The sequence below is a fragment of the Ambystoma mexicanum genome, chromosome 1p (assembly GCF_040938575.1).
Source record: "Ambystoma mexicanum isolate Mex_15411 chromosome 1p, UKY_AmexF1_1, whole genome shotgun sequence".
NCBI classification, from domain to species: domain Eukaryota; kingdom Metazoa; phylum Chordata; class Amphibia; order Caudata; family Ambystomatidae; genus Ambystoma; species Ambystoma mexicanum.
In genome coordinates, this window is record NC_090921.1 from 260,578,886 (window position 1) to 260,723,064 (window position 144,179).

At 45.8% G+C, this 144,179-nt stretch overlaps 1 protein-coding gene across 1 annotated transcript; it reads right to left on the bottom strand.

Annotated features, from left to right (window-relative positions):
- Window positions 1–39,919: 39,919 nt before the first annotated feature.
- LOC138498460 (histidine N-acetyltransferase-like) lies at window positions 39,920–103,220 on the bottom strand. The gene is made up of 3 exons (XM_069622371.1): window positions 102,429–103,220; window positions 68,059–68,283; window positions 39,920–41,860 (listed from the first exon to the last, which is right to left on the bottom strand). The coding sequence occupies exons 1-3, from the start codon at window positions 102,615–102,617 to the stop codon at window positions 41,312–41,314; spliced, it is 963 nt and encodes a 320-aa protein (XP_069478472.1). The 5' UTR covers window positions 102,618–103,220; the 3' UTR covers window positions 39,920–41,311.
- Window positions 103,221–144,179: the final 40,959 nt, after the last annotated feature.

A 144,179-nucleotide genomic window follows, 5' to 3' on the forward strand; every position in this document is an offset into this window, starting at 1 on the left:
ACTTTTGGGTCAGTCAGTTCCCGAAGAGCTGACTCTCTTTTCCCCAGGTCTGTTTTTAATTTGCACACTTCCTGCCATAGGGCATCTTTTTCCTGATACAGGGTTCCAACCTGTTCAGTCAGTTAATCTCTCTGTTGTTTTATAGCACCCAACTTCTGATGTTCCTGATCAAATTCTGTTTGGGAATGGACTTCTCTAATGATTAACTTATTATTCTCCTCATCCAATTTCTCAATCTGTTTTTGGAGAGCGCCCATGTCCTCTAAGCAGATTCTATTGTATGTTACTTGTTGGTTTAATTTTAGTTGACTCTCTTTCAGGGAATCAACCCTTTCCTGACACTCCTTTTTCAGTGCAGACAATTGGGCCTCCTGTTCTGAATTGGTTTGTTGCTGTACAGCCAGCTCCTACTTGAGCTGCTTGAAGAGGTCACCAAATTACACCTCAGTTATGGCTTTCTCGCAACTTTTCTTCTACCTGCCTTAATTCACTCTGGGTTTGATTTAAAAGGTCTGACTAATTTTTCCGAGATGTTACAGGTTCTTGGTATTTTTCCTCCATAACTATCATGTGGACGTACATGTACGCAGTGAGTTGGACCATCTTAATCTGCTCCTCTTTGATGTTATGAGTCATATAGAACTCAATCAAGGCTTTATGTAACAGGCCACTGTCCTGCCACAGATCCATGCTTATGGAGGTAACCTGTTGCATCATCTTAGCTAGCCAGGCCTCCTGCTCCTCCTCTGCCCATTCCCTTCTAATGAATAGTTTGGACAGAAGGTGCTGCAGATTAAGGATTCAACCCACCACCCCAAGGTAGGAGGCCAGAAAGGAAAATGAAAACCTTATTTATGAGCAAAGCAAAATAATCGGATTTCACTTGTTACTTGCACAGCAGTTTGCAACCGTAGTGGGATAGCTAGGACAGAAATTTGTGTTGCTACACCTGAGATATAAGGAAGCTTACAGACTACTAAGCTGGGCACCAAGACAACGTGAACACAAGGTAAGAAAGTCAAGTTTGGAAAAAGAAAACGAATGCAAAAGTAAACACACAGCAGAATGAAAATATGTTTCTACATGCTACTTGTGATGACAGGCAGCCATGGATGGGGCTTGGCTGTCACAATCGAAAATCGTTTTTCAGGACAAGGAACAGAGGCACATAACAAATAGGATTCTGACAGAAAGGGGTTATTCTTAATAGGACTACAGTTTGGGTTTTTCTATGGGACAAATACAACTTGGAATTGGTAGGAAAGCACACAAAACACGGGCAAATTCATTTTTTTGTTAGACAATGACTAATTGTGTTGAGGTGATATTTTAATGGCTATAATCATTAAAGAAAGGCACCTGACATGAGGTGGGTGATTTTGAATGTCAACCAACTCCCTGTGAATCTCTTTATAGGGGAATTAATTGATTTACTTGCAAACAATGCTAAGGATTCATACAGACGTTTCAAAGATTTATGAAAGGAATGCACTAACATGCACAGGCTAATACAGAGTCATCTATGGAAAGTTGAACTGGTTATACTGTCAATTTGGGACTTTGATGGGATTTCAATGGGATGCAAGGGTCAAACGAGAGGGATATGCAATTTTGGGAACTGGGGTTATGTGCTATTTACAATGTAAGCTTGAATTAGGATTCTGGAAAGCCAGTGAGGTCTTTGGGCAGCTAGGCCAAGGGATCTGTCATTCTGGATGGCTGGGCCAAGGGATCTGGTCACTGGGCCAGCATGGCCAAGAGATATGGCCACTCTGGATGGCTTGGCCACGGGATCTGGTCACTGGGACAGCATGGCCAAGGGATCTCGTCACTGGGCTCTCCTGGATGGGATGCTGGACAGCTAGGGAAGGTCTGGCCACTGCACTCTCTAGGATGGGATCAGCTGCCTCCTCTCCTTTCTCCCTGAATTCTTGGGTGTGCCTGGATCTGGATGAATGGAATTTGATTCTTGAGTCCTGAGTGAGTCCCTTGTGTTTCTTTGTCTCCCCCTTATATAGCCAAAATTACATCATCAAATGTACAACCTGGGGGCAGTACCTTGGAATTATTCCTCTCCTGGGATATGATGGCCTACCAGTCCTCTCTACCCCCGGGCCGATTGGTTCAGGGGAAATGACATCATTTATGTGTATGCATTTATGACCTTTCTTTGTCTCTCCAGCCTACGTTTCACCAAAAATGAGTTATAGAGCAAAACTTCATCCTTATATTAGCCACTGTCATAAGAAGTAGATATGCAGATTCAATAGGTCACAGGGAATTGGTCAATCCGATCGCCGACTCTGTGCGAGGTTGCATCGCCCTTTGGCACTTTTTTTTTTATAAAACACTATTGATTTTCAAAACAATACATGCATCAATTAAACTAGGCTCCCATCGAGGCCCGTTGATAAGTAACTACTAGGCTTACACTTTGAAAGGGAAAACATAAGCAGAAAACATCGTTCTTCATTATCACATCATCAATATACAGTCACAGCGTGTTATGGGAAATCAGGTAGACCCATTTGGCCGATATATAAGCTATCTAGCATCCTCCCATTTTTGCCATATCTTCTGCGCTTTTCCCGGACAGCCTCTAGCAGTATACGCCCTGCGCTCCATTGCAATACAAATATCTACATCTGTGGTCCATTGTTCAAATGTTGGTGACACATCAGATCTCCATAGCTAGGCTATATTCCTTTTAATAAAAGTGACAGTGGTCGACAAGAACAGTTTCTATCATGACAGGTTGCCTTTCTCCTCCACCCCAAGCAGCAACAGTTTAGGCTCTCAGGGGACCGTTCTACCCATGACCCGCGTTAATTCATCACAACATGCCTGCCAGTACTGCTGGATTTGGATGCTCTCCCATAAGATATGGAAGAAAGCGCCTTATTATAATTTGCAACGCAGACAATATGGTTCTGTGGTTTTACCCCATCGGAAGAGGGCCACTCTTCGATAGTATACCCGGTGCAGTATTTTCAATTGGACAAGTCGGAGTCTGGAGGGAATGGCTATTTCCCAAAGGTACATCAAGGAGGTGATCCAATCCTCCAGTAGTGTAGTGCCCACATCCCTCTCCCGTTTGGTCTTCAGACTGAGCAGTTCAGTTGTGGCGAAAGAGGTTATGGCACCATACATGATCAATGTTATCTTTTGTTTGATTTATTTCAGGACTAGGTTGCATTCCATTGGAGTGTATTCAGGCATCTTGGTTAGGGCTGGGAGGTGGGCCTGAAGTGCATGCTTCATCTGGGTGTAATGGTATTGTTCAGTTAGGGGGAGACCGGATTGCGAGGCCAATTCTACAAATGTAATTATTCTGCCTTCCTTCATGATATGGCCAACTTTCAGTATCCCCTGCCTCACCCAGTCGGGCCACTTAGGGAGTTTGTTTACTTCCGGATGATTTCTGTTGTACCACAGTCCTTTGGCACATTTATGCCATTTTTATGAAATGCAAAATATTTAAAATTCTGCCAATGACTACACATATTCCCAATACCACTCTGCATCATCCCACCTAGTTTCATATTTGTCCCATTTATAATTCACCCCGAAATGAGTCTTTCATTGCCCTTTCAGTTCACCAAGTGCTAAAAACATGTACTTGGTCTCTTTACATTTGTCTAACAATAAAATGGAAAACTGGCATAATACAAAATTACTACTCATTCAGGGTGCTGGGAAAAATGTCTTAATCTACAGAAGTCCCTTAATGTCAATGGGGTGGATTTGTCACATGTGTGGGTGGTGCCTGTTTCTGCCAGGCTCAGCTTACAACAAAGGACTTTTATGATGCCCTTTGAAGTTTGACAGTTCCTCCTTCAGAGTAGGTGCTGGAGGAAATCACACCCCTTGGTCATGCAACAGCCATACTGGCTTCCATTGTTCCTTCTTCCAGGGCTGCCTGCTAGTCTAGCAGGGCAGTGAATCCTCACCCTCCCGGCCTTTTCATATGTCATTGTGGGCCGGTTCACTTATGGATGCAACTTTTTCAGTAGGAGGCAGGGCTGGCCATTGAATTCAGTGCCTGTGCCAAAAATCCCAGTCTTCTGGGGACAAATAAAATGTACATTATTTAGCCAAGCCCCCCACCCACATATTCAATCACATTTCTGTGCGAGGAAAAGCTGTCATTTGACATTTAACTTTTAAACAACATTTTCCTTATTTATTTTCAAAATAGCAAATTCACACGTGTGCAGGTCTTTAATTGCAAGTTTACAAATGTGGTTCTGCAGCCAACAGGATTATTTTCCAATGAGTCTTTGTTTTTTTTGCATATACTGTTGGTTTATGGACACAAAAGGATGCTGCACAGGATTTCTTTGATATTGATATGGAAGAAGAAACTCCACGTTATTTCTTTCATTTACTGCAATTTGAGCACAATGGTTCACATCAAAAGGAAACAAAAAGCTGTGCTGAGTGAAAAGCAGGACTCTCTGCCCCTCATATGATTTATTATTAGACAATGCCAGTCTTGGAAGATATAGCCTAACTTTTTGGCAATCAGATGAAATAAGGCACGCAGTGGTGTGTTTCAATAGAGCGCACAATTTGGTGGTGTTTTACATGAAAAAAGAACAAATGCAGGGCTGTCTTGAATGCTGTCCACAGCTGTAGTATTCAGAGGACAGAACAAAAGCAGAGCCATTCTTTGGGTGGCAGTGCTCAATGCTCGACACACATGCGTCAGGGGGGCCAAAGCACAGACGTTTTTGTGGCACTGTTTCAATGCGGTTTTTGTTTGAAGGGGATTTCTGCTTAGGGCCTTAAATGTACCCCACACGTTTAATATAACCCCATGATGACCCACAAGAGAAGCTGTAGTGAAACACCTGTTCACCCATCAGAATTATTTGAAATGATCATATTACAATTTAGAATTCAATACAGCCAAGTGCAGTAGCAAGTCCACTTTGATCAAACATTCCCTATAGACCAGTCCACCATTTTGTACAGGACACATGGAGAGCAGTTGATTTTCACTCTTGCACGGGGGCCACTGTGCATGTAGAACATTTTGGCGCGTAGGTGCCCCCAGGTGTGGGTGGCGCAGCTTCATTCAAGGCTTCAGGATGTCAAGGGCTTTGACCCATGTAGAATTATAAGATGGGGTAGATGTGGGGATGAGCTGTCGCCGCCCATCATTCTATCCCGGAACGAAACTGAATCAATACACTGGGCAGATGTGGGGATGAGCTGTCACTGCCCACATTCACGCCAGAATCCAGGAGAACCGTGCAGTTTGCGCACACCAAAATGGTCACCTTATCTGCCACCCACCAGTGCAAAGAAAGGTGGTTCTGTTCAAAATCCGTTTTTATTGATGTCAAAAAGTTGCTAAAATCATGGGCACAAGACCACTCTAAAGATACAACCTTCTTGTGGGGGGTTCCACATCACCACTCTAGTGTAAGGATGCCATCAAAACAATGTTAAGCAAGGGTCCTATCCTATCAAGCAAAAGACCACTCTATTGAAATGCATTAATTGAAGACAGATCCAAAAATGGGTGCAGTATCAGCTTTGTCCACAAACCGGCGCTAGCGGTCTAAACTCCGACAGTAGAACCGTACCTCAGGAATGCCAGAGGATCCTGAGCTAACTGTGACTTCAAAGGTTTGTTCCCAGGAAGCAGGCTGATTCAATTAAAACACATCAAAGGGCCTCTGTCCATGGGAAGCATTCACACCAGCCATTACCAGCAACAGCCCCGGAGATCACATGGACCTGCTAACCAAATGCAGGGTGGCCCCCTGGTTTGCTGACCCCAGCCCACACAATAGACTCTTTCCTTTGAATAGGATATGCTAATTTTGAGTGTGGACTGTAAACAGATCTGCCTGGGAGGGGAGACATGTGATCCCTGACCCACCCAAGCTTCTGGGGGGTGGGCTCAGACACTTTTGTGGAATCTTATTGCAGCAAATAGATGTTTAAGTTACATGCTTCTAAAATATTGTATTAAGCTTACAAAAATGTGCAATTTGGAGAACCTCAATCTAAGAAATGTACCCACAATTCAAGACTTGATTCAACTTTGTACCATGTTCTGAGGTGAAACCCAGCTATTTATTGATATTACAGCTGGAATGTGTGTAGAAGGAGGGTGTACATTTGTGTAATTTTTGATGAAAAACCAATGTTGCAAAACCCACTAAAAACAAAATTAAGTTGCCATTTGTTAATGCAAGCCCCCAGGAAGATCAGAGTCGGACAAGCATGGACCATAAGGAATCTGTAATATGTACATGTAATTTCAACAAATTGTGTATCTAGAAAATATGTATTTGGATCAGAAATAGATTTGTGTGCAATTTGACAAGGGGGGGTTCCTCGGACCATAAAACCTACAGCATCACTCTGACACTCCATGTCTTTCCCCCAATCAAGGGAGAGAGGAAAGCTTGGCCAATGATAAGTGAGAGGGGCAGGCTTAGCTAGGCCCAGGCACACACCCATTTTCAAAACACATAAAAGGAGCATTGAAACCCAGGTAGAGGGACATTCACTTTCCACTTTCTCGCGGGACGCTTTGCCGGGAGACTTCAGACTTCACATCCAGAGATCCAGACTTCAAATCCATCAATCTCCAGAGACCAGAAATTAACTCCAGAATTTGTAGCAGAGAGGCCTGAATCCACAAGATGAATCCTCTTCAGCAGGCCTCAAAACCAACAAAACGATTCAACAGCTGGGCGAGCTGTTTGAATTCTTTGCCAAGAACTTTTGCTAGAACCAGAGATCCAGACCACTGTGCAGTGCCGCTAGCAGACCCAGACCAGATCGCTGTGAAGTGCTGTGCGCAGAACCAGTCCAAGTGGCGAGAGGACCGCAGCCAATCCTGACCCGATCCGTGACGAAGTCGCATTCCTGTCCAAAATATAGTGCGAGTACCCAGCTAGGACTGTGCCAGAACTAATCTCTTAGTTTAAAATAATCTAATCCAAACTATTTTGACCTAATTAGAACTGCCTCCTAGAAATCGTGTCATTCTGTCATTCTAAAACTGAAAACTGTCATCTGTCATTCTGAGCTTGACTTTTTCTTTTGAGAATCTACCTTCACGAAATCATCCGTATCTCTTGAACCGTTTGTGATAGAAGCGAAATGTATTGCGATTTACGCACTCGCACAAATTACCGCGATTTGCAATTTGGCCTGATTTCTTCACCTGTAAAAAGATAGCCACTTTTGCTTGAACTGCTAAACTTTGTTTGCAACCTAATAACCATCCCTGAATCATTGTTAGGGCTGACCTGAATTGATTTAAAGTGTCTACCACTCACCCTGAACCTCCGACATGGAATTAAAATCAATTTTAGCATCATATCACTTCATTGCCACCACATTCAAAGCATTTTGGGCCTGTGTTTTAAAATCATACCTGTTTTTATCTAAGCTTGCTAGGGGGGAACTGCATTTCGTATTGCATGTTTGTTGGGATTCTTGAAGACTGTGTGCTCTCCTTCCATTTCTTAAATTGCATGGGGGGGGTGAATTGCCAGAGAAAAAGTGATTATATTATCTTTTGCTAAAATCATATCAAGTTATTTCTGTACTGCATTTCATTCCTCATTGCTTTTCCCTTGAAACCATAAAAGTATTTTCGCTGCCTTATCCATCCTATACCAACTCCTCATTGATTGTAAAGAAGTGTGCTGGTGTCAGATTACCCATTGTTGATCAACATTATATTCATAAGTGTGATATCAATTATTAATTTATTATAAAAGTGTGATATATATATACTGTTTAATTTTTCAAATAAAACCTTTTAATTTGCAAAACAAACCTACTTCTTGGCTCAGTGGGGCCAGGGGGATTCTAAGAGAGGGTTGTGATATAAGGGTTGTCATCCAGAGTATGTGAACTGGACATAAAAATATATCAATAAGGGTTTCCATCAGCATCCCAGACTAGGCATTGACTTAGCTGTAGTGTTGAATTGAATCCGCTTACAGAGTGGGGGCTCGTGCTGGGAAATTCTGGGTTAGGTTTACCACTTGTGCAGCTTAATACAGTGTGCTAACTGACGGGATACATACATCCGGTCGGATCACCATGCTGTGGTATGCTGTAAAGCACTCCTCAAAGAGACGCACCAAGGAGAAAGTCTGTTTTGCAAAATAAAATACAAACTTCGGTAAGTCAGGAAGGAACTCAAATCTCCAGCATTACGACACTGGTAGACATCAAAATAGCCAGAGAGAACTTCTTACATAAGCTATTTGTGAGAGGTGAGTGGACTCATCAGGACCAAACGGTCTGGTTGCAGGCAGTCGCGCAACAGGTCACTGAAACAGGGTCAAAAAAATGGAGAGATCAGGGTCCATTACATGTGGCCCTGAGTGAATTATATATGGCCCCTAAAGCCAAAGATGAACACAATAAGATTGTTAGGATAGCGGCATATTTGTATCTATATATGGGAGCCACGCAGGATAAATGTGCTGAAGGCCAAGATCTGGCAAATAGGCGACAGATTGCATTAGAGAAGGCCCAATTTGATCTGGACTCTTCTGAGCAGAGGCTGCTCAGGAGCCAGGAGTCAGAAAATGACAGCAGACAGTACATCACTAAAATAAAGGAGGATATGGATATGCTGCAACAGGAAAAGGCTGACCAGGATTCCAGATTTCTGGCCTTGCAGAAGGAGTACCAAGAAGGTTTGGACTCCATACTGCAGAGCCAGAAAAAGCTGGAGCAACAACTGGACTTCAACAGGGCATGCACAGAGCATGTAGCCACCCTGCAAATTCGATTAGACAGAGAGAAAGAGGAAAGCAATAAATTAATTCTGAAAGACCTGGATACCCAGGCAGAGTTTGATCAGGAGTGCCAGAAAGCTGGTGCCTTCCAAAGGCAAAGGGACGACCTGGCGGCACAGATGCAGACTCTTAGTCAGGAAAGGGACACCTTAGGCCAGGAAGTCTGCCATTTAAAAAGAAAAACTGCAGAAAATCACCTGGCCCTCCATGGGCTGGGTGACCTCCAAATAGAGCATCAGAACTCGTTGGAGCACACCAGGAGGGTGGAAGAGGCTCTAGCAAGAAAGGAGCAGGCCAGTAGGGATGGGACTCAGGAGGTAACCCTCCTGCAGCAAAGACTGGCCCAGTACTCCAGGACCAATCAGGAGGCACAGAGAGAGAATGAGGCTCTCTGCCAGCACAATGATAGGCTCCAGCAAAAGGTAGCGATGCAGGAGAGACTGATAGAGTCTAGTAAGGCCTTAACTGAGGAACTGAAGGCGCAGGCTCTTGCATTGCAACAGGGAGCAGGGGCTGACAGAGATGAAGTTCGCTGGGAAAGGGAAATCCCTGAGCATAACCTCAGGAGCCCTAGTACCGGAGGCCGTCATCTCTCTCAGTCCCTGGACTCTGCCACCACCATGTCCCCTGGCGCACATGAGCACAGGGCCACAGGGATGGCAGATTACTATCCAGCCAAATGTATGGGGCTCATAGGCCTGTACCACCCAGGAATGGAGGGGCGGGCATCCGGGTATGGGAAACCAAGCACAGTGCAATTTAGTGGGGAACCCCAGGAGAGTAGGCCCATTAAGGGCATCCTGAAAACCTCTGCCCAGTTAGGTCAGTGGGGGGGTACCCATCAAATCCTGGCAGCAAGGAGGGATCTGAAGACTCCTCTGAGCGTTACAGGACACAGGAGACCAGGTCCCCACATTCTGTCAGCCATTCCCAGGCTCGCAGAATCCGGGAAAACCTGGAAGATCAGACGGCCACCTCTGGGAGCAGTGCTTTGGAGTCAGAGGATGAATGGACCAGGGTTACCCGAACCAAAAAGGCCAATAAGGCAAAAAGGGCCTTGCTTAAGGACCCATTGAAACAAATAAAGGCAATAAGGAGTGTCATCACGCCTTATCATAAGAACGCCAAGTATTCTGTTTGGGAAAACTTGGAGCTCTATGAGCAAATGATGGAGACTTTCCATTTGAAGGACAGCAGTAGCTGCATCCAGTACGTCAAATGGACATTCTCCCCAGAATACTCCAGTTACTTTGCAGGGCTGGAGGACCAAAACCATTCAAGATGGTCCGCATAAAGGGCGGCCATCTTTAAACATTTTTCCGTTCATAGAAATCCTCCAGAGGCTCGCAAGGCAGCCTACAATTTGCAATGTGGGGAGGATCAGGCCCCACAAGAATTCGTGCAAGACCTGAAGCGTGCCTTTGCGCAGACCACCAGAAGGGTGCGCACGGACAGCAGAGAATTTGTCAATACTTTTTTCCATGCCTTGCCCAAATACATCATGACCCAGCTAGCGAGAGATTTTCATGAGAAGAGGTCACAAGACTGGGTCATTGAACAGGCTACCCGGATCTATGAGGTGCAGAAGCCCATAGAAAATAAAAAGTAATGCGCAGAAAAACCCCAAAACCAACAGCACCCCTGCTGCTGCCAAGGTGGCGGAGGTAAAGGTTGCCCTCATTTTAGATTTGAAGATGGGGGGCCTAAAAACCTGCCTGCACCAAATAATTCACAGCCCAGAAGGCCCTCGGCCAGTCACAGACAGGGAGTCGAGGAGGTAGTCCCACAAATGGGGTCCCCCGCTCCCCTGATTATGTAGGTCCCCGCTACAAGGGAAACCGACCCATCCTGGGTTATGTGTGGACTCCTCCAGCCCAAGGGGGGGGGATCCAGCCAAGCACCTGACCCAGGGAACTTCCCTCCTAACTTCCCCCAGGAGGGCAGAAATTCACCAAATCCTCTGCAGAACTTTTTTCCCAGGTATCCAGCCCCAAAATCATCCATCCTTCTTTCCCCAATTCCCTGAGCCCAGACAACCTAATCCGGGAGAGGGGAGGCCAAGGGTGGAGGGGTACCCAAATCTTCCCAATCCGGGGTATTACCAGAGAAGGGAAAGCTACCCTTCCCGGGATCAGCCCAGGGGAGAAAATAGAGCCCCATATCAGCCTGAGCGGGTTTCACAACTTAAGCGCCAGGTCCAAAATATGGCACGGGATCTGGGTCACATACTGAGGGCTCAACAGAACCCTCAGATGAGCATGCCACCGCAGAATGCCCCCAACTCTGGGCCTGGTGCTCCATAACAATGACGGGGCAGCACCCCGATAACCCACCAGTTCCCAGGGAGGAGGCACAAGGGGAAGGGGGGTGTAAAGCCTTGGAGGAACCTTCCTTCCCAACTTGTAAACAGCCCCTTGTAAACCAGGAACCGGAAACAAAATCTCCTACCCCTGAAAGTCTGCCACCCAAAGAGCAAAGAGGAGGTAGGAGAAACAAAGGACCCAAACAGACCCATTTTGTGGAGGAGGTACAGGTCTTCCAATTTGAGGAAGAGGGATACTCAGAGGACGCTGGGAAAAGTATCTTCTCCTTCAGAGATGGGGGAACTCCTCCCAAGGAAAAATGGGTCCCAAGAGATTCCAATCCAGACTGGGTGGATGTGGGGATTGAGCTGTCGCCGCCCATCATCCTATCCCAGAACCAACAAAACCAAACTTCCCTGGTTCAAACCCATCCTGGTGACCGCCCCCCAAAAAGGCTGGGGCGGCCCAGAACCGGAACCAGGGGAACCTAAAACCGAATCAACAGACTGGGTAGATGTGGGGATGGAGCTGTCGCCGCCCATCATTCTATCCCAGAACCAACAATACAAAAATCCCATGGGTCAAACCCATCCTGATGACTGCCTCCAAAAAGGGGGGGGGGCAGCCCAGAACCCGAAACCATTTCCAGTTGCCAACATTTTCTTTCAGATTCCCCAGGCTCTTCACAGAATTCTGCCCAAATCTCTTCTCTCGCCATGTCCAAAACCAGAAAATTAGCCCACCAGTTGTCCAAAAATGTGCATTATCTGTGCCCCCTTGAGGAGAAGGAGGGAAGATACTATGCCCCGGTACAAGTACAGGGGCAGGGTACAATTTTGGCACTGGTGGACACTGGATCCCAAGCTACCCTTCTGTCCAAAAGGCCCTTTGATGAACTAAATGCAGGAAGGGGGGAGAATTACCGTATTCCTCTCACCTCTCTTCCTGGACAACTGCAGAACTTTGACGGGAAGGAAATTCCCGTTGAGGGGACTGCAGACTTGGACATTAAAATTTGGTGACAAGGTAAAACACCCGGTCATAGTAGTAACTCCAGAGGGCACCCCTTGTTTACTAGGGAATGACCTCCTGAGAAGGTTGTCACCCCTAATAGATTGTGTAAACAAGGTCCTCTGGACCCAGACTAGCCGACCAATGAAATTAAAACAGAGTGTCAACCATATTAGTTTAAAGGGCACCTGCCACATGGTTGAACAAAAATCTGGCCAAGTAGAACTTCACTTCCAGAACAACCAAATTCCAGACGTGACAGTAGTAGCAGTAGGACAACAGACTGGTGATGGGGGGTCCTCTCTATTTCTGAAAATCAACCTTCCTTCCAGTTTAAGGTGGTATTCCACACTGGAAGGAAACACTCTGAAATTCTTTACCAATCCACAATCAGACACTCCCACTCCTATAGTCCAGAAAGATGTGAAATCAGCTCAGAGCCTGGCTGATATTCAGCAAATTGGAGAGCAGTTGTTCATCCCTGTTCAGTTAAATGATGGGAAGGACTCTGTTCTCGCCCGAGTGTGTGTGAACAATGGTAAGAGCTTCATCAGCGAAGCCATGTTCCGCCAACTCCCAAAAGATCCAGCCATTTCCACATTCAAACTGATAGACAAATGGGAAATGGACCTGGAAGCACCCAAATCCCAAACATCTCCTGCCAAGCAGGTGTATGCTCAAAATCTCCATTGGCAACAAGAGCATAGTCCATAATTGTTGGGTCGTGCGAGACGTCACTGCCGCCTTTTACTTAGGCAGTGACATTCTCAATCGCTTTGCCATTAAATTGGACCTAATAAACTTAAAAGCTTGGTCCCGATTAGCGGATAATCCCATGGGCTTTGATGATTCAGAAAAAGCATTTAGGTCAGCTCAATTGCTACCTTATGCAGTTGAAATTCAGATTAAAGAGGAAGCCACCATCCCAGAAAGGACCCGACAATTCTCCCTGGAAGTGAAAGTTAAAAGAGGACAGAAATTGAAAAATCCTGATGCTTATATTCATCTAAATGCTTCTCTCCAACAACAAGGATTAGGGGTAAACCCAACACCATTAGTCAACATAGAACATGACACCATTCCAATAGAGGTGGATAACAGCGACTTACAGAGTATTACTCTAGCCGCAGGCACCATCATTGGATTGGCGGTTGATGACCGACATTTCTCCATAGATTTAGGAAATGAACTGTTAGGACAAATCCCCAAGGACTGTTTTGACCGTGACAGTGATGACAATACAACACCAGATAGGATTTTCACCCGGCATGGGGGGAACTTCCTGGTGTACACTTCTTGCCCTTATGGTAAGGAAGATGTGACTTGTGACTTCAGGAGGGATGAGGTGATTTTCCAGGTCCACGAGGGCTGCCTTTCGCACCTGAAGCCTCCAGTCCAAATCAGCACTCTGACCAGGGACTTCTCCACCCAGCTGGAGGAGGCCGCTGAGATAGCCAAACCAGAAGTCTTTCCAGGCTTCAGGCAGATGGTGGAAGAGAGTCAACCTAGCTGATGCCTGTGTGACTCTGGAACAGAAGCAAAAGTTGAAACAAGTTTTCTTGGATTTCCAGGATCTCTTTGCGATAGACTCATATGACTGTGGTCGCACCGACATCCACACCACAACAATTCCCACGGAACCTGGAATGACTCCAGTGTTTGTGAAGCAATATCGTTTGCCTCTTGCATCCATGGAGTCCCTTACTGAAATAATTAAGAACCTTGAGTCCCGGGGAATAATCCGTCCAGAACACAGCACCTTCAATAATCCGGTGCTGGGAATATTGAAGCCAAACGGCCAATGGAGACTCTGCGCCGACCTTAGGGAGCTCAACAAATGGGTCCATACTTCCCGATGGCCTCTGCCCTACATTGACCAAGGGCTGGCCCAGATCCAGGGGTCGCAGGTATTCACAGCAATAGAGCTGACCAATGGATACTGGACCGTGCCTGTCAGTAGGGAGGACCAATACAAACTGGCTTTTACCTTTGGGGGCCAGCAGTACACATGGACCCGGACTCCTTTCAGATACCTCAACTCCGGCAATGAATTCAACATTTTCCTACATAGGGCCATGCCCGACCTGGGTGCGAGGGGTAACCTGGCTTATGTAGATGATGTTCTCATCAAAAGTTCATCTGTGGAAGAACACATAGGGGAGATCCGTTATGTTCTGACACAGTTGAGGGCCGCCGGAGCAAACCTTTCCTTTCAGAAAGCACAGTGGTGTAGAACCCGTGTTAATTTCTTGGGGCATGAGATTACTCCTCAGGGTCTCTGTCCCCAAGAAAAGAAAGTGGAAGCACTTCAGAAACTGAAGGATCCCACAACTCTGCGGGAACTAAGGAGCCTCCTTGGACTGACTAATTACGGCATAAAGTTCATTGAAGGCTACGCAGAGATCACCAGACCCCTGATTCATCTCTTGAAGGGGGGGTCAAGTGGGAATGTGGTCCAGAACAATCCGAGGCAGTAAGACAACCCAAGAGAAGCCTCTCACAAGCGCCTTGCCTAGCTTACCCTGTCAGAAACAAGGAGTTCTTCCTGGAGACAGGGTTCTCTAATACGTGCTTGACGGCAGTATTATACCAAAAGCATGACAAGGTCAATAAAGTAATCTCCTATGCGAGCAAAACTTTATCCTCTGTGGAGGAAAAATTCAACGATTGTGAGAAGGCACTCCTGGCAACGGTGTGGGCATTGAAGAATTACCGCCCGTTTATCCAGGGGGAACACATCATAGTGGAGACTCCACACCAGCCTCTGCAATACCTCCAAAGTGACAGAATCTGGGCCGGAAATGTGAGTAATTCCCGAATTACTTCCTGGATTCTGTCAATGCAAAGCTTTCCTGTGGAGGTCAGATATGGCCAAAACAAGAAGAGTCCCCTCGCGCAAGGTCTGGCTGACTTGCATGATTGTGCCAGAGAAAACTGTCTCGAGGACGAAAGTCTAAAAATCAAGGACAACATGGAGGCATACCTTAATTCCCCACACAAAGTCTTTGAAGAAGACAAGTGTGAGGGAATGCCCACTGTCTATGTGGATGGATGCTCTTACCATGTTGACAACAATGGGGAGAAAGAACTGGTGGCCGGCGTAGTGAATGCATGGGTGAAGGAGTTTCCAGAACCCTCCGCTGGGTACAAAATTGGTCCCCGAAGTAGTCAGTTAGCAGAGTTGATGGCTGTGCATCAAGCCATCTTCACTGCTGTCCAACATCAACTCCACGAACTGGTCATAATCACAGATTCGGATTATGTACGAGACGGGTTCGTGGAGCACCTGGTTAACTGGAAAACCAGTGGCATGCTATGTGCTAATAACAAACCTTTGAAACATGGGAAGTTAATTCAAAACATTGATCATCTGGTCACCTCGAATGGGATGACCATCTACTGGAAGAAGATCAAGGGTCATTCCAAAGTAGAGGGACCAGACAAAACTGGAAATGACCAGGGCCATCCAAGGGGATCTAATAGAAATAGAGTCCCTGTTGGGGGAAATCCAGGTCACTGCTATCACTAGGTCCCAGACAAATGCTCACAATGATCGTTCAACTGCACAATGGAGTAAGGAGACCCCTGATGCTGATTTAATTACGGCTCAAAAGGGGATCCAATAATTGGTAAGTTTTACCAACACATAGAGGACCCTGAGAACTTTCCCCTAACAGATACTGATTACATTGGGAAAGAGGAGCTAAGAGTGTTGATGAAATGTCCAAAAAGGTTCTGAATCCAAGACGGTTTGTTGGTAAGGAAATCCCAAGCTGGCCATGATCAGTGGGTGGTTCCTACCTCATTCCGAAGCCTGATGTTAAGTCACGCCCATGATGCGGCCACCGCCGGTCATAGGGGGTTTCATACAACACTTGAGATCTTAAGAGAGGTTGCATACTGGCCACACATGGGGCAGGACCTCGACCAATACTTGAAGGGGTGTCTGGTGTGTGCACAATTTCAGCCAACATCCCTCACACACCGGGCGCCTCTCCAAAAGAGGTGAATGACACTGCCATGGTCAGATTTACAAATCGACTTTGTAGGCCCTGTAATTCGCTCGTCTAGAGGAAATAAGTACATGTTGACCGTCACATGCTTGTTTACCAAGTGGGTGGAATGTCTACCAGCCCCAAACTGCAGGGCAGAAACAGCAGCTGCCCTGATGATTAACCACATCTTTTCCCGTTTTGGTCTACCTCAAAGGATTGAGTCAGACAGAGGTAGCCATTTCACCAGCGAGGTAATGACAAAGATGTGGGAGATACTGGGGGTCAAAAGGAAGTTGCATATTGCTTACCGGCCAGCTTCTTCTGGAGCAGTAGAGATACAACCGAACCATTGTGAGCATATTAAAAAAGTTTGTGGCAGATTCTGGGCCAAGTTGAGATATCCGATTACCTCTGGTCCTAATGGCCATCAGATCTACCCCTTCATCTGCAACTAAAATGTCACCATTTGAGTTGATGACCGGACGCAAGATGGTGCTTCCCCAGCATTTTCTCTACAGGACCCAAGAGCAGACGTTGATAAATGCCTCCACAACTCATGAGTATGTGGAGAATTTAAGGAAACACCTTCAACATGCTTTTGCCTATGCTCAGCGGAATCTGTAAAGTTCAGCTGATAGCATGAAGACCCACTATGACCTGAAAACCACCAGGAACGTATACGAGGAGGGGAACCGGGTCTATCTATACAATTTCCAAAGGAACCAGGCCAAACAGCGAAAATGTTTGCCTACGTGGAAGGGACCGTTTGAAATTATAGTCAAAATCTCCCCTGTAGCCTATAAGATCTGCATCCCCAAAGGTAGTCTGGCGGAATGGGGAAGACAAGTGGGTACATATAAATCAGCTAAAGTGTTGCCATCCCAGGCACACTCTGCAGCAACTGGAGGAGTCCTCTGCAATACCAGAGGGGACCACTCCAGATTAATTCAGTTCCCATCCTAAAATATCCCACATATAGTCTCTAAAATATTATGATGGAAAAAAAAAATGTTTCATATTATATCTGGTTTTTCAAAATAAGAATGCTAGGTCTCTTGAGTTATAAAATGTACATGCCGCCCCACTAGATCAATAGTGGTGGAAAAATGTCTATGAATAGGTATTGCCGCTTTTGCTTTATCATCCTAGGAGAGATGAAACCATGGAGACAGACCAAGGAGGACGACCGGGGACCGGGAGCAGAGATCCGAGGGGCCCGGGGTACCGCCCAATATTCCCATCAGGACCGGCGAGGAGAACCGATCGATCCAACCGGATGGAGGAAAAGATGCTGAACTGTGCCATCTACAGAATTGGAAGAAGATGATGCAGACATACCAGCGCGTTGATCAAAACATCCTTTGCACCCGACTCCCCTCGACTCGAAATCAAAGCGCAGTCGGGCGGGGGGCTTGTCAAGGGTTTTGACCCATGTTGAATTAAAAGACGGGGTAGATGTGGGGATGAGCTGTCACCGCCCATCATTCTATCCCGGAACGAAACTGAATCAATAGACTGGGTAGATGTGGGGATGAGCTGTCGCCGCCCACATTCATGCCAGAATCCAGGAGAACCACGCAGTTTGCGCACACCAAAATGGTCATCTAATCTGCCACACACCAGTGCAAAGAAAGGTGGTTCTGTTCAAAATCCGTTTTTATTGATGTCAAAAAGTTGCTAAAATCATGGGCACAAGACCACTGTAAAGATACAACCTTCTTGTGGGGGGATCCACATCACCACTCTACTGTAAGGATGCCATCAAAACAATGTTAAGCAAGGGTCCTATACTATCAAGCAAAAGACCACTCTATTGAAATGCATTAATTCAAGACAGATCCCAAAAATGGGTGCAGTACCAGCTTTGTCCACAAACCGGCGCTAGTGGTCTAAACTCTGACAGTAGAACCGTACCTCAGGAATGCCAGAGGATCCTGAGCTAACTGGGACTTCAAAGGTTTGTTCCCAGGAGGCAGGCTGATTCAATTAAAACACATCAAAGGGCCTCTGTCCATGGGAAGCAGTCACACCAGCTCTTACCAGCAACAGCCCCGGAGATCACATGGACCTGCTAACCAAATGCAGGGTGGCCCCCTGGTTTGCTGACCCCCAGCCCACACAATAGACTCTTTTCCTTTGAATAGGATATGCTAATTTTGAGTGTGGACTGTAAACAGAGCTGCCTGGGAGGGGAGACATGTGATCCCTGACCCACCCAAGCTTCTGGGGGGTGGGCTCAGACACTTTTGTGGAATCATATTGCAGCAAATAGATGTTTAAGTTAAATGCTTCTAAAATATTGTATTAAGCTTACAAAAAGGTGCAATTTGGAGAACCTCAATCTAAGAAATGTACCCACAATTCAAGACTTGATTCAACTTTGTACCATGTTCTGAGGCGAAACTCTGCTATTTATTGATATTACAGACACCGGGTTGATGCTAGAAACCTAGTAAATAGCTGGAATGTGTATAGAAGGAGGGTGTACATTTGGGTAATTTTTGATGAAAAACCAATGTTGCAAAACCCACTAAAAACGAAATTAAGTTGCCATTTGTTAATACAAGCCCCCAGGAAGGTCAGAGTCGGACAAGCATGGACCATAAGGAATCTGTAATATGTACATGTAATTTCAACAAATTGTGTATCTAGGAAATATATATTTGGATCAGAAATAGATTTGTGTGCAATTTGACAAGGGGAGGTTCCTCTGACCATAAAACCTACAGCATCACTCTGACACTCCATGTCTTTCCCCCAATCAAGGGAGAGAGGAAAGCTTGGCCAATGATAAGTGAGAGGGGCAGGCTTAGCTAGGCCCAGGCACACACCCATTTTCAAAACACATAAAAGGAGCATTGAAACCCAGGTAGAGGGACATTCACTTTCCACTTTCTTGCGGGACGCTTTGCCGGGAGACTTCAGACTTCACATCCAGAGATCCAGACTTCAAATCCATCAATCTCCAGCGACCAGAAATTAACTCCAGAATTTGTAGCAGAGAGGCCTGAATCCACAAGCTGAATCCTCTTCAGCAGGCCTCAAAACCAACCAAACTATTCAACAGCCGGGCGAGCTGTTTGAAATCTTTGCCAAGAACTTTTTTTGCCCAGAACCAGAGATCCAGACCGCTGTGCAGTGCCGCTAGCAGACCCAGACCAGATCGCTGTGAAGTGCTGTGCACAGAACCAGTCCAAGTGGCAAGAGGACCGAAGCCAATCCTGACCCGATCCGTGACGAAGTCGCATTCCTGTCCAAAATATAGTGTGAGTACCTAGCTAGGACTGTGCCAGAACTAATCTCTTAGTTTAAAATAATCTAATCCAAACTATTTTGACCTAATTAGAACTGCCTCCTAGAAATCGTGTCATTCTGTCATTCTAAAACTGAAAACTGTCATCTGTCATTCTGAGCTTGACTTTTTCTTTTGAGAATCTACCTTCACAAAATCATCCGTATCTCTTGAACCGTTTGTGATAGAAGCGAAATTTAACTTTCATCTTAAAGCTGAGATTCTAGGCTTTCCAACGAACCTGGAACCGACTTCCTTATACTTTTTCCGCAATCGCGATTTACGCACTCGCAAAAATTACAGCGATTTGCAATTTGGCCTGATTTCTTCACCTGTAAAAGGATAGCCGCTTTTGCTTGAACTGCTAAAATTCATTTGCAACCTAATAACCATCCCTGAATCATTGTTAGGGCTGACCTGAACTGATTTAAATTGTCTACCACTCACCCTGAACCTCCTACAGGGAATTAAAATTTTAGCATCATTTCACTTCATTGGCACCACATTCAAAGCATTTTGGGCCTGTGTTTTAAAATCATACCTGTTTTTCTCTAAGCTTGCTTGGGGGGAACTGCATTTCGTATTGCATGTTTGTTGGGATTCTTGAAGACTGTGTGCTCTCCTTCCATTGCATAGGGCGGGGGGGGTGAATTGCCAGAGAAAAAGTGATTATATTATCTTTTGCTAAAATCATATCAAGTTATTTCTGTACTGCATTTCATTCCTCATTGCTTTTCCCTTGAAACCATAAAAGTATTTTCGCTGCCTTATCCATCCTATACCAACTCCTCATTGATTGTAAAGAAGTGTGCTAGTGTCGGATTACCCATTGTTGATCAACATTATATTCATAAGTGTGATATCAATTATTAATTTATTATAAAAGTGTGATATATATATATACTGTTTAATTTTTCAAATAAAACCTTTTAATTTGCGAAACAAACCTACTTCTTGGCTCAGTGGGGTCAGTGGGATTCTAAGAGAGGGGTGTGATATAAGGGTTGTCATCCAGAGTACGTGAACTGGACATAAAAATATATCAATAAGGGTTTCCATCAGCATCCCAGACTAGGCATTGACTTAGCTGTAGTGTTGAATTGAATCCGCTTACAAGGAGGACCGAGGTCTGCAAATGTACCTCTTGGCATGCGAAATATAATCTTAGAGACAGAGAATGATCTTTATGGAATAGCTGCACTTCTACGAGATTTCCATATTTAAGACCAAGAAATATTATTTTTCACAAAGACAAGAACATGCAACAAAAGTTTCAAATGAAATTTATCTTATTAGTGACAAATGTACAAATCCGTCTGGCACCACTTCACCTGTTGTTGCCTTTCAAGATATAGTGAACTCTCTCACTCACATATTGTTTTGTGAATAAGCTCACCTTTATTAGAGAAAATATGAAGCTTTGTACTATTGCAACATTCACATGTAGCCCTGTTTTCCCAGCACTGGTCTGTGCAAGGCTGTACGCTCCCCTTCCCCTGAGAAGGGACAGTTCCCATGGATACCAGCACCATTCACCCATCACTCCAGCCGGAAGGGAGGGGTGCAGTGCCTGCCAAATCAAATTGCTGTTCACAAGAGATGGGCCACATCCTGAGTGCCTTCTTCACTAATAGGCACAGACACCAGAGTGAGTTTTATAGGGATCCCCACGGGGACCCTTCTTTATTTACTAAAACACCAATAACCTTTTACTTTCCCTGCGAATCCCCTGGCATGAGCTCCAACTGACTGGGCACTCGCTACGTCAGCTCACCCTGCCTGGTAGGTTTCTCAGGCACCCTTTGGGAGAGACTGCTTCAGGAGACACCCTACCTAAACTCAGGTACCACACACACGGAGGATGGGCCGTCAGGTGCCACAGTCTTGGTGTGGTCCAGCTGCCCCTGTCATGGGCAGCTCAGCCCCTTGGTTAGGTCCTTTGGGTGTTCTCTATGCACTGCCCGGCACTACTTGATGGATTAAGGTTCAGGGGGCCATTCGAGGCATCAACGCTCCAGGTGAGTCTCGCTGTCTCTCTTCTCCAACAGTCCTCTCCAACTGTCTTTTCTTTCAAGTCCCTCTAAAAAGAAATTCTCTCCCCTTCCCAGCCCATTCTTGGGCAGGGGAGTTCTTTTCTATTAATCTTTTTTTTGCCTTTCCCCCAAGCCTCCCCGACACCCTCCCCCAATAAATAAAACACACACGACCCTTTTCAAATAAACCGCTATGTCACAATGGGGTGAGTGCTGTAGTCACCCCTTTACAGTACCTAGAGGTCTGTCCTGGGGAACTTACTCTGTGCTGTCTGCTGTCTAAAGGAAATGCTGGCTGGTGACACAGCTGGCTGATGGTAATGGTGGCTGGGGGAATGTTGTAGGCAGGGCCTGTCCTGGATGTCACATGATGGGGCCCTGGGCCCTCTTCTTTCTTAAGGGTGGCCCCATCCAGCACTTGAGGCCATCCGTATTCACCACGCATCCTGCACACTCTTTCTAGTAATGGGCGGCCCCCTGCATGAGTGGGGGTCCACTCACACTTCAGCACTGCGTGCCTTTCTTTAACTTCAGGCTGGGCCCCATTGGTTAGGGGGCTCACCTGCACTCACTGCCGCTCCTGCAGTATTGATATTATTCTGGGTGGGCCTCAATGACTGGGACCCACCCATGTTTACCGCTGCACCCGCAGCTATGTTGTGTTGGGTGGTGTCTCCATGACAACAGAGGACGAAGTCATGTTCACTGACGCGTTTTGCGGCCTCGCTGCTCTTCAGGCCCGGCCCCTCTGTAATGCATCGTGTGTGGCAGGGGGCAGGCCGCTTGCCTTCACCCAGGCTACTCTGCTGAGCAGCCCGGGGCTTTCTTAACCCACGTCGTTCAACTGAGCAGCCTGGGACTTCTCCACCTCCTCCTCTCACCCGCTCCAGCTCCGCTTTCAGCTTCTACACTTCACCTCACAGGCTGCTCATGGCATGCTCAGCCTGGGAGGACTTCATTGAAGGGCCCGTCTCGCTGGCCATGAGGCGGGCCTTCGGGGGCACGGCAAGGCAGGCCGGTCTGGGCCACTCCCCACACGTGGTCAAGACTGGGCTTTTCTTTGTGGGCCTAGGCAATCCCTGACACGCTGCCTGGGCCGTGTATGTCACAGGGTCCATCTGGTCTGGCTCTCAGGTGGGCCGAGAAGTGCCACGGCGATTAAGTTCCTGGGGGCAACCCATGCACAGTCCGGCATTACTTGATGGATTAAGGTCCTAGGGGGCCGCTCAAGGCAGCAACCCCCATGTGACTCTCTCTCTGTCTTTTCTTTCAAATCCCTCTGGATTCATATTTCTCTCCCCTGCCTGGTACATTATTAGACAGTGGAGTTCATATCTATTGTTCCTTTTTTTCCCCTTTTTTTGACATTCCATCCAGCTCAGTGGTGGGCTTTATGGTTTCTCCCAAACACCCACACACACAAACACACATGACGTATAGAGAAAACACACAATACACTAATTAAATAAACCTTTATTACCATGGTGTCTGTGTCTTTCTTTCTAGGTATTCACTCAGAGGACAAGCACGTAGCCGCACTAGCTGGGCCCGTGTGGCCATAGGCTATGCACATACAAGTCAAAGCTGTACACCCTATTTCCCTAATTCCATCCTTTGACACTAGATGATTGTCTCAGTAATATCCCTAATGGCACATTTTCTGGTTCACCCTGACGTAGTTCTGATGTGATGAAATCACCCCGCCCTCCAGAGCTTTTCCCCTACCCCCAAGGGAGTGCCAAAGACCCACTCAGTAGGGGCTGTGGTAGGAGTTGGGGTAGGGAAAAGCATTTACCTGTCACTGCGCATCCGTAATGAGAGCAGGCAATCAACCCCCTGCAGCGGGTAGCTGCTGCTCATTCATCAGCACAGAAGGGATTTATCAGTGTCACATATATTTGTATTGATAGTCCTCTGTCACACCATCCAATAACCCTTTGTATGTGTATTTAAAGACATGTAGCATATAAAACACATCAAATAACAATGCATTTAGATAGAAGCCCCATTCCTTAAGTTCATGTTCAAATACCTATCACTCAGTAATAAACACTCAATGAATGCTTCTTACAGTCTCATGTAAAAATAAACATTTTAATTTTGAGAAATTTGCAATAAAATACAGTGCAATTATTAACGTCACCATAAACAACACACAAAATACAAAACGTCATTAATGAAAAAGCTGAAATCATTGTCATTGCCTCTACCTCAAATCAAGACTAAGCCTGATCACCCTTCTCCAATATATCATAGTGATCCTTAAAAACTAACTACCTGACTCACCAGCTTGCGATAGGCAACCTCACACTCATGCTGGGCAACCTCATAGAAGCATCTGCCTCAAATAATACCTCTATACCTTTCTCAGTGTGATATATTAAATGAAGGGTAAAAGGCCTCTCCATACTCACTAACTGCAGAAGGTAGGGAGTTGAGAGGGCTGGAAAAGCTTGCCTGCCTGGGAATATCCACTTCAAGGAAACATTGAAAAATGGAACAATCTCGCATATTAAAAAGCAACCTATTAAAGCACCATAATTTGTTCATTAAAAAAGCATCAAAAATAGGATAAAATGCTTCAAACGAGAATGAAATGTCCATTGGGATTAATGGTGCCAACATATAGCCAATCCATAATAAGGTGTCTGCTCTTAGGTGGTAAGCTGATTTGCCTTTGGGGAGAAAAACAAAGTTGTTCCCAATGAAGCTCAAACGGACTCCAAGTTCTGCTGAAAAGTCAATAGGAAGAGTCATTTAGGGACTCCAAATGCTTCAAAAAAAAGCCAGAATCCAGCTTGGTGGCTGTATAAACCAGTAAAAGAAAAAAGAGGGAGTTGTCCCCCCGCACCCGATCTGGAAAGACTCCGTCTTCAGCCCTTCGTCTTCTGCTCCCTCATCTAGGCCCATCACCGAACAGTTGCATTTGTGGCTTGAAGCCTATTTTTTTTATATTCTTCGGGCATTCACTGTTCCATGCCTACAATTGCCAAACTTCATCCAACACTAAAAATCTTTCAAACAAAGGTTTCAGCGTACTACATCGATCCTCTGCAAAACTACAGAAAAGACTGCATTTTGCAGTTTTTCCGCAGTGCCTTGATATCTCTTGTTTCCTATTTGCTAGAACATTGGCTCTGGTCCAAAAGAAAGTCTACATAGCAGTGAACGGCAGTGAATGGCTTTTGTTCATAAAAGGGGACTGTGATATACCAGACTCAGTGTCGCTTGTGCTCCACCTAGTTTCTCGCACAGAACACTGATGTAGTGTACTTTAACTTTGCAAAAGCAAATCTTGCAACTCGCATTTTACTGAATAGTAAACTGCATTGCATTTTGCATTAACACATCAGCATTTAAGACTGGGCCTACGACTGAATGAACATGTCGCTATAAGCATGGCTGACATGGTAAGAAACTAATTACATGTCAGCGCAATTACCTTCTTCCTCCAAGAATAGGGACATTATTTATTTCTTCTTCTGCCTTATAGATCCTCCATTCTTTTGTTGCCTTTGGGCTAAGCACCTAATACATGGAAAAAAGAGGTAGTCCACCCTCTACTCAAGCAATCCGCCTTAAAACCCACTGATCAAAATCATTGCTGCCCTGTATCTCTCATTCCATTTCTAATGCAACAACTGCAGTGTATAGTATTAGCTTGGCTTCACCCTTTTATTTTAAGCATACTTTTACTTGTTGCTCTGCCATCAGGATTTAGACCCCATCACAGTACGGACATTTTAACTACCAGAATGCTTGATACCCTAAAATAGGTGATGGAGTAAAACACTACATAGGCACCACTATTGGACCACTCAAGTTGCGTATATTGCAGCATTATAGGGGATTAAGAATGGTGACATGACATATCCCCTCACTGGTCATTTTCAAGAAAAACATAATGGAGATGTGAATAATATGTCCTTGCTAGGCTTGGCGCATATACCACCCCCCCGCAAAAGATTGGGAAATCGAGAACTTAAATTACGGCAATTGGAGGCCCCTCTTATATGCAAGCTAGAAACATTAAGACCTAAAGGACTCAATATAGATCCAGAGATGTATGTGTTTTTTACAAACCTGAAATGAGGTTTATATAGCCCATGTTCCGATGCACCATTTGGGATCTACATCTCCCAGAATGGGTCTATTGTAGAAACCAGTGTTTCCATTTTGTAACCTAAAATGGGTACCTAATCCATTCTATGCACTGGATAGTTCATTTCTTGCCCTTTTGCCCCCTAGACTGCATGTAATTTTGAAGGTAATCAAACCAGTGGCTTTTTTCTTGAAATGCATTAGCACTTTCTACTATCTAGCCTAATATATCAGAATTGATGTGTATTTTAAGGAGCTGCTTCGATCGATCGGTCTTATTTTTTAAATGAACTTGCATATATGATTGATGACCTGTTTCCGACTTTCCTGCACCCTTTAGCCCACTGGGAACTCACGAGCATTGAAACGGATTAGGTGAAAGAATGTTGCGGCTCGCTTCAGCTGCCTGTCTTGAAATTTAAAACTCACGGCTGGGGCTTATAACCGCTGGCTGTCATTTGTAACAAGCAATGGTCATAAATATATTGTTGGACACACTGGTGTCACTTTTCGGAAAATGCACAAGATTAAGTACAAAATAGTTTTTATGTTAGCGGAATTGTGCGGGCTGCTGAAATCAAACCTGTTAAAGCTGCATTTTCAAAACTTTACTAACAGGCGTTAGGGCTATTTGCCTTGCTTTCGAAATACCTTTAGCTGTTCTAACATGGCAGCATTATCAGAGACATTCTCTGACATATGAGCTTTAGATGCTCCGATCACGTGATCATGAAAACATGTGATGTTTGTGGCGTTGCCCCGTGAGGGGATACGCACGCGGCGGCGTGACGTTGCACGTCGCCGCGTGCGCCTTAAATAAACGGGGCGTTCCCGGCCGCGGCAGAGCGACCGGGGAGCCCGAAACACACAGACGTGTCTGTGTGGAGTCTGTGGGTGGAGGGGCTCGCGGGCACGCATTGGGGGCACCCTGAGACCCCCAACAGTGGCGACGAGTGTCGGATGCCCGGGCCCGGCGGTGAGCGCGATCCCGGACAATTTTTTCTGCAACAAGGGAAACATCCGCGGATGTTTCGCATCACGCTGAGGCCGCGGACCACACGCGGCTGGCGGCCATCTTGCGCACGAGGTGGAGGATCTTCCGAAGGCTCCGGTTTGGAGTAGGAAGGCCATCCAAGCCTAATTTTTGGACTTACTGACTGCGGGCAGTGCAACCCGCAGGCCCATGCCAGAATTTTGATATTTTGGCCATTTTTCAGACGATGACGTCGTGTTGTAGCTGGAAGATGGACTGAGGTGGCTGGGCCTTCTCAGCCCATTCCTTTTCAAAGCTCAATTTTTGGGGACATTTATCCACAGATCCTCTTCAGGACCCTCTTCAACCCCTTCATCATCATCACGTGGGGGATGACACTCCCGCTTCTGCGGCCCACGTGGACACGAGGCGCCTCGAGGTATTCTCCTTTAACCCTTTCATCATCACGTGGGTGGTGGCAGTGTGGGGAGAAGTGCAAGTTGCGGCCCTCAGGATTAGAACGAGGGTGCCTGTGCGCTTGCGCCTATGAGTGATCCCGGTGCACTTGGGGGTGCGGCTGCCACGGCCTCGGAAGATTCGCAGGACGAAGACCTAACAGACCAGATTCAGCAGCAACCCCCACAGCCAACCCCGCGTCCTACGACGTCTGGACCGCCTGCGCGCCCAGTTGCTGCCGCTCCCCCTCCGATTCAACCACCACCCCTGGCCATGGCCCAAGCCAGGGCGCAAGCGGCCCTACAGCCTATTCCGGAGTTTGATGCTACGGGCCCCCCATCCAGCCTGGGGCCCCGATGGAGGAGATGGATCGGACGGCTAGACATGTACTTTCGAGCCGCCCAGGTCACGGATGATGACAGCAGGGTGGCCACGATGCTGTACTCCGCTGGAGCGACCGTGCAGGAGATCTTTGAATCATTAACTCCAGCGGGTAACTCCTATGATCAAGCCAAAGCCGCCCTCCTCGCGCACTTCGTCCCCCTTGCCAACGTGGACTTCGAAAGGTTCGTCATGCTGTCGGCCAAACAGAAGGAGGATGAGACGCTTGACACCTTCTATGGCCGCCTGCGCCGCCTGTCACAAGGGTGTGCGTGGGGGGATGCGGAGGACATGATAAGGACCATGCTGATCCAGGCATGCTCATCTGGCAAGCTGAGGCGACAAGTCCTAAGAGAGCCCGGACTCACTCTGCCAAGAATCATGGAGCTCGGGAGGTGCCATGAGGTGGCGGAGGCTCGTGCCAACAAGATGGAGGCCGGATCCCGTGCGGCGAGACCGGAGGAGGTGTGCGCTGTCTGGCGGGGCGGCAGAGGGGTGCGAAAACCCGGTGTACCTCCCAGAGACAGAGCGGGGAAGCCGGTGGAGTCGTGCCAGAAGTGCGGCTATGACCTCCCCCACTCATCGGAGTGCATGGCAAAAGGAAAGGTCTGTGGACGCTGTGGGGTGCCTGACCACTTCTCGAGGGTGTGCAGGGCGACCCTGCCGGTACTTATTCCGAGAGGACAACCTCGTCTATGGGCCCCGCGGCAATACCGCCCGCCGAATGTAGCTCAGGTGGAACAAGCGGAACCCGAGGAGGCGCTGGCGGAAGAAGTGGAGGAAGAGGATGAGGAGAATATCTTCTTCGTCTCCAGCATGGAGGTCCTCAAGGGGAGGAGCAGAAGACAGCCGAGATGTGTCGTAGAGGTAAACTGCTCGCCGGTCCCCGTGTTAGTCGACACGGGGGCCTCTGTCAACGTAATGGCGAGAGGACACTATGCTGCGCTCAACCCACCCCCGAGGCTGGCGACGCCAAGAGCCCGCATCTTCGCATTTGGTGGGCGTGAGCCCCTGCCACTTGACGGGGCGTTTGTCGCCAAGGTGGAACATGACGGGTCAAAGATCCGGGCCCGTTTCTATGTGACTCCGGTGAGCAGCAACACCCTGCTTAGCTGTGCGGCAGCGGAGGCCCTTGGCATTGTCAGCTTCGCCTATTCGGTATACTTGGAGGACATCAACGACCTGCTGGACAAGTATGCTGACATCTTCAAAGGGATTGGGAGGATGAACGGTGACCCCGTGAGGCTCCACATTGACGAGTCGGTACAGCCCGTAGCCCTGAAGCACAGGCGGATCCCATTTCATCTAAGGGACCAGGTGGACAGGGAACTCGATAACCTGGTGAACTTGGACGTAATTGAAAAGGTGGAGGGCCCCACACCATGGGTATCCCCCATCGTAGTGGCGAGGAAACCTAAACAACCGGACTCGGTCCGAATCTGTGTGGACATGCGGCTGCCCAATAAGGCCATCAGGAGAGAACGACACCTGACCCCGACGATTGATGACATCATTGCAGAAGTGCAAGGGGCCCGGTTTTTCTCGAAGCTGGACTTACGAGCTGGGTATCACCAAGTTGTTCTCCACCCAGAGTCCCGTTACATCACAACTTTTACCACCCACAGGGGACTCTATAGATACAAGCGGCTGAGCTTCGGAGTGTCGTCTGCGGCCGAGGTGTTTCAGAACTTAATCCGTGGCGCTCTCGCAGACCTGGAGGGCGTCCTAAACATTAGCGACGACATTCTGGTCTTTGCTAGGACTGAACCTGACCATTTGAAACGCCTAGCCAAGACCCTCGAAAGGCTGCAGTCGCTGGGGCTCACCCTCCACAAGGACAAGTGTGAGTTCCTCCGCCCGACCATTGAGTTCTTTGGTTTCATCTTCAAGGAGGGCGGGGTATCCCCTGACCCCAAGAAGGTCCAAGACATCAAGACGGCACGCCCCCCTGAGTCGGCGTCGGAGGTGCGGAGCTTCCTGGGAATGGTGACGTACTGTGGGCGTTTCATCAAGAATCTCGCCTCGAGGTCAGAACCTCTGAGGGCCCTGACGAAAAAGGATACCATCTGGCAGTGGGGCCCGTTAGAACAGTCGGCATTCGAGGACATCAAGGGTGCCCTGACAGCAGATGACACAGTGGCTTTCTTTGACCCCGCCCTGGAGTCGGAGATTATTGTGGACGCCAGCCCGTTTGGCCTCGGGGCGGTCCTCACCCAGGTGGGCAAAGATGGGGGAATGAGGCCCGTGGCATACGCGAGCAAGGCCCTCTCCGAGACCGAACAGAGGTACTCACAGATTGAACGGGAGGCCCTGGCGGTTCTGTGGGGCTGTCGGCATTTTCAGCTCTATGTGCTGGGGAGACCCGTGACAGTGGTAACAGACCATAAACCACTGATTCCGATCATGGCCGGGTCCTCTTCCAAACCACCAGCCAGGATCGAGCGATGGTTGCTGGCCCTCCTGGAATATGGCGTCACACTAATCTACCGGCCGGGGGCCAACAATGCGGCTGACTACCTGTCCAGGCATCCGGTGGGCAGGGGCGGACCCGCACAAGAGTCGTGTGCGGAGGAAGCTGATGATCATGTCAGCATGGTGGTCGAGAGCGCCACCCCCAATGCAATGCCGCTACCCGAGCTGGAGAGTGCTGCGGCCAACGACGAATGCTTCCGCATCCTGAGGAGATCGATGCAGTCGGGGTCCTGGAAGGCCGTGCTGGAGCTGGTGGCGGGGCGCACTCAAGAGGCCAAAGTGACCCTCGAGCAACTCTGGAAGGTGAAGGACGAACTGTCCTTCACAGAGTCGGGCCTGCTGCTGCGGGGCGATCGCCTGGTGGTGCCGGGCTCCAAGGTCCATGAAGTCATCAACCTGGCACACCAGGGACACCAAGGGGCCGCCAAAACGAAGGCGAGATTGAGGCTGAAGGTGTGGTTTCCCCGAGTTGGAAAGAAAAGTGGACGACTTTGTAGCGGCCTGTGTATGGTGCCAGGCGGCCTCCCCAGTACAGCGGGAGCCTGAAATTGAAGTAATGCCACGGGGGACCCGCCCGTGGGAGGTCGTACATGCGGACTTCGGATCCACGGCCGTGGGTACTCACTTCCTAGCCATCGTCGATGAATACTCGCGATACCCGGAGGTGGAATTCGTCGAGTCGGTGGCGTTTGAGCACGTGGTCGGCGCTGTGGAGAAGATCTTTGCCACCCATGGGTTTCCCGTGACCCTGTGCTCGGACAATGGGTCCCCATTCCAGAGCGCGAGGTTCTCGGAGTTCCTCGAGAGCTGCGGAGTGGCCCACCGGAAGGTGTCCCCGCTGTGGCCCCGCGCGAACGGGGATGCCGAGAGGCTGATGAGGACATTAAACAAAACGTTCCGGATAGCCCAGGGACAAGGCCAGCCTCTCCAGCGGGCGCTTTACTAGTTTCTAAGAGTGTACCGCACCACCCCACACGCCTCGACTGGGGTAGCCCCGGCTGAAGCACTATTCCGAAGGTGCCCCCGAGGTCTCCTCCCGGAGGTACAGGAAAAGGTACCCGGCGTAATAGATGACCAACGGGTGGAAGCAGAGCGACAGGCAAGGACACATCAAGAAAACACACGGCGGGGTCTTCGTCCGCAGCGGCTGGAACCGGGCGACGAAGTGCTGATCAGGAACCGGCATCCCCACGGAAAACTCTCGCTCCCATATGAACCCGAGCCGCTGGACGTAGTGGCAGTAAAGGGATCGATGGTAACGGCCTCGGACGGGAAGTCGGCCGTCACTCGAAATGTGAGTTTCTTCAAGAAACTGGGGGACTCTCGAACTGAACTCCCGCCTGACCCGGATGAGACTGTCCTCCCGGATGAAGATACCCCCCGGGGGGAACTCGCGGGGTCACCAGAACGAGGCACTGGAGCAGCGGGGAGTCCGGCGGCTGAGGTAGGTGGGAGGTACCCCCAGAGGGCTGGGCGAGGGAGACCTGCCTACCTCGGAGACTACGTGCTGGGGCCAATTGACTGTGTTCCGGAGTGAAGGGGACCTGGGAGGCTGATAATAAAAGGGGGCATGGGTTTTGTAAGTTCGCAAGTGACATTGTGTGCAGTGCTATGTTTTGACGTGTCTGTTTGTTATTGTTCCTCCCGGAAAAAGGAGGAGTGTGGCGTTGCCCCGTGAGGGGATACGCACGCGGCGGCGTGACGTTGCACGTCGCCGCGTGCGCCTTAAATAAACGGGGCGTTCCCGGCCGCGGCAGAGCGACCGGGGAGCCCGAAACACACAGACGTGTCCGTGTGGAGTCTGTGGGTGGAGGGGCTCGCGGGCACGCATTGGGGGCACCCTGAGACCCCCAACAATGTTCAGGAAGCAGCAGGCCACTCTAGCCGCTTATTTTAAACTCACTGGTGCATTTGGCATTATTGGATTTACTAGTCCGACGAAGCCTGCAAGTACAGGCGGAACGCGTGTCTTTCTCCACTGAGATGGGTCAGCGTGTGTGTTTTAAGAGCACCTGGTTGCCATTTGTGCAGGCATGATGCACATGTCTATGATGAAATATATTTATATATTTTTTGTGCTGTACTTTAAACTTAAAGGTATTTTGTAGAAGTAAGCAGAGTCATGAGTGCTTGGGTGTTTACTACATACATCCAGTAAGGTTTTTGTAGTGCTACAACCTGAAAGATGAATGCGTTTTTTCAATTTTTCATGAATGTTGCCTATTCTAACCCTTAAGCACTGGCTACACAGTTAGGTTGAGCACTCTTCTTGGCTAAATTTAGTGTATATATATATATATTTTTTTTAAAAAAAAGTTAACAAATCTGTCCCTGTTTGTCCACGCTCCTCTGTTGAGATATCTTTCTTTAATGCTGTTGTTATGAACCCTAAGTATACAGACCTCTTACTGCGGCCAGTGACATAACGAGAGAGCTGTGGGCATCATCCTGCGCTTGTGCTGTCTGGTATTTGCGCCACTCGCTTGGCTACACTTATTGCCAGGTGGTGGCGGGCTGCGGAGCAAGGTGCGCCACATGCCGAGACAGATGGGCATTAGCATTTGAAGGGTCATGCTCTAGAATTGGGAATAGAAGGGCAAGCGGAGCTCTACAGACCACAGCCAGCACTAGTGCCTGGTTTCTTGCTGCTTGCAGAGTGATCTTTTGTTGCCTTCCCACCACTCATGCTGGAGGTGCATTTCTGCCTATAGGGGCAAAAAGGAACTGAACACTGTAATGTTATGTAATATAATTTGTTATTTATAACATGCTTAATGCCCAGAGGTTTCTAAGCACGGACCCGGGGATCGAACCTGTGTTGCTGCTCCGTGTCATCTTGCTTGCGTGTTGCCCATGCGCTATCCTCCCAAACCTGTGTTGCCATAGGAGGTCTCCTAGAAGTGATTTGCCTGAGCAGCAGCCCTGTCCTGCAGAGAACACAAGCTGACAATGTTTCTCTTTTAAAGAATACCTATTTTAATTGTACTATTTAAGTAAGGAAAAATTGGTAAAACATACCCCACGAAATATTATACAGACTGATGATATCACAGCTTCCATTACAACTTGGTTAGTAGTGTTAATCTGAAATCATATGGTCACCTCTGAAGTTGAGTTGGAACAGCCCTACTTCAGACGCCAAGCCACTCCTCTGCCTGTGACTTGGGGAGTGCTGGGGGCTGACAAGTCGTCTTATTTCGGGAGTCCAAACTCTCTGGTCAGCCAGCTTATCTTGCCTTTTCAGTGGTTTGCATTAATTCATTGCATTAACAATGGTCGAAGTGGCCGAAGAGCGTTGGGACAGTGTTCCTCTAACTATTCTAATTAAGTTTTATTGTTCCTTCTTAAATGTTTACTTTAAAAAATAAACTGTTCCGGAATCGTTTCGTTTTAAAATAAAAGTGTAGGAAGAAGTTGAAATTTGCACTTCACTGCACTGAACGTTCTCTTAAGCAGCAGGCACATATGTTTGAGGGTTTGTATTGTGAGAGGACGCGTGGCGATGGGGTTGTGCAGAGCGGGCGCAGGCCAGTAGGAAACATAATTCCACTACTTCTTTTTGCACACCTCTACCATTGTGCATTAGGAACAGAGTGATTAAAACACTGCAAACTGAAATCAATGCATAGAGTATCAGTGCATGTGTCCGGTGAATGCAGGAAGCGTGCATTTGACACGCAGTGTGGGGGATCGCCCAAGAGGCTAAAAGAGAGCGAACGAGAGACCTCGATTGATTAGTTAAATCCAATAAGAAAGATAGATGAACGTGGTAGATAGAAAATATCAATATGAGTGATAGATAGGAAAGATAACATAGACACATCAATTATCGATAGAGAAAATAAAATTGAAGAGATACATTTATAAATAGATAAATGTTAGATAACAATATGCTGGTTCTGCGTGTTTATTGTGACTACAGTCACTTCGATTACTCTTTGCTCGGATTGTATAGGTTGCACGAAATATATATATTTTTTAATGGGGCAGTCCCTCCACCTAAACCCACCAATCAACCACTCCTAACCCCATAGGCCCACTACATATATGTAGTGCCTGTAAAATAAATACATATATTTATTTTACTGGGCCTGCGGTAGCAACGCTGTGTTATGATTAAGTTGCTCAACACATAGGAACCTGGTGAGGTTTCGTGCAGGAGATGCAAAGTTATAGGGGGGGCCCAAAATGTGTTTTTTTTCCCATCGCGTCTATGGGAAATACAGATTTGCTCACGTTTACAGTCGGAACCGCTGGACTTATTTTCACAAGAGTAGCTGCTTGCTCCTGAAAACATGTTTCTATGAATTTGGTGTAAACCGGTGCAGTCGTTTTTTAAAAAATGACCAAAAAGTAGGTGAAAAAAATGTGTGATATCTGGGATCAGTCAGCGAACTGACTTTCCACTTTGGTCTGCGGATGAGTGCCCGATTGGCCAAGGGATGAGTGTGATGTCCACAGACACAAGATGCAGTCGTTCATTGGGTGGTGACGGGCGGGAGGCGTGTGAGAATTTTGGAGACGCCCGCCATGTTGGATCTGCGGACATTTGCTGGTGTCCACAGACATTGCAGTACAAACATATTAAGAAACACAACATTGCACTTGTCAAACGAATAAAACAATATCTGAGGAGGTGAGGATGGGATGGGATATGGCTTTAAAAAGTCCTAAAATTGGCTGATGTCCATGTCACTGATATCATTTAGTTTTCAGGAGGGTGGGAGTGAGTTTCATTAGTTCACCGTGTATCATACATACTTGGTATGCAGTTAATTGTGTTGTGGTCAGTGGCTAGATTCTGGGGGGCATGAATGATCATAGTAGCAATATGTGTAAAGTAATTGTTCGTAATGTAGTGGGAGTATAAAGTATTTGTAAAATGAGGTATTATGTAATTGAGACATCGGGGAAAAAAACGGTACTCGATTAAAAATATATATATATTATAAATAGTTGCAGGTAAACAGTTGTGTAAGTGCACTACATGTTCAAACACATAAGCCTATTGTTATAAAGTGGTGTGCAATAACGCATGCATTGGTGTATGGCAGTCACCTTACCCTTACATACCCCCGTCTAGTATAAATGGCAGTTGTGATGGTGGGCTCTAAAGGGGGCAGGGTGGATGGAGACGCTGAAGTGTGTTACACCATGTGCACCAGAAAGGAATTTTATGCACTGCGACTATTCTGGAAATGGACACCGCTGTGCAGGTGCGTGCAGACTCTCCTTTGAAAACCTTGTTATTATGATATGGCATTTGTAACGCGCCTATACAGAAGTGTTTCAAGGCGCAACGAGGCAGGGAGGGGGGAACAGAGGGAAGACGGACAACGATCCTACTAGGCCAGGTGTCATTTAGATCGCACAAGTGCATGGGTGGAGGGAAGGGAAAAGTGCATGGGGAAAAGTGCAGTACAGGTTAGAATAATAGATAAATGCAAGGTAAGTGCAGACAAGTACTGGGAAGGGGGCTGTAGGGATACAGAGACAGTCCCGCAGTGCTGGGGTTTCCAGGGAGGCAGAGCAAGTGTAGAGTGGCTGGGCCAAGGACCGAGATCGGTGAGAGTGGCCCAGTTGCAGATTAAGTGCAGTTTCAGTTCAAGATTAGCCGAGGGAGAGGGGGAGAGAAAGCAGAAGCAAAGAGGAAGGTTTTGAGGTGCTTCCAGAACCAGAGATGGTCCTCTTCAAGTTTCAGAAAGGCAGGAAGGCTGTTCTAGAGGGCGGCCCCTGCTGCAGAGAGAGATCTACCCCTGACTTGTTGCTTGGAGAAGCGGCTGACCGTGAGGGAGTTGGAGGCGGATGAGCGAAGAGCTAGAGAAGGAAGATATTTAGGATATTTAGTCCTGCAATGAACAAGCTTGTTGGGTTGTTTTTCCAACGAGTACTGACACATTGTGTAGTGTTGGCAATAAAAGGCTGTGGATTTTACTGCAAAATAACATATATCATAATAACAGTTCATTGATAACATTTTGCATTAAAAACATGAAAAAGTCCTTTTGAGCATGAGGGCAGTAGGTGTAACCCTTGACCCGTGCCACTTTCTTTTCCCACAACTGTGTGACAACGTTCATTGTACCGTCATTCTTTTTGGTGTCTGTGTTTAGATTTTAAATTTGTATTTTTCTGGGTGAGTGGGTTGGGTGAAAAAGTAGAAGTGTTCTGCACTCGCAGAATGGCTCCATTGCGCTCTGTTCCGAGTGATGTGAGAATTGGAAACAGTTGCTGGCTGGGCTGCTTTTATTTGCTTTTTGTGGCCTTAGGCCATTGGTTTGGTCATGGCATTGCTGCCCTTGCCATTTGGCTGAGGCCGAAAATGTTGCATATGCGTGTGTTACCCCTCCCCCGTCCTCCTATGCCGCACTAGCTTCCTTTCTTTTCTTGTTCTGCAGGGTGACACCTGGGCCCTTTTTGGCACCATAGTGTGAGATCGTAACTTGCCTTTTGGTTCCCCCGGTGGTCCCTTTTTTGTACTGTGGCAAAAAGAAAGGGGAGGTGTTAGAGTAGGAAATGGAAACTAAGACGGGAGTAGGGGGGCTGACAACGACTGTCGGTGTGTTGTACTCATTGTGCTGTACTACAGCTTTACCCTGAAATGTTTTTAGAACTTCAATTTTCGGTTTTCCTATGGAACATTTTATAATTCTTTCATAACATGCTTAATACTGGGACAAGTTTCTAAGCGCAAGACTGGGATTTGAACCTGTGTTGCTATGCTCTGTCTTGCTTCTAAGACAAACATGTTGCCCCTGAGCTATTTTCCCAGCCCGACTGATTCTCAACAACTATAGTGTGGCAACCTCTGCACTATAATGTATATTATATATATATATCAAAGTAACAACAGTTATGTTATGTTAAAGGTTTTTATACTGCACACTGTTGCCACTTCTTGGAACTCAACAGTCAAAATACACATTTAATAAACATATGCAATATGCCATATGCTACACAATAGGTAAATAAAAAAAATAGTAAAATAGATTGAATATCTAGATTAATAAAAACTGATGGGCATGAAAAGAGAAATGCTAAGGTGAAGATATATAGGTTTGAGAGATAAAATGGATTAGATAAAACAGATTGATGCATTAGATTGGCTACAATTGAAGGGTGTTATTTTACTGCAGTTAAGTTGCATCAGAGAACCTTACCAAAGCCTGTTGGACCCCTTTCTAGCAGTTCTATGTGGGTAATCCACAATTAATTGGCTGCTGTGACTCAGAGTTACAGTGGGGGTGGTTATTGAAGGGAATTTAGGGATTTGCAATATATCTGTGGCCCTCAAATAGGACCACAGAAATGTCAGAAACTGTAAAGTGAGCCTAAACGGATTAGATAAATACATTAGATGGATAAAACATCTAGTGAGGATTAAATGAATAAGATGATATAGAAATATTTGCCAGATAAGAATCTTTAATATAAAAGATAACATAGATGGATAATTTACTATAGATAAATTAAAATAGATAGTCTAGTTAAATTAGGTAAGAAGATCAGTGTCAAGTACATGGATAACATAGATTAGATAGGTTTTCTAACATAAAACAAATAAACTTGGTCGATACGCTGGATAGTTTTGATTAAATAAATGCACAGATTGATATAAAAACACATATTTAACCAAATAAGAAAGAAGGTTAAAATGTTAAAATAAGTTAGAGACAATAAAATGGAAGATATTAGATTAACAGTATGAGAGAAAAAAACTAAGATAAAAAAATGATAAAGATAAACTAGGGCACATAAGATTACATAATCCTATGGAACTGAAAGAGGAAAGGTATGTGGGAGTAAAATGTAACCCCTTGTGGTGGAAAGAAAAAAAATAAAAGAAAAGAGAAAAAAGATGGGTGTTATGCAGCACAGGGGACCCTTCATTCCAAAAGAATGTTGCTCGAGGCCCGAGCAGAGCACCAAGAGTTGAAGCCCAGCCCTCACATAAGAGGGTGGGACAGGCACTCCGCTCTGTCGCAGGAGAAAATGATGTGCTAACCTGCATTCACTGCTGTGGCCTGGGCTTGATGTTTGGCGCTTCCTGTGAGAGGGATGGAACTGCCCAAAGACACCACTGCCTCCTCGATGGACTTCCTTCACCACCACAAACCAGCTCACCTACACTCCCCTTGCGGGAAGCGCCCGATGTTCTCCGACGACCAACCATGAATGGTCCTTCAATACACAGTGCTCCCTACCCAGGAAGAGGAGTACTGCGCATAAAGTTAAGGTCCAGTGACTCCCCGGGCTGATGCTGGCATACACGGCCCAGATGGAGCAATTGTCTGGGGGCTCCTATGTTATAATCAACACCACGCTGCACCTGGCATACGCCGGCCAGCCACAAAGAGATAAAGGGACCCCTCCTCCACTGCTGCTAGGCTGCTTCTTGCATATGCAGCACAGCCACAAGTAGTTTGGGGCCCCCTGACAATGCTGCTGCCCTGCCTGCCAGCTGCCCATCTAAGGGCAGAAAATTAAAGACCTGCAGCAAGTAAGGACTTTGAGACACCTTGAGACATCACTGTACTGTATAGTGTACTGTAAAAAGACGCTTTTTATACATTTATAAGGACTCCAGGTCATAAAAAAACTTCAAAACTGTTGGTGTACTGGGTGAAAGGAAATATCTATCTATTAACTCTAAGAGACCCGTGCACCCGCTTTTCTTTGTCTGCCTTTCCTTGTGTGTGTTTATATTTATTATAACCTAGCGTTTCTTTCATGGGGGTTTGGGGAATCCTTACTATTGCCTTGTCATCCAACATCCATTTCCCACAGAGTTGCACCAGGATGATCTAAAACTCGGGTACACCATTGTTGCTGGAGGCAGGTAAGAGGCGGGTTAAGTATTTAGAAGTAAGATAAAGTGTCAGAGAAATACACCGCTGTGCCCGCCTACCCCTGTCTCCCATTCAGTGCATTAGGGCCACCTAACCGCTACAAAAACAGAGAAACATCTATTTGTGATGACGGTGAGAGAATGAGATCAAATCAAGTTTAAACTTTGTAGTCTGAAAGCTCACAGATTGCCAAAAAACTCTCTGAACTGAGTGAACTCACTTTGAACCGTGCCCTTGGGTTTGAACCCACACATCTTGTAGTGGCCATTTCACAGCATCTGGTGAAATGGACCCTTTGCAGTGTCTTTCACAGCATTCTTTTAGGGTGGGTAGAGGAAGGGATGATATATTATGGTTTTACAGGGTATTAGTCTGGGCAGGGAAAGGTGGTGGGGGATCGAATGCGGTATGGGGGACTAGCCCCCATAAAAACTGCAGCAAAAATGGCAAATTCAATGTGGGGTCCTAGATCCGTTTCTTCGTCCTCAGAGATTGGTGAATGGAATTTTCCATGTCTAGACATTTCAGAGCATCCCATGGGTGTTAAATAATTCTGAATGTGAGGATAACATGGTCACTCTTGGTTGAAAGGTTGTAAAGACACGAGCTCTCATCACATCAATGGGCAGTCGTGGACCGTCTGGTGGTAGCTCCACTACCGCCAAGTAATCGAATACAGCCCATTTCAGAAAGCCAATGATACCATGCGAAGCGCCCTGCTGCCATAAGAATACTACAGATGGAATGTTGGCCCGGTACCACTGGCGGTAGCAAAGTGGGTGGAGCTGCATTGGCATGAAGGCGTTTCCCATGCTAATTCCAGCCTTTCACAGGGCCTGCAATTCTCTGTGCATTCAGTGATACGGCTCCAATGGTAAATGGCTCAAAGCTATGCCACAAACGGAGGATAGCACAGGGGCAACGCGCTGGTCTTGAAAGACCACGCAGAGCAACAGAAGTTTGAATCCTGGATCTGCGTTTAGAAACCAAACTCGGGTATGGTATTAGACGTGTTATAAAAAATCAATTTTAAAAAAGCTGCTCAATTTTAGATGAGAGAGGTGAAGTAACCAGGCACGCAGTAAAATTGATTTCTCTGCTCCTTTTTACAACCTGCTTTGGCAGAATGGTATTATCTCTTGTAATCCCACTCTGCACTGGCATTACCACCCAGCAAAACTAATTTCCATATGATCAGAATTCAGAAATTATCCTGTAATGAGGCCCCAGTGCTTTAGGAGAGAATACTAGTCAAAAAATAGAAAGGGAAGAAAATATTTGGTTTCAACTCCTTGGTCAACCCCCTATCCTTAAGAATTTTCACCTGTTAGGATATGTGTGGATATGTCTCTACTCCAGACAAAACACACTTATCATGGATACCCAATTTAAAATTAAGAGCTTAGACTTTGGGGTATTAATGCATCAGAATATGAAGAGAAACGGCTGCAAAAGACAAATCTACACAACAGTGGATATTGTCTAATCTTGACAATGGAGCATGGCCTAGATGGGTCAATCGAGAAGAACTAAAGAATAATTTGATGATGAGGGTGGAGAGTTGAGGGAGGTATGGATGGAATGCATGATGGGAAACAGGGCTGCAAGATGGAGGCTGAGCTCACGTGCACTAAATGATAATGCATCTATATAGAAAGTTATCCGAACATTTCAGAGCAGGATTGGTCAAGGTCTGTTCAAGAGATTGTCAGGATGATCATGCCATTTGATTGCATTCTGAGTTCTCGCCTGAACAGGAGGCCATACAGACCATGGAGGACAATGGCAGCACTAGCCCAATGCAAGAAAACATTGATCAAACCTAGCATGTCGTTCTGGCTGACTGGATGCTGCTAGATTTGTTACAAGGACATGGGATTTATTTCATTGCATTTTTATATCTATCTACAATGACAAATACTCATACGATGTGAACTTTTCATTAGGGGAATATGATGGACTTAATTCGTGAAAATGTTGTCCTCACCGGCCTTCTTAATGGCTTGCTTGATTAATATAGGTTCTTTTAGATTCCTGTATAGACATCTGATCATTTTATTTCAACCAAGGCTATACTAATCCAACCTCTCCTGGCACTGCTCTGTCATTACTTCAAATTTTATTCATTTTTAGGTTTCCGGGGAGTAGTTCACGCTCTGTCTTTTGCGGTTTCATACCATTTAATTTCTTCCACGACAGATCATCTTTGGATGATGAGGATACTTGGATGAGTAGACGCCATGTGAGGTGGCAACCAGAACAAATGTATAATATCAGTGTCTAGTGGTGGGATGTTTCGGTTAAACATGAGATCAGATATGCACACTTCTTTGAAGGCGGTTGGGAATACCACTTGGAGGAAGCTTCTTATTTGGTAATTATTCCAGACGGATGCTATCTGGGTGAGTCTATCAACACTCCTCATATCAGTAAATCTTCAGTTATTATATATTTCTGCATATGGTAATGCTAACTACTGCACGTGTTAATCCGGACAAACTATCTGCCAATCTTTTAACGAGGAACCAAATGCAAGGCCAGCATGCCGCTACACAGCTGCCTTATGTACCACTTTCAGAGTCTAGGAGTTTACTTCTATTTTCACATCCAAGATCTCCTGGATCTGCATGGTCTATTAACAGTACTTGAAGGAACTTTATATATCTTTCTCCATCAATAGCTGCTCCTTCATAAGAGCAAACCTCTTGAAGTCCTTGCAGAAGGAGTCCATTGGAGAGAATAAGGGTTTCTCCATGCACACAATTATGCCCAAAACACCTCCTTCGAATATCTCCGACACCTGTAATAAGTGGGAAAGTAAATGTATCTTCGCACTTCTTGGGTCTGTGCCGAAGAGATCAACTTCAAATCGATGACAGTTTTCCTCAAGGGGCACCCTGATTGGAGGCGTCCCCAGGCTCAGGAAGTTGGGATCCTCAGCTCGGTCGGCCATCCAAGTGAGTGCTTTGGTGAGTAAATAGTCCAGGTTTGATCGCTTCGGATAGACAGGCAGCCAGTTTTGGATGAGCATCCTTGCTGGTAGGAGCTTCGCTATTATCACCTCATTCTGGTAAACTCTCAGCACATCCTTGGCCTCCAGAGTCACTGGTGGCTCGAAACACTCACCCTCCTTCTCCATTGTAGACATCAGCGTATGGATCAAATCCTGAACTTCTCCACTCTTCAAGGTCAAAGTCAGGGCAGCCTGAAGAAAGTAGAGAGAGAGTTTCACAGCCTGTTAGACCGCGGCACACCACCCCATTTTAACATTCCCCATGCAGTTGGAGTAATTTTAATTCACATCACGGTGATATACCTTCTCTTTACACCTCATACATTGGTCAACTCTTCATACACTCCCACATGCCCATCCTCACTGTGTCTCTCTCTGCCCTTCACTGTGTCACCACACTTCCATCCTCTTCTCCTCTTACCCATTCCGTCAGTTGTCTCTTCTTACCCTCTTCCACTCTCACTAATCTTTGTAAGACCTATGGTAGCCCATTGGCAACTCCAATGACAGGGAACGTGTATTTTTGTGAAATGCTATTTCCTCAAGTCATAGGGAATCCTCTGATTTGCAACTGGGTGTCCTGGACATATGATTTGTGCTATATTGTATAGGCAACAATATAGGAGAACGCCATTTTCAGTTAGCTCTTTATTGGTTCAATTTGGTTGTGTTCATGCATCTCCATGCCATGTCATGCCTGGGTGTAGAATTGCTATATTGGAGATGTTATTTGTGTTTAGTCCTCAGCCCAGGCGCGCAGTCGTTTTTCGACATCATAACTAGTGTACCCTAGCTTTCGCAGACATGGATGGCCATGTTAATCGCATTTGATCGTCATTACAGCATGCCCTGTTTAAAAAAAATATATACCAATGTTTTTCATGAATCCACAGGAAAGGATTGTGCTGTTAGTTTAACTTGGGCCTCATATTAAAGATAGCAGTGAATTGGACATTTCCACCAGACATATGAAATGTGTCAACATTGGTCTTGTGGAGAAGAAATCCCTATTAATTTGACACAGTTTAGTAGGTGAAGATTTGGTACAGCTAAGATCCTAGAAGCTGCATCACAGCTCTAATCATCGCAAAGTAGGTCATTCAGGCTGATGACTCCTGTGTGCTGAGGAGATTGCTGCAGGCCTCCGGGCAGCTAATGCACTGTTTTATTTTACCAAGCAGGCTCATTGTGGAAAGTATCCACTCAGAACACGGACTGCCGTAATGATCCTTTAGATTAAGCTACCCCCACCGGCAAACTTGTAGTTTTGTGGTGTGGTAAAAGTGCCAGTCACAGAATTACTGTACCGCAAAACTTGTACTGAGGCCAATAGGTTGGCAAAATCATATGTCTTACATGTTTTTGTGAATCCATGTGCACACACTTTTTTATTTTACCCAGCAAAGACTGTACCTATATGCTGTCGAGTAATTTAACCCTGCCCCCACCCACCTTCTACAGAATGCAAACCTGCAAAATCATCTGCCTTCATTTAGGAGATCCTCTATAAGTGCCAACCCAAACTGTTTTGTGGGTATGGCGTACATTCATCGCCCGTTTTATTTTCACTGCAGTTTTTGACACACTTATTTTACTGAAAAAATATATGGGGTAGGGTGGGGTGATTCGATAATAATTCGATGATTTATTTCGTCAAACGATTTTCAGAAAATAACACCACCAAATATAAACAGGCGAAGAATGAACATAGAACCGTTGTGTGGGACTGATGCCTTTTTATGACCATGATAGAGTTCTTGGGGCCCTGCACCTTGGAAGGCTGAACCCCATTTGTTCGGAACACACTAAAAATGCATAATGCAAAGTTATAACTGTGAGGAGTGCACGCGATGCCTCCAGCCTAGGAATGGACACAGAATATCCCGAAGTAGAAGGGTGTCAGAAGTATAAAGGAAGGCTAACCTAGGCATCTTGACCTGGCAAGGTTGTCCAACTCCAGGCCTCAAGGGCCGGATCCATGTCGGGTTTTCAGGAGACCCCACATTAATAATCATGAGGTCCATTTGCATACAATGGTTCTAAATATATGCACATTTTTCCTGATCAATATTAATGAGGGCTATCCTGAAAACCTATCAGGATCCCAGCCCTCCTGACCTGGAGTTGGACAACCCATATAACTGCACATATAACTGCTTCAGGCCACAGGACCACCTCCAAGCTCCTCCCTCAATATTGACAGGTATGTTGACATAATAAGGTATAAGTTCACTGCATGCCACAAGGGTCAGGCGCAGGCCAGGCCAAGAATCGGCAGCAAAAAATAGAGGTCCTCATATGTCGATCTCTTTTCTTTACTCTTTGCAACTATATTTTTATATAGTACCAGGGAATAATATTTGACTACACCTCTTGCGACTTGCCAATATTAAAACTGTCAGACATATGAACTCTAAAATTGCCTATATTTTGAGTGGGCGACCATTACCAAGCGGCGGCAGAGTCACGTACAAAAAGGGAGCAGGGCTTAAAGTCTGGTATATATGTTTGTGTACTTGTAACCCAGCCAGTGGGGAGAAGGCAGGCAGCGGTTGTCCAGAGGATTTAGCTGAGGGAGGGACCCAAAGGAAGGGTAGGGGGAGGATAAAAATGGACCAATTTAGACATAATAGCCCCCTCACCTATTATCAGATCCTGCAAACTACTCACTGCTAAAATACCTACCTCTAACTCCCGCGCCTTAACTGTTCACTTAATCTATAACCTCCAGGGCCCACTGGCACTTTCGAGGAAGATATTATGACAATATTATCTGACAACACCAAAGCCTCCTCACAAATACTATTGTTAGGAGATTTTAACTTAGGCGTTAACAACCCTAATGACCAGCAAGCATTAGCAGTGTCCAACACCCTGAACAAATTTGGCCTCACCCAAAGAGTTACTCAGCCCACCCATGACTAAGGTAGAACTCGGGATTGGGTAGCTGATCTTAATTGCGAAACTACAATCACGTCTATAGTACCTCAATCCTGGACAGATCACCATCTACTGTCCTTCACTCTCTTAGCCAATACCTCTATAACTAAAAATAACCTTACAGCACCTCCACTCTTCACTAGAAACAAATGGATGATTACTGCTGACTCGATCTTACCTTAGGCAATCCCTATCCTTAATTCTTTGACAGACACCGTGGATCCAGGCACACTAGTAGATGTCTATAATTCCACGAACACTAAAGCTCTAGACACCATTGCCCAACTCAAAACGCGCAAAGGCAAACCCAGAGCTCACCTGAACTCATGGTTCACACCTCAACTAAAAGCCTTGCGGGCTGAAAAAAATAAAATTGGAACACCTCCCCACCGAGGAGAATAAAACTAACCTGTTGAATATCTCAGCTAATTATAAAAAAGAGATATTACTTACCAAATGTGAGGCCTACAACAATAGGATCAACAAAGCTAGCTCCAGCACTATGGAACTCTTTGTTATCCTCAGAAAAATGGAGGACCCTATCCCCCCGACAGACACCTGTCTGAAGGATAAACTCTGGTGCACCAACATGCAGAATGCCCTTTCCAACAAAATCGCCACTCTCCAAAACAAAAAAAGCTGACAAAAAAGTGAACCTATCCAATATAGGCACCACCCCTATAATTCAAACGCATTCCGCTAAACCACCTCAATTTTTCAAATTCTCTAAAGTCTCTATCCTCGAGGTACAGAACATTATTGCTTCACTTCAACCCTTGTGGTGTCAAGGAGATAGCTGCCCTGCTTAAATAATTAAAGAAGCAGCCAGAGACCTGGCACCTTTCATTTCAGAATGAATCAATGCCTCCTTTTCATCTGGGACTGTACCCAGCAACCTTAAGGAGTCATGGGTCCTAACCCCCCTAAAATAAAAATCACTGGACCTCACTATTCCCACTAATTACAGGCCAATTACAACCATTCCGTTTCTACTAAAGATACTAGACCCGGTAGCTTACATCCAGATCTCAAAATACCTAGAGACCAATCACCTCTTAGGAGTTCGACAATCTTGCTTTAGACCTCAACATGGCACTGAAACAGCGTTGATTGATCTAAAGTCCCAGATTGATGAACTTAAAGACAAAGGGAAAACTGCACTGCTATTACTATTGGAGCTGTCTGCCGCCTTCAATTTGGTGGACCACAAAGTGGTATTCAATCACCTTGCCTCAGCAGCCTATTTCTCCAAGGATGCAATAGCATAGATCCAATAATTTCTAAACAATAGGACCATGAAAGTCTTCTCCCCTTCAGCGGCAGCTGACCCCATCCCGATAACATGTGGAGTACCCCAAGGCTCTTGTGTGTCACTGACAATGTATAACATTTTCACAAAGCCTCTGTTTGACGATCTTGATCATCTGGGGGTCACCTACACTAATTATGCACATGACACCCAGAACCTCATACCTCTCACTGGAAACTATGAGACTGACGTGGCCCTAGTGAATAAAATGTACTTAATCATTCAGGCCTCTGCCTGAATGATGATAAAATGGAGCTCCTGCTACTAGGTACCTCAGCTAACCTCTACAAACTCGGAAACAAATATGCTTCCTTTATCATTGACGGGAATAACATTAAAGTGGTAAAAGAGGTGAAATCGCTAGGTTTATACCTAGATTCAGCTCTCAACCTACGTAAACAAGTAAACGCCACAGCCTCAGCAACAGCTTATGCATGTAAGTTGATACGGGCATGCAAACTCTTTCTCTCTAAAGAGAGTTGTCTTATCCTAGCCAGAGCCCTCATCGTGTCAAAATTTTATTATTGCAACGCACTCTACTTAGGTGCAAGTAAGTACATTGTAAAAAACTCCAAAATCTTCACAATAATGCACTTAGGACTGCTCTGAGTATATCGAGGAGAGAACATATTTCTGAGACAAGGAGACAGAATAAATGGCTTTCCATAAAGGTCAAAATTCAGCTTAAAACAGTGTCCCTAACCTACAAATGCCTTCATCATGCTGCCCCATTATACTTAACCGAGAAATTTGTCACAAAATCTTCATCATGCCTCACCTGGTCATCAAACTCCTCTTGCCCGATAGTTCCAAGGTACAAACTAAAAAAAGAAGGGGACAGCAGCTTCCCGGTCCTGGCAGCTCAGCTTTGGAACACACTCCCATCCTCTCTAAGAACAAACCATTCCTTTCCTAACTTCAGGAGAAAGACTATAAGCTGGTTGACTGAAAAGGACCAATGATATGCATAGGATAGTTTTTCACCCTATTGTCAACTACTTTACAACAATTATCAAATGTACCATACTGCATTAGCTTTGTTCCTGTGTACGCCTGTTCCTGTTCCTGTGTATGCCTGTATATATGTATGTATGCATCTATTGCCTGTAACCTCGTTTATGCTAAGTTGTAACCATGTTCTGCAATGCACCCAGATACCACCAGGTTTGGTGTGCTATATAAATCAATAAACAAACAAGTAACCAGGGGAGGAAACAGTGGGGATCAGATTGCCCAGTTTCAGGTTAGGTGGGGAGTGGATGCTGTATGGACCTAAGTGTTAGGGAGGATTCATTCCCTGAAGTACTGTAGATGCGAGGTGACGGGTTGGATGTTGATGGGGAAGAAGTTCCAGATTCTTGGGGCATAGACAGAAAAGGCCTGTATTCAGCTTTTCTGCTTGCAACGATGGAGTTTAAGTCTGCACATGTCCTTTTTTTCTGGTGGATCGTAGGCCTCGAGAGATGTTAAGTTTCTCAGTGAGGTAGCTTGGGGACTTCAGGGTGTAGATTTTGCAGCAGGATTTGAAGCTGATATGGACTTGCAGCGGGAGCCAGTGTAAATCAATGAGGGTCGGGGGGGATGTATCCACATTGAACTATATTGCATTTACAAAGTGCAAGCTTATCTGGGAAGAAACAGAGCTTTGTACTTTGGGGATACACTCAGGTTGTTACAAGTAAGGGTATGGAGGTAGCAGAGGAACTGGGATGGATAGGGGAAGCAGGGGAGAGGAGGGGAGAGGAGAACTCCAAAAGGGGGAGAGTTAGGGTTGAGTGGAGTGATCAATGATTGGTGAGAGGTTCTTTGAAGAGTAGGGACTTCAGGTCCCTCCTGAAGTGAAGGCCTTTCTCTGTAATGTTCTACATCAGGAGAAATTCCTGCCAGGAGCCAGAGTCTAATTGTCCTGTGTCCAGTGCCTACCAACCCTCTCCATAGTTCCTGCAATCGCTCTTCCCATCTACTACTTCTGTGGGATCATCCTGCATTGTGAGAATCCAAATCCAGATATCTTCACCCATCCAGGGTTGACTGCTAGTGCCTGCACTGACCACCAGGAGAAGATTCATATCCATGACTAGTGAGCTGCTTGCTGCAGAGCCAACAGAACAGTGTGCACCGTTGTTCCCAACATAATCCTGTTAATTGAGATTTTTGTTTCTTCCATTCGGAGTCCAGGGGCCAGGTTGTCTATATGTACTTAAGCACGCCTGCTCTCAGTAGAAAATCATTGGGCATGTAGTACACTTAATAGCTATTCTAGCCTTCTCCTGGGAGGTGGAGCTTGGGCACAGGAGTTCTGTCTGGGACCCCCCAGACACATAGGACTGGTAGTCTGTAATTATGTTTTACAGGAAACCTACATAGCACCGAGGCAAGGACTGGAAAGGACCACTTTGCCACAGACGTCTCTTTCCTTATCCTCCCAGCGTTTTTCTGATTTGCTGAACTTTGCTGCCTTACAAGAGGTGAAAGACTCTAAGGACTCACATCATTGTTATATATATATAGCCTAAAGAGACATACTAATTGCTTATATTTTACTTGTTTTAGGCGTTAACTATTGACCATGCCCCCTTTTTGGGCATTTGCCATAAATCTGAAACGTGCACGCACCAGCGCGTGCGCACCGAGGCAAGGACCGGAAAGGACCACTTTGCCACGGCGTTGTGTGCTCGTGTGTCCAGCCCACTCCTTACTTAAACAACATTTTAACATTATCGAGTAGAGTTTTTAAAGCTCAGTGTAACTGGACGAGTTTCATATGAGTGAAGGTCTGTGTTTTGTGTTTGAATTTGTTTGAACTTGCTATTGAAGATTACCAAGTTTACCAAGTACGAGTGAGCCGCTTGTTAGGCATTGTTAGGCATTGCGTTGCTTTGTGCTGAACAGCATTTGAACAGCATTTGTATCCACAATTATACGTATGTTGCAACGCTTATATTCGCTAAAATCTGACATGCCTGCTGACCTACTTGTACCTCAAAAAAGGGGAGGGGCGGGGGGAATGTAAAAGGAAGTGGCTCCATGCGCGTATCGCGCAAAGTTATAACGCTCACACCAGTAACTCTATGCTCTTCCCTTACTCCCTCACGCGATATTTGAAACATTTTCCCTGACACCTTTCTACCCCCCCAACTCTAAATGTGCCCCCAAGTCACACCAATTTACAGACAGCTATACCTCTGTGCAACCTTGATTCAAGGTTGCAAGCCTCTGACGCTCTTAGCGCTGAGGCAGAGTTGGAGATTGACACTGAGACCGAAAAAGTTCCAGTAGTTTCAGATGAAACATTGTTGGGAAACACTTGGGTACCCCCTCGCTTGCCTCCAACGGAAACCCCGACACATGGAATTGTTGATGAGAGTCCTGATACCAGTCATGTAATACCTGATATCTCATTGCATGCTGATGCTTATGAGCTCTCAAATGAATCCAAGACTTGCTCTGCCTCAAGCTGAGCATAAATGGCTCGGTGTTTCCAGGGTCTCCGGCTGTTTCCTTCGTACACCCTACCCCACGTAGGAGTACAGCCCCTCGATCTGAGCCCCGTGCAACGACTCCAGTGCTCCCTACTATGGTAGAAATTACTCTGTCAGCAGTAAATATGACCATAGCAAGCCTCTTTAAATTGTTTGAAACGTTAGAGTCAAAATTGACAAGGCAAACCGAGCTGATACAAGACATTTCTAGATGGATTGCGGATGAATTAGCATAAAAAACAAACCAGCACTAGAAAATGAAAAACGAGGACATAATATCCCATTTGCAAAAATAACTGAAGCCAGCATGCGAACTGTGAATGATAATCTCACAGCTGTTCCGTTTATTGAAAACATTATACTACCCGTGCTACCTACAGAGTTGGTTTCAGATCCACAAGTAGATCCTGAAGTTGAAATTGAGTCAAGAAAAAACAACTCTTGGATTAGCATAGAATAAAAATCACAGGAAAACATACCAGAGCCAAATCAAACACAGAATGATGAAGGACATTTTGAAATCTTTGCTAATAACAAAAAAGCGCAGCAGTCCAAACAAAAGCTCACAATAAAGATGCGAAATTCAAGACTAGGGCGAAAGAAACAACAACAAGCGTCAGTATCCTGAAAGAACAAAATAAACAGAGTGACAGAGAATAAATTGGATGCTGACAAAGATTGCTGTGAAAGGTGGGTGAAAATGCTCCTACCACCTCTTCGGGAGATCACACATTAAAGCATCCACCCTTAAATGACCTACTTAATGTATTAAATGAACACCAGCAATCTGCCAGTTTGGAAAATGAGACCTATCCCACAGTAATCAAAGATGTTCGTCCAAAAGCATTGAAAGAACAAAAAACTGTGCAAGACTCATTGACAATGAAAAAACGAATTAATGATTCAAATAATGACCCGTATCATGAACAACGCAGGCAAGACATTAGAAAAGAAGTTGAAGCATATCTAAACATCTTGAAAATAAAGAAAACAGTGTGTGCAATCAGCCACCACAAGAGCCGCAGAGAGCTACTTTGTCTGAAGCACCTTTGAGCAAAAAACAGCTAGCAGTGGTTAACACTAATATGGAAAATAACTTCAGTCATAGTGATACGAGCGTTGAGCACTTGTTAATGAATCAAATGAACCAAACGACAACAATATATGGAGAACCATTTTTCAAGCCCAATGAAGCACTACCCAGTCAACAAAGAGCATCCAATCGAGAAGCCGTGGATGCATATATAAATGCTCAACAAAGAAATGGTAATTTAAGAACACAGCTACCTGATAAGGCCAGCTCGGGTGCAACGTCATCCATGACGAAAAACCATGAGAACCAGTACCCAGCGCTCGACATGAGAAACCCAGAATCACTTAGAAACCAGATTGATCCCCACAAGATAAGCACCCAACCCGACTGCTTCGTAGTACACGAGAAAAGGGTGGGATTTGCTTCAATACCAACTGAAGACACGACTCCCAATAGTCCAGCACAAGCCTCAAGACATTTGCTGCAAGAACAGACTCTCATTGAAATGTTGATTAGATCGTGCTTAGATGAATACTTTGGAAAGATGGAACCCACTTATGGATTCAAAGGACCTCATCAGAACAACCCAATGACATTGCTTACTAACAGTGCTTTAGGACAAATACAACAGAGTCTTGAAGAATGGCCACAGTGCTTCTGTCCTAAGGAGAGCAATGGACAGACCACGGATATCAAAAACCAAAAGCCTCGAGACAAGAACTTAAACTACTCAAATAAAGCTAATAAAAAGGAACCAGCAAATAAAACAACTGAAAGGAGATATTCATTGATCATGAAATGTCGTGCTGCCCTGTATGCCACATTTGTCTTGTGCAGAACAAGTGTTCTGAACATATTTGGAGACATTCCTGAGCTGGAGGATGTATCCACCACAGACATCGACCAGATTGAATTCCTGAACAATGAGGATCTGTCGATTGTACGATTATGGTTAACATCGAGAGTAGTGCTGAATGCCCTGTGGAAAGCAAAAATGGAGATTTTTAAGTTGGGATTCATAATCGCCCAAGATCTGCATGCAAGAGGGCAAGTAGAACAGCAATCTGTCCAGGCTCCTAAACATATGCCTCAAATTTATCAAACAGCTGCATCAGAGTCCATTATGCACCACATAGCATAACAATCAGCCATTTGTGTCCAGAAAATCTGCCTTGCCTCCTGGAACACCCGTGGACATAACCACCTACAGCAAGAGAAAGGAAATTGTTTTGAGGATTATGACATCATAGCCTTACAGGAAACATGGCTGAGAAACACTCCTCTTTGGAACAAACCCAAGGTTATATTGTCACCAGCAGCCAAGGCATCCACAGCCAGACCCACCTCAGGATTGCTAGTGGCAGTTAAACTAACTAATGGCCTAACTGTGAAACCTTGGGCTGCGCCGAATGATTTCCTCCAGCTGGTCAAGATTAATCTACAGAACTCGTCCTTTGCTCTAATAAATATGTACAGGAATCCAGCGGGCATTACAGACGATGCATTCTACTGTGCTTTGTCATCACTTCTAGATCTAATTTTGGCCACTTCAGATATCTCGGCCACCATTGTTCTAGGGCAGAGGGCTTCAAACTGTGGGGCGCTCCCCCCCAGGGGGGCGCGGCCGCCTCCTATGGGGGGCGCCAGAGCCCAGCATAAAATGTGTTTAAAAAAAAAAAAAAAACACTTTTTTGTTGTTGTTTTTTTAGATTGGAGGAAATGGGAGGGGGAAGATCACATGGACCATAAAACTGTCTTAGGTGCCAATGAAAACATGGCCAGCAGTTGCAAATGGTTATTCAGTCCTTTAGTCACAGACTGAATAGTACCCAAGGGGTTGTTTTTTATTCAAGTGTAAACAAATTTTGATATTTAAAGAATATGTATTCAGCAACAATGGTCAAAACGGCTAGATGCATAGTGAAGCAGCTCCTCAAACTGGCCCACATTGGCCAAAAAAAGTGGCCCGTTTTGATTGGCCTACACTAGCATTTTGCATTTTTTGTACAGTTATCGCCCTATTGCCCTATAGGCCAGTCCAAGCCTCCCGACTCATCCATAATGGGTGAGGAGGCATCCACCCACTGGCCACCTCACCCATTATGGAGGAGCCGAGGAGCCAGCGCAGTGAAACACTGAGCATTCCCTCAGCTGCTTTATCCAGCTGAGGAAGTGCTCCTGGGCCAGCTGAACTGCCAAAGGGAAACACTGTTTGCCTTTGACAGTTAATTTCCCCAGCCGCACATGACCACTGAGACATGCAACGTTGGGGGTGTTTTGCTTCGCCAGCCTTGCATGGCTCATTGGAAATGCTGGCTGGGGCACTGCATGTATGTATGTGCGAGGGGGTGCTCCTGCGCCTCCTCGCACATACGGGCAGAGCAACCTGGAGCGGGGCATTATAGCAACCACGCGCAGGCCCCTGCAGAAGGTACGTTTATGGCGATTTATTTTTTATTTAAATGTGTATGGATGTGTGTATGTTTGTGTTATGGGACTGTGGTGGGAGCAGGATGGGCGGCAGCACTGGGATAGTGGTGGGAGTAGAGTGGGGGAGAGCCCAGGGTCTGTGCTGGGAGTAGGGTGCGGTGAAGGCACGCAAAAGTTCATAGCGATTTCTACATACTGTCCATCCAGTACTTTTAGGGGGGCCCGGCCTGCCTAAACTTGGCTCAGGGGGGGGGCCCGAGCCAAAAAAGTTTGAAGACCACTGTTCTAGGGGATATTAACTTAAACTGCATATCTAGCCAAAAACAAAGAAAATCAGTGCAAGTTGAAATGTGGATTCGATTTATGGTAGATAGGAATTTCAAACTGGCCAATGGATCCCTCCCAGGAGATGTACCCCCGAAGAACACCTGGCATCATGGCAAATCGAGCAACATCATTGACTACATCTATGTAGATGAAAATCTATTCAGTCAAGCCACTCACTTCCAAATTGTAGAACAATCTAATAGCGACCATCATCTGCTCTCATTAACATGGCCGTGGTCCTTTCAGAAAGCTTCTAATTCCCACAGAAGAATGACACAAAGTGTTATGGTGAATAATGCTAAATCCAGATTCAGATGGACCGACAAAACTTTATACATGCTAGGAAATGACCTAGATGCCTGTGGGAAAAATGTAATCTCTTACATCGGCACCATGAACAAGTATAGAACGGCAAAAATGGTCATCAGGCATTCCATCACAAACATCAGTTTTACCAGGAGGTAAAAGATCGAAAAGCGGCCTGGAGAAGAGAAAAACGTGCAATTCAACTATTACCACGCGAGCTTCAAGCTCAAGCTACTAGAAGAGCAAAGACCAAATTCAGAAATTGAACTCGTGCAAGGGCGGCTTTTAAGTTTCAGGTGGACAGTGAATGTATGCTGCGCAGTATCAATAATAAAAGTACTGCTGAAATATGGGCTTTACTAAATAACGCCCAATACGATAGACAGAATCATGCCCACATCAATGGTGTCCCAGAATGGCAGTGGATACAACACTTCTCAGAATTATACAGGGATATTACCAACTCGAATTTAAATCACGAATTCCCCAGAGCAACTACATGGAACTTAGAGTTCTCAATAACATCTATACGATAACTAATAGTACGATCAAGTAGTTCCAGAGCTGCAGGACCGGATGGGTTGAGCAATGCAATGTTCAAGGCAAATCCGAATGCTTGGTCTCTCATCCTTGAAAAAATCTTCAGAGCAGTTATACATACCAAAAGCTTACCTGACTTCTGGCACACCTCGATTGTGGTGCCCATCTTTAAGAAGGGTAACAGATCTAAGCCGTCCTATTACAGGCCCATTGCCTTGCTCGATGCACCGGGCAAGATCTTTGCAAGAATGGTGCTCCAAGAATTGAATTCTTGGTCCAAAAGTGAGAAAAAACGGGACCCTAACCAAATGGGCTTTGTTCCAGGTATGGGCACTAGTATAAATTTGACATGCATAAATGCTATTAAGAGTCAAGCACGAAGTACTAGACAGCCCATCTATCTGGCCTTTGTTGATTTTAATGCTGCCTTTGATTCGGTCTCACGATCGTTACTTATGGCTAAATTATCAAAGGCAAATTGCCCTGAAACTATGAAAGACATCATTCATCGACTACATTCACAAACGTCTATACGAATAAGACTGATTGCAGAAGGGCTCCTTTCTTCAGCAATTAAAACTGCTAGGGCCTAAAACAGGGATGCATAATGGCATCCGCGCTATTTAGCTTCTTTATTCATGACATTCAAGAGGTTTTTGCAGGACAAGTGACAGATGCCCTGAAATTAAATGGTATGTCCAGAACTGCATTGTTGTATGCGGATGATTTAGTTCTATGTTTTAAGAGTCCGATGGGGTTACAAACATAATTAACCCTTTTGACTCAGTACATACAGACCAACCTATTGAGTATAGATCTTGAGAAAACAAAAATTGTAATGTGCGCCCTGAAAATAACAGCTCGCAACACAAAGGCTTGGACCATACAGAACACCACAATCAATGTCGTGAGCCAATATGTTTATCTGGGCATTACCGTTGATATGAGTCAACGTAATCAGGGTCATCTACAAGTATTGCAACAGAAATTACAAACCTCAATATCTCAAACGAAAATCATAATGAGGAGGTACGGCAAATTTTCCATCTTACCGGCCTGGACCCAGAAATGTCCAATACCCAGTGGATAGGAATGCCAAATTGTTTGCTCCATCGCCAATAACTTCAAAGTCATTCTGCAGGAAACCAGCTCCTTTTCATTGGAGCATGGTCCCTACGTCCTCGTGCAGTCATTGTTTTCGATACGAAATGTATCTTGATGGGTGAAGACAAACGCCAGATATAGGTAGACCAGGACACACAGATGCTTCATGATTAGCTAGTACCTGATCAGGAGAAACAGCATAGAGTAATAGAGTTTTGGTGTGTTCCTGTGCAATGAGTCATCCAGTCAGTCTATCAAGCTCCCAGACCTTTCAGCAGCTGACACCATGTACACCTTAGACAGCGTGTTTGGAGCCACTAAGTCAACTGCAGAGCTAATGGTGAAGTACTATGCCACTTGGCTACAACCCAGAAAGGACATTTTAGAGTATTTAGCCAGGACCAAGCCAACACTACAGCTGGCATTCCAATGGAAGAGGATAGAGCCACATAGACTGAAACTGGACCAAGAGCAATGCCGCTGATGCTCGTTCAGCTGCAACTGAGAGGCCGAGCCCAGAATCCACCATCCTTTCAGCATCTGTTCTGAGAGTTGCATACCCTGGAGCGAGACATGGAGGACACAGCATGCCATCCTTTTAGCTGGCATGTTAACCACCTCCCTTTGTGCTTGGAGCAGCAGGGTACTGATGCTCGACACTGTGAGGAGAGAAGGTTCACGGTTCCGAGTTATGCTGATGATCCGCCACTTCTCGCAAGACCGCCTAAGTCCCTCCAGATATTGGTGGATGGCTCATGACCCACCTGGAATTTATGTTAATAAAGAGAAATGTTTTGTCATGTGCTTCTCAACCAGCAGGCAGTATGATCCGATGGTTTTTATCGGGGACCACAAATTGTCCTTTTGTAAGCACTTTGAATATTTAGGGATCATATTTAAGAGTCAGCTTACCCTGAAGGTAAACATTGATGCCAGGAGATCATAGATAAAACAGGCCACAGACTGACTCTTTAGATTAAAAAAAACTGAAATACTCTTCAGTGTCACATATGCTAACAGTCTATAAGGCGAAAGGGATTGGTGTGGGCTCCCACGGCAGTGAACTCTGGGACATGGAAAACATGACGGGATTAACTCTCAGGGAAATTCTTTTCTCTCTCATCTCCTGAAAGTGTTCGTATTGTCTGCAGCCTACATCACCCAGCTTGAGACTGGTATGGTCTTTATCTCCGATACCCTTAGGCTAAAATATGTCCTTTTTTAGTTCTCTGAAGCTAATTTTTTATATATTGGGCTAGCATTAAGGAGGATCTCTGCCTTCAAGGGTCTAGGGTACAGTTGCACCGACCACTTTTGGGATGGCCCCCTACCTTGATTTTGCCAATAACCCATACCAGAGGTCCCTACTGACTAGAGGAAGGTTTAATGCAATCCACATCAAAGGAGTAACCACTAGATGTGCCGGAAACTAGTCCACATGTGCAACCTGCGTCTGCACCGCTGATGAAGCCCTGGACGATTTGTTAATTTTCTGTCCTATATACAAGGACTTTCAGAGAACTGAACCTGTATGATTTTAAAGACGATACGGCTATAGGCATTGGAGTCCCGACTTTGTACTATTATTATCAATAAGAGATGCAACCAGTGCTTTCAAAATGGCCTGATTTTACATTTGGCATGGAATAGAAGTACTAAGCTTGATGGTGTTATTGTATGACACTGTGCACTATTGATGTATTTTTCCATTGCTGTTTTTACGAATGTTGTATGTTCCATAACACATTTTTATGTGTATTATGGATTGCAATATATCCGAACTAAACTATTTAATCATTCATTCACCTTTGAATCATCAGGTGTCTAGTGTGAGGTTCCCAATATCAGTTCTCCCCAGTCTTCTGCCCTGAATTAACTTAACACAAATTCAGGAGTACAGTCGGAGGTGCCTGAGACACGAGTAGAGGGTGACAACTTGTGGCATCCTTTTTTTCTTTTTGTTAACTTTATTTGCATCTGGTTGCAGCAGTTTAAATGTATAGCTTTGTGCAGTGGTAATAGAATTTCTTTCAACCCAATAATCTCCCCTCTCCCCCTGAAATCGTTCTAGCAGCTTGTTCCCTTTCATCTGCATCTGTTCCTTCTTACAGGCCCTTCCGAGTGATCCTAGGGCCGCAGGGTGATTCTCGCTTGTCGTGGCTGTAAAGTCAGGGCTGGGAAGGCCATGTAATTTTCCAGGACTGGGTCCCAGCAATCCGTAAAGTAGTGGAGTGCCCTTCTTTGGCCGCCGTGACCTTCTCAGCTACCCCGGATGTCCCAGACCTTGGCCCATCATAGGGGGGCGCGAAGGGGCCTTCCCAGGATTTCCAACTGCGCGCAAGTGAGATCTTAGCTGCCAGTAACAGATGGGTGATCAGCTTTGCGGTTCATACTGATCTGGGGTAGCAGTCTGGTAGCGGGGTACCCAGGAGAACCACCTCTGGAGTTAGCAGAGGTTTGCGGTGGGTGATGGCTTCTATTGTCTGAAGTACCTGTTCCCAAAAGGATTGTGCCAGTGGGAATTCCCACCACATTTGGAAGTATGTTCCACGGGTGCCGCATTGTCTCCAGCGGTTTGAGTCCACTTGGCTTTTGACATAGTGCAGACGTTTCGCCTGGTAGTACCATTGATACAGCAGTTTGAGTGCTCCTTTATTGCTGATGCACCTGGAGGTAGAATTGTTTCTGGACCAGATGTCGACCCATGTCTGGTCCTCGATGTGGTGCCCTAGACCATTTGGCCATGTATGCGGGTCTGATGACCAACATGCCCTCTTGTAGTAACTTGTAGAGTTTTGGTGATGTGACCTCTCCTGGGGCCTTCTAACAACGAGAGTTCCAGGGGGATAAGCTTCCTAGTAGCTCTCTGTTTCATTAATGGCTTGGATATCCAATGACACAATTGTGCGCAGGTGAATCTGTCCGATTCTGGCAGGTTGAAGCGGGTTTTACATTCCAAAGGTTTAGAACTGATCCATCTTTAAACAGCTGGGAGAGGGTTTGCAGGTCCCCTTGGATCTAGTTTTGGAAGTTTGCCACCTGTAGCCCCGGGGCAAAGTCCGGGTTGTGGAGAATAGGGGAGAGAGGGTACAACCCCTTGGGGATCTTTTTCTTCTGTAGTGAGCCATCCCAGGTTCTTAGGGTGGCCCTTGTTGATGAGAGGATTGTTGGCCATTGTCTGCGTGCTGCCGCTGAGGTGTGTAGTATGTTGCTGAATCGAATCGGGCTCCTAGCTCGTTCGATATTAACCCATTCTGGGGTATTCGTGGGGTCAGTCCATGCCAAGGAGTTTGTCAACTGGGACGCTGTGTAGTAGTTGTGGAGGTTGGGTACTCCCATCCCACCCCAATTAGATGCCCCCGTCATCACTTTCTGCGGGATCCGCGCTTTGCCCCCATTCCATATATATCAGAAGACTTGTTTCTGCAGTTTGAGGAGGGGCTTTAGGGGGATTTTCTCCAATAGCGATGAGCAGAGGTACAGGAATCTTGGCACTAAGTTCATTTAGCATGCTGTCACTCTACCCAGCAGTGAGATCTCCTGATCCTCCCATCTCTTGAGGTCTGCCTTTAGGCCACTGAACAGGTGGGGGAAGTTCACTACATATAGCTTTTTGGGGTCAGCCGAAAATGTGTAGTCCTAGGTATTTCATTGTTGTACTCCATTTCATTGGGCAGTTAGAGCAGAGGAGATGTAACATCTCCTTTGATGAGTTCACCCCCAGCGCCTCCGACTTGGTGTAGTTGATGGAGAAGCCTGCCACTCATTCGAAGGCCTCCAGCTCTGCCAGAGCTGCCAATAGCGAGTTTCGGCTATTAGTGAGCGACAGCATCACATCGTCAGTGTACAAGGATGCCTTATATTGTTCCCCTTTTACTGTCATTCCTTTGATGGAATTGTTGCTGAGAACTCTTTGGCCAAAGGGTTCCATGATTAGGCCAAAGATTAGCAGAGAGAACGGGCATCCTTGCTTCGTTCCGCATGCGAGTGTGATGTGGGCTGATTTATGTTGATTTACCTTCAAAGTTGTTTTGGGGGCGTTGTAGTTAGCTAGTATCATGGTGCGGAATTTTGGGCCAAAATGAAATGCTTCTAGTGTTAGGTACATGAATGACCAGTTGACCCGGTCAAAGGCTTTAGCTGCGTCTAGGGTGAGTAGGGGCAGTTCTTGGTATTCTCCTGCTGCTATTTCTAGTAAGTTCAGGGCTTGGCAGATGTTGTCTCCAGTGCTTCTCCCTGCAATAAAGCCTGTTTGGTCTGAGTAATTAAGCGTGGTGAGAGTCCTCGCTAGCCTGTTTTCCAGCACCTTGGTATAAATGTGCGCATCTATGTTGAGGAGTGAGATAGGTCAACAGGATGTGCATTCCCTTGAGTCTTTCCCGGTTTGAGCAACATAATGATGGTGGATTCTTGCATCAATGGGGCCACTGAGCCTGTCTCTCAAAAGGAATTTAGAAACTCTGTCAATGGGCCTGTGAGGAGGGAGCTGAAAAGTGTATAGAATTTGGGCGAGAATCCGTCTGGGCCTGGGGCTCTGGGTCCTGTTTCACTTCCTCCTTTGAGATTGGAAGAGCCAAGGATTTTCTATCTTCCTCCAGAATGTTTTAGAGGGCGGCCTCCGCGATATATTGCTCTTGTGACTACGGACTTCGTCATGGTGTTGATTAGATGTGTGGTTGCTAGCTGCTGTTTAATTCCTTCTGTGTATTGGGTGACCTATCTATGGTCTTTAAGGCTGGTTCTCTGATTTTGGCCCCAGTGGGTTTTGGCTAATTTCCTGACTAGGAACTTGCTGGCTTTATTGCCATGTATGTAGTAGCTCTGTTTAGTTTGCGTTAGGGATTGAGCGGTCAGTTCCGTGTAGTGTGCTTCTAGCTTGTTGCGGGCTACTCGTGGTGTCCGGGCGTCTTTCAGTGATCATACCTTTTTATGATTCTTCTCTGCTATGGCTGTGTCTTTCTCTAGTTCTCATAGAGAAGCTCTGCATTTGATGTAGGCTGCTGTGTGAGCTATCATCTTTCCTCTGATGACCGCCTTCATTGCTTCCCATCTTGTGGCAATTGAGGTGGGGCCATTTGGGTTTTCCTTAAAGTTATGCTGGATGGCTGTGACCAGGGCATTTCGGTCTTGGAGGCAGCTCCGGATTATGGATGCAGGCTGTCAGGATCACCAGGTCATGATCCGATAGTACGATTAGCATGAACGTGGATACAGTAGTCAATGCATTAAGCAAGGGTTCAACCGTATCAACTCATTCACTCAGGATCAGACATTGGTTACGAATACAGAACCCACCAGACCAAGTCTGGAGTATGTACAGTTCATAACAAAATATTCAGAAGACCATTGCATGCTCTATCGCCTATTAAGCAAACATTGGCATTTGTTGAGACTTGACCCAGACCTTTTGCCATATGTCTTGGCTACACCCAAACTCATCTTTACTCTTAACAAAACATTGCGCAACAAACTCTGCCCTTCGTTCTTACAACCAAAGCCTACTCATGCACAGCCTTTAACTTGGCTTCCACCCAAACCTGTTGGTTTTTTCAAATGTGGTCTATGCAATTTTTGCCAATATGCCCTTATCCAAAATACATTCAGTTGCCACCATGGTTTGTCAATTCACATTTCCGATTTTATCAATTGTAAATCGAAATTTGTGGTGGATGCCATTTTATGCGTATGCCGCAAATTATATGTTGGTTCTACTATAAGAGAACTGCGAGTCCGCATTCGAGAACATTTTGCACACCTGAAGAGCCAAGATCCGAAGCTGCCACTGCTCTGCATTGGCAACAGAATCATCAAATGGATTCAGTAAAAGATCTTAAGTTCATCGGGCTCATTCAAGCGCATTCCCACCCAAGAGGCGGGGACCACCAATTACTTTTACGTCAGCTTGAGGCACGCACCATCGCCAAAGTTCATTGTACCAGTCTTGGTCTCAACACGGACACGGAACTAAATGTATTTTTGTAATGCTTTATACAATGCTGGTGAATATTTCCTATACTTGCAGCAACTGCATTTTCATTATTCCTTGTTTGTTTTCATGTATTTACATCTAGTCAAATTTAAACAACCAAGACCATCAGGAATCTTTGCCAGTATCAAATTGCTCATCCGTCCCTTGCCGTCATTAAACATTCCAGAGATTTTTGATTTTTCAATTTTAATTATTTTATTTGTTTTTATTTTATTTTTTATTTCGCATGCACACTGCCATTACAGCTTATTATGCATTAGACTTTTATTTAATATTTAATAGTTGTGTTAACACATGTAGACATTGTCTAGGGCACAAACAAGATGCAAGCGCTTGCCTTACTTAATACAAGGACTACCATTACCATAATTCCTTGCGCTAAATTTAACCACATGACTGTCACGTGACACATTGTTAGGTTCTTTTCTCTAAACACATGGACGGAATGAACTGCATAACACTGATTTCGTGAAGCGTTTGGATTCTGGCCACAGTGGGGAACCAGCCCCTGAACCTACAGGTATGGGCTTGACAATACTTTCAGAGTATCTCACTGTGAGCCTTATTCGTACAAATATTTGTTATTCGACCTACCTGCGGAATTGGGTTTTGATACATTATCTTTTTTGTGGCAGTTGCAACGTTTGAACAAACTCCCATGTTCTGCGAATGTACCACAATGTATCAGTAACAGAGACTGCTTCAGGTATCGCTGTCCATTATTTTTACGCATTTGGATATTTTTGACAACCCCTTTAAGTCATATGTCGATCTCTTGTCTAGACAACTCATGTCTTGGGTTGCTCTGTTTATGTATTTTTCAGTTATTTGCGGTTTATATTCTTGAGGAGAATCAACTACTTTAGAATTGGCCCATATATCTGCCCCTAAGGAGGGCTTGGGTTTTCCAACTCAGTTTGAATAACATACGGTAAAACATTTATTCATTTTAACATTTATATCACACACGGGTGACAATGTAATAAAACATTTTACCACCATGAGGCGCATGAGGGATGAGCATTTTGATCCTTGGCACAATAGTCTGTTACCTTTGCACTATGCGTGTACATGGGATTAATAAATTGTTAAAATGTATCAGTTGTTTATTCATTTAGGATTCAGGCTTATGGTGTTTTCTCTCTTTTTTACATATTTATTTTGTTTTCATTATATGGACATTCACATATGGACACTTCGACCGCGATTTTTGGCTCGACAACATATGGTAACAAATCAAATGTTTTTTTTTATTTTACTCCTTATTTACTTGGGATATGTTTCACATTGAAATGGTTGCTTTGCTCTTTGACAGGATGTAATGTCCATATGGGCTTTTTTCTTTCTTGGTTGCAGTTCTCTTCTTTAACTCTGGCCCCCTCCTCTTCCTCTGCTGGTTAATTTTGTTTATATTTCAAAAGTTGTTATCCTTATGGCATGATTATATATTATTTTGCTGTATTGGAATGTATATGAATCATACCAACACCACAGTCTTGCCTTGAAAAGGACCCGTTGTTTTGGGTCGAAACACGTGTCAGCAGTCTTGTTTTTGCAATCTGTTTCAACAGCGTTTTTTTGACTAAAGAATCTATTGCTTTGGACTCTTTGTTTCACTGTATTTTTTGTCCAATAACACATACAATTTGAATAGGATATTTACCATTCGCTTAGGGCTGCGCAATCATTTAGAGGTGACAATTTTCAAGTGAATGATCCGATGGTACTCTCGTGCCTATGCACACTTCATCTGTGAAGGAGAGGAGTTGAGGGCTGGCTAACAGGTCTATGTGAGATGAGGTGTGGTGCACACGGGAGAAGAAGGAATAGTCTTTAGACGTTGGTGATAAGACCCTCCACATGTCCACCACTTCCAGGTCTTTCAAGAGTCGTCAAAGGCCTACGACTATTTTAGAGTCTCTTGACATGAGGGGACTAGACTTGTACATCAGAGGGTCCAGGACACTATTAAAGTCAACCAGCTTTAAATATTTGTTGCATGTAATCATCAGTCAAAAATGGGCTACCCTCAGGATCAAGGATAGTTGACAGTGGGACAGTGTGTAGCTTCCCCCCCAAAAGTGTGGGTTCAAAGTTAATTACGTGCCAGTATGTGTATAGTCATAAATATGTTTGCTGGCATTGTGCCTTTTGTACAGCCCAGGATCCCCTAGACTGTATGTATTCTGCTCCATAGCTCCCTGGTGTGACACGCATGGACACTTACTAGCCTCCTACTAGCCTCCCTCGCTCCACCACAGATAGGAATTCAGGACTTAGAGCCAGATTAGCTAAAATCTATGAACCCCTTGCCCGCTCATTGCCCACCAGACAGAAACCTAAGCCGCTGCAGGCCCGACCCAGCCTATTCACAAGAAAAACAAGCTCACCGCAGAACGCTAACTCTTTACCCCCATTCAATCCCAATCAGTGCATGCCTGCAGTCACACAGGACTATTGCCATACCACCACCATTAAAACTACAGTTAGCCCCCAGATTAAGGGAGCCTTAATTAACGCCAGATCGCTAGTAGCCCATGCTACAGAAATTGCCGACCTGATCCTAAAAGAAGACCTTGACTTCTTAGCCATTACAGAGACCTGGCTTCATCCGGCAGCAGGCCCTATGCTAATGCTTGCAGTTCCAGACAACCACACTATCATAAGACAAGATCGGCCTAACCTCAGAGGTGGAGGTGTCGCCATCATCCACAAATGCAGCCTCCCCATGAGACCAGTAACAACTCTCAACGTCCCTTCCTGTGAATTACTCACAGTCAAAGTCCCTCTTACCAATGCCCAAACGCTCAACATCCACCTGATCTATATCCCACCAGGCCCAATAGGTACCTTTGATGAGGATGTGAACACTATTTTAGCCAGTAACCTTAAAAATACCACCCAAGTACTTTCCTTGGGAGACTTTAACATGGGCTACAATGACCCGCAAGACCAAACCGCTAGCACCATAGTCAATACCCTTACCGAACTAGGCGTTGTACAAAGAAGCATGGCACCTACTCATGCCAAAGGCAGAATTCTTGACTGGGTGGCTGATTATAATTGCTCTGCTGACACCACCAGTATTGCTCCCCTAACTTGGACCGACCATTACCTGATATCGTTTATGCTCTCCACCATTCGACCCCCACCGATCATTAGGGCTCCCCCCATACTTACAAGAAACAAGAAGAGTATCACAGTCGAGAGACTCATCCCTAACCTACTCCAAACACTTAACTCACTCCCTGATAACTTTGACCCAGAGACCTTAGTCAAAGAATATAACAAAACTATGGCTACCACGCTAGACCAAATTGCCCCCCCTAAACTGAGACCAAGTAAACCCAAACTGCATCTAAACAAATGGTACACACCATTCCTCAAAAACTTAAGACAGCAAAAAAGAAATTGTGAGGCCACCTGGAATAAATTCCCTTCAGTAGCAAACAAACTTAAACTCTCCAAACTTTCCACCCTCTACAAAAAAGAAATCTACCTGGCTGAAAGAACCTCCTTTGATGCACGCATTTCCCAAGCGAAATCAAACATGAAGGAACTATTCTCTATCCTTAAAGAAGTTGAAAATCCCATAGTATCACTAGTAACTTGTACTAAGGATAAAACCTGGTGCACAGACATTCAAAATGTCCTTGCAAATAAGATTGATACCTTACAAAACAAAATCTCTCGCATAAAATCCTCCATAAGCTATATGCCACCATCTAATCTACCCGAGAAACCTACTATTAGAGAATTGACCCGCTTCTATTTCTCTAAAGTAACCACACTTGCAGTAGAAAAAATTATCCTGTCCTTGAAACCTTCCAACTGTCAGGGCGATCTATGCCCGGCTCAGATCATCAAAGATTCAACACGCAACTTCTCCCCATTCATCACAAAGTTAATTAATGCCTCCTTCACTACTGGTTCTATCCCTATTAATTTAAAACAATCCTGGGTACTCCCATTACTAAAATAAAAACGCACTCCACCCAGCCACACCTACAAACTACAGATCTATAATGACCGTACATTTCCTCCTCAAAATCCTGGACAAGATTGCCTACGTCCAAATACAGAAATACCTGGAAGAATACCTCCTTCTAGGTTCCAGACAATCAGGCTTTCGTCCCCAACATGGGACCGAAACTGCTCTTATTGACTTAAAAGCACAGATCGATATGCTCAGAGACAATGGCCAAGCTGCCCTACTTCTCCTGCTCGACCTCTCTGCAGCATTCGACCTGGTTGATCACTCTGTCCTATGCACACACCTCCACACTGCGGCCCACTTCTCGGCTGAGGCCATCACCTGGATCAGATCGTTCCTTAACGACAGGACCATGAGGGTCTTCTCACCCTCAGCGGCAGCAGACCCCATACCCATCACTTGTGGCGTGCCTCAGGGATCCTGTGTTTCCCCTACACTGTACAATATATTTACCAACCCCCTTTTCGATGATTTGGATCATCTCGATATCACCTACACCAGATCCTCCTCCTGCTTTCTGGAGATTATGGAAATGATTTGGCCTTGCTAAATAGAGTGTACATCATCATCCAGGCATGGATGGCCACACATGGACTATGCCTGAATGAGAAAACTGAACTCATTATCCTGGGCACGACTACCAGCTTAAAGAAATTGGGCCCTGCCTACTGCTCATTCTCGATTGATGGTAACAACATCAAAGTGGCACAAGAGGTCAAAACGTTAGGCTTCTACTTGGATTCCAAATTCTCCTTCAACAGACAGGTGAGCTCCTTGGCATCTTCCACGGCATATACATGCAAATTGACCTGTGAAGTCAAACCGTTCTTGTCCGACACTAGCTGCCTCACCCTCGCTAGAGCCCTTATACTATCCCGTCTGGACTACTGCAACACCCTCTACCTAGGATCTCTTAAAGCCACCATTAGTAAACTACAAACTCTTCAGAACAATGCTCTTAGAGCGGCGCTAGGCATATCCAGACAAGAGCATATCACAGGACACAGCCAACAGAACAACTGGTGCCCCATCAAATATAAAGTCACCCTAAAAACGTTCTCACTCACTCATAAATCCCTTAACAACGCGGCCCCGATCTATCTGATAGACAGATTTCACAGACAGGCCTCCCTGGGACCCACCAGAACAACTTATAAAGACTGCCTCTCTGTCCCGAAGTTCAAACACACCACAATAGGTGGCAACAGCTTCCCTGTGAAAGCTGCGAAATTGTGGAGCTCCTTGCCGCCTACGACCAGAATGGACATGCCATACCATAACTTCCGTTCCAAGGTAGTTATGGCTGAATATGTAGGCCCATCATAATCAGATGCCAAGCATGTCACACATGCGCCTCCTACACACATTGTAACCATGTGTGCCACTTGTAGATATGTATTATGTTGTGTACCTCATTGTGTTGTGTATATATTTTGATGTTGTAACTTAGTCTCGCAAATTCATGTAAAGGCTGCGCCCTGTTACCCTAGGGTATGAACGCGCATTATAAATAATAAACAAACTTTAATAAAAGGTGCCAATTATCATAACAGAATGAAATACTATTGGCAGATTGAAAAACCTGACCCCTCTGCCTGGAGGGCCTGCCTCACACACTGCTCCACTGAATTGAGGCCCTCCACTGACGCCCTCTGCTGACTGAAGAATAACCTCGGGGCTCCATACCACAAGGCACTCCCAAAGCCTGTGGGAGCAACACACTTGACACCACGGCACAAGGCTGCCAGCTCTGACAGTCCTCCATACCCTCTCTTCACCCAGGTAGCTCCTGGTTTATGCAGGAAAGAACTTGGTACCATCCTCACCGGCCTTCCTCTGCTTCACCTATACACCTGGGTCAATTTTGGTATTCGCAGACTAGGACTGCAATTGGCGATACTCCCCCATTGCTCCTGTTCAATCGGACCATCTATTCCATAGGTGACCTGGGACTTGATAGATGCTATGCTGCTTCCAGGACGCTCCTGACTCCCGGACCCCTCCTGACATATATTGCCTGGGGATCTCGCCTGTTCTTCCTCCTCCTGGTCTGCCTAAGGCCAAAATCAGCCAATTGGAAGCCATAGCCTTCATAACCAATTAGTGTCTCTTCCTGGTGCTGGCGAACTGCACACTGGGACAAGGCAGGTCTGCCAGGACACAATCCACTGACAAGTAAAATAAGAATTATTTAGAGCATCTGGGCCTCCATGCAGCACTGAACATGCTGCCATCGTTGTAAAAAGAAAGCAGCCACAGGGAAGGTTTATAGATTTGTGTAGACTCTTTTGGACTTGCTTTCCCTGTGTTGTGGCAGCTGTAAAAGATTAAAAAGTAGCAACACTGCTGTACTGTAGAGAGCTGCTTTTCTGCTTTTGCAGTCCTTTTCCAAGGGGGGAGACCACCTTGCTAAAAAAAACACCAAATAACCATTCACTAGAGTTTACCGTAGTCAGTGTCTTTACTGAGTCTGTGTTATAGTGTAAATAATATGCTAATGAGAATTTGAAAACATTACCATACCATGCCATCCAGTTTATCTGCCTTCCTGCACCGACGCTAGGCATATCCCTCTCCACTAACCCTTGGCACTCTGAGAATAAAGGACCAGCAGGAACCCGGAGAGGCAGGTATGGGTGAGCTACGGTGCCAGAAGATAAAGGATTGTTTACCATCTACCTTGCCAGCCAATGCCTGTCTCAACCTCAATGCTTTCATGCCATCCCCTAGAAACACACTTGATCCGGCAGAAAAGGTCCATAGACTGCTTCTGCATGCAACAATGTGCTATGCAGATCCTCATATGCACTCAATCCTTCACTCGCCCACTCATTGAAGCTCTCTCTCTCTCAAGTAATGGGTCCCTTCTTTCACTCTACATGAGGAGCCCCTTTCCCATGTCCTTCCCTATGGGTCCCATTTTAGTGGCATCTTACCTTGGAATGCACCACTCGGTACTGGGAGAGCATGCCCGGTGAAGGGTCCTCTCTTCTTGTTAACCTAATGACCTTAACAGCTGGGAACTCAGTCTTCAAAAAGTCTTCGACAAAGTTCTGAATCAGTCCAACGATACCTCGCCCCCTCTCCCAGGGAGCGACTCTCAAGCCTTCCACAACAGCAGTGCTTCCGTCATCCACCAAGAGAACTGACTCTAGAGCGATCTGGTGAGAGAGAGCATAATATAGTCAGAGCAGGGAGAAGACCTTACCTTAATACAGTCAGGGCAGAGAGAAGACCTTAATACAGTCTGAGCAGAGAGATCACCTTAATACAGTCTGAGCAGAGAGATCACCTTAATACAGTCTGAGCAGAGAGATCACCTTAATACAGTCTGAGCAGAGAGATCCCCTTAATACAGTCTGAGCAGAGAGAAGACCTTAATACAGTCAGAGCAGGGGGAAGACCGTAATACAGTCAGAGCAGTGAAAAAACCTAATACAGTCAGAGCAGAGGGAACAGAGACCACGCTAGAGCCAGAAAAGTCCTGGTTAAGACCATAATAAAGTCAGAGCAAAGAGAAGACCTTAATACTGTCTGAGCAGAGGGATCAGAGATCATCCTAGAGCCAGAAAAGTGATAATTACGACCTTAATACGGTCTAAGCAGCTTGAAGAGAGATTTGCATGCAGTCACAATGTGGATAATAATACCACCGAACAGTCAGAGCAAGTAGAACATGTGAAGATCCAATCCACTAATGCTGTTTGGAGTTGTCGTTTTTGGCTCTCACACATTCTGACTTTGGCATCATCAGAGCAAGAATAAAATGTTGAGGATTAAGCTCACACACAAAAGTGGGAAAGACATGACAAAGCCAGCCAGCTGAACCTGTGTCTGTGTGCTATGGCTGAGTGACCATTGACTTTGCATTGTTCCACAATCACCTGGTAGCTTGCAGCACAGCTCAACAACTGCTGATTGGGCTTCCATGGCAAGAGACAAGGGGCATGGCTTTCCAGCTCATTAAACCATGGTAGAGGATGAGTGATGGGACCAGGCAGGCAATGGGGCTGGGTGCCACCACATACACCATACTTCAGATCCCAGCTCTGGTAAACAGATGATCCAGCAGCCTCCGAGGTCCCTCACCAGCTAAGGTTTTAAAAGATGGATAGGACCCTAGTCACTGGTGGTGTCTCACCCATGTCACTTCATAGTCAAGACACACTGAGATATTTAGGATGACAGAGACACCACATACATGCTTAAACTTCATGGGAATGATAGAGCCAAGGGTGGTATGACACCAGGGAACTAAGCTGGGATAGGCCACCAGTAGCTGAGAAATCCATTCCCAGGCATCATACGTTTTCTTGCCCTTCCTAGAATACAACCAGCAGCAATGTGAGGAAAAGGGCTCCATGTGGCAGGCTTCGCACCCCTCCTAAAGCTATCTGTAAGACAGCTACCAATGAATGACAGTAACCACTGGAGAAAGACTCTTATAAGAATGCTTAATTTAGGGTCCCTATAGGCAACTTGATTCAAACATATTGGATTGGTTTGCTAAGAGGAACTGGTTTCACTTGCACAGCCAGCCAGAAACTTGGCAAATCGAGGTTTGTGGGCACCAACACAGAGCAGGCATGGAATTCTCTCACCTCAGCTCAACATTCTCCCAGAGCCTCTGGATTTGGACTTGGATGTGCCATGCAGCAATATAGATCCAAGATGGTGGCCTGCCCTGATAAGTGCCCAGTCTACGGAGCTGCACTGGAATTTAGTTGCCATCAGCTGATAAACCAGTGATTTCACCTCAAGTAAGACAATGCCCATGCTCGGTAGGGTCTAGTGACTAGCCGAAGTTAATACCCCAATTACTGAATTATTGATTCTGCAGATAAACTCACTAGTATACAAGCCCATCATTTACAAGAGGGTGTGGGGGTTGTTGGTTGGAGGCTTTACAAGTTGATTGCGGATTGCTTCAATGTGGCGGATGGAAGAATTCAGGAGGCGGTAAAGAAGGAGGAGGTGCAGGTGGAGAAAAGAGGAAGAGGAAGTAGGGCATCGGCAAGGAGAGGTAACATCAGGGAGAGTGAAGAAAAGTAGAGGAGCTGGGGATGAAGGCAGCGCATTTCAAGGAGGGGTAGAGTGAACACAAACAGGAGAGGAGCAGATGGAGGGGAGGGGAGGCACCGAAAAAAACAAGGAGGAGGAAGAGGATCTGAAAGAGAGAAGACATCAAGAAGAGACGTAAAGCACGAATGATGTCGTAACAACTGGCCAGGAGTCAGAGAAGGAGAAAGGGAACAGGTGAAGTGGAAGAATGTTAATAGGGGGAGAGCATTGCAAGTTATCAAAGAGAAAAGTAACGCAGAAAGGTTAGAGGAGGGGGAAAAGGAAGGAAAGCAAGAGGTGCCAAAGTCCGAGCTCAGTGGCAAAAATGGTATCACCTAAGTTCTGGAGAAAAATGTGAAAGAACAGGTAAGCAGCACCGAGAGGACTGGCTCTACCAATTCCTGGGGTCCCAGTGATCTTGGCTAAGATCGGCAGTGGTTTAGATGACCAGTCCACAACCCAAGGTGCTTGTGAACCAGCAGTGATGGAGAGTTTTATGGAAGAGAGTGACATCCTGACAAGCACGAACAAAGACCAAGATTGTGATTTACACGAGTCGAGACAGAAGAGCTGGGGTACATGAAGCCCAATGACTGGAGGTGTTTTTTCTGTTTACTGATGGCTAGCGGAACCTAAGGTAGCGAAATGGGGACTTATGACTTAATGTTGAAAACAAGGATGTAGTTGTCTTGAGAAATGTCTTTCTTAGGTTGATTATGCTATGCATAAAATAGCACTGACTTTTAAGAAAAAACTATTTCAAGAGCAAAAGAAAGGACTGCATTTGAGCTAATTTGTATATGTGTATACCCCGAATGCCTTGCTGATGTGCCTCTAAACTGGAGGTGAATTCCCAGCAATGCTTACTACGTGGCGTTGTGGCATGTGAGACTTGGCTCAAATGGAATATTGTACTTTCGCATTTCAGCTGAAAGCTTTTTTTAAATTGAATATATATATATATATATATATATATATATATATATATATATTCAGTGAAAAAACATTGTTAAAGGGACTTTATGGTTAAGTTGCGCTGCTAAAAACCTTTAAAATTCAGTAAAAAATCATTGTTAAAAGGACGTTATGGTTACAAGTAAAATCGAAAACCCCTTGAAATTCACCAGTTATGGTAAGCTAAGCAACCATAACTCACGCCACCACTGTGCACTGCTAAGACTAACGCCTAAGACATCAAAGATGAGATCACCAATATCATTGATGACATCATGACCGTCCGCATGTGCGCATGCGCATGACACCCTCAGGTCCTACGAACATCGCGACTGTCCGTATCTGTCTGCCGCACGTGTGCTGCATTTTTAATTAGATTGGGACCCGAACACTGTCCGGCGGACACTTGTGCGCATGCGCATGACACCCTCGAGTCCTACGAACATCATGCCTGTTCGTATTGGTCCGTCGCACGTGTGTCACACTTTTAATTAGTTTGGGGACCCAAACACTGTCCGTAGAACACCCTTGTGCATGCGCACATCTGACCCCATGCATTCGGTGTTCTACGGACAGCCGTCCCATTCGCGAACGTGCTCGCAACGCCATCATGTGACCACACCCACACTAAGCATGGGTCCTTGTCCGCGAACTCAGTCCGGGTCCTCAGACATACAAAAAGTGCTTTTTTGAGCAATCCAAGGTATTTTACTGTGAAACTCCACCCTTGCACATGTCCCAGACCATCTCCCTAGCGATCTGGATACTTTTCTGAACTTTTTGAGCCCTTTTCGGTGTTCGAAGTGTTCGTGGACAGAGCAGCTGTCCGCGGAGCGCGCACCAACACCCCTATAAAAGGGTACCCCCCAGAACTGCTCCTCATTCTGTTTCTGGCTACCAGAGAGAGCATTGCTCTACAGAGAGCATTGCTCAATACTGGTGTGCTGTGCTATCTACACTGCTTTGGCTGCTGACCTCTGCCTGCTGTCCTGTGCATGCTGTGTCTGCTGTGCCACTCCTATGCCTGCTGTGCTACATTCCAGATGGCAACCATGGCTTCCACCTGTACAGTTGCCTCGGCTTCAGCACCACCCCCACCCCCTCCACCACCTTCCCAAGGGCCTGGAGAGGGGAACAGACATGAGGATGCAGAGATGAAGAGGATGACGAGGATGAGTTAGTGGAAGTCTGTACTACTCACAACCCCAGTGAATCTTGGGTGTGGAGGTTGTTTACGACTGTTGGAGGGGTACCCAAGGCTCGTGCAAACAAGGTGCGCTGTACTGAGTGCCAGATGTTGCTCAGTCATGGCAAACCAGGTTTGTACAGTTACGGTACTACCTCCATGAAGCGACACCTAAAGTCGTTCCACACTGGCGCATTTCGGAGGGTTGTCCCCTGCGATAAAAGTAGTAGTTTAATTTCCTCTACAGCATCCTCCGTTTCTGCTCCTGCCACCACAAGAGACACTCCTGTGGGGGAGCGCATCCCTCAAGCTGCCTTGCAGGCCATACGTGACACAGTAGACCCTTACCTTTCCAGGGTCACAGTATTGTGTATGTACTGTGGCACACTACTCTGCAGGGGGGAGACTCTTCAAAGTGCTTTCGAGGCTGCGGTCCGGGAGCATGAGAAGGGCTGCCCACTACCTGATTAAGGCCCACCCTACATCTTCGTTTCTCCAACTGCTCCTTTCTTATATCCGTGGTTGGTGCCCTTTCTTACCCTCCCTTCCCGTCCTTTCCTTGTGTGTCTTGTTAAGAAAATACAAAACATCAAAAAACAAAAAAACAGGCTCTTTTCAGAGCCACCTTTCATAGTTTAAAAATAGAAGTGGCAATGAAATGCTGCAGGGCCCTGTGCATTTTTGGATCTCTGCGGACATTGATATTTTTGGGGTACTGTGCTATCAAAACCATTGCACTATTTTCTGGGAGTAAGTGGGGGCTCTGAAAAGAGCCTTTTTGTGGTGTTTTTTGTGTTTCAAAAGTTCAAGTAGTCAAACAGCTACTGGAAAAAGCATTGCTATACTTCCAAAAAAGGTTTCAATGCATTTTGTATATTTCGCCGAAAAATCTTATTCCCAGCCTCAGTAAAATGGACTTCATCTCTACGAAAAATGTGTGTGCTACGAAAAATAATATTTTCATTTTGGAAAGAGGACATGCCAATATCTCTCAAAAAGGCACATACAGCCTTGTTGACATTGCGCCTCGCTTTCTCCATTTGTGGACCAAATGAAGAAGAACGCAGCCACATTGGTCTCTGCGCAATGCAAGAAAAAATTACTTGGAAGTTTGGAAACATGTCCATGACTTTCCCAAGTCCTTCTTTCATTGCAAATTGCAAGGAGATTCCAGAGACATGTCCTAAACTGTTCCCTTCACAAGGAATAATAATAATGTCTGGATGACGCTGTGTCACCAAAGTAGCACAAACAGGAACCAAATCCAGCCACTTCATTCCAAGCACTCCATGCCAGTGCACATCCACATGAGGGAATCCAAGATGTGCAGCAACTGCACAGCGATCTGCATGTACCTCCAACCAATTTGTCCATGAGTCACCCAAAATCCAGACAATCTGCCTTCTGAAGAACACAGACATTGCTATCTGCTCTACTCTCAGAAACAGACTTTCTGCCAAAGTCTCTCTTACACATCACACCCAGTAAACCTTATTGACCAATCCCTTGCCCTGCACAGTCTTTGCATGCCTCTCAGGCTCAAAATCCATGTATGTAATATTCGTTGTCCGCGGACAACTGCAGTGTCCATGGACAAATCATAAAATCTGAGTGGGGAATGAAAATTTAAATAGTGTACCCCACTTCCCCTTTGAGGTTGGCTCTGAAAAGAGCCTTTTCTTTTTTTGGAAAGTGCTTATAAAAAAACCTTTCATTTTGTTATATTTATTTTCACTTATTTTCTTCCTGATGTCTTCAAATTATTCTCTGTAAAGCACTCCTTATATTTTGAAATGACATAGCATTTCCCAATATGGATAAAGAAATACCATCTGCTTTAAAATAGATAGTCACCATTAACAAAACCAATATTGTCATTGTTACAAGACAACATCCTTCTTCCAAACAAGAAAGCAGACATCCCTCTGTTCACCAAACTCCTTGTACCATTTTGCTGGGGACAGAAAACATTAGAATTCTCCCATAGTACCCTAGGCAATATTTCAGAAAAAAAATCAACTTCCCATTTGGAACAACCTTTATCACTGCCTGTACCAGGTTTGAAGAGCACTCAACAAACTAAGAGCACTGATGTATCCCGAATAGAACCACCACAATGCAGTACCACTACATCTGGTCCCTTCCATATGCAGAAAGTCTTACAAGCTCCAACCACTGCCTGCATATTGGAACCAGACACAGTTGACCAAAATAACCTCCACTCCTTCAATTCAAAACCAAAACTGGCAGCCTTATGTTTAAACATAGCATACCTCTTCAAGCTATAAACAAATAGATCTCCAACAACCAACACCCTCACTTTCTTCACCTCTGCCATCTTCACTACACACACCCTCTCTTCCTGCAAAGAACAACGTCAACACCGGATTGGCTAATCCCTGCAGTCCCCTTTCCATGCTGGATTTGCTGAGAAACCCTGGATGTGGCATGCCCTGTCTGCGAACAGCCGCAGTGTCCGTGGAGCGCATAACACTGGGGAAGCCCTTCTATCCTTTCCACTTTACACTCTGCACCATTCCCTCATTGGCTACTGCTAAGCAGTCAAACAACCATCCACCAATCACATCCAAGAACTCTACAACTAACTCCATCATCACAGTTCAGCACTTTAGATGTACTGTTGATCACTCGGAGTACAATTCTGCTGTGATTGCATATGCTTGCATATTTATGCACATACACATATATGTACACAAACTACAGGTATGAATATTTTGTGCACTGTACATGTACAACTCTTGTATGAATGCATTTGAACAAGGGTACCTGCCACTTACCCTGTATGACCGACAAAAAAAAAACTTACTGTCATTTTTCCCATCTGCTATGTCATGAGCAAGTGTCACTTGCAAAGCTGTGTGCTTTCCAAATTTTCATTTACCCAAATAACTAATTGTAATGGGCAAATTGGGCCTCATTACAAGAATTGCGGAATGGGTTCACGGGTGCCGCTAATGGTGGCGGCACCCGTTAACCCATTCCGCAATATTACGAGACCCCCTCGCGGGCCCCGGTAAGGACACCTGGTAAAACCAGGCATCGTTACCGGGTCCCGCGAGAAGACCAGGGAGCGAACAATGGGCCAGTCGTAATCAGCCCGTTGTTAGCTCCCTGCATCCATTCCCATTGAGCCCTATCGGGGAATGGGAATGGGGAAGATCCGGGCCCGGGTTCCCTGTAGGGGGAATTACCGGGCCCTCCAAACTCGAAATGGCCTGGTAATTCCCCATTCAGGGAACCCGGACCCGGTTCTGGTGGCAGCAATGCCACCAATAGCGGCATGGCTACTGCCAAAGCCGTAATGAGGCCCATTCTGTCATTTTTGTAACCACTGCCACATATTTATCCACATTTCAAGCATAATAGCATTTCATGCTTTATATTGCATAGGATGTACATACAGTGTCCTTTGTGTACATTCTGGGCATTTTACATAAAATATAATTTCAACTTGCTTTAGAAATGATTACAATAGTAATCAGACACAGCACACACAGCTTTCTAACAAAGTGTCATTTCATGTTAAAAGATGGGAGAAATAACAGTATGATTGTAAATGGCAAGAACCATATTCAAATGCATGCAATGTATGGTTTCCTGTTCTGTGTTGTGATATGGTTAAATGAAAACTTGTAAAACACACACCGTTCAAAGTGACACTTGATCATAGCAGATGAGAGAAATGACAGCATGACATTTTTACTAGTTATCCAGTGTAAGTAGCAGGTACCCTGGGTTCCTAATTATAGCCTCGAAATCCAAAGCATTGAATGCAAAAGCCTCGAAAAAAATGCATCAAAAAAACGATTTTTTTTGCTACCGCCGAAGTCGTAATGAGGCCCTATGTATTCGAGGGAATCACTGGATACCAGTACCCTGCATTGTAAATACATACATTGCATGCTTTTCACTAGAGTTCCTGTTATTTACCCAGTTTAACTACCAAGAAACACATTCTGTTATTTCTCCTATCTCCTAACATCAAATAACACTGCCTTAAAAAGCCAAGTGTGCTCTGTGTGCTTGCTATTGGAATCATTTCGAAGGCAAGTTCAACTGACAGATTCTAAGTAAAATATCCAGAATGCACATAGACAAATTAAACTGCATGTACATGCTATGCACAACTAACAGAAAGCAATATTACTGCAAAAACAAACAAATACATGTCTACATTAACAACAGTACTATTAACACACATGTGTACTAACTTCTTTCTTTCACAATTGCAGTGAAGACCACTATTGTGAAAACCAGCAGCGTCTGAAGTACAAAAGAGAACTCCGAAGAAACCTACTCTTTGCACCCAAAAAAGTAAGTGTAATACTGCCATAATGTTCTAACTGTTACTCAAACACTGTAGAATTCTAGTATTGTAAAACAAGCAATTGTATTAATGTTGCAGCATTAGATTCAGTATTACTGATTGCACCTCAGCAGGTGCACTCTTTGTATTGTCATCTCAACACCAGTATAGTAACACATAAAAACGAGAATAGCCTTTACAACCTAAAGTAACATCCCATTGCACAATCACACACCTTTACATACATGCCTACCACCATACTCAGACACTCATGCACAATGCACATATACATGTCAACTAAGTGGCTGTGTTTGAACGCGGCCAAGACAGAACTTATGTTGTTTGGCCCAAGACTTACAAGAGTTGGCCTTAGCCACAAGTATTCCAACTTTACTATTGATGGTAGCTAAATAAAGGTTGTGCCCAAAGTTAAGACTCTCGGCACTTACATGGAGGAAAGCCTGGACTGCAACGCCCATGTACCTGCTATCAGAAAAAACACAAACTATCACCTCAAGGTGCTTCGACAGATTGCGCCTCTAATTTCAATAGAGAATAGAACTAAACTGGTGAGGGCCGTGATCCTCCCTCGAAGTGGTTACTATAACGCCCTACTGGGAGGTGCAACCAGATTAGATGTTCAAGAGCTACAAAAAATTCAAAACTCAGCCACACGTATCATCTTTCAGATGAAACGGTCAGAACCAACCACTGCAGCATGGAAAAGACTACACTGGCTACCAGTGGCAGTTTGTATCCAATTTAAACTATTAACGACTATGTATTTATGGGAATGCTCCTGTGCATTTGAAAGAGCAAGTAAGCATATACCAACCTCAAAGAAATTTGAGATCTGCTGAGAGCTGTTCCTAGAAACAGCACCCGGTTAAATGTGCCAGGGGCCTTGGTCGAGCCTTTCATGTCCGGGGGGCAACAGCCTGGAATGCCCTGCCATCTACAGTATGAAAAACTGAAAACCATCTTGAATTTAGAAAGCAGTTAAAAACAGACTTCTTAATCAATATGACTGATTTTTTTAGTAGTTAAGCCTCACACTTTTGTCTCTCTGCGCCTGGATGCCCACGTGCTTGGGCGCAATACAAATAAAATAACATAACCTAACAATGCACAACGTCCCAACCCACACTTTCTTTATTTCTCCAACAGACCCCAAAGAATGCCTCCCAAAAAGCAACTCCATAGAAAGCAACGAAGTAGAACAAATCAAAATGAAAGTGTACAATATAAGCATCCACTCTAGCAGAATGTATACAAAAAGTTCAAATAAAACAGCTAATACAGTCACTAAGCAAAACTAAAGCAGCTTCCAGTAAAGAAACTTTGACTCCTCTTTCAAAATTAAACAGAAGGTTATTAAAAATACTGTGTAAACAATTGTTTGTACCCTTGCTGGTAAAGAATGCTTAAAGTATAAAGCAGATACTGAGGGGGACAGATACAGATTTTGAGGCCTGTCTCAAACACATTTTTCAAAAGTTTGGTCTCCTAAGTAAGAGATCCAAAAAGTGAGTCTGAAAGTACTAACCACTCACTTTGTTGGTATATTAATGTGTTAGGAAACAGTTATTTATTTTCTAATCATGTGAAACATGTAGTACATAAATGAGAATTGCTAAAAGATACAACATACATGTAAAAATTAACAGTTGACAGTGACATCATAAAGAATATACTATACAGCAAATATACAAATAGGTATCAATTATTATTTGATTGACAAAGATAGTGTACATGCTTATGTGAATACATAAGTACTTTATGATAAATCAAAGAAAGATATAGTGCCTGTGAACTCGCCCGAGTTTCAAAGGCGCCTTAACTAGGGTATAACTTCCATTGAACAGTTAATGTTCTATAAAGATTTAACAATAAATGTTCCAGGGTCATAGGGTGAAAGATATCTTTGCCATTAAAAAGACTGCAGCTACCACTAGTGCTAACACTGCACCTATACATCTCGATGTAGACACAAGTAAACATAACAAAAAAAAATATTTTTACAAAAAATGTTCCACCACAGAGTCCTTCAGAACCTTATAAAAACAGGAGAGAAATCATGCACAACCCAAAACCTACCATAGAAAATTAATCATAGAAGCTCTCATAGACAGTGCAATCCTTCTCAAAAGTAAGGAAAGTATTTATTTTAGTTTTAAACAGAATAAAACCACTAACAAAATTAACTACTAAACTACAAAAGGACTTCTCAATAAACGGAATATCAACAAAGATAGCTTTGCAAACATCTGGGGAGGTGAATGGAGTCACACCACCAGCACATAACCATATTTCAAAGAAGAAGCATACAAACAAAAGCAAAGAAAACCAATTGCCATACATAGCAATGGATAAGGGTATGAAAAACTTAATAATACCAAAATGGAACAAGAAACGTTTCTCACAAAAATATCCCCAGCAAACTTAGTATCAACTCTCCATTCCACTAAACCAATACGTCCAGTCTACAAACGGCCGTGCACATCAATGTGTAACATAGGCAAAAAATCTTTCACATCTTTACGCCACTTCCTCAATCAGTATGTAAAAGGCAAAGACAAATTGAAAATAAAACTATTAAAAAACTATGGACTCCTGTCCAGTGCGAAAATACACAGGACTACAAAGACATTAATTATCCTGTATTTCTGGATCTATTTGCAAAAGCACCTTCCACAAAATCAAAATGATAGCAACACACCATTGGACTAAGAAATCCCGTTCATAAACTCTACTATGCCAAAAACCTGCTTTAGCACTGTCCAATTTAAATACAATTCTTCTACATGGTACAGCCAAAGAACTATTTGAAGAAATAGACCCTCTGTATAAACTGCCAACAGTGCTTATTGCCGTAGTGTGTAACCTGCCAGTCCTATGTTTGTATTCTGTACATATTGCCTTTCTACAATTCATTGTATAAATGTATGCTCTTGCACAGCAATGTAACCAAAGCTGAACAACCCTCTTGATGCCTATTGCGCCCTGAAACCTTCGGGACTGGCGCGCATTTCAAATATTAAAACAAACAAACAGACCACATCCAGAAAAAATATTTTGAAATGGAAACCTACTTGCAAAATTCAACATCTTTAGAAGAAACTACCAACAACATTACATATGACAACCTTCTACTACACACATACAAAAAAGAAATACTAAGTTTAAAAGCACATCTGCTGAAGTACCAAACCATGTATCTATGTGTGTGTTGCTGCAGGACTTTTTATAAGAATATCACAAAAACTGTTGATATAATGTACAAAATACAAAACAATGAAGATTCCAAGTGGTTCCAATTAGCTATCTATCTTATAGCAGACAACAATTACGAAATTACTAACCCATTAATACTTAACAGTTACTGCACTGCAAAACTTGACAACAACCAAATACCTTCACGTGCCATCACTAATAACTTGGAATTATTCCCACTAACAAAACCACTGCAACAACAACTTGTATGAGAGCATCATAATTCAAACAGTGCACTCATTTCAAGCAATAATACGCTTTGAACCATAAACAGCAAAACTACCTCTGCCGGAATTATTAAAAGGCATTTGTGGCAAAGTAGTTTATTTGGCATTAGATCTCAAAGAAAATGTACACACTCTGGGAGTGCAACGTCCAATAGATCAATCTTTGATTATCCTAGTAAATGGCGTACCTACAAAAGACAAAAATATTTGCCAGCAACTAGTGGACTTACATAAAGTTAGAGAAGCCCTGCAATATCTAAAAGACAACAATGAATACTACAAAGAAATAAACATCGAAGTAAACCTGAGGGAAACCACCAAAATAATTCAAAATTTGTCAGGAACTGGCCAATTTCAACTTCTAGATCCTACTAATGAATCCATGATTTTAGACCATTGTACAATTCACCCATTACACTCTAAAGACACCATAGATGATGCACTGGAAACTTACCAAATGTGACAAGCCAAAGGATCTCCAATCAGCATATGGGCAAAAGTGTAGAAGCACGAGCCTTTCCTCTACTCTTTCCTACTGGAAATGGAGGAAGGTACAATGAAAGGCCCACACAATTAACAGCATCAGAATACTGCTCTCTACAAATTTATTCTGAAGACCCCAGATTCAGACAAAACATGGAATACATATTCCACCTTCTCTTTGAAAGTGAATTAGCAACTATATTCTACGGAGTTGCACACACATTTAAATCAGGTACCAATTTTCAAAATATGTCAGCTAAGCAATTACTACAAAAAGTGCAAGAAAAAGATGAAGTTTAACAATCAAACATTACAAATTTTTTAGCAAATATGCGTGGTACAAAAGAATACTTGTTCCGACGTCATGCAGATGTACGCTGTATGATAAGAAACCTTGGGCCACCCACTTGGTTTGTGACATTAAGTTGTGCAGCATATGCATGGGAAGATTTGTGCGATTTCCTATGCATAGCAAACAAAAACAAAACAAATATAGATGTGAAAACATCAGGAGAACTCTTGCTCTCTAGATCCTGTAAATGTATCAAGATATTTCCATCATCGCTTCATTACTATGCTACACTTCATTTGTAATAAAACAGTGCCTCCCCTCTGAAAAGTGCAACCCTTCTTTTGGAGAAAAGAATACCAAACTAGAGGAGCACCACACATCCACATGCTTTTGTGGATCAAAGATGCCCCTAAATTTGAAGACTTTGCTCTGCTGAAATCACAATGAAACAATGAGCAGCGTAGCATTAGTGATGCCACTGTTTTACAGTTCATTCAGAAATATGTCACTTCTGAAATCCCTTCACAAGTTACACATAGTGACCTACATGCACAAATTTTACAATTTCAAAGACACAAGTGTGGAAAGTATTGTCGTCACAAATATAAAAACAAAGTGAAATACTATACCAAGTTCCGCTTTGGTTGCTCTAGACCAGTTTCAACAGGTCAAGTGAACAACTTCATGTCTTCAGTTAGACATTAGTGTCAAAGGTAAATCACCTAATTACACATATTGCATTAAAAGAACAGAAGGATCAAAATACATCAATGATTACAATGCAATAATTGCCCTCCTATGGAATGCAAATATAGAGGTGCAATACATTGCAGACAATTCCACTGCAGTTGCATGATATGTTACAACCTACTTAACCAAAGCAGAAATAGCTCAAAGTCCTCTGGGTGTCAAGGTCTGCAAAAAAGTCTCCCTCCCTTCCTCCTCACCTGAATCGTCTGTAGAGCTATCCTGAGGGTCCGACATCCTTCCTTGGTGTATCCGGGTCCATATTTTATTGTTCTTCTTGATTTCTTTCTTTCCGCGTAAGTAGGGGCGACCTCCCTGGGATGCCACTCTGTCGAGTAATTGTGGAACCGATCAGCGGGGACTCCCGGGAGCCGGCTCCTGAGCAGGGAAAAAGCCTCAGCGGCAGAAAAAACCCTGCAATGGGATGTTCATGCAAGATGGTCTCATGTAAGAGGTGGAACTGGTGTTCTTATCTTCTGTGGCTGCATTGATCCGGCAGCAAACAGAGGTATGTATGAGTTGGCAGGAGAACACCAATAATGAGCAGGATCCTTGGAGAAATAGAGGTCCACAGAAGTTGGCAAGGGAAGGGCGTCCTGACAACAGAGGATACCAGCAAGGTACTCCCAAGAAGAAGGAAGCGAGAGAGGACTCCCGAGTAAAAGGACAAGAGAGAAAAAAGGAGAAAACAAAATAGGGAGAAGAAAAAAGGGGAGAGGAAAGGGAACGGAGGGCTGGCACAAGCGAAAAAGGGGAAAAAACGGAAACGCAGGAGGAAAAGGAGAGAGCAAATGGGCAGAATAGCAGGGCTGCCAAGGGTGGCAAGCTGAAAGGAGGAAACAGCGCGTAAGGCAACGGTATGAAAAAAGATACCGGAAAGAAAACAGAAAGGCAAGATACCCAAAGAGAAACACAGGATCCAAGCTGGGAGAGTGGGATAAGGTAGAAAACACAGCGTTACCTTCGGAGTGGGAAAGCAGTGAAGGTACAACGCGGGGAACGCTGCACTGAGCCGGCACTATAGTACACGGCGGCCATCTTGGAAAAACACTAGAATGGTGATTCCAGACAGCCGCTGACATAGTGGAACATGCTATTGGCGCCTCCACAAGTCCCAAAAACGCCTCCCAACAGAATACATGACACTGGGGTGATATATCATTTGACAAAACACTATCACAGGAATTGTACAGTTTAGGCATAAAAATGCTCTCCCATAGAGAATGTGGCTGCTATGAAGCCGCAGACCATTTAACCGGTACTGCCTTGTATGGAAAATCTGAAAACATAATATGGCTAAACCTTGATTCAGCTAAAGCTAGAAAAGAGTTCTCAAATCATATGGAGACATAGAAACAATAGCAAAAAATGATCCCAACAGCGAAGACATTTTGAAAAACAACTTACTAGACACATACTATCAAAAAAAGGAGTAGCACTTTAGAAACCATGTGTCTATACCACATAGCCCAAAACCTCGCATACAAAATAATATTAAACCAGATGAGAAGAAAGGTAGATACAGAGTGGAAGATTGTTAAGGCAGCCTAGTGAAACTTACCAAACAAAGCTTTATTAATCATATGAAATTGTCCATAGAAACCCCTCAACATAAAGAAATATATTAGATGTCCATACTACAACTTTTTAAACCATGGAGAAAAGATGATTTACTAGATACCCATGTATCTAGGGTTGGTGAAAAGCAGTTGTTAGATGGCTTATAACTTTGGCGCCCTTTGATGAAACAACTGCATGAAATTTTGCAATCATATTCTTGACTCGATATCGAATGAGTTTGCCAAGTTTGGTGGGATTCTGCCAAGGGGGGGCAAAATTAGAGGGGGGTCCCAAAATAATGTAAAGGCTTATAAATGAGGTGCATTTGACAAATCTACAAGTTGGCATATTGATAATATATCTAGATGAAGATTCTTTCAAAGCAAATAAAAGCACTATAACAGACATACACTTTACGCAGTCCAAAACAATGTTACACAATGAACAGCAACAAGAAGAACACCAGGCACGACTAAATGTAGACACTCCCGACAACAGTCAAACTTCTGCAACAGGAAGCCAAGAACCACTTGGACAGCCACTCATAGCAAATGAAGCAGAATTAGCCATGACTGAAGTCGAAAACACCATGTGTCAGTCTGAGCAATCTAATCTACAGAAGACTTTGCTCTACTGAAATCACAATGAAACAATGAGCAGCGTAGCATTTTTCTAGAAATAACAAAATTGAACATGGTATGCAGCACAAAACTAAAAATTGTACCCGTCAAGTCTACAAACCTGTACTACTATATGCGAGTAGTCAAGCTGGCTCAGGCAAAACATTCTTAATAAAAATCATCAGGACGTTCCTCCAGCAATTGACAAACAACAAACTGTCAGCTGTTGTAACTGCCCCCACAGGTTTAGCCGCCTACAACATAGGCGGTGTCACTTTACACCGATTAGTACTCCTTCCAGTAGAACACCAAAACAAATGAAACTACTACAAACTTTCTCCAGAAGCTGCAATGGAACTACGCAGAGTTTTGAAGCAAATGAAAATGCTCCTAATAGATGAGGTGAGCATGGTTTCAAACTTAATGTTAGCCTTGATTCACCTCAGATTAAAGAGGTCCTGAAAACAGACTACGAAGAACTCTTTGGAGGAAAACACATTAAAGTTTTTGGAGATCTTCTTCAATTAACAGCAGTTAAAGGTGAACCTATTTTTAAAACCTCAGGGCACAAGCTATGCCGTAAAACCCTTTGCAGCATAGGAAATGTGAACCTTCGGCAGCATTTCCAATGCAAAGAATTAACTGAAAACATGCATCAATCTGCAGACCTCATGTATGCCAACATTTTAAAAAGTATTAGAATTGGTGTACTGTCTCAAGAAGCACAATCTATATTAAATACCAGGCACATCCATTCACTCTATGGCCATATCTCATGTGCTACTGATGTCATGGAACAATTAGCACACAACAATGTAAACGGTATGTCCTTGATGCCAACTCTTGCAAGCTGTGCACAATTCAATGAAACAATGTTGAAAAAAGAAATGCAACCAATAGTTGAAATTTGCTCCACAGACAAAATAGACGTGCACAGTATGACACTACCCATGTGTGAACAAGCCACAGCACGACTAAATACCTTAGAAAACTCTATCTCTAACACAGCTGGCTTGGAGAAAATATTAAAATTATCTTTAAAAACTGTAGAGTAATGCTTAAACATAACCTTGACGTGGAGCAAGGACTAGTTAATGGAGCACTTGGTACAGCTGTTGGCTTTCAAACATACCCACATGAGAACAACATTGAGTTTGTCAATATTCACTTTGACAAACTATCAGAAGTTAAAATCTTATGCTGCAGTGGTTGTGGCCAAACCCTACAGTCTTGAATTCATGGCCTGGCCAAAACTCTACATACAGCCTCAACAAAGCAGACAGTAAGTATATAATGATTGGCCTCACAAACACTGCAACATAACACACCCATGCAAATGAACACCTGACCAATAAAAGCCAAAATGCCTAGACATTCTGAAGACAATCCAACAAACCAACTACCACACATCATGTCACTATCCCATGAACACTATTACACTACTGCCAATCAGTACACAAACTTTTGAAAACATACCCTCTAAGCAGCCCACATACCACAGTCAAAATGTTATGCTGCGGTGGGTGTGGCCAGGGCCTAGAGTCTTGGGTGCATGGCCATACCTAAAAACATAACACAACCACCTCCAAAACTGTCCACTTCAATTAACATTCTGAAACAATAATTACACCCAATGCACAAACTCTTCAATACATACCCTCTTCACCCAATGCTCTACTAACTACCCAAAACCAACATCAGAGTATAGTAAAATACCGAGTAGTGTGCCCAGTGGTTGGGATGTCCACGGACAACCACGGTGACCGCAGACACCGCAAACACATCACAGCCTTCTCCCACCCAAACAAATACTGCATTTGACCCAATTCTCATCCCCCCCAATCTCTCCAGCCACTCCTACACAAACACAGTCCCCAAAATTAGATTTATGCTCAATTCCACGCCGCGCTGTCTGCTGATCCAAAATGGCGGGCGCATTGATAAAATGTGACGCTCCTCACACTTCACTCCAACCAATCAGCGAACATGTTGTCTGTTCGTGGACACGACGTAGGTCGATTGGCTAATCGGTGTCCTGTCGGTGGAGTGAACGGGGAAGTGTGTCTGCATAGCGAGATATCACTAATTCTTTTAGACCTAATTTTTTGGTTGTTACTGGGCCTGCGGTAGCGGCCCAGTAGTTATGGCTAAATTGCTATACCCATTGGAAGAGCTCTTTTTGGGTGGCTTATAACTTCGCTCCCCCTGGATGAATCCTCACCAAACTTTGCAGAAAAAGTAGTTGACCTGCTCTGAATCATTTTTTTTCCAAGTTTGGTGAGGTTTCGTCAGGGGGGGGCAAAGTTGAAGGGGGGTCCCAAAATTACATAGACATAATTGGGAAAAACGTTGCTCACGCCTACAGCCCAAACCGCTAGACGGATTTGCACCAAATATGTGGCAGGAGGGGCAGCTTGGTCCTGAAAGCATTCTTTTGTTAATTTGGTGTATACAGTAGTTTATTTTAAAACGACCAAAAAGTAAGTCAAAACATTAGTGATATCTGTGTCCGGTTCGCGGACAAATTTCCCTGTTCGCTCCGCGGACAAGTCTCTGATAGGCTTAGAAGGCAACGTGGTGTCCGCGAACGCGCCCACTGATTGGATGGTGACAAGCGTGAAGTGCGCCATCTTGGATTCACAGACATCGGGCGGTATACGCGGACGGGGTAAAAACATATTAAAAAACACAACATTGCACTTGTCAAACCTATCAAATAATCTCTGGGGAGGCAAAGGGTGATGAGGATTGGATGGAATGTGGCTGCAAGAAGCAAAAAAAAGGTGTTTTTTATCATAAAAGTCCGCAAACAGTCCGGATGCTCGCGAACAGTCTTGTGAAGTTCTCGGACACCTCTGCATTACAGGGTTGGTGAAAAGCAGTTCTCGGATGGCTTATAACTTTGGCACCCCTTAACGAAACAACTGCATGAAATTTTGCAATCATATTTTTGACTTGATATCGAATGAGTATGCAAAGTTTGGTGGGATTCTGCCAAGAGGGGGGCCGCAAAATTAGAAGGGGATCCCAAAATAATGGAAAGGCTTATAAATGAGGTGCCATTTGACAAATCTACACTTAAATTGGCAAATTGCTAATATATCTAGATATAAATATTTTTGCAAAGTTTGCTGGGATTTTGTCAGGAGGGGGCAAAATTAGAGGGGGGGTCCTAAAATATTGCAAAGGCTGATTAATGTGGTGCAATTTGACGAATCTACACTAATGTTTGCAAAAAGATTTTAGATCTAGATATAAATGTTTTTGTAAAGTCTGAATGGATTTTGTTAATTTTGGGCTAAGTTAGAGGACTATTGTATGTGCATACAATTGACACTTTTGAAAAAATAAAACGTGGGTGGATTTCCAGGAAACTTGTGGAAGGAGCATTGGGAAGGACCTTAAAGCATGGTTTTGCAAATGTGCTGTGTTTTATTTTTTGACAAGTGTCATAATGTAGATACAAAAAATAGTGATATACCTTTGGTGACTGCGGTGTAGCCTGTGGCCATGGGCATTGACCACATTGTCTGGGTCCTGGAATAAGGTCATGATCCGGACAATCTGACTACTGGCCATGACCATGAGAGACAACACATGGGGTTAAAGTGGCCGTGTCCACCTGGGACCAGCTTTGTGGTAAAGTTATTCGAACGCGGGATAGCGTTGAAAGGGAAGAAAAATGTGCTTGTGGTAATATGGTCATAGGGTTCTCTCTTCACCTTCTGCAGGCTGCCGTGGAAAGCGAAGAGGAGCCCTGTATGGAACCCCGCAATCCCTTTCCATGGTAGCCATCTTGGAAAAGGATTTTCCTTCCTACACCTTGGAAGACAAATCCTTTTTTTTAGCACCCCAGGTTCCCGCTTTGGGAACCTGGGGTACTAATGGCCTTCATCCCCCATTGCAGTGGCTGGAATGGGGGGATAATGGTCCGGAGACCTCGATATCTACCCTTGATTCGCTTGGGCTGACGGGCTGGTATCCACTGTTCCAGTCCATGGAACTGGGAATGAACGCCACAATATTCTCATTAGCATAGCACAAAATGCTAATGTAAATGGTGGAAAATCTTATTTAGTCTATGTACTTTACTGAGAAAATTGAAGTAGATGGAGTCTATACGGTGTTTTTTAGTTCTATTTTTTAACTGTGAAAGGTGGTTCCTAAAGGAACATTTCTTTTGTTTTTTTTGATGTATTTATTTTTTTGGTAGGAGAGCTTAGAACTAAAGGTGGGGAGGGAAAAGAGGGAAGAGGCACCAAGCACTAATATGGAGGGGCAGGTGAACAGGTGAAGATGTTGCACATGTGTTACTTCCAAGGTAGCGGGCAGTGTTTCTTATGCTCCTTGATTACCGCTTCAAAAGCACTTCGAAATTGCTTCCCTCTGCAGAATGTTGTGTTGTAGTATATACAAAGGACTGTTGTCTTAAACAAATATGGATCAACAGCCTCTTTTATTGCTTGCAAGGTAGCTGGTGGGATTTTGTGTCCCACTGAAGTAGGCTGTGTGGTTACAGTATTGGTTGAGGAAGATGAGGAGGAGTAAGAAAGCCTCCTACTTGCTCAGAAAGAAACATTTCTGAGAGCATTATAGTCAGTGTATTTGGCGTGGCAGCACATGGAGGTGGTCCCGTTGGAGTACAGTCCAGGGAGTCTACGAATGAGTAGTGCATTTCACTTTGGCAGCTTTAGCCTTTGGTACATTCCCAACAGTGGTAAAGAACTGCCACACCCATGATTCTCTCTGGGTGCTAGAGGTAGGCACTTCCTCTACCTCATCTTCTTGGTCCTCTTCATTGTCTATGGAAGTACTATGCTTTTTTTGTTGTGAAGGTCCTCCAGCTGGTGGTGGTGGTGGCTCTTGGGGAGGAGAGATGGCAATATCTGGTGCCATCTTTAAGATAAATAGTAGTTTTGCAGAAATTCTTCCAAGTATGTACTGTGTACTAGATTGTTAATGGGTAATGAGTAAGAATATGTGTAGGAGCTGTGGAAGGGACATTTTGAAGTTGAAAGTTCCTATATCAGTAGAAAATGCAGTTATGAATGGTCCGCAAAGCACAGATCTGATAGAAAAGTGCAGATGTATTTCCGGACATGTCATCATGCTGCGGGCCAGCCTATGGTCATGTGGCACTTTCCGGAATGTCTGCGATGAAGTCAGATGTTCATGGACGTCTACAGACGCAATATCAGTTGAAAAAGATGCAAAAAGTGTATAGAAGTGTTAAAAATTATGCTAGAAGGTGGGAAATGCCAGAGTTTTAAGGTGAAACTTTGTAAATTGCACACAAATATTGCTATATTTGGCAAGTATGATATTAGTAAGTTGTAGGAAAATAGCATGCACTGGTAAAAACCCATGAAATTCACTGAAGAAACTTTGTTAGAGGGAGGTTATAGTTAAGTTGCACTAATAAAAACATATGAAATTCAATTAAAAAACTTTGTTTAAGGGACGTTACGGTTACAAGTAAAACCGTAAAACCTCAGAAATTCACCAGTTATGGTACGCTAAGCAACTATAGCTCACGCCACCACCGTGCACTGCTAAGACTAATACCCAGGACATCAAAGATGACATCACAAATGGCACATATGAAATTAATTTTGATGAAAACTCCCTGCAAGGGGTTGTGTTCATAAAGTTGGTAACAAGATGTCAGGGGTGATCGGGAAACCTATCATGAACTACTTAATGTATTAAAGAATGTACTCATCTAAACAACATTGTATTGGAGTGTTGTTGTTAAAACAGGGACCTAATTATATATAAACATTGGCAATGGCTGCAGCATGCACCATAGAAGTACATTTATAATCTTGTAATTTTGGAAAGTACAGTAATGAATGCTATTTTATGTGAGTTTTGAGTAATGTTAAACATGTACTAACTAGCTAACAATTCAGGACTTACTGCACTTGTGCTAGTAGACACAATACATATGAAGAACCACAATGCATACAAATCAGAGGCACATACAGGGAAAATAAATTAAGGAAGAAAGAAACAGCATCATCAGAAAATGTTAATAACAAAGTTTATCTTCATGTATGCAAATGAATTGTGTCTTTGAGGCCTGCTTATTTCCCCATGTATGTGCACCATCAGCTGAGACCAAACCCTAAGGAACGTACTTTAAGAATTTAGGACAAGGTTAACATCTAGATATATAGCACCGTTTCAATTTTAATATTCTGACTGCCAGTGAGCAAAACCACCTGGCCTATACATATCAGTGAACAAAAACAAGTGGCCCAGATATGTAATGTTATCAGTGAGGTCCTCAATTACATTTGTGATGTTATATTTGATGTCCTGGGTGTTAGCTTTAGCAGTCCACAGTGGTGGTGCGAGTTATGGTTGCTTAGCTGCCCATATCTGGTGAATTTCTGAGGTTTTTTGGTTTGACTTGTAAACATATTATCCCTTTAACAATGTTTTTTCATTGAATTTCATAGGTTTTTATTAGCGTAACTTAACCATAATGTCCCCTTAACAGAAGTTTTTTAATTAAATATATATTACATGGCCACAGTAGTGGCCATGTAGTTATGGTTACGTTGCTGTTTCCATAGGAAGAGCACTTTTTGGGCGGCTTATAACTTCGCTCTCCCTGGAGAAATCCTCACCAAACTTTGCAAAAAAAGTATTTGGGTGACTCTGAATTTCTTTCCAAAGTTTGGTGAGGATTCGTCAAGGGGGGGCAAAGTTATAGGGGGGGTCCCAAAACTTTTTTTTTCCCCATAGACATATTGGGAAAAAAACTTTGCTCACGCCTACAGCCCAAACCGCTGGACGGATTTACATCAAATTTGCGGCAGGACCGGCGGCTTGGTCCCGAAAGCGTGCTTTGCTTTATTTGGTGTAAATCCGTCCAGTAGTTCTTTTAAAAATGACAAAAATGTTAGTGAAAAAAATTAGTGATATCTGTGTTCGCTTCGCGGACACAAGTCCCTCTTCGCTCTGCGGACAGGACGGTGATTGGGCCAGCAGCTTGCGTGATGTCTGCGGAGATCTGATGTGCTCTCTCATTGGATGCGGTGAAAGCGTGCAGTGCGTCTGGCTTCAGAGACGCCCATCTTTCTTTCCCGCATGAGAGTCTTTGTCAGGTCAGAAGGAGCGTGTCTGACTCCTGTTCCTCCCACCGCCGCTCATGCCCCATGTCTGCCCCACCCCCCGCTCATGCCCCGTGTGTCCTTTCTGTCCCCCCCGCCCCCGCTCATGCCCCGTGTGTCCTTTCTGTCCCCCCCACCCCCGCTCATGCCCCGTGTGTCTCTATCCCTCCCACCCACCCCCTGCTCATGCCCCGTGTGTCTCTATCCCTCCCACCCACCCCCCGCTCATGCCCCGTGTGTCTCTATCCCTCCCACCCACCCCCTGCTCATGCCCCGTGTGTCTCTATCCCTCCTACCCACCCCTTGCTCATGCCCAGTGTGTCTCTATCCCTCCCACCCACCCCCCGCTCATGCCCCATGTCTCGTTGCTGTTGCTCCCCCCCGCTCATGCCCCGTGTCTCTCTCTGTTACCCCCACCCCCCTCATGCCCCGTGTCGCTCTCCTGTTTCCCCCCCGCCCCCCGGTCATGGCCTGTGTCTCCCTGCTGTTGCCCACCCACCCCCCGCTCATGCCCCGTGTCTCTCTCCTGTTCCCCCCACCCCCCCGCTCATGCCCTGTGTGTCTCTCCTGTTGCCCCCACCCCCGCTCATACCCCGTGTCTCCCTGCTGTTGCCCCCACCCCCCGCTCATGCCCCGTGTCTCTCCCCTGTTACCCCCCAACCCCCTCTCATGCCTTGTCTCTCTCTCCTGTTACCCCCCACCCCCCTCTCATGCCCCTTGTCTCTCTCCTGTTCCCCCCACCCCTCGGTCATGCCCCGTGTCTCCCTGCTGTTGCCCCCCGCTCATGCCCCTTGTCTCTCTCCTGTTACCCCCACCCCCCTCTCATGCCCTGTGTCTCTCTCCTGTTGCCCCCCACCCCCCACTCATGCCCCGTGTCTCTCTCCTATTACCCCCCACCCATGCCCTGTGTCTCTCTCCTATTACCCCCCACCCCCCGATCATGCCCCGTGTCTCTCTCCTGTTGCCCCCCACCCCCGCTCATGCCCTGTCTCTCTCTCCTGTTGCCCCCCACCCCCGCTCATGCCCTGTGTCTCTCTCGTGTTACCCCTACCCCCCAGTCATGCCCTGTGTCTCCCTGGTGTTGCCCTGTTGCCCCCCACCCCTGCTCATGCCCCGTGTCCCTCTCCTGTTACCCCCTACCCCCCTCTCATGCCCTGTGTCTCTCTCCTGTTGCCCCCCACCCCCGGTCATGCCCCGTGTCTCCCTGCTGTTGCCCCCCACCCCCCGCTCATGCCCCATGTCTCCCTGCTGTTGCCCCCACCCCCTGCTCATGCCCCGCGTGTCTCTCTCCTGTTGCCCCCCACCCCCGGTCATGCCCCGTGTCACCCTGCTGTTGCCCCCCACCCCCCGCTCATGCCCCATGTCTCCCTGCTGTTGCCCCCACCCCCTGCTCATGCCCCGCGTGTCTCTCTCCTGTTACCCCCCAACACCCTCTCATGCCCCGTGTCTCTCTCCTGTTACCCCCCACCCCCTCTCATGCCCGTGTCTCTCTCCTGTTGCCCCCACCCCCGATCATGCCCCATGTCTCCCTGCTGTTTCCCCCCACCCCCCGCTCATGCCCTGTGTCTCCCTGCTGTTGCCCCCGCTCATGTCCCGTGTCTCTCTCCTGTTCCCCTCCTCCCCCCGCTTATGCCCTGTTGTGTTCTCTTTATACACCTCGCCTTCCCTTTCCATGGTGGCCATCTTGGTAAAAGATTTTCCTTCCTGCACGGCGTCCCGGTTTGGGAAGAAAAATCTTTTTTTTACCACCTGGGGTTCCCACTTTGAGGACCTAAAATGCTAGTGGTCTTCATCTATTGAAAAGGATGTTATGGTTAAGTTGCACTAATAAAAACCTAAAAACCTATGAAATTCAATGAAAAACCTTTGTTAAAGGGACGTTATGGTTAAGTTGCGCTACTAAACCTATGAAATTCAGTGAAAAAAACTTTGTTAAAGGGACATTATGGTTCCAAGTAAAACCGAAAAACCCTTGAAATTCGCCAGTTATGGTAAGCTAAGCAACCATAACTCGCGCCACCACCGTGCACTGCTAAGACTACCACCCACGACATCAAAGATGTGGGAAACCCTATTCAAACTTGACAACATGAAACTCTACGGTTATTCGTCTTTGTTTTTTTTTTCCATTCTTTCATGATAGTTCTTTGTTGCTTTCCTTGACAATAATGCCTCTAAACAGTCAGTCTGCTTTTCTATCTGCCATTTTGAAACAGATTAGCCTCAATGAGATACAAAGTGCTGTCTGTAAAAAGTATATTGCAAAAATGTGCAAATTGTGTAGCAACGTTTTCAATTTCCGGCCAATGCTCGAATCAAAACGGAATTGTTGCTGGCTTTTTTCAATAATTTAAACACCCTCACACCAACAATCGAATATTATCCACGCAGGAGAATCGTGCATTTTCCAACCGCGTACTTCAGCTAAAAAAGTTGTAAGAATGCTTGGTGCATGTTATTTGTAAATGGCACGTATCAGCAAATATTTCTTAAGGGTACAAATGTACATATGGGATTTAAATTGCATAATAGGGGCCAGTGCTAGAGAGCAGCTTTTGGACTGTGCACATTTGCAATTAAGTGCATAGTGCATATATCATACTGAACTGCAGCATCTATACTATGCAAATAGGCATCAAGGTACATAGTACATGTACAATGCAAAACGCTTATGCTATATATTAAGGCATATAGGTCCCGGCGCCTGCAGGTGAGTGTGATCTGGCCCCGGCCCCCTGGCCTTGCTATTAATGCCCATTTTCCTGTTTTAGTACCCCCCAGCCCCTTTGTGCACCGTGTGTCCTCACTTCCTCCCTGGAGCCAGCTCCCGCCTCCCCGCCCGCCCCCATCCCTGATAGGCGGCTTGTATTGTCCCGATGGCCTGGTGTTGTATCCCAAAACCCGCGCGCCTCTTTAGGTCCCGACGCCTGCAGGTGAGTGTGATCTGGCCCCAGTCCCCTGGCCTTGCTATTAATGCCCATTTTGCTGTTTTAGTCCCCCCCCAGCCCCTTTGCGCACTATGTGTCCTCGCTTCCGCCCCTGCATCCATTTAATCTCAGGAGCAGGCAAGTGCAGCAGCCCCATAACGACTCCATTTTGGGCCATTTGTTGAAAAATACGATCCCAATCCCCCACGTGCTGTAGCACCCCAGCGACCACGTCCTTGCCTTGAACCTCCCTCCTGCCTCCCAGCACGTCCGCCCCCTCCCATTGGCTGATTCATCTGGTCTTAACTGACCCTCCCAAGGCAGCCCTCGGCCCAGCAGCCCCTGCGGCTAAGGGCCCCAAGGCAAAGAGCAGCTCCTACTTTGGCGGCTCCAAGACGTGTCTACAGATGTCCGCAGGGGAAGCCAATGAAGTCAACAGACACCAACAAAACTGTGTCTCATGGGTGGGGTTTAGAGCAATCACTCTACTCCAGAAAGCCCCCACCACTCTTCCTTACCTTTCGATAACGTAGACTACCATAGACTTATACCATTCATACTTAGAGAGATTTGTGACCACCAGCCCAAATCAATTCATGGCTGGACTGTAAATGTTGCATTGCATAACACACTTATTTACTTGCCCATGTTGACTAATGTAGCATCTAGAGAGAACTGTGAAGATTGGCCGGCGTCACATCTAGAGGGAAATGTGAATGTTAGCATGTGCCACACTTAGATGGAATTCTCAACTTAGCCTGCATCGCACCTAGATAGTAATGTGAATGTTAGCATGGGCCACACTTAGATGAACTTAGATGGAATGCTCATTTTTAGCCCACGCCGCACCTAGATAGAAATATGAATGTTGGCTTGTGCCACACTTGGATGGAACTCCAAATGTTGGCATGCATCACATCTAGATAGGATTGTGAATGCTAGCATGTTCCACACTTAGATGAACTTAGATGGAATGCTCAACTGTAGCCTGTGTCGCACCTAGATAGAAATGTGAATGTTAGCATGTGCCACACTTAGATGGACTTAGATGGAATAGCTCAATTGTAGACTGCGTCACACCTAGATAGAAATGAGAATACTTGCATGTGCCACACTTAGATTGCATGCTCACCTTTAGCCCGCATCACACCTAGATAGAAATGTGAATGTTAGCATGTGCCACACTTATGGACCTAGATGGAATGCTCATCTGTAGTCTGTGTCGAACCAGATAGAAATGTGAATGTTAGCATGTGCCACACTTAGATGGAATGCTTAACTTTAGCCTGCGTCACATCTAGATAGGATATTGAAGACTAGCAATTGCCACGCTCAGATGGAATGGTGAATAATAGCAAGCACCACAGCTAGACATAATTGCAAGGCCACCATGCCAATTAACTGATCCACTAACAACTTCACCCCTCTGCATACACCTCTCAAACTCTAACCAAACACAGCCACAAACCTACAGCACAGCAATCCGCACAAACTTCACTACACTGCAAAAACAAGACAAACCACACAGACTCGCACAACAGCACACGATGACTACTGACCGTAAAACACCCCAAGCCCAGCCAACGGACCCACCGGGCTGTGGCTGCCAACAGCACATCACTGCTCGCTTGCACTTTTCCACCTAACTCCCACTAACTCACCCCCCCCCTTCCCGTTTTCAGAGCCGCCAGAGCGCCAGGGGACCACTCCGGTGGTGATAGTGCACTGTATAAATATCCTTTAACATTAACATAAATACCATCTCGACTAGCTATCATTACATTGACAGTGCTGGTGCTAGATAGCAGCATGTATATTGTGCAAATTAGCAACTGTGCAAATCAGCATCAAAGTCCATGGGGCCTAATGGGGAATGTTTGGCGCTATTACTGCTGGCGGTATTAAGGCCGGCGGTAATGGTGCTGAAAATGATCAAAATCGCTGCGGATTTGCCCCCAGCTCAGAGCTGTGGGTAAATCCACCAAGCCTGTGATTTGGCAGACCCTTAAATGCAGCGGTAATAGCCTTACCGCTGCATTTAAGGGTTACCGCCAAACTGGTAATGAGGCAGTTTGTGTATTATATACTTAGCGATGCAATCATACAACTATTTAAGACATATTTGTCAAATATAAATATCTCGAATGTTTCAAAATACTTGTTGATTTTATGCAAAGCAGCCAAGCAGTACATTGATTCTATTTACCCCTTCCCCTTTCTCATAGGGGTATTTTGAAAGACTACAATCAGAGTGTGTCAGATTGTCAATCTATCCGAAAATAATTGTGTATAGTTATTGTAGGTTTTGATAATTTGCTTCGCTTAGTGAGACAAGTGTGAATATTTTATTATGATTAATACTTTCTTTTTTGCGAAAAAACACAGCACCCACCATCCCCCCTTCAAGATATCTTTAATTTTTTCTGGTTATCTTCAACAAACTTAGGTGGAATTAATAAACATGCATCTTGCACAGAGAGAGCAAGACATAGAATGAGAAAGAGAGACAGAGAAAGAAAGGCAGCCCAGAGAGAGGGCAGAGGGAGCGAGAAAACAAGGGTGTCAGGGATAGCGAGGAAGGAAGACAGCACAGAGATAGTGGAGTGAGAGAGAGAGCAAGATAGAAAAAGAGAGCGGGAGGGAAAGATAGAGAAATGGAATAAGATAAAGAGGAAGAAAGACAGCACAGAGAGTGGAGTGAGAGAGCAAGATAGAAAAAGAGAGCGGGAGGGAAAGATAGAGAAATGGAATAAGATAAAGAGGAAGAAAGACAGCACAGAGAGTGGAGTGAGTGAGAGAGAGAGAGCAAGAGAGTGAGAATAAGAGAGTGGGAGGAAGAGAGAGAGACATAAAATGAGATTGAGACAGGGTGGAAGAAATACCGCACAGCCAAGATGGTATAGGGAGAGAGGGAGATAGAATGAGAGACAGAGAAAAAAAGGAAGCACAGAGAGAGGAGGGAAAGTTAGCGAGAGAGAAAGAGGGCAGGAGAGAGAGCGAGGAAGAAAGACAGCAAAGTGAGAGTGGAGGAAGAGATAGTGCAAGAGAGAGAAAAAGAGAGTGGGAGGGAGAGAGACAGATCAAATGAGATAGAGCAAAACAAAAGGGGAGGGCAGGAAGGTTTAGAATTAATCTTAACGACTTGCATAGCTCTGGGCAACCCCCAGACCATCGTTCTTTACCTGCCAAGTCGAAGAAGGGTTTAGCAGAAGGGATGTTACCAAGCAGTTTGGGCAGGACTGCCATTTCTGGGGTGGGTGCAAGTCTGATTTGCATATGGTCTTTCCCCTTCTGTAATGACTTGGCAGTTGAAGAACTATGGTCTGGAGGTTTGCCCAGAGCAATGCCAGAGGTTAGGATTAATTCTAAACCTTTGAGCCATCACCTCTTTTATTTTGCGGTAGTCAGCCCGAGTGGGACCATGTGACGAATCAACTTCCGGGGGAACCAGTGGTCCAGTGATGAATATCGGTTTATAAACCATCAATCAGCCCCACAACTCTATTACACCACAAGGGATCTGAACCCAAGCAAATTATAAACCTACTTGTCCAATTTTGGTAACGTGGACAGAACAGCAGGCTTATCTCTGCAAGGTCGTGGATCATTGGTTAGTTGCAACACAGCGAAAATACAGTTATCACCCAATGAAAAAAGGGACTGTCCAGTCAAGGTTGTACACACTACAAAATACAACCCACCCACTAAAGAAATGCAGAGGACAGACAGTTTCAAGAAGGAAAAGGGAAGCACTTTGGATTTTGACAGGAGGGTAGTTGGTAAAGTAATTAATCGCACATGTTTCAACACAAAGGGACCGCAATAGGTCAGACAATATCACTAGGGGCATTTGGAGAAGGACCAGAGGGACAGAACCACAATATACCTTGTGCTTGTAGAATTTCTTGGTGCTCGACAGGGTCGAGTTGGTTTGAGGGCCCTTTACAGCTCCCGCAACCGAGTTCTAGAGGTGCAGACAGCTGCAGGGATTAGGTGGCAGGCAGAATGGTGAGTGAGTCTGGACAGACAGCTGCAGACTGGCCTACACGGCCGCTCAGGGTCAGGAATCTTTGGCTCAGTGCTGGTTGGCGGGTCTGAAGCACTGGTTGAGGCATCTTGGACGATGTTAGCAACTGTGACATGACAACAGTCAGCGGTGCAGTCGGCTGCAGCATGAGGGGATCAACTAGCTCGAAAAAATATCTTTTAAGGCGTACGCTGGTTGATGCACTCCTAGCTTCTTCACTGGGCTTGTGTCGTCCTTTAAGGTAGATGGCCCAAAGCTGTGGAGAGTGTTGCAGGCTACAGCCTTTTCCTTGGTTTGGTTCAGAGACTCCCTGGCACCTAGGAAGCTTGCTTGCAGGGCCTAGTAGGGCACGCTGTGTTCTGACTGGGTACTGGATCTGGAGCTGCTGGAGTGTCCTGTGGATTCAATTTCTCCCTCTGTTCCTTGAGAGATGTTTAGAGGAGGGATCTTGCTTCCCTCTTTGGAATTCCTGACCTTCCTTCACTGACAGAAGGTGTAAAGCAGACTGTACCTTTAGCCAGTGTCCAAATGAGCTCTTCTTGTTATTCCTTGCAAAGTCTTCAGATGATTTGCCCAAAAGAGGGACTTGGCCCTCTTTTAAAGCAAAATGGGCAACAGCAATTGGTGTAGGCTCTGCCTACCTTAACAAACCAATCCTGGGTCCCCACCAGCAATCTCCTGTATGCGTGAGTTTGTAACCAGAGTGCTTTGCAACAGAAAAGGTAAAGGGGTAAAAACATGTAATACTAAGACCCACCCAACTTCCTGTCTGTTGTGGATCAAAGTGTCTCTCTGGTTCATTGAGCTCTCTGTGGTTCCTGATTAAAGCGGCAGGTCTCCCTTGAAGCTGCGGCGGGACCAGAGTTTTGGTATCCGCCAAATCACATACTCATACCTTCTCAATGGTATCCCCCTGCTGGGATGACTACTGTAAACACATGGACCAGACATGACAGCTCACTGTCATTGATACTTTAGGGTGGGAGCTGGCTTCAGGTTGACACAGTGCATATGAAAAGGGTGTTGGGGGGTTCCTGTCCTTTGTTAGTGCTACAACCAGGCCTCCCGTGGGCCTGTTTGAATTATCTCTGATTAGTATGTGAGGCTGCCACCAGCAGCTAACAAAGGAAAGTACGGATCCATAGAGCCTGTGTTAGTTAAATAGGCTGGCCATGGCAGGAGGAAGGTTTTGCCCCCCCTTCAGAGATGCCATGATGTACTCTTGGCAGTCATATTCCAACTAAATATGACAGGGGGGACAGCACCTGTAGCCTGTGTCCACCCAGAGTACACGGGTCTATGTGTATGTCGTGCGGAAAGCATAGGAAAATGTGTGTGGATTAGCCCCACAATTTTTCTGGAGCATGCATTACCATCATTCAATTTAATTAAAATTTCATAAAAACGCCCATGCAAGTGCACACACACCGTGCGGATGGTCAAATTCCTCACAGACGGGTATGCCCAGGCGTGGGTCCCAAACCTGCTAGGCCTCGAGACCCACGCTCCACCTCCCTGATGGCACCCATTGATTATTAAACCTTTCTGGGGTTGCTTGTAGTCTCACGCAGAATGAATGTAACCAATCAGGTTGGGCTGGACAGCCCCTTTTGGGGTGGGACCAAGCATGATTGCATATGTTGTTTCCCCTTTCTGCAATGACTTGACAGGCTGAAGAACAATAGTCTGGAGGGTTGCCTAGAATAATCAGCAGAGATTTAAGATTAATTCTAAACCTTCTAGCCATCACCACTTTTGATTGGGTTTTAGACTATCAACAGCTACGATCTTCTATCTGCATGCCTTTGGGTTACAGATTGTTACCCTACTTCCTCTTTCCTCATGCACTGTCGGTTGTCATGGACATTTTTCAAACCTACTTGGACCTGGCTCGGAAACCTACTGGTATACTGTACAGGTATACATAAACCCATCGTATAAGGGGTGCTTGATGTCTGTTTCTTGATTACTAACCATCCGTTTCCTCTTACTGCAGCCTTGAGACACATAGTCAGTGACTTCCTCTCTATCTACCCTTTGTCCCAATCTCTGGCGGGTTGCTGTGTGAATATTCTCCTTCCCCAGGCCTGCTAGAAGTGTTGATGGAGTTTAACATCGTGACCTGTGTGGCTGTTCCTGATATCTAGGGCACACTACTTTACTGCATTCATTTTCATAAATGTAAACGGTCATAAAATACTGAAAACACCAGAACTATTGACTTTGCGAATGCTTCATAAAGAATGTGGTAATATACAGATATATTATCATCAATTGCATTTAAAAATGGCAAACACGCTGCGCCCTACCCTAGGAAGCTATCATAGTCACAGAAATCCTCTGGAGAACTGGGAAAGGGAACAGAGGGAATGAAGGCATTTGGGAAAGAAGCACTGGGGAGTTGAGGATCAGGGAAGGGCCAAGAGAAGGAAGCATCATGGAAGGAAGCACTTGGGAAGAGAGACCCTGGAAGGGATTAAAGGGAAAGAAGACATCGGGGAAGGAAGCACCTGGAAAGAGAGACCTGGGGAAGGGAACACTTGGAAAGGAGGCATTGGGGAAAGATGTACCTGGATCAGGGGGTGCCAAGAGAAGGAAGCATCGTGGCAGGAAGCACTTGGGAAGAGAGCACCTGGAAGCGATTACAGGGAGAGAAGGCATTGAGGAAGGAATCAGGTGGGAAGAGAGACCAGTGAAAGGAACACAGGGAAAGGAGGCAATGATGAAGGTAGGTGTAGGGAAGAGGATCAGGGAAAGGAGCCAAGAAATGGAAGCATTATGGTAGGAATAATTGGGAAGAGTAACCTGGGGAAGGGATTACAGGGAAAGAAGGCATTGTGGAAGGAAGCATTTGGGAAGAGAAAATCGGGGAACGTTGCCAAGAGAAGGAACAATCGTGGCAGGAAGCACTTGGGAAGAGAGCCCCTGGAAGGGATTTGCAGTTAAAGAAGGCATTGTGGAAGGAAGCACTTGAGAATAGGGAACGCAGGGAAAGGAGGCATTGGGGAACAAAACACTGGAGAAAGGAGGATCAGGGAAAGGAGACAAGAGAGGGAAGCATTGTGGCAGGAAGCACTTGGGAAGAGACACCCGGGGAAGTAATTTCAGGGAAAGGAGGCATTGTGGTAGGAAGCACTTGGGAAGAGAGACCCAGGGAAAGGATTAAAGTGAAATGAGGTAATGTTGCAGGAAGCATTTAGGAAGAGAGACCCCGGATGGGTATACAGGGAAAGAAGGCATTGGGGAATGAAGCACTGGGAAATAGGGTATCAGGGAACGGTGCCAACAGAGGGAAGAATTATGGCAAGAAGCACTTTGGAAGAGTGCACTGGGGAAGGGATAACAGGGAAAGAAAGAATTGCGGAAGGAAGTGCTACAGAAGGGAAGATCAGGGAAGGGACCCAAAAGAAGGAAGCATTGTGGCAGGAAGCACTTGGGAAGAGAGCACTGAGGAAGGGATTACACAGAAAGTAGGCATTGGTGAAGGAAGCACTTGCACATAGAGGATCATGGAAAGGAGCCATGAGATGGACACATTGTAGCAGGAAGCGCTTGGGAAGAGGGCAACGGGGAAGGGAGCAGAACAAAGCAGCTCACCATTCATTGCAATGAATGAGGTCTTGAACGCAGCACTGCCACTCACCTCACAGCTGTCCTTGTCCCCACCATTCACAGCTAATCTGATGGGGTGGAGAGGAATCCCCCCACACTTTATGGTAACCACGGATGCTCACTCCATCCCCGAAACTGCAAACCAGAGTCCCTTCAAGGAGTTTCTAATCCATGGAGAGCGCCTGCACTCTATGCCCACTTTTCTTGCGCCAAAGAAAAGCAGGGTGTTTTCTAAACAAATCTGCACATGGATGAGCGCCATGTCAGCGCCATTGCAGATCTCCATCATGATCATTCGTGCTGGGCATAGATTACTCCTGATTCAATGCATGCAGAAGTGAAAGGCTTTGGAAACCAGCAATTCTTCCCAGGTGGCCGAGCAAGCGGTTGGGCCCTTTCACACTATTCTCTGGGCCGGGCGAGAATGAAGTCCTTGGAAGAGGAGTCCATTCACAAGGAGGTGGCGACCTCCTAGGGACAGGGCATCAGGCAGCTATTCTATTGCCTGTGGCTGATGAGGGCTGGTCAAAAGCACTCTGGGAATATCCGTTTTTGCAAGTTGCATTACCCAGCAGCTCCCATCTTTTAAGCTACGCACCAGCTTGTTACTATGGTGATGTCACAACAGTTAACTTGTGGGACTATAGTTTGCAGAGAAAGAGCGGAAACCTATGTACAGGCAGAACAGTGGAAAGAGAGAGCTGGGGGACGGGGCGAGGTGGCAGGCATACAGGGGATAAACAGAGAAGGTGGTTTCGGATCGGAGATGGGAACGGTGGGGGAGGAGAGTCAGGATGAGCTGATCCCTGAGCCAGACCTAAATCATGTTTGGTGTTGATGTGGGGCCATGGGGATGTCCATCGCAGGCACAGCTCATTGGGTCACTCACCACTTGCTCTTTCCTTTTGAGTACAAACGTCCTCCGGTTGGTGTCCTGCAGCCAGCTGTGGTATCGTGAGGGTAAGTAGTCCCATCCTCGGTACACGTCTCCAGAGATGGCAACAACCCCCTGAAAGTCCTCTTCAGTAGCAAGACAAAAGTCCAGCTGAATGTCTTTCCCATTGTTGTGGTCAGCCATCGGTCCGGCACAGCGCTTGCCACGCTCTAAAATACAGCTCTCTCCGTCTGATATACGGCTCCCACACCAGTCTTTCGAGTAGGGCTAAGGCCGTTCTTACCCTAGGTCTCAGAGGAAGAGCAGGACTTACAATCTGGCAGGCTCTCACACTCTGTATGGCTCACACTCTGCAGGGCAAACACTCTCCCTCTTGTCCCTAGGCAAGCACTCACACGGCGTGCAGGGCTATTGCGCTCTATGGCGCTCACATAACCCACTGCGTGTGCTTCACAACGTGTAACACTGGTCCACACTTATATGTAAGCCACATACGGCTCTTATATGTGGAGCACTACCTGTTCCACCCTCTGCTGCTACCTTTGCCCACATGTGGAGACAACTGTAGAGCAAAAACAATGATTAATAGGTGTATTGAAGTATGTTCCAAACGCGCACCCTTATCTTAAAAATAGATGGCGACACTAGCACTGTTGTGCACGCAGATTCTAGATGGAGGTGCCTGCCAGAAGTGTAGGCGGGGTGTACAAAGAAATGCTGAGAAGGGCAAAGGACCTGAACTTCACTTCGCAATATTACCAAGACAATGGGAGCGCTGCCAGAACTGGCGCCACACCACAGGAAACCAGCGTCAGATTCATCTGGAAGACGTTCGCTGAACGTAGCTCCAAGGTCACCGTTATGCGTGCGTGGGCGTGGCTCGCAGGCAGACTTTTTGAGGCAGTGAAGGGCTTGCTCGTGTGCTGTTCGCGAGGGTCTGAGTATAAGCCTCCTCTCCTTAGGGTGGACCAGGAGGTAGTGCATTTCCAATACATGTGCATTCAAATATTAGATTATAGAAGGCAAATTCAAAAAAGGATGATTGATTAAAACAGAGTGGAATAATCGTTATTTCTTATGATAGTTCTAAAACGTTTTGACAAATAGATGTTTCTTGCTTCCAATAATCACAGTGTGTTTAAGTACAGGAGTGCAATGGGCTGGGTGTAGGTGATGGCAAGGGCTACCTTTTCCAAATTCCAAGCAATAAGGTGCTTCCAACACAGGAGTTTCTGCTGATAACCACCAAGCATCCTGCTAAAAATCAGTGAATGACTCCAGTTCCTTGAAGCTATTTAAAATATACTGCACTTCCAGACTCAACACCTGCAGATACCACTTCCTGGTAGGTTAGGCTACTGCAGAATCATACACAAATCATAGTGTCATTATTGACTATAAAAGGTAAAGACTGCTGCACACCACGGTCAACAGGAATGCTTTAGAGCGAGCCTCTGATTGTCTGGAGTCCAAGTGTTTCCTTCTCAGTACTGGTTTTTACTTTCTTAACTAAAAAAAAAATCAGTGTTTCCTCAATGGAGGTCCTGCCTAGAAAATAAATATTCATGTGACTTTGCCTTCATACTATTTTAGGGTGTTGGATCGCACCTTTAAACACTTGTGCATAGGTGTTATAAATGTCACATCAAATCATATCACAGAGAATATCCCGGTTTAGAACTTAATGTTCGAGTACCTCAGTTCCATATTTCAGAGTGATTTCTTACCTCACAAAATACCGCCCGGCTACTCTGCTTGCTGAGTAGAAGGCCGCTTGATCTCCAAATAACACTTGCTCCCTCCTCACTCCTGCTGTCTGGATGTCACAGCTCCCACCAGAAGCGGATGCCTTGGAGCCATGCTATGGCCGGTGCACAACTTCTACTGATCCTTGATGCCAAGAAGGCTAACCTGTACTATGAAATTGGCACTGAATACACAAGAGCATCACTCCCTCAGTTGTATTAAATCAGTGAGGCTGACCCCAACAGGGTGGCCCCAGGGATGTCCAGGGGCATGGTGATGTAAAGCTCTTCCAAAAGGGAATATGGTTACTGTATTCAATAGAAAATATAAGCAGATATGGCATCAACACCTACATTGACAAAATCAGCAAGATTCGCAAGCACATAGCACCCACAGACCCACCTCACGTCCGTCCTCGAGAAATCTCCACACCCTGGACAACTTTCAAGACACTCTTGACAGAGGACCTGTTAGAAACCTTGGCCACTAGCTTCCATCCTCAAGACACTCCCTGCAGAAGCTTTCCTTCCCTACTGGAGATCCCCAACAGCTCCCTAACTCAAGGCACCTTCCCATCAATGCTAAATTGGTTGCGGCACAACTGCAGCAACACATCAAAACCAACAATCCCAGTCAGACCCAGATGCAGCATGGAGACAGCAACCATACAGGTGGTACACAAGGGCCCTCAACATCCCTGATGACAGCCACCCCTGCCTCCTGGTTCTATTCAACCTCTTGGCCGTTTTAGATACAATAGACTCCCAGGTGCTTACGGACACTCTCCAACAGCCCATGGGAATCAGCAACCTTGTCTACGCTGGTTCAAGTCCTACCTCGTCAACCACCAGCAGTTTGAGCGAATGGCCCTTGTTTAGGTAGCGTGTCAAGCAGGTGGATGGGGACAGAATAAATCTGTACACAAATAATCAGACCAATTCCGGAAAATGGCAAATTCTTTTTTACTGTTTTATTATCAATTGTCTAAAACAGGGAGTTACAATGGACATCAAAGGATGTCGCACAGCATTCTCTCAAAGCATTTAATAAAACAATTGACTTTTATAACAAAAATGTGTCATACGTGACATCATACTACGTGGCAAATAAGAAAAACCTACGTGCAGTTGTGGTTGGCTTAAGGGGAACATCTAAGTTTACTTTCCATATGTGGTCGAGCTGTGGTAAAACATCTACTATCAGGTGGACAATTTATGCCCACCCCTGGTGCAAGTCATCCTCAATACTTATTAAGTACGCAAAATATCATTGGCTCTTAAACTATAAGGCCCTTCATTGTATGGCCTTCTGCAATTGGTTGGCATGCTTGTGCCCTTCTGAAACATTCAATTCACTAGCAGCACATACGCTCATACTCCAGGTGTCAGTGGGTGGACTTTGACCGTGTCCCAATTAGCCCAATATCATTCACTACTCATGCCTTCTGCCATGAAGATTGCCTTTGAACGTGGCCTTGCAATGTATTCTCGTCTCTGGGAATATAAGGGAGTGCCGGCACACACTTATTACAGTTCTGGTCTGAATACCCAACTCCAATTTTCATCCTTGGCTCATGTGACAGGTGACCGCAATTCGGCCCATTTTCTAGCATTTTATTGTATATAATGAACAAATTTGGCACTCATGGTGTTCTTTCTTTGTATCTTAACAAGGGATGATTCAGCATCTGTTCACTGTTCTTCAAGGATAGATAACCAGTTCTTGGCTGCTGAATCTTTGACATCAGCCCAGACAGCCTTTCTCGTTCCTTCCACAATTCCAGCTGCTTTTCTTGCTGCGACACAGCTTCAACCTTCTTCTTCATGGACTTGAACTTACTAAAATTGTGACACTGATGTCCAGCTTCTATATAATGGCGGCTTCGCCGGCAGTCTATTCACTACCTAGCTTCTTTCTATGATCACTGTCTACTTGCGTTGCTGCATCTGTGCAGTTATTAACAGCTTGCATTTTCTGCAGTGCTCTTAACACATGCAATCTTCACTTCTCACTTGAATGTTTTTTTCGATTCTTTACTTCGTCAACAGCTTCTATAAGGTCTATACATTCTCTTCTGCAGCCCGTCTTCTCAGTGTGTCATGCTCGTCTCTTGTGACGTCACTAACTCCTCTTTCTTTCATCTTCATATTCCTTCAGGGAACTCTTCCAAGAGATTTTCATCTCTTACGGAATACATATGATAGGGCTTTCTTAATGGATACCTTTTGTCGAAGATTGGACACAGAATAGTCACAACTGCTGTGGCGAACATGGCACAACTTCAGGCATCCAGCATACAGGTAGTAGGGGTGATGGGACATCCTGCAGAGGCATTTGACTACTCCTTTACACATACCCATCTGGTTGATTCATCAATCCGCCACAATCACCAATCTTCACATCATCACTTCTTATCTTCTCTTGAAAAGGTGCTTCTTTGGAGTCCATATCTCATCACTCCTGCTGAATTTACATGTTTATCAACTCTCCAGGTCATGTAACTGCACTGTCCATTCGGATTGCAATAAACCCATCTTCCCACATACTTCTTGTAATTTCTTGGATGCAGGAACTTCGTTCCCTGAGGTGCTATGATGTTGGCTTCTTTATATTTTCTGACGTCTTCATCTGTCAAATTCCTTGGGTCCCAACCTTGATTTGACATTGATCATGATCTTTATTCCTACTGCCTTCTTTGCTGTCTTCTTATACTGTGTAATTATTATCCTGATCACACAGAATCCAAACATTATCATCACCAACATTGCTCCAAGAAATTTGAAGAAGTTTGCCATCCACTGTGAAACCCATGAGAAAATGGATGCAAAAAACTGTCATCTGTGATATCTTCTGTCTCATCTTTCATCTTGTTGGGAAAGCTTGTCAGCAACGTTATGGCCTCTGTCAAAGACCCATTCTCGTCATCATGAGAAGGTATGAATGTGCAACATGATGGCCTGATTTTGGTGCAAACTCCTCCTTCAATCGCGTTGATCTTATCAAGGACATATCTGTTCTGGAGGGTCATCAGTCTTATGGCCCCCAATTCTTCCCTGATAGCATAGAATCCCTTTATAGTGGTGTAGATTGTCTGTAGGAGCTCCCAGCGAGTGATTTGCAACGACTTCGCATTGGCCATCATCTGGATTCGCCCACAACTTCAAACATTCATCGTTCACTTTCTGTACTTCTCATACATATTCATCTTTCAGTAAGTGAGCTGCACAGGACATCGGTGCTTCTTCTCATCCCTTCTTGGATTTCACTCGTACATAGACTAAGACTTGTGTTCTTTCCCTGCATCCAGGCATCTAAGCTATATCTGCTCTATCAGGACAGTCCAGTCTCTCCATTTCCTTAATGACTGCATCTTCTCGTCCTTCCGCTGGATATATAAGCATCTTGCTTTTCCATGCAGCTTCCTTTTCTGTCTGCGAGTCTTGATATAATCATCCTGGAATGGAAACAACCATTTCGCTCTCCACTGCAGAGTGGCCCAACTTCCTTGAAACTGTCCTCTGGTCATACTTGCTGCAAGATGAACGAGACATCTGACATCTTGTTTTGGAATTTCTGTAGGGATGAAAGTTTGTGCAGTATCCATGGTATAGATTATGCGAGCGCAGACATAGCAACTATCCGTAGATGTTCTCTCTCCCACCTTTTTCACGCGCTGGTACCATATGTTATTAGACAGGTGTGCTGTATTATCTAAATATGTGTTAATCAACTCATGGTCTGCCTCTACACTTCTCTTAATTCTCCCATATGCAAGGTGTGTGTACTGACCACAAATTGAATCAAAAATAGTCTTCATAGTGGGGAGAACCAAGGTAAGTTCTGCCTTAAGTGGAGCATTAATATAATAAAGAATGCTAAGCAGGAGAAACAGAAAGACACAGTGTATAGTTGTACAACATATCAACTCCCATCATTTGTGGCATTCTGGAATTGGTTGGGCTTGCTTATTTTCTAAAATTGTACTAGCTTCGACATTCCTCATTTCTACTGTAATCATTTAAGGAAGGAAAAGCACTTTTACTCCTGCAGTTCTAGTGCCTCCTCTATTATCACTATGAGCAATCTTCTAATTACACAGCCGTTCTTGGGATTCTGTAAAAAAGTGCAAATATCAACACCTCTTCTGACAAGAGCAGGATAAGCTTGAAGGATAAATACAAAAACAGCTAGTCTAAGTCTGTGGACATCCCTGTCTGTTAAACTCATAGATTCAACCAAACAAGTATGCAGTGAGACATCAATATTTTTCAAAATTTAATTATCAAAAGATTCCTATGACTCTCAGCAAAGATTTGCACGCCTGCTATAATATCTATAAGGAGTGTTCAAAGTGATTCACAGTCCAAATGCAATCTGCCTTTAATCAGCTAGTAGTTCTATCGTCCTTCTTCTTTGTTATTGATCGAGTCTGCACATGCTGAAATTATTCTTCTTGTCTTGCTTCTGGATCAACAGTTGGGGGTGGTGCGCTCTCGCTCATGTATAACTTTACGTGGCTCAAATGAATACAAGATCGTCTGCCTTGGACTTTTACTTCTGAGGAAGTGACATTTTCAACAATGAAAGGACCATGGAAACGTGGCTCGTGCCACTTACGGGTAAAATGTCCAATTAGAACACGATCTCCAGCAAATAGTTTAGGTGTCGATAATAATTCAATTGATTTGGTTGCTGAATGGTTTTCATCTGTGTTCTGAGACCGACCCCCCCACCCCCCTGGCACTTGAGTTGATCTGAAATGAGAGAGATGCTACAGGTCATACATGTCAAATATTTATTTAATTAATTTCCTAACAGTTTTGCTGTACTTTGGGGATCACTTCTACTCCTCAGTGGAGGTGTAAGAGGCATTCTCATTCGCCTCCCTGTTATTAGTTTGTGGGGTGTGAGGTGATGGTCCAAACCAGGCTGATTCCATAGGGCATATAGAGCTAAGAGCAGGCAATGTAGCCATCCCTTCTTCAACGTTAGCTTGATTTTGGCAATCCTTCTTTAAAGAGGCCATTGAGTCTCTGGCATATCCTGTTCGCTTGCAGGTGATAAGCAGAAGAAAATGTGTGCCTAATACTCAACAATAGCCCTAGCTGTTGGAACACTTAATTGACAAAATGTGGCCAATTATCAGATCTCAACACTTCACACACTCTGCATCTTGGAAAAACTTCACGTACTAGAAACTTCACTGTGCAAGTGTTGTCAGGGTGTGTACATGGAACCTGCCTGATACACCGAGAGAAGGGACACACCACCACTATCAGATACTTATATCCATTACACACCTGTAGCATATCAACATAATCAATATGTAAATGCTGAAAAGGACGATTCGGTCGAGGAGTTACTCCTCTAATCATTCTCAGTGTATGCCCAGCAGTAAAATTTTGACATTCAATGCAGTTTACTACATAAAATTGAACGTGTTCTAACAAATTTGGAATAAATCAGTCTGCCGCAATCGTTGCAGTTAGACTTTCCCTAGTTATATGCGCAGAAGTAGTGCAGCTGTTCAAGCGCTACCTTTAACAATGCTACTGGCATCACAGGCTTTCCAGCGCTATCTTGTCACCATAAGTCTTCTGAGGGGATAAAGAACTCCCCCCTTCATTTCCATAGCTCTTGCGATTCCTGAGGTGCACTGCCTTGAATCTCCATTAATTGGGTTTTCAGCAAATGATTAAACCCTTCTTTTACTACCATAATCGTGACTTCCTTCTCTTTGACATTTGGAGTATAAAAACTTGAAATATCTGGGGAATATGCAACCATTTTGGCTTGTGCATCTGCGGTTTCGTTTCTGCAAGATAGAAAGTCTGTTTGCTTAGTGTGCGCTGTGCATTTAACAATCGCTATGGACATTGTGAGCTGTAGTGCCTTAATAAGTCTGTCCAATAAGGCACTGGAGTGCCATTCACATGGAGGAAGCGCCTCCTTTTCCAACACGCTAGCCCTGCATGTACAGTTGATGTCACACAAGCGGAGTCACTGTACACCATCACTTCCTGCCCTTCGTGCTTATCAAGCGGTTCAATGAGCACTACCAATTCTTCTGCTTGCGCTGAAAAGTGAGACGGTAGTCTGGTACTTGCTACAATCTCAAACTCGCCATTCACTGTATGGGCCTCATTACAACTCAGGCGTTAAGGGTTAACGCCACCGTTAACCCTTAACGCCTGATTCTGATTTTAACGCCTGCTTTTAGCAGGCGTTAAAATCCATGGCGCTAACCTGCCATGGTGCTAATTACGCCGCCGTAATTTACGGCGGCGTAATTAGCACCTTCCCCACTCCCATTATGCCCTATGGGGCAAAAATGGGAATGGGGAAGGGAAAATGGGAAATGGGGATTTACCGCCCCACTCACCTTGGAATGGGGCAGTAAATCCGCCATCCACCATGGTGTAAACAGAGTTTACACCATGGTGGTAAAGTTGGTGCACTTAGCACCAAGGTTGTAATGAGGCCCTATGCCTTATTACAGCTGCACCAGAATGCCTTTCTCCACTAGTTTGATCAATTTTCTAAGAACCATCAATAAACAGCATTTCCCCTCCTTGCAAGGCATTCTCTTTTACGCAAGGTATATCATCATAGAATTCAATGTAATTTGCACAATCATGCACACGGTCACCTTCTGTCACTGGCACGGCTCTCAACATGGCAGGATTCACTATTTTACACCTGACAATTTTGTTTGTTGGGTTCCAAATCATTACTTCCTAAGCGGATGCACTCTGAGATGTCAATGTACCTTTGGATTTCTCTAAAATGGCAAACAAAGCATGCTCCATGAAGAGGGTCGTAGAGCAGCCCATCACAATGCTTGTAGACCTGTCAATTGCAAACGCTGCGGCTGCCAATGACTGTTCGCAAGGAAAGTGTCCTTTCATAACTGGCTCTAACAACCTACTATACTACGCTAGAGGCTTGTACCTCAATGTGGTCCTCTGTATAAGTACTGCTGTCATGACTGTACCATTCATGTCTGAAAATAAGAAAAACTCCTCAGCATAATTAAGAATTCCTAAAACGGGAGCTGTGCAAATTGCTTTTTTCAACTCCTCAAATCCCACCTCCAGCTCCTCAGTCCATTCTATTTTAACCTTATTCACCTGTGCTTCCTTTAAAGACTGCAAAAGGGGTCTTGTGTATGAACTGTAGTCAAACACCCAGGATCTTACGTAATTACATAGTCCCAAAAACTGTTGGATCTGTTTTGCTGTATGTGGTTTTGCAGTTGTCGTAATTGCCTCAGCTCTTTCAGGTGTCACTTTTTTCTCTCATGTCAAATCAACTGTCCGATGTATAACACATCTTCTTGGCAATACTGCAATTTGTCCTTGTCTACCTTGTATCCCTTGTCTGCTAGGATAGTCATCAGCTGAATCGAGTCTTGTCTGCACTCATCTTCTGTCGTGCTACAGATTAAAATGTCATCTACGTTCTGTATCATCATGCTTTTCAAATCAACATTGCCTAAGTCCATCTGTAGGACTCTGTTAAAGACTGATAGAGACTCACAGTAGCCCTGAGGCAACCGAGTATGTTTCAGGTGAGTTTCGTAGAACATAAATGAAGTCAAGTTCTGTGAGTCCTTGTGCAATGGGATTGAGAAAAACGCATTTTTCAAATCAATCACCGTGAAATATCGAGCTTCCACTGGGATACTGCATCGTATTATCGCCGGGTTAGAAACTAGAGGAAACTCTGCCTCTACAATCTGGTTAATCGGTCGCATGTCCTGCATGAATCTCCACAAGCCTCCCTTTGATTATTTCACAAGATACACTGTGGTGTTGTACGATGATTCTAACAGCACCAGAATACCTTGTTCCATCAGTGCTGAAATAGTATTAAAAATACCATCATCAGCCTCTCGAGACATGGGGTACTGTTTTGCTCGAGGTACAATCGCTCCTGGTTTCAGCTTTATTTTGACTTGCACATTTTGATTCTCATTCTGCATATTTTGAAACCTGCCTTGACTGTTTTGAAATCCACCTCTTCCTCTATAGCCCATACCTCTGCCTCGTGGCATGAACCCATTCTCTCTTTGGTCCATCAGGCACTGATTATTCACCTGAGATGTACCCAATGTGTGCTGCATTCCCAACCCTTCTCCGCTTGTCAATACCACCCCTTCTATGGCATACTTTGACAATTTCTTCGGAACTAATTTATCTTCCTCGATTTTCCTCGCCTCATCTTTCTTCTTATTTTTCTCCTGCAATAGCTGACAGCGATGCACTATTGTCAACTGTGTTTCAGCCCATGGCTTCTCTTCCATCCCCACTTGCTTCTTCATTTTCCTCTGTACTTGGTCGGGCAACCCCTGACATAAAATGGGGTAAAATAATGCCACTGTTTTTTCCCACAGCTCCCTCGTTTCAAGAGTACAACGCTCTTGAATATCCTGAATGTAATGAAGAGTGTCTTCATCTTCTTTCATCTTACATGTCATATTTGCACCCATATCGTCAGGGTACTGCACCCTGAGAGGCCTCCAAACATCTGCTCTGCAATTATTAAACGGCACTCCATCATGCACTGTGTTTTGTGCTGTCACACTTAAATAGCCTGCTCTCCTCCATATGTCATCAGCTCTTTCCCTAGGAATAGCTGCTAAGAGACCCTTAATGTCCCCTATGGCCAGTGTGTTTCCTCCTGTCATTGTTTCCAATTTGTATATCAATTTCCCAGTGCCCGACGTCAAACTCTATGGTTTGCATCTTAAATTGTCCTTATCCATATGCGGCCTTGGGATATACTGTGGCCTTGCTCAACCTTTTTCCTATAAGGGAAACTGTAAATTCTAACCTGCAGTCAGCTCCCATTGTCTGCCTATCCTATACTGACCGTCTTCTTGCTGGTAGCGATCTTAACCTGTTCACATATGGTGGTGATTCCCCTTTTTCAATATACGATTGTCCTCTGGGACGCTCTGGATATGCTATGGGATCTGGCATCCTATCCTTAGGTTGCTCTAGATCGGACCATCTTACTTCCTTGTCTGTTTGCAGGCTTTCCTCTGTAACACACGCTATCCTTCCCTTTTCCCCAAGGAAGGATTCTCTCTCCTCATCTGACATATCTAGTCCCCAACTAGTGTGACTCTCATCTTCTTCGCCTCTATTTATGGTCAGTCTCCTTAAGGATATGGATCTATGCTTGAGTCTGAATGGATTTTCCTCTTCGCTCTATGATTGAAATTCCAGGGATTGCTCTCCATTCCCTCGGCTTCCAGATTTGCTACCTTTATTTAATTCTTGCTAGGCCTTTTCTATCCTGTCTACGCTACTTACTATATCAAAGCCTTCTTCTAGCACTACCTTAGATGCCCGTGATGTTGCTCCTTTTAACGGAAGAAACTCCCTATTCTATCCCATCATATTGCTGGACTTGGCTCTACCGGTTCCTTACGAACATGGCTAGATTCAGAATCCCGCTGTCTCCTTTATCGTTCTAATTCTTCATATAATTCCCTTTGCTTTCTAGCCTCTCTTCCTATTCTCTTCTCATATTGTCTTATCTCTTCTCTCCTCACTTCTGCTCTCGTTTCTTTCTCTTCCCTCCGTCTCTGTATTCTTCTGTCCCTTAATGTCTGAGCTTCCTCCACCTCTCTTTTCCTTTCTCTTCTATTCCTGTCTTCCATTGCTCTCTGCCTATTGGCATATTTTCTTTGCTCCTCTGCTCTTTCTTTTTTCGGTTGTTGCTCCTCCTGATACATTTGTTCTCGCCACTCCTTGTTCGTTCTTTTATGCTCATCTTCTTTTAATCTTTTTTCTCGTTCCCTCTCTTTTCTATGCTGTTCGTCCTGATCTTGTCTTTGTCTTACTTCCTCGATGCTTTTCCCATATAGCTTGAGTAATATCTGTCCTCCCATCCATTTGTTCTGCACAAGCATTACCTCGTCAGCTTTATCCTTCTCTCCTTTCCATCTCTTAATCTTTCTTATTCTGTCGGTGCATGTGATTGCTCAGTATTCTCTTTATTTTGTATGATCTTAAAGATCTCCTCTTTTCTCTTAATCTCCTCTGGACTATCATCACTGCTGTACGTGGGTGGTTCATATATCGGATTACTATACCCTGTTGCCACTTTTAGTTCCTTTAAAGGATACAATCCTACTTTTTCAGCACTTACACCTTTTACTTTGACTTTTTACTGGCGCATCTCAATCCGTGGCTGCCTTCCGTCTTTGACCAGCCAGCACTGTGTCTCCTACCCAGACCTCTTACCCAGTCCCATTGTACCAGCTCCTTGCCCCACCTAGTCAACTGCACCTCCTCTTCATGCTACCCCTCAGCTTCTCAGCTCCTCACCGTACTCTCCCATTACCCCTTATTTCCCTTCCTCCTCCCCTATCCCTTCCCCCCTCTTCCCCCTCTGAGCTCCATCTCTCAACTCTCCCCTTCCCTCTTCAACCTCCCTCTCTAGTTACTCCCACCTTCTCTCGGTCTATCCCTTCTCCGCCCCCGCTGACATGCGTGTCCCCTCTCTCCGCCCTCCTCGGCCTCCTTACTCTCCCTTCCCCTCCCCATGCCCCCTCCCCTACTTCCTGCCTCTTCTCCTATCCCTTTCCCTCATCCTCATGATCACCCCCTCGCTCAACCTCTCCCCCGACAACACCATCCCCCTTCCGCCCCTCCTCATCGTCCCAACCTCATCTAACCCCCTATCCTTAAACCCTCCAGCTTCATCAACTTTGCACTCTGCAATGCTAGATCCTTCTGCAACAAGACCGCAGCTGGTCTGGACATGTTTTTGAGACTCAACCTTCAATTTATCTGTATTACAGAAACTTGGATTCCCACTCACAACTCCACTGTACCTGCTTCCCTTACTGCCTCCTTCTCCTCTTTCTCTCATATCTCCCGCCCCTCTGGCCACGGTGGTGGCGTTGGTCTCTTCAATCACCCTAACTGGCACTCCTCCTCCTCTCCAATGCCTCTCTCTGTCTTCCCTTCCTTTGAATATCTGTATAAATCCTTTACTTCCCCTCTCGCTATCTCTTTCCTAATTATCCACAGACCACCTGGTCCCCTCTCCTCCTTCTATGATGACCTTGATCACCTTCTTTCCCTCATCTCCCCTTCTTCCTCTCCCCTTAGAGTACTTGGTGACTTCAACCTCCATCTCCCCTCTTCCCATCAACCATCCCCTCTTCTTTCCATTCTTGACTCCTACCTTCTTACTCCTCTCCCTACTTCTCCTACTCACTCCTCAGGCTCCATTATTGATCTTAACTTTATCTCCACCTTCTCCTCCTCCCCAGTCTCTTCTCTTCCCAACTATCTTTCTGATCATACCTTACTCTCTTTTTCCCTCACTCCCCCCTCCCTCCTCTCCATCCCTCCTCTCCATCCTCTCCCATTTCCTTCTCTCGACAGGATCTCCGTAACCTCAGCCCCTCTATATTCCTTGACACCTGCTCTTCCTCCCTCCCCCTCTCTCTGATTTCTCCTCTCTCTCGGCTAACAAAGCTTTATCCTCTCTGTCCTCCTGTATCTCTTCCAGACTCGATCAACTTCACCCTCTATCCTCTTTCCGCCCCACCCGCAAACCCTCTAAACCATGGCTCTCCCTTCAACTACTGTCTATGCGCCTTGAACGACGCTGGCTCAAGTTCCACTCACCTGCTAATCAAACCTCCGTTTTCTCATACCACTCTCTTTATGATTCCTGTCTCAACTCAGCTAAGTGCTCCTACTACTCTAACCTCCTCCACTCCCACTCCTCCCACTCTCGACATATCTTTCAGACCTTATCTTGACTTCTCTCCCCGCCTACCCCTGACCATTCTACTGCTTCTCCTCTCTCTCCATCCGATTTCGCCACCTTTTTCTCATCCAAGATTCTCACTATATGCCAAAACATTCTTTGCTCCTCTTATTACTCCCCTCCTCCCCCATCTCTCACCACCCCTTCCTCTCACATGTCTAACTTATCCCCTTTTACTCCTTCCGAGATTTCCCTCCTCCTGTCCAAATCTCACCCTACTGCTGCCCCCTCTGATCCCCTCCCCACCACCCTAATTTCTAAAATTGACCCTCTTTTCATCCCTCACCTTACCTCCTTCTTCAACATCAGTCTCTCCTCTGCCACCTTCCCTTCTGCCTTCAAACATGCCACTATCACCCTTATTCTGAAAAAACCTCCTGCTAGCCCACTCCTTGCCTCCAATTTTCGTCCTATATCTCTTCTCCCATTCCTTTCTAAGCTTCTTGAACACTTAGCCTACTCTAAACTCTCTGCTTTTATATCCAATCTCCCTCTTCTCCTCCCTTCTCAATCTGGATTCCGCCCAAAACACTCCACTGAAACTGCCCTCACTTCTGTTCTCAACTCCCTCCTCACCGCTCGCTACTCTAAGCAATCCTCTTCTCTCGTCCTCCTTGATCTCTCTGCGTTCTTTGATACCGTTGATCACCCCTTACTCCACAACACTCTTTCTTCCTTTGGTTTCAAAGGCCCTGTTCTTAACTGGCTCTCCTCCTACCTCTCCAACCGGTCTTTCGCTGTCTCTTGGGGCGGTCGTACCTCTCCTACTCTCCCCTTGGACTTTGGTGTCCCCCAAGGCTCTATACTTGGCCCTTTTCTTTTCTCACTTTACACTTCGCTTCTTGCCACCATCATCTCTTCCTTCGGTATCTCTCACCATTTCTATGCTGATGACACCCAGCTCTTTCTCTCTTTTTCGTCTTTCACTCCTGACATCCACCTTAATCTTTCTTCCTGTCTTACTGCCATCAAAAACTGGATGTCATCCCACTTTCTCTCCCTCAACACTGATAAGACTGTAGTCTTATTCTTTCCGTCTACCTCAGCTCCCCCTTCTTCTCCCCCTCCTTCTATTCTCTTTCCTCCTTCTAATCTCCCCATCTCTGACCATGCTCGCAATCTAGGCCTCCACTTCGACTCCTCCCTCTCCTTCACCCACCACATTTCTCTTACCTCCCGTGCCTGTCGGTACCACCTCTTCAATGTTCGTAAAATCTGTTCCTCCCTCACCTTCGATGCCACTAAACTCTTAATCTCTTCCCTCATCTACTCTCGTCTTTTCTACTGCTCTACTTTCCTCTTTAGCCTCCTTGTCTCTCATCTTGCTCCCCTCAAATCCCTCTATCACTCTGCTATCCGTACTCTTTGTCTTCTGTCTCCTCATGGTTCTTGGCTGGCTTCCCTTCCACTCTCAACCTAAGTTTAAATTCCTTTGTCTCTTCTTTTAATCTCTTCATGATCTCGCCCCCCTACCTTTCCTCTCTCCGCTCATTCTATGCTCCGTCTCTCTCTCTCCGATCTGCTGATCTCTTCCTACTCTCTGTTCCACCACCTCCCTGTGCCCCTTCTCATTTATGATCATTTCAGCTCCTTGCCCCCCTACACTGGAATTCTCTACCTCTCTCTATCCGCTCCATTTCCTCATACCTCTCCTTCTGTTCTTCCTTCAAATCTCATCTTCTCCACCCCCGTCCAGTTAATCTCTTTACTTCCCTCTTACTCTTACTCTGTTCTGCTTCTCTTTGACAATCCTAGGCAAATTGTTCTACTTATTGTTTTTGATGAATTGTCTCATGTTTACAATTATGCTTCCAATTTACTCTAGTGTATCTTGTTGTTGCTATGTAAAGCGCTTTCGATTTAAGCGCTCTATAAATTTAATGAATTCAAATACAACATACTTTAGGTGAGGTAAGGAGAGCAGAAGGCTCAACACCTTCCTCCTTACACTGATTAAGCACCCACTCCTCAGGTGGAGGATCTTCCCTATTTTCCTGGTACATCTTCCCAAGCTCTAGAATAGCTACCCTCTACTATAATTTCTTCACCATGTACGCAGCGTGCAAGTATGTGGTCATATGTTGCATTACAACTTTTGACAGTGATCCCCTTTGTGGCCACATGAACATCTTATCTGCCGTGCCTTTCACCCATTCTGCACTACACTGTTTGAGTTAGGGCATGTGCTTTGGCAATGTCTTACATAAATGCTTCAGAGGAGTGTCTCCCATTGTGATGAATCTCAATTGTTTGTCAATACTTACCAGATTTTATAAAATGTCTTTCACCGCCTTTCTATACTTTTTAAAACAATAAATATGAGCGTGCTCCAACAATCGCCGCTCAAGCCTCTATCTTTTTCAATGATCCCTGTCTACCGCTGGATTGATACCAACCACTTTCCTAGGTAGATAGTATAACTCCTTGACTTTTATCTCAATTCTTTCACGACATATATTACTTTTAAACACCTTACCTTCACACAACTACATGGACAGACTAGTAGACTTTGCACTTAAAAACCACGGTATCATCCTTTGTTCTCCTCACCCCTAATTAATACTCTGATCACAGAACCTTATAGAACCTATTCATATGTAGTCTAGGGACCCCCGCTGGGGTGTGAGATGACCTCTTTTAGACCCCATGGGTGAGGATTCTTGGGCGCTTCTCTTTCCCTATCTTCACACAATATTTCCTGTTACTGTCGTTACTTTAAAATTACCACAACCCCGTCCCCTTAATTTGCTATTCCACTCAATGTACTCACCATTCGATCGTTTGACTCAAGCCCCAAGTATCGTCTCCTCCTCTAACCAACCACTTTCGCCTTCTGTCCGCAAAGCGCCTGTGGAAACCAGGTCGAGATTTCATCAAAGAGGAACCCTGCCCACCATCTCGATTTTCTTGCAAGCTATTTATTTGGCTGCTCTCCACAGGAAACCCCATGATTTTCCGGCTTCATGGCCAAGGATGTCTGATCATGTCTGATCATCCGTAAATCTGGAGCTTACTTAATAGATGGGACAAACCATCCTCTGCTACCACGTGAGCTTATGTCCTTTGTTTAGGTAACGTGTCATGCAGGTGAATAGGGACAGAATAAATCTCCACACCCTGGACAACTTTCAAGACACTATTGACAGAGGACCTGTTAGAAACCTTGGCCGCTCTCAAAGCCAGATCGTATACAGACAACATCCTACTAGATTCCATCCTCAAGACACTCCCTGCAGAAGCTTTCCTCACCTAACTGGAGATCCCCAACAGCTCCCTAACTCAAGGCACTTTCTCATCGACGCTGAAGCGGTAGCGGCACAATTGCAGCAATACATCAAAACCAACAATCCTGGTCAGACCCAGATGCAGCATGGAGACAGCAACCATACAGGTGGTACACAAGGGCCCTCAACATCCCTGATGACAGCCACCCCTGCCTCCTGGTTCTATTCAACCTCTTGGCCGTTTTAGACACAATAGACTCCCAGGTGCTTACGGACACTCTACAACAGCCCATGGGAATCAGCAACCTTGTCCTACGCTGGTTCAAGTCCTACCTCGTCAACCACCAGCAGTTTGAGCGAATGGCCCTTGTTTAGGTAGCGTGTCATGCAGGTGGATGAGGACAGAATAAATCTGTACACAAATAATCAGACTAATTCAGGAAGAAGGCAAATTCTTTTTTATTGGTTTATTATCAATTGGCTAAAACAGGGAGTTACAATGGACATCAACAGATGTCGCACTGCGTTCTCTCAAAGCATTTCATTAAAAAAACATTTATAGCAACAATTCCTCATACGTGACATCATACTACATGTCAAATAAGAGAAACCTCCAGGGGTTGTGCTTGACTTAAGGGGAATATCTAAGTATATGTTCTATACGGGGTCGGTTTGTGGTAGGACATCTACTGTTAGGTGGACAACGTATGCCCACCCATAGCGCAAGTCACCCACAATACTTATTAAGCACGCAAAATATAAGGCTGTTCGTTGTATGGCCTTCTACAATTGGTTGCCATGCTCATGCCTTTCTGGAACATTCAAATCACTAGCAGCACGTAGGCTCATACCCCAATTGTCAGTGGGTGGACTTTGACCGTGTCTCCCCATCCAATTAGCCCAATATCATTCACCACTCATGCCTTCAGCCTTGAAGATTGCCTTTGAACTTGGCCTTGCAATGTATTCTTGTCTCTGGGAATATAAGGAAGTGTGGGCACACACTTATCACAGTTCTGGTCTGCATGCCCAACTCCTGTTTTCATCTTTGGCTCATGTGACAGGAGACTGCATTTTGGCCCATTTTCTAGCATTTAATTGTATTAAATTAACAAACTTGGCACTCATGGTGTTCTTTCTTTGTATCTTAACAAAGGATCTATCTTGTCAATTCAGCATCTCACGTTCACTGTTCTTCAAGGATAGATAACCAGTTCTTGGCTTCTCGAGTATTTGACATCTGAGTCCTTCCACGATTCCATCTGCTTTTCTTGCAGAGACACAGCTTCAACCTTCTTCTTCATGGACTTGAACTTACTAAAATTGTGACACTGATGTCCAGTTTCTATATAATGGTGGTTTCGCCTGCAGTATATTCACTACGTATATCTAGCTTCGACCATCACTTAGTCTACTTGCGTTGCTGCATCTGTACAGTTATTAAATGGCTTGCATTTTCTGCGTGCTCTTTACACGTGCATTCTTCACTCCGCACATGAAAGTTTATTTGATTCATTACTTTGTCATGAGCCTCTATAAAGTCTATACATTCTCTTCTTCAGCCCGTCTTCTCAGTGCGTCATGCTTGTCTCTTGTGATGTCACCAACTCCTCTTTCTTTCATCTTCATATTCCTTCCTTCATCTTTTCGGGAATACATCTGATAGGGCTTTCTTAATGGATACCTTTTCTCGAAGACTCGACACGGAATAGTCACAACTGTTGGTGTCAAACATGGCACAACTTCCGTCTTCCACATACAGGTAGTAGGGGTGGCGGGACTTCCTGCAGAGGCATGTGACTGCTCCTCTACAAGTTTGTTCAGATGGACTCCTCTAGATCGCCAATGCAACCCGTCACCTGTGAAGTGCTTCATGGTTCCATCCTCTCTGCAGTGATCTTCAATCTACACATGGAGCCTCTAGCAGCCCTCCTAGACACAAAAAATGCACATCCACCAATACGCCAGCGACACACAGCTATACCTCAAGATCAACTCCATTAAAGACATCCACAGGCTCAAAACCTGCCTCTCGCCGATCCAGTCTTGGATGTCCAGTGCATACTTGAAGCTCAACCACTCCAAGACCGAATTCCTACTCCTCACCAACAACACAGAACACTCAGACATACAGGGCCTCATTACACGTTGCGGTAAAAATTCCAAAATACCGGCATGGCGCTATCAACGTGTCCGCCCTCGCAAGAGTGCGTTAATAACGCACCATTACGAGTACGCGGACACAAGCATAGCGCCATGCCGGTAAACCCCCTACCGCCATGGTGGTAAAGACCCAAAAATGTCACCTACCGCCCTCGACGAAAGTGCAGATTGCACCTCCGCCCTCCTGCTGCATGCAAATAGCGGTCACCGCAAATAGCGGAACCGGAAATAGCGTCATCACACAGGAATGGGAAAGAGCACGGCGGCCATCTTTAAAAACACAATCCATTGCCATCCTCTGCCCCCTGGACCTGTTTTGAGTCGTTTGCAGTTCAAAATCATCCGGGACACCTGCAGCATGCCCAAGGCATTAAAAAAAAGTACTGACAGGCAGCGCAAGGAGATATTTACAGCAGAGGAATTGAATATGCTGACACAGACCCTGGCTGAGAATGCAGAGGTTGTTTTTGCAAATGACATGCAGCGGCCAACACTACTCCAAAAAAAAGCCATCTGGGAGCAAGTTGCAGTCAGTCAGTGCAGTGGGCACCAGCACCTGCACGGTGCGTGAGTGCAGGAAGAGGTGGGACGACCTCAGACTGCGGGTGAGGGGCATCCTTGCGGAAAACCACTGCATTGCCAGTGCAGGTGGAGCTGGTTCACCAATCAGACTAAAAGAATGGGAGGTGACCTGTGGAAACCTGATTGCTGTGGAATCTATTGAGGGAGTAGGCACCATGGAGCACGGCGTGGGTACCACTTCGGATGGAGGTGTGTGTACACATGACAGGATGTGATGTGAATGTACTGTTCCCCCCCATATGTGAGCACAGACTCCTCTCATGCATGGACACACATCCACACATGCATCCATCCCTCACCATGTCAGTGTCAGACCCAAACACACACACATGCACACATCACCAGAGACAAGTTCCAAACACAACCATGCATGGATGAGGCACTGAACTGGAACATCACCTGCATCCACAACTACTAAGTCCCAATGTCCACAACTGCATCATTTATGTAATCTACATTTATTATATTGAAACGCAACCAATGTCATCCCCCTTCTTGTCCCTGACAGGCTCACATACAGATGGTGAGGATGCCGCTAATGCATCCCAGGCACCAGCTACGAGTAAGAGGCCAAGGGCACAGGACTCGGAGGACACCCCCACAACATCCAGGGGCAAGGGGGGAAGGTCACACCTGATGAGCGGGAAACATCGTAGGAGTGCCACTGCCAGGGCAGAAGTAGCTGCACCACAAACTGCAGCCCCACCACCGGAGGTGAACCCACAGGCACCAATACCAGCCACCGAGGGCCCACCATCAGCTGCAGCAAGCTCAGCTGGTGAGGCAGCCGCCACTGCCCCCCTATCTGATCCTGAGGACACCCTAGTTGGGCCAATGGAGATGCACACCCCAAGCCCCCCTAGAACCTCAGAGCCAGCACAATTCCAGACACCTGGGTCTGATGTGACTGTTGAGGACAACAATCCAGCCATTATGTCCCCCATGGTGGCTTCACCTGCTGCAGTGGATGCATCTGAGGGCACAGCATCCACTACACCATCACCCAGCGCTGCCCTCCAACTGACCACCATCCTGCAGCGTCAACACAAACTGACTGTGCTGGTTGGCCAGCATGTTGAGGAGGCTGCCCATCTCAGGGAGAATATTGTGGAGACGGCGAGGCACGCCACTGAGAGGATGGACGCAAACACTGACAGGCTCTGTAACGAGATATCCAGGCTCGGGGAGGTCCTTACTCGCATGGCCGACACAATGGACCGCCACTTCTCACAACCAGGCCAGTCTGCTCCATCGTCATCTTTCGGCTCTAGACAGACAAGCCCCCTCCGGCGCTCAACACGCACCACCAGGCGCACGTCTGCCCATCCTCCAAATGCTGCTACAGACAATGGCAAATAGGGGGTCAATGGAGATTCCTCTGCGTGCATGGGCCAACGCAAACATGGCAGACACATGAGGGATTGTTGTGGGGGGTGGGGAGAAGGGTATTATGGGTCTGTTGTGGGGGCTGGGGGGAAGGGTGTTATGGGTCTGTTGTGGGATGTGGGGGGAAGAGTGGTGGGATGTTTGGGGACTTTTTCACCTTTCCGTTACTCAATACACTGGTTTCTGATCAAAACACAGGCTTAGACATCTTCATTGTGTTTGTGTACTTTATTGGCGACAGGGTCCATTGCGTGCTTCCAAAGATACACCAGTGCATTACTACCCATATCCATGTGACAGTACGAAAACATGTTCTTCAGAATATTTGGTTGATCAGATGCTGTCTCACAGCACGTCCCTCCTGCCCATCCCCTCTTGCAAGACCTGCATCCCCTTCACCTCCGTCCTCATCACCATCATCATCATCCTCATCAGGTGCTTCTATTTCAACGTCAGGGGGCAGTGGCACATTCCGTCTGATACACATATTGTGCAGCATGACACATGCCATGGTGGTCGTGGCCACCTTCTCATGTCCATACAGGAGAGCGCCACCAGACCTGCTAAAGCACCTAAACCGTGACTTCAAAAGGCCAAAAGTCTGCTCGATCACGATGCGGGTACGGGTATGTGCACGATTGTATTCCTCCTCGTGCCTGTTCTGTGTGTTCCGTACAGGTGTGAGGAGCCAGGTCTTCAGGGCATAGCCCGCATCACCTGTATGGGGGAACGAACGGGGTCCTGTTACTGTTCACCTCAAGAGCGTCCTGTTCATATCACACAAATTGACATTGCATTGCGATTCAAGTACACAATTCACAGCATACATGCAGATGGTCTGTGTGACAGCAATGTGCAAGTGGGAGGTCGACCCTGCAAGTGGACATGCCCCATTAATGCCTCCAACAGTAATTGACATGTCCTGGGTGAGGCGAGGTCTTTGGTGTTCCTGGGCCCAGGCAGATTTGGTTCAACACTGCTGGTGTACTGCCATTCCAACATTGATGTTGCCATGCAGAGAGGCATCACTGCAGTGGTGCTATAGGTGCGTGGTGAAATGCTATGGCTAGGGGTGATCCCTGTGCATGCATTATAGGGCACATTGCATTATTGATGTTGTGCTGGACTAATTCAGGATGACTATCTTGATGGCATGTGTGAAATGTTTGTATTTTGTGGCCATGAATGTTGTGCAATGTGTATGTGGATGGATGTTTAATGTTACTAGACCTGGAATGTCATCTGTGTTGTGTAGTTTATACTTGCATGTCAGTTCATCTCAAGTACGTTGCCGCCTTCCAAGATGGGCATTGGCATAGATCTGTATGTGCATTTTGCTGACAGCCGACAAGATACACCCATTTCGGGTATGTATCTCTTCCCCCCATCACACCTAGTTGGAGTATGTATCTCTCCCCCCCCAATCATGCTGCTATGTGCTTGTCCTGCTACTCACCAAGTAGCCACGAACGTTGTGCGGTTTGTCACTCCATGTAGCGTGGGATAGTTGAGTTCCACTGGACCATGGAATCATGGGTTGATCCGGGAAATCGGGCACAGCACTGTGTGATTATCTTGTTAGCGTCACACACATTTGGACATTGATTGATTGGAATTGCTTCCTGTTTCGGTAGACTACTTCATTGTGATGTGGGACCACCAATTCCACATGGGTACAGTCGATGGCCCGATGCAACTTGGGATGCCTGCCAGTGAATAGAAGGCAACTTTTGTGTTTGCAATATCCTGGGCAGTCCGTGGCATGTATGTGTGTTCAGGTGCATGCTTCAGGAGGGCATCGAGTACCTGGTTCAGCGTGCGGGAGAATACTGGTTGTGAGATGCCATGCATCTGTCCCACTGTATGCTGGTAGGTGCCTGTGGCCAGGAAGTGGAGTACACTCACCAACTTCAGTAGCGGGGGATGGCAGTTCTGATGTCTATGAGGCTCACAATGTCGTCGTGTATCAGGTCCACGATGCTGGTGATGGTATCCCGGACCAGATGGTACAGGGTGTGTATCTGCTCAGGGGTTAGGTTGAATGGACTGGCTCTGATCCTGGGTAATGGTGGGTGCCTCTGTGGTATGATTAGGTGCCATGGTGGTGCTTGCTGTGCCTGTCTTGCCCTCCTCCTCCTCCTCCTCCTCCTGCGTCTCCTTTGTGCTGCCTGTTGTTGTTGCAGCTGCGCTGCAATGAGGTCCTCCAGGCCATGTAATGCTGCCAGTATTGGAACCATCTTGGTGTGGGAAGGGGTGTGGGAAGGGGTGTGGTGTGCTCCTTTTGAGCTGCCACAGTCTCCATTGCCCCCACCTGTGCTGATTGTGTCCACCTGTGGCAGGTGGGAACACTGCTCAGTTCTCTTAACGGGTGGTTTGTGATGCCGGTATTAGCACCATGGCGGTAAGGGGTTTGGGGGGCTTTACCATGCCGCTATTGGCATGTCCACTAGCCTTGTGATGCTGTGCTAATAGCGGCATGGCGTAATTTACGAGATGGAGGGTCGCGCGCATGCGGCCTGCCCGCTATTAGTGGCACCGTACTTAGCGGTGCCGCTAATAACGGTGAGCCGGGTCGTAATCCGCATGGGGATTTAACGTTACCGGTATTCTGTTACCGGTAACGTTAAATCCATACCGCCTACCGTGTGATGAGGCCCACAGACTTGGCTATCAACCATGAACTCGGAGGGCTTCACACCCAAGCTCACCTACTGTGGCAAGTCCCTCGGGTGCCACATTGACAAACACCTCTTCATCAAGACACATAGCTAATAAAGCTCAGAGTGCTTCATATCAGTTCTCCCTCCTGTGGAAAGTCAATCCCTTCCTCCCTGCAGACAGCTTTAGATCCACCGTTCAAGCACTGGTCCTATCTGACCTGAATGGGGGCAATGGACTCTTTGAAGGCCTCCCGTCGTCCTCCCTTGTGCTCCTGAGAAGTGTTCTACACACGGCAGCAAGCTCCATCAAGGGTCAACGCAGATAAAACCACATCACCGCAAACTCTTCAAGGAGTCTCTCCTCCTCCACACTTAGGCCATCATGTACCACTTCCGCCACCTGTCTTGCTAGATGCTGCCCGCCCCTGTGCTCTCAACAACCTCTGTGCCCCTATGTATCCTACCCCCCTGTGACGAATGAACTTCCAGACACCAGTGGTTCAGAGATGAACATAGGTTTCTAAACCATCAATCAACCCCACACCTCTAGTACACCGGAAGGGATCCGAAACAGATTGGAAACACAAGCAAATTGTAAACCTGCTTGTCCAATTTTGGTAATATGGACAGAACTGCAGGCTTATCTCCGAAAGGTTGTGGATCGTTGGTTAGTTGCAACACAGCAAAAATACAATTATTACCCAATGATAAAAGGGACTGTCCAGTCAAACTTGTATTAAAATATCTACTTTATTATCACAACAGACAGTTGTAGCACATTATGAACTACAACCCACCCTGTAAAGGAATGCAGAGGACAGACCGTTTCAAAGAAGGAAAATTGATGCACTCTGGATACTGACATGTGGGTGGTCAGTATAGTAAATAATCGCAACAGTTCAAGAATACTTGTCTTCTGCACAAGGAGAACAATGAGTCTTAATATGTCTGTAGGGGCCTTCGGAAAAGGACCAGGGGGACAGAACCACAATGTACCTTGTGCATGTAGGTGTTCTTGGCGCTCGACTGGGTCGAGTCAGTTGCAGGACACTTTGCAGCTCCTGTGACAGAGTCCAAAATGGGAGACAGCTGCGGGTATCAGGTGGCAAACAGTTCATTCAACAAAGCTGGATGGATGGCTGCGGGCTGTCCTACACAGCAGTTCAAAATCGTTGTCTCAGTGCTGGTCGGCGATGAACTGATCAACTCAGCCCTTCAAGATGAGTAGCAATTACTCTGGAGATGGATGGGGATGCAGACTTTTATTCATACATCAATAATCGAAATGACTCAGGTAGTTGGCAAAAGGAAAACTGTTTTAATATCAATTATATAAAACAGGGAGTACAACAAACATCAACGAACTCGCTCGATCCTCTTACTCAATGCATTCTAGTAAAAACTGAGATTTTATACCCAAAACTCGTCATCAGTGATGTTAACCTACGTTTTACTAACGACATCCTACGTGGCAAACTACAAAAACCTATAAGTATAAGTGATAGGCTCTCAGTGAACATCTAAGTATACGATCCATACTAGTATGAGATAGTGAGTGAAGGTAATTGGTTACTTAACATCAGGCGGGGCAACTAAGCCCTTCCCTAAACATGACCACTATGAACTTCACTAAATGTACGACGTCCCATTGGTTACACATCTATTGGATACCACAAAATGTAGGGCAATTGCCAACTGTATTTCTACTTGGGTCAAAACCAAAACATATCTGATCACCAAACAGGCAAAACTGCCTGTTTTATGGATAAAAACTACCGTGGTTGAGGGCAGAATTATTTTTGAAGAGGACAACAGAAGTCTGCTGTTGGTATTAACCATTTGCAGAAAAAGGAACAAGGCTGTGAGAGAGGACAGAAAAGGGATAGAGTTAAATTTCTAAATATCCCTTCCTCCTATCCAAATCTGTCCCTGTGTGGCGCTGGTGTCTACGCGATACACCAGCGCCACACAGGGACAGATTTGACATGTGACTGGAGACCATGAAATCGAGCTTCTAGTGCATTTAAAATACTATTTTTTAAAGAACCTCTGATGTCTTTCTTGTTTTGTTCATGCCTTCTGAACAGGAGTTCTGTTCTTTCACACGATTTGTATCCAATGTCAGTTTACTCCAGTTTGATAAGATCTTGGCTCATCCAACCCTGTCTGCTGAAATTTGTAATACACTTGTTTTGTAACTGCAACATACTAGAAATGAGAACTTCTTGCTACTGTCCAACACTGCTATAATGCCTAGTGGAAACATCCATCCTTTACTGGCCCATATATATATATATATATATATATATATATATATATATATATATATATATATATATATATGTATAGGTGCTTGCCGCAATCTATTCACTATAAAGCTAACCTCAAGATTACTTTGTCTGCTTGCATTTCTTTTGCATCTGTACACATGTAAAATAGCTTGATGTCTTCATTTGTTTCTGTGTCATAAGCTTCTTCACCTCAGTTCCGAGATGTCACTTATCCTTGATACTTTCTTGATGCCTTATAGAATATCTTCATTCTCTTGTTTCTGCATCTTCTATATACGTCAGCTCAGCTCTGTGTGACGTATACTGGTGATGGTTGACGTCACCATTCTTCTTTGCCATTTATTTGCTCTGCTTCTTCAGGAATCTCATTTAAACACCATAATATTTTCTAATATGCAGGTATGGTTTTCTCAGTGGGAATCATGCATCTAGGATTCCTTTTGGCCTTTGCCGTTTCAACTGTTCTGTGTATGTCACATACTCTGGTTTCCAACATACAGGTAATATGGGTGGGGCGGTTGAGGTGGGGGTACTTGGCTCCTCCTCTACACTCCCCCCTCTGCGTGATTCATCGACCACTCTCTCATCATCCTTCACTTCCAGGCATCCTCTTCTGAAAAAAAGCTTCTTAAGGATCCATATTTTTATGACACCTTTCAGGCATCCTGCTGATTTGACGTGCTCATCTTTGTTCCATGTCATGAGCATGTATTGGGCCTCATTACACGGATGGCGGTAAGGGTTTACCGGTACCGGTAAGGGTACCAGTGCCGGTAAACCCTTACCGCCTTACTACGAGGTCCCTTTGTGGGACCCTACCCTAACGGCTGGTTTTACCAGCCGTTAAGGACGGGACCCGCAAAGGGACCTAGGAGGTAATTACGGTACCGCAATTTGAGGTACCGTAATTACCGCTGTCCCGATTCCCATTGAGCCCTATGGGGGCAAAAATGGGAATGGGGAAGGGCCATGGTTAATGGGGAATTACCGCTCCCACAAACTTTGAAATAGGGCGGTAATTCTGCCATTCACCATGGCGGACTCGGTAAAATACTGGTGGCAACCATGGCGCTAATAGCGCCATGGTTACCGCCGTCCGTGTAATGAGGCCCAATGTCTACTTGTACTGCAATAGATCCATCTTCCTGCATACTCCTTATGATTCTTTGGATACAGGAACTTCGTCCCCTAAGGTGCATGGATACAGGAACTTCACAAAGTCTCTGATTTCGTCATCTGTCAGGTCTTTGGCTTTCCATCCTGGTTCGACATCGATCATGAGCTTCATCCCTATGGCTTTCTTTGCTGTCTTCTTGCATTGAGAGATTATCAACTTGATCACTAAGAATCCAAGCAATATCATTACTATCGGGGCTCCAAGGAACTTGAAAATGCCTGTCATCCATTGTAGAACCCAAGAAAAGAGCAATCCAAACCAGCTACCATCAGTAATGTCTTCTACTTTGTCTATCATCTGACCATGGAGCTTCGTCAGCATGGCTATGGCCTCTGTCAAGGTTCCATTCTCATCATCATGAGAAGGTATGAATGTGCAACATGAATCTCCAATTTTTGCACAAACACCTCCATCCATTGCTGTAATCATATCCAAGATGGATCTGTTCTGTAGAGTCATCAGTCGTATGGCTCTTATCTCTTCTCTGATTGCATTGAACCCTTTATAGTCATGTTGATCGTCTGTAGCAATTCCCATCTTGTAATTTGGAGCCATTTGATATTTGCTCCAACCTGGATACTCAGCATAAAGATCAATGTGAAGACTGATCCGGTCTGACTGAACAGCCTGTGCTTGTATGGAATGGCATCAAAAGCTTCTATTTATTTTGCTGAAAAATATTTCCCTATTTTCATCCTTTTGATCAGCTCCACAGATCACTTCTTCCTCAGGTGAGCATCTGCTTTTGGAAAACTGTCAAGATTCAGATCACTTTTTGGACTCACCAACACTGGAACATGAACATACACCAGTTTGCATATTCCATTCCAATCTTTGGGTAGCTTCATATAAGCTTTAGACCCACATGCCCAATAATGATGAATGATTGCTGCTGTCCCAATGTTCATTCCTGATGTATCAAAGATATGATCACATTTCTGATTCTCTCCAATTTTTCTTGTGGCATTGTTCCTGAGGCACAGCTTTGCACTCTCCAAAGGCACTATCTGCAAGGGCCCTCCTCTGTCTTTGACCGAGGTCAGTAGTTTAGCAAGTTCTGGCCATAATGGCTTGCACAGCACCTGTGCATTCCAAATACTCAATTAAGGACAATTAGTTACCAACAAGGCTCTGCAGATAACCACTCCTTCTTCCCAGCGATCTGGTGATAACACTGATCCCCAAATTTGCATCTGGCCTCTATCTCTTCAAATTCGAATGTCCTCTGCAGATTTTCCTGCACTCTCAAGTCTTTTGTTTACTTCCCATCTGATTCCAGCTCCTTTCACTCCAGGCTTCTCGTATCTGATCACATGATTGTTAGTGTGGGCTATGTTTCTTGTCTTTGTATCTTGGATATAGTCATCTTCATCTTGATCTGTCCATTCAGTTTCCCATTTGAGATAAGCATCTCGACCCATTAACTGGCCTCTTATTCTGAAAAGTGCTATGTGCGAAAGACAATGAGCTGTCTGGACATCTATTTCAATAGCTATGAAGATTTTAGACTTCCCCATACTAAAAGGCAGGAGTGCACATACAAAGCATTCCTCTTTTGAGGTTCTTCGTTCCACTTCCTTCATATATTGATACCATATGGTATTTCCCAAGTGAGCTGTACTGTCCAGGTAATCATTTAGTTCAAAATAATCTTCGTTGTTGATTCTTTTAGGCCTCGGTCTTCTCATATGACCTTCTATAATCATTCCATGAAGTGTGTCAACATAACTCCTTCTAACTGGATTAATTATAGGTACATTTATCAGTGGACAAGGTACACCTATATGTGCTGCCTGAGTAGGAGAAAGTTCAGAAAGTTTCATCCTCTCAGTATACGTTTTAGGCATTAAAATGTCTTGCAGAATCCCCATGTGTGACTTCCTTTTAGAAATTATCCTTTGATCATTTATCACAGGATCAGGTGATTTTGCATGCCTTATCTGTGTGGGATTACCTTCTACCAGCCATTTATTTTGCCTCTCTTGAAAAGCCTGTCTCTGGTGTCCAAAAAGAGTCTATAAGGCACTTTTTAGATATGAATGACTGTTAGTGACATAGCTCAGACCTAGGCAATTTGTCATCTTTCTTTGGAACTGTAATGACTACATAGGGTCTTGGCTGCCTAGTAGTTGCCACGATTGTAACTTCCTTCTGCTAAGGAAAATTTACAGGAGTCTTAGCTCCATGTACATCAATGTAGTACGATGTGCATACTGTGAGTGAAAGCAGTATTATTATGAACAGGATGCAAGCGTAAATAATACAGAGATAGGAGATTTTACAGCATCGACTTTGTGGACAACGTGGACATCTCTCGAGATCTGGCATAATTGTATTGCTACTAATACTTCCTATCTTTATTGCCAAAGGAAGGAAAAAAATAACTTTAATACAACAACATTATGTACTGCTTCTGGAAGTTGCTGACTTGACTCAGCAGTCTGCTTACTGGATAACAAGAACAATCTCTCAATGATCTCCTCCAATCACTTTTTCATCAGACGAAATATAGATGCCTCTCCAGAAAGAAGAAAAACTACTTCAACAAATGTACTCTAGACGTATTTTCTCCAGAAAGTTTCATATGAAGTGTTCTCAATCTACCTCAGTAAGCCTAAATAAGTTAAACAACATACACCAGTTCCCAGACTACGCTGTAAATCTGTCTTAAGCCAGATGACATGATGAATTTCTTTCAGCATGAAACAAAGGTTCTGTCTGACCAGCAACCTCTCGATCTGTCCCTTGAAGGAAAGTTTCACTCTGACATCAGAGTTTGCTCAGAGTAGATATTCACTTGCACGATAATGTCTCTCAAGATTTCGTTTAATGCCGCATTATTTCTCAGAACCCTTAGAAATGTACGCACATCAGTGTGTCTTCCAACAAACTGTGGGAACTCTTCAACCAGGTAATAGAAGACCAAACTGACCAGTCTATGTGTATTATAATCTGATAGGGGCATTTGTCCTTTCCTCACTGTATTCAGGAAGCTGCAGAATTTGCTCAAAGGTTGCAGCGAGCAATCTCCTTATAATTGAACCATTCTTAGGATCTTGCAGGAAAATGTGAATGCTAGTAGTTCTCCCCACAATTGCAGGATATGTGCACAGTATAAAGAGAAAAACATTGAATATGATCCGTGAAACATTGTTATTGGATACCACTATGGACGCCTCCAAACAGGAACTCAGTAGAAACTAATCAGTTGTTGTGTGCGCAGGGTAGTGTAGCTGTTCCAGCGCCACCCTTAATAAAACTACCAGTGCTGTCTCATCACCACAAAGCTTCATAGGGGTTTAAAGAACACCCTCTTTGCACCCAAAAATACTTCTCATCTTGAGGTGCTTCCCGCTGGACCTCTATTAATTGTATCTTTGACAAATGACTATATCCTTCAGACACGTTCATCATTACAACAATTATTTTCATTTACATCAGGCGTATCATCTAACATAATATTTTCTGAACATGCAGCGAGTTTGGCTTCATCGTCTGCTGCTTGGTTTCCATGTGAGATAAAGTCTGCCCTTTTAGTATGTGCTGCGCATTTAACGACTGCAACGGTTACTGGGAGTTGCAGTGCCTTTTCTACGCCTGTCCAATAAGGCGGTGTGCTGCATTTGAATGCCATCCGCTCTGAGGTAGCCCCTCCTTTTCCAATGTGCTAACCCTGCGTGCACCGTTGATGTCACATAGGCAGAGTCGCTGTACACTGTTACTTCCTTGTCTGCATGATTCTCGAGCGTGACAATCAGCGCCACTAACTCTGCAGCCTGTGCTGAATAATGAGACGTAGTCGAGCACTTACCATCTTCTGAAACTTCCCACTGGCCGTGTGCTTTACCACAGCAGCACCTGTGTATCTCTGCCCATCATTTTGATCGATCCCTGAAGAACCATCAATAAAAACAATTTCTCCACCCGTCAATGCATTTTCTTTTTTCCTAGAGATTTCATCATAGAACTCTTCATAGTTCGAACAGTCATGCGCATGCTCGTCTTCTGTCAGTGGTTCAGCTACAAACATGGCAGGATTCACTATTCTGCATCAAACTATTTTGATCGCTGGATTTGATATTACTGCCTCGTAGGCAGAAGCCCTTTGAGAATTCAACGTACCTTTTGGTTTCTCTAAAATGGCAAACAGTGCATGTTCAACAAATAATGTCATAGAGCTTCCCATCAATATGCTTGGAGCCTTCTCTATGGCGAATGTGGGGGCTGCCAAAGATTGTTCGCATGGAAAGTGACCACTCATTACTGGGTCTAAGATCCCACTGTAATATGCAAGGGTCTTGTACCCCAATGTGGTCCTCTGCGTGAGGACTGCTGTCATAACAGTGCCATCTGTATTTGAGAATAAAAAGAATTACTCAGCATAATTAGGAATCCCTAAAACTGGAGCTGTGAACATTGCCTTTTTCAATTCGTCAAATCCTTCTTCCATTTCCTCAGTCCAGACAATTTATTCCTGCGTTGCCTGTGCTTTCTTTAAAGCCTGTAATAAAGGCCTTGAAATAAATGTGTGTGCACCGAAATGGGTGCTTTCATGCGTTTTCGCACGTAAGCGCCCGTTTACGTATTCTTGAAACACATTGCGCGTGGCTTACCTGAGACCTGCATTGAATCTGCGCGGGTCTAACATTTCACTGCGACACCACGAACACCTTGCGCGATACGGCCAGCGAAGGTACACACCATCCAGTGCACACACAAAATAAGGGGCGGATCACGAGGAATGGGAAACAACACGCAAAAATGTGAGAATTACGGGGGAAGCACCGCAGTAAAATCCTCGCAACGGCCACACGCGTGCTAACAACATGTATTCATGGAATCGAACAGGGCTCACTGGCGCGGGGCAAAAGAGGCGCAAACCCGGAAACACATACGCCACGCGAAAGCTGGCGTAAGCACCCCCGCGCACCAAAACCAATGCATAAAAGTGCATGCAAACAACAAACGCGCGTATACAGCTACGATGAATGTACCATTCGAAGCAGTGATCGTGGGACATTGGAGGAGGAGGAGGAGGATATCCAGACCCCACCTTTTATTACTGAGGACCAGCCTTTTTGGGATGCCTGATGACCAGGTCTATGGCAGGTTTAGGTTGCCAGCTCATATAATCCTAGACCTGGTCACTTAGTGGGAGGATGACCTCACATCACCCACCCTTTGCTCCCAAGCACTGAGCCCCTTGGAAAAGGTGCTCAATGTACTGCATTTTTTGGCCAGTTGGTCATTTTAGCGGATAACTGCCATAGTTGGTGGCATCTCACAGCCCATGCAGTAACACTGCCTACACAAGGTGTTGGCAATCATGACTGCACGCCCCTCAGTCTACAGGCACATATACATGCCCAGAACACCCGCAGAAAGGCAGGCCGTGGTCCTGGATTTTTACGGGGTGGCACACTTCCCCAAAGTGCTTGGTGCCATTGATGACTACCTAGGGCCACTAAACACATCTATCACAATCGCAAGCACTGGCATTCCATCAATGTGTAGGTTGTATGTGATGCCAATGGAATCATTACCTCTGTCTATGCCAACTATCCAGGGTCTACCCATGATAGTTTCATATTCAGAATGTCACCCCTAAACCGGGACCTGGAAGCTGGAGGCATGGCAACACATGGCTCATTGGTGAGTAAAAATGCCTGTGCACATGCATGCATGCCACACACAGACAAATAGACAAACCCAACTAATGACAATCATTATCACCTCCCCAGGGGACAGTGCCTACCTTCTTAGCACCTACATGATGACGCGAATATGGAACCCCATAACACCACCCCAGGTAAGATACAACGCAGCCCATATTGCAACCAGGGCCATAGTGGAGCGCACATTCGGAGTGCTAAAATCATGTTTCCGCTCCCTTGACCACTCCGGTGGACCGCTACTATATGCACCACCAGTGGTGTGCAGGATCATTGTGGCAGCATGTGTCCTGCACAATGTAGCAACACAGTGGGGCGTACCGGTGGACATGGTGGTGCCCCCACATCCCCAGCATCCAGAGCAGAATCACTCACCTCTGACAGCAATGAGGGTTCATTGTCCAATTCCTGCTCAGGCAGGTTTTAGGCCTGGGAGAGGTACGGAAAGTGTCTTAGTCTCGGTACAGGATGACATGTCCAGGCTTGTCGACGCTAGCAGAGTTGGGGCCTTGATCCTGTTAGATCTCTCCGCCGCATTCGACACGGTGGATCACTCCATCCTTCTCTCTCGTCTTTCACAGATTGGGATATCTGGTTCTGTTCTTGCTTGGTTTACCTCGTTCCTTTCAGACCGCACGCAGACCCTCACTATGCCACCGTTTCTTTCCCCTTTGTGCTCCCTCACTTGTGGTGTCCCTCAGGGATCTTCTTTATCGCCTATTTTGTTTAACATTTACATCTGGGCCCTGATCTGTCTCATCCGCTCTTATGGGCTTAATTGTTACTCATATGCGGATGATACACAAATCCTGATCCGTTTAGATCAGGATCAGTCGCAGGCCTCAGTGAGCCTCCACGACTGCCTTAAGGCAGTTGGGATTTGGATGAATCAGAACTGGCTAAAGTTAAATGGAGACAAGACGGAGGTACTGGTGGTAGGCTGCCCACCTAACCCCTCCCTGTGGACCTCTGCTTTCTGACCTTCTACCTTGGGCCCGCTACCCAATCCAGTTAGCAAAGTAAAGAATCTTGGAGTTATTCTGTCCGCCTCCCTGTCGCTGTCCAACCAGGTCACGGCTGTGTGCCAGTCCACCCATCACCAGATTCAAATCCTCAAGAGGGTCATGCCCCTGATCCCGGAAGTCCTCCGCCCCCCTGTGGTGGCTGCATTAGTCCTTACACGACTGGACTATTGCAATTTGCTTTATCTGTCTCAACCGAGTGGCCTTGTACACCGCCTTCAGCGTATGCAGAACCTTGCTGCTAGGCTGGCCACCGGCTCCCCTTACGGTGCCCACATCACGCCAGTGCTCCGCCAATTGCACTGGCTCCCGGTTAACGAGCGAGTTCATTTTAAATCTCTGTGCATTGTTCACTGGGCAATTCATGGCAAGGGAGCTGAATTTCTGCAGCTCAAATTCACCCGATATTGTCCGGTCCGGGACCTACGCTCTGCCACCTCTAACCTGCTTACTGTTCCTAGGTTTAACCTGGCAAGGCTCGGAGGTAGAGCCTTTTCTGTCACCGCGGCCATTCTCTGGAACAGCCTCCCTGCATCTCTCAGGGCTACGGCTAACCATCTTGGATTCAGAAGAGCGCTGAAAACTAATTTGTTTTAAGCCTGTCCTCTCCACTGGTCTTCTCCGATTAGGTAGCTTCCTTTCCAGCGCCATGATGCCTTTGGGCAAACGAGCGCTTTATAAATGCTAATAACATAACATAACATAAATTCCGCACCAGGGACATAGGGCTCCTCAGAGGTGTACTCAGAGACACCCCTGGCCAGGATGGTCTGGAGCACCAATGGATTTTCATGGCCCACCACACCACGGCCTCCACTGGTGCCTGGTTGGGGCTCTGAATACATCATCCCCTCCACCATCTCCTCCTCCTCCACGTCCTCCTCCACTGCATGCAGTGCCTCATCACCTGCAGAAAATCAAAAGAAGACATGAACACACATGTTAACAGCATATGCCACACACATAGGTAGCACAATGTTGACAGCCAACACGTGAACCAGCCATGTCACACATGATACGAACTCAGGCACGTATGTGTCAAGGAGATGAAAGGGGAGCCAGAAAGAAGGCATGGATGCATGTGAAATGGCAAAATAAGACATGTACTGTATGGTGCATAACCCCTGCATCACACACAAGCTTGTGACTGGCATAGTCCTTCCACAAGCATGACAGATGCCAACACACAGATGGCACGTAGCATAGCCATGGCCAAACTGTCAACCAGACCCAGATGGAAGGTCAACATTACTGTCCATGAGCCATGTACAATGCATGTCATTTGACATTTCATTGAAATCACTATGATAAAACACACATGTGTCACAGGCTGCAACGGAGCTAGGTTATTGAAATACAGTGAAGGAAAGCACATGGATTCATCAATGGCAGGTCACTTTGACATCACGCAAGTGAATAGGCATGTGGAAGGGGAGAAGTGTGTGGGTGCAGTGCAGTACATGTGTATGGCCTTAACTATCATTGAGAACACAGAGGCAGTATTGTGAATGTCGTGGACTGATGGCAGTGTAATGGCAAGTGCAGTCATTCTGTGTAAAAGTGTTGGTAGTGGGTTGTAGGGATACAGTAAACCCCACACCCAAGGGTGAAGGATGGCTTGGAGGAAGTGAATGGCTCAAAATGGTTGCTCAGAGTAATGTGTTGTAGCAAGCAGTGTGGGCAGGTGCCAATTGCATTCTTTCAGTCATCTGGGACTACAGCAGGTGAGATGAGGAAAGTAAGCACAACAAATGACGAAGCATCAAAAGTGCCCCCCGGAAAGCTACAACAGCAGTTGCGTAGAGGCAGTGAGGCTGTACCAGAGTGAGGCTTCCGCTCGACACAGACGTGGATCCCAAACTAATGGCCATGAGGAGCAACTGACCCTGAGTGAGCAGGAAAGGGATGATCAAATATAATGAGAAGGAAGCAAATACTGGAGATGAAGTATAATGAATTGCTAGCCCAGGACCCATATGGACTTGCTGGGAATGCAGTGTCCAGGAATGAACACTCATCGCCACTGTGAGCCTCTGCCATCCGCACATTCCAAGTGAGATACCCTGCACCAAGGCCAAAGGATGTTCCACACAGTCCAGGTCTGGCGGAGTTGCAGAGGGAAGAGTGTATAATAACATAAATGTGGGTACAGCTTGGTGCAGTAGTCCGCCATCGGATTTACCAGTCCCCTGTAGACAGTGAGCTGCTGGGGGATGGAGAGGTAAGGAAGAATGCCTCTGAGGAGGAACAACTTGCAGGGTGACCACAGAGAGACGTCAGTCATGTGACGATAGAAGGTGAGTGTTGAGTGGAAGATCATCATAGGCTACCGGCGACCATAGGTTGGAGCAAGAATAGGGCCAAGAGACGCTGCAAAGAGATTGCCATGGAAGGAGGGAGCAGGTGTGGTGATGAAGATTGCCTCAGAGTGCAGGACTTGGTTTGTATGTAGTCTGCATGACAACAAGCACGTATCAGTCCAACATCACATGGGTCACAAATGGCAGTCAATCATAACACATTACCCAAGCAACAAACACATGGCCTGGACAAGCACGCATCACCACTCACCGGACATTGTCTCATAATTTGGCAGGTCTCCCACGCCTTGGACCTGCTCCACAGTGATGAAATGTTATGCTATCGATGTTATGTTATCGAGCTCACCCGAGGGGATCATGGCGCTAGGGAGCACAGAACAGTTTAATCAGAGAAGAGAAAAAGAGGAGAAGAGCTAAAAAAGTAGTCTCTTCAGTTTTTATCGGAAAGAGAGATGATCAACAACCTTCCGTAACTCAATGAGGAGCTCTTTCCAAGTCCTGGCTGCCAAAACTGAAAAGGCGCGACCCCCGGTGCGGGTGCGCCTAAACCAAGGGACAGCTATCAGGAGAGCGGAACAAGAACGAAGAGTACAGGGTGGGACATACTGCACGAAATTTGCTTTTATGTCCTCAGCTTCCACGTCATAGAAGGCTTGGTGAACTATGCACATCGATTTAAATTTCCCACGTGCTGCCACCCGGAGCCACTGAAGTTGCCTCAACAGAGGAGACATGTGTACGCCAAATGGCGGACGTAGAACTGATCTTGCAGCAGCATTCTGCAGGATTTGCCACCACCTAAGTAGGTACAGGGGTTGGCCCAAGTAGAGCAAGCTACAATAATCAATTCCACTTAGGATCAGGGCAGCTACCACAGGTGCCTGAGATGCAGTGGGAATGTAATGAAGGACCTTTTTTAAGACCCGAAGTTTAAAATGGCCGGTGCCACAGACTGCAACCACTTGATCTTCCATCATGAGGGAAACAGAGATTTTTATCCCCAGATTTCTTACAGAAGAGACAGGAGTAGCGAGAGGGCCCAGTAGGCAAGAAGTAATTTGTCCAGAACAGGTGAGCGGAGGTGGTACCCACAACCAGGACCTCGGTCTTGCTGGCATTAAGTTTAAGCCAGTTAGAAGTCATCCATCCTCCCAGCTCTCTCAAGCATTTCCTAAGGCGGGCTGCACCAGCGATCTCCTCATGTGCAGTGAGTTCTTCGTCTTCTGGTGGTATCCCACTGCCAGTCACCAGAGTAGAGGCGAAAATTGCAGCCAGCTTGTCTTTCGCTCGGTGTCGGAGGCCATTCCAACACTTAACAACATCATCTGCTGTGCACCTCTCATGTCCCAAGGCACTGATACGTGGGCCTTACACTGAGCAGTCGTATGTGTGCTCCCTGCCCGCACCAGCATGTCGTGGCCGTGATCCCTCACGTAGTCCACAAGTGTGTCCAGTCCCTCAACACAGAAACTCCTCTTCCTTGACGTGTGGGACTCCTGAGCTGTGTCTGGGGTACCAGCCTGTAACGCTGGAGTATGCTTCTTCCTCTTGCTAGTTGGTGCGGACCCTGTGTGGCTTGTGCCGCTCTGGTCAGTAGGGGCTGAAATGCAGGTGGAATGGCCAATAGAATCAGGCAATGATGTAACAACTGATGGTCGGACTGCAGGTATTGGCAGCTGGGTGCTGTCGCCAGGACCCTTCGCCGCACCTGCCTTGGTGACAAGGGCCGGGACCAATCCAGTCCGGGCTTGGTTACCCAGAGCAGGGGTGGTGTTAGCTGCAGCTGCCCCTGCAGCTTCCACACCCTGGCTGCTCGGGGCAGCAGATGACACTGCTTCTCCAGATACACGTGTCCTGGTGACAGCAACTTCCACCACACGTGGCTTGGCCTTCCAGACACAGAAATCTGCATTGAGTCACCCTGTGCCTGTTCTGGGACCACTGCAGTCTGGGCTGGCTGACCCTGAACCTGGGTGGTGGTAGCCGTAGCTGCCCCTGCAGCTTCCACACCCTGGCTGTTCGGGACACCAGATGGCACTGCTTGTCGGGTCTGACGGGTGCTAGGGATGTCAGTAGCAGCTGCATCTCCCTGACCCGCTTTTGTGGGGGGCATGGCTATCCTTGCATGGGCCTGGACACCTTGCCTTTGTGGACCACCCTGGCCACTTCGCCCAACTTATCCACCTTGGCCACGCCGGCCAGCCTGGCCAGCTCGCCCACTTTGTCCACCTTGACCACCCTGGCCAGCCTGGCTACCTCGCCCACCGTGGCCCCCTCTGGGAGGTTTCCCAGCTTTGCCTCCCTTACCACTTGTTGCCCTCCCAGTCATGGCACTGATGTACTAGCGCAATGGGAGGTGCAGACAACAATTGTCCTGTGAAATTGGAGTGAGGGGGCAGGGTATGCGATGGAAAACGTACCACTGCGCTCCAGCAAGGCTGTATGTGACCCCTGGGGAAAAAATAACGGGTCACGCAATGCTCAGGCACCCCAAAAACAAAAACATACATGCACGCGAACCCTCGTAGCCCACGTGCGATGAATCAATGTCCCGCAGTATGCTGTGGCACCCAGAAACACAGAAAATGCATACACGTGGAACACGTAGGCTACTATGACAAAAATGTGGTATGAGACACACAGGGGCAACCACAGTGGGAAAAATGCATGCGCGACTCACTGTCTGCCTGGAAAAATGAAGAAAAACACACGCGTGTGTGTGCGTATGCAACTCCCCCACCAAAACAAGAAGTACGCACTGCCATAGTCGTGAACAATTTGTGTGTGAACCAACAAAAATATGAATCTCAAGCCTCGGTCTCCACAAAAAGCACGTTCATTGCACTGTGGTCCTACACGGACCTTTAACCCATACGGAACGACAATGCCCAACATCCAGTGTGCGTCATATAACATACACGCTTAGGGCCTTTCCTCTGATTAGACGCTAACGTGCTGTTTCCGCACGTGCGGAGTCACTCGGCATCCGGCTGGCCACACGAAAGCACACGGAAGGTCCACGCTCCTGCCCACAAGGCCATTTACCTGCCTCCAACTGCTCTGAGCTGCCTCCTACAAGCCATCTGCTGCTGCCAGCTCATCTCTGTGCCTGCTGCCCACGTGCCCTGCATTTTAGTGCCTGCACTCTATCCATTGCCAGGGAACCTGTTGTTGTGACTACCTCTGCTGGTCCTGAAGACTCCCAACTTCCATACCACTTCTCCACAGCCCAGCCCCAGGACCACCTTGCCCACCCACACCTGCCTCGGGGTTTGCCATGTCTGACCCTATCCCATTAGAGGCAAGTGGCAGAGAGGCAGGGAGCTGTCAGCTTCTCTCCTAGAGGAGTTGGCATCCTGGTGGAGCAAGTCCTGGGGCATTATGATGCTCTCTTCCCTGGACCATCGTGACTCGACAAGGAAGGATGGAGTAAGATCAACACGGTGGGGGTGGCACCCTGCGACTACCAACATGTCCGTAAGCGCTGGGAAGACTTCAGGTCCAGGCCCCTCAACAAGGCCCGGTGCCTCCTCAAGGCTGGTAGTGATCGAGCGAGGTGCCGGGGCTGGTTGACCAACGATGAGATGCGGGTCCTGGAGTGCATCGACCCAGCCCTGTATGCCCAGGTCTTGGATTTGGTGCTTCATCTGGAGTCGAATGGTAAGTGTTCATGTGTTCTTGTCCAACATAGTGCATGTGTATGTTGACGTGTGGCTGGAGTGTGCACCTTGGCCTCATGTCTGGCATGCCTCCTGTACAGATGTCTGTGTGCATGTCCCTGACAGTGCTGCATGTGAGACCATTCAAGCGTGACCCACATTAATGGTGTCTGTGTTGCAATGCGTGATGCGCACCGGCATGTAATGAGGTGCACATGTTTGCATACCTGTGTCTGGACTGGGGCATGCGAGAGGTGTGACAAATGGGTGCTTATGTCACCATCATGGACATGCATGGTGTACATGTGCATGTGTCTGAGTAGTGAGTGTGTGACTGACCAACCCCATGGATGCATGACACGTGAGCATCTCAATGCGTGATTGACTAATGCGTCCCAGTTGTCCCAAGTGCACTGTGACGGGAGGTCTACATGGCCTGATGCATGACTGTCAGGTGATGTGTGTGTATGTGATGTGCATGTACCATGATGCATGTGAGGGTCAGCCTCCCTTCTGATGTGCCCGCAGTGCCTTGTACATGGATGTGAATGTTTGTTGCACATGGCATGCATGTTTGTGCATGTGTGTTGCTTGCACTGAGCTGTGTGTTGGGGAGGGTGATGATGGTTGTGACGTTTGACAGTGCCACTCATGTGCATTTGCTTTGTGTCAAGCAGACATTTGTTCGGTACACTGATGCTTGTGTTCAATGTCTCCCTATCCACGGTGATGACGGAGGAAGAGGGCGAGGTGGCACTATGGAGCACTGCAGCAGGGTTGCCTCCATCAAGCGAAGACGCAGGGCCCAGTCATCCTCCCAGGTACCAACATCTTCCGGGAGTGAGGAGACTGGTGCTATGTCCGCAACAACGGCCGCAGCTGCTGAGGGAAGGCCCAAGAGGGTGAAGTCAGTCGTGGGCTCCTTAGCAATGGTAGGGACATGTGAGACCACACAGGGGCAATCCGATGCAGAAGAAAGTGGGGAGTCATCCATGTTGGTGGTGGACGAGGAGGAGGAGGAGGCCACATCAGCCCAGAACATGGGACCCGGCAGGGGTGATGAGGTAGGTGTGACTGGTGCAGTCCAGGATCTGGGGCCACAGGCAGTGCAGGTCACCGTGGAGGGGCCTGTGACACCTGTGACTGACCTTGTCCCTGACTCTGCGACTGCATCAGTATGCACCTGCGGGCATGCCTCAGCCCAGACCTGTCCGCAGGTAACGGATGCATCCACGGAAACAGATCTTCCACTACCTGTGGATGAAGCAATTCGTGACAGGGTTGAGCCGATGCTAGCCGGTATTGCGAGGCGTACAGGGGCCATTCGTGCTGATGTGCAGGCTTTCAATCAGGAGCTTGCACATCATCACGATGAGGTCTGTCGCCTCATGAACTGGCTAGCTCAGCTCATAGTCACAAATTTCTTACGTGTGCTGTCCACTGCTGTGACCCTCTCCTCCTCTTCCTGCACTGTGTGACAGTCGTCCTCCCTGCCGTCTTCCGGCTCAGATACGACCAGGGCCCCTTGTGTACCTGTCCCAACCATGGAAGCCAGTCTGGTGGGGACCACATCCCTAAAACAACCGGGAGTCGAAGGAGGATCAGCAGAGTTGATCACCGCACCAACAGGACCAATGGTAATGGAGGTAGTGCAGGCACTAAGCAGCGGGGCACATGCACGACAGCCCCAGAGGTTCTCATAATCTCGGAGGCAGTACCGGAGGCGCAGCCACCAGGCTTTTCTGTGGTGGCAGCAGGCTCGATGTGGGAGGCGACAGTACTTGGGCCCTCAACATCAAGGGGGCAGGTATCGGCCATCTAGCAGTAGGGAAACGTGGACCTTGACACAAGGATGTCCTTCGTGTTGCAGCAAATGGGCCAGCGAATCGTACCAGAGCAGCAGTGGGCAAAGGGGGCATGACTCAGCATCGCCAGGGTGGAGAACACTGTGTGTCGGACGGACAGGCGGGCAGAGTTCCTCGAGGAGTGTCGCAGGAGTTTGAGAGGAGCACGTTGGAGTCCCTGCAGGCTCTCGAGGGGAGA

Coding starts and splice junctions, on each gene's coding strand:
- LOC138498460 (XM_069622371.1), bottom strand. CDS start 102,617: ATGGCTGACCACAACAATGGGAAAGACATTCAGCTGGACTTTTGTCTT. Junction 68,284..102,428: donor TCAAAAGGAAAGAGCAAGTG/GTGAGTGACCCA, acceptor CTCTCTCACCAG/ATCGCTCTAGAGTCAGTTCT. Junction 41,861..68,058: donor ACCGAGTGGTGCATTCCAAG/GTAAGATGCCAC, acceptor TACTTTCTTCAG/GCTGCCCTGACTTTGACCTT.